Source organism: Bemisia tabaci, chromosome 4 (assembly GCF_918797505.1).
Source record: "Bemisia tabaci chromosome 4, PGI_BMITA_v3".
Lineage (NCBI taxonomy): Eukaryota > Metazoa > Arthropoda > Insecta > Hemiptera > Aleyrodidae > Bemisia > Bemisia tabaci.
In genome coordinates, this window is record NC_092796.1 from 61,763,954 (window position 1) to 61,899,098 (window position 135,145).

The 135,145-nt window shown below is 39.2% G+C and overlaps 3 protein-coding genes across 7 annotated transcripts; 2 read left to right on the forward strand and 1 right to left on the reverse strand.

Moving 5' to 3' along the window:
* Nucleotides 1-37,111: 37,111 nt before the first annotated feature.
* On the reverse strand, nucleotides 37,112-63,365 carry CysRS (cysteine--tRNA ligase, cytoplasmic). Of its 2 annotated transcripts, none has more exons than XM_019043421.2 (12): nucleotides 62,927-63,365; nucleotides 53,180-53,387; nucleotides 52,332-52,674; nucleotides 50,278-50,418; nucleotides 48,514-48,724; nucleotides 46,951-47,183; nucleotides 45,018-45,251; nucleotides 44,100-44,244; nucleotides 43,328-43,542; nucleotides 42,115-42,277; nucleotides 39,779-39,990; nucleotides 37,112-39,008 (listed from the first exon to the last, which is right to left on the reverse strand). In XM_019043421.2, the coding sequence occupies exons 1-12, from the start codon at nucleotides 62,949-62,951 to the stop codon at nucleotides 38,880-38,882; spliced, it is 2,259 nt and encodes a 752-aa protein (XP_018898966.2). In that variant the 5' UTR covers nucleotides 62,952-63,365; the 3' UTR covers nucleotides 37,112-38,879. The 2 variants fall into 2 exon arrangements, with proteins under 2 accessions (XP_018898966.2, XP_018898967.2); XM_019043422.2 differs by lacking the exon at nucleotides 62,927-63,365 and adding an exon at nucleotides 54,375-54,524.
* LOC109031724 (uncharacterized) lies at nucleotides 54,636-107,579 on the forward strand. 2 transcript variants are annotated; one of them, XM_072300219.1, is made up of 15 exons: nucleotides 54,636-54,769; nucleotides 55,538-55,741; nucleotides 88,879-89,014; nucleotides 90,237-90,432; nucleotides 91,716-91,932; nucleotides 92,266-92,382; nucleotides 93,298-93,401; nucleotides 94,436-94,563; nucleotides 95,497-95,766; nucleotides 96,234-96,453; nucleotides 98,008-98,160; nucleotides 99,623-99,882; nucleotides 100,905-101,137; nucleotides 101,851-101,921; nucleotides 102,782-107,579. In XM_072300219.1, the coding sequence occupies exons 1-15, from the start codon at nucleotides 54,757-54,759 to the stop codon at nucleotides 104,504-104,506; spliced, it is 4,047 nt and encodes a 1,348-aa protein (XP_072156320.1). In that variant the 5' UTR covers nucleotides 54,636-54,756; the 3' UTR covers nucleotides 104,507-107,579. The 2 variants fall into 2 exon arrangements, with proteins under 2 accessions (XP_072156320.1, XP_018898965.2); XM_019043420.2 differs by lacking the exon at nucleotides 54,636-54,769 and having other exon boundaries at nucleotides 54,831-55,741.
* Nucleotides 107,580-123,750: 16,171 nt separating this feature from the next.
* Nucleotides 123,751-134,826, forward strand: LOC109041795 (V-type proton ATPase subunit H-like). 3 transcript variants are annotated; one of them, XM_072300220.1, is made up of 5 exons: nucleotides 123,751-123,914; nucleotides 125,993-126,172; nucleotides 131,424-131,633; nucleotides 133,379-133,486; nucleotides 134,492-134,824. In XM_072300220.1, exons 2-4 carry the CDS (start codon nucleotides 126,029-126,031, stop codon nucleotides 133,382-133,384), a joined length of 360 nt encoding a protein of 119 aa, XP_072156321.1. In that variant the 5' UTR covers nucleotides 123,751-123,914; nucleotides 125,993-126,028; the 3' UTR covers nucleotides 133,385-133,486; nucleotides 134,492-134,824. The 3 variants fall into 3 exon arrangements, with proteins under 3 accessions (XP_072156321.1, XP_072156322.1, XP_072156323.1); XM_072300221.1 differs by lacking the exon at nucleotides 123,751-123,914 and adding an exon at nucleotides 124,699-125,052 and having other exon boundaries at nucleotides 134,492-134,826; XM_072300222.1 differs by lacking the exons at nucleotides 123,751-123,914; nucleotides 131,424-131,633 and adding an exon at nucleotides 124,747-125,052 and having other exon boundaries at nucleotides 134,492-134,815.
* The last annotated feature ends 319 nt before the right edge of the window (nucleotides 134,827-135,145 follow it).

Consider the following 135,145-nt stretch of genomic DNA (forward strand, 5'->3'; position numbering starts at 1 on the left):
TTAATACTTTTAAGGCCATGGATTTAACACTTAAATTATTGGGTGAAGCCATTTTTCATGGGTTTTAGTCCAAAATCGTTCCCGAAATTTAAAAAGAAGATGATTTGAACAAAAATCGGGGACGGTAGCACCGGGTGGAAACTTTTTTTTTGGGAAAAAATAACTTTCAAAGGAAACGTCTTGTTTTGACCCATACAGAAGACGCTCCTGTATTTGGCAATCCAACATTGAAGCCCCTTCACAAAATACGTGTAAGTGTGCTAGATTTCAATTCAAAAAGGAAGGTGGAGTGGGGGAGAGTGAAAGAGTACCTAGAGTTAAAAAAAAAATACCGGGAGGAGAAGAAGAAAAAAAAGCGTGCGCACCGTTCAAACACTGTTGGAAGGAGAGAGAGTGCAGAGAGTGACGAATCGCGGTACCCAGACAAAACCAGCTGACTATTTTTCTACGTGTAAGCTATATTTTTTTTTACATTTTTTTTCACCCACTGAACCGGTGGCTCACGCGAGACCCGTTTTTACCGGGACTAGGTCAAGTTTGCAAGCTGTTGCCAATAAAGTGAGGCGGCGCGGCGCGCGCCTTCCGTGAGTAGGGGCGCGTGGAGCCTGGGCCGATTGGGGATCCTTGCGGAGGTTGCGAATCATCAAAAAACGGAAATGCAACCCCAAAACCCGTTAGATGAGGTTCAAAAGGGGAGAGTCTATCTTTATCAATACTGGCCCTTTGTTTTCTTGCATTTTACCTCTCCGATGCGCGATGAAAACGACCAACTTACTCTCCTACTCAGCGTGCCTCCCACCTTGTTCCGTAGAAAGGGTGTCAGAATACCGTCAAAAGCGTGCATCAATTTTTTTTACCTCGAATAAGGTTTTGAATCATTTTCTGCCGATGGTTGCTCTTCTCGAACGCCCGAGTCCTATCGCCTCGTTCTTGCAAGTGGAGAGCGCTCGCATGATGGGCCAAGCCGACTTCTGCCTTCAATGATCCAACTTCAGTTATCTTCAGGTATCTTCGGGGTTAGGCATAGGCAGGGTTAAATTTATGAGGACAAAAATTCAAAAAATCGTTAAAAATTCAAAAAAAAACCGATCAAAATTGAAGGTGTGAGAAATAAAAGAGCTTGATTGCATGCAGCAAAGTATCAAAGTTTTATACCTGAGGTTTCATTGTTTGATTAATTATCGGATGCGTACATTACATCGGGAAGTTTAGGATATTTCCGTCGTGTCATAAAGAAAATTCGCGCAAAATTTCAAAGAAAGAGTGTAACCGTTTTGAGTAAACAAATAAACTGTTACATGTAGGGCTTGGAGAACAAGGCGCATAAGTACAGCTTTGAAAAAATTGAGAGAAGTATAAGCAGAAATATTTACTTAATTATTCTCTAACATTCTTCGATTGTGAATTTCTGCCCCTTCCTGTAGATGATATGTAGCAATCAATGTCCTTCATGAAAATGAAAAGGAAAGTGAAAAAAAAAATATATAGCCGTACTATTCTCCAAATGACATACATGCGAGTATTGCAATCATCTCTGTTAAGAGTTCAATTTATGGAGAATGCCTGAAAGATTTAAGGGAATGGGTCAGATGCAAGTCACAGAATCGTGTTTTTAATAATTTCATATTACAGCTTAGCAAAAAATATTAAGATGCGCTCAAACACCAAGCGTTTTTAGCGGCTCTGGTGCTTGCACTAGAGCTGCTATTCCGGACGGTCCCAGCTGGGGAGTATCAACGGACCATGTTACATTGGAGAGACCGCGTGTTGGTTGATGGGAATCGGCGCCATTTTCTGCTGTTTAGGGGGGACTGATTTTATTTTAATTGATATCTTTTTCCTGTGAGCGAATGCTATGTTGTGTAGTGTATTTTTGGAATCATGGTGATACTGTCAATAATTCAAAACGGGTCTGTGCTTTAATCTCGCACTGGAAAAAATGTACTTTACGTTTAAAATTTGAAAATTCAAATCTATAAGTTTTCGCGCTTTTTTCGAAGAATGCCGTGGTTGGAGCTTCCTAGTCATACTACTCGACATCAGCTGATAGCAAACAAAGGTTACCAAGGAAACCGTAAACGCGTAACAACTACCTACCGTCGCCAGAGCCGCTTTCCGACGCGAATGCGTTGGAGCTTCCTGCTTGTTTCATTCTCAGTTCGATAGGTAGTTTTAATGTTTTAACAAAAAATGTGCTAGTTCCGACCCTTGCCATTGACTCATTCGGTTCTTACCTCAACCTACAAATACTTCACCGAGTTGATTGTGGCGCCTTGATACAACTATTCGTGTCCCAAGGGTGTGCTTGGTGCATGTTCAAAAATTGAAGGCACTTCCGCTTTACATGGAGTGGACTGAGTTGATTGTGGCGCTTTGATACAACTATTCGTGTCCCAGGGATGTGCGTGTTGCATACTCAAAAATTGAAGGCGAACCCGCTTTTCTCTCTTCTTCTGAAATGAATATTATCGTCATCTCAATCCTTGTACTACAAAAAAAAAGACCTTTTCTCTGATTGGCCGACGAATTTCAGATTTTCGTGGAGTTTCTAATTTTCAACTTTTGAAATTTCGCCGACGGCGTAATACATATCTAAAGCCCTTAAATGGATTAATTTTATCCTATCGGCCGTTATGAAGGATTTCGGGATCACTGCTCGCTTTCCGCCAGCCTTCAAACACCACAATATTGCTCTGCACAGGACATTGTAAGCCGTGGGACTACTGCCGCCAAAAAAATTTTCAAAAGCTGAAATTTTGGCTTCCATTTTTAGAAATCGGCTTTAATTCGTAACCTGTATGGTAAGCGGGCCAAATGAATCCCTCCGCCAGATTCTTAAAAAGAACTGGCGTTACTTCCAATTACTTGACATCAAATTAAAATCGCGCTTTACAAAGATGATTCCTCTTCGGTGAGAAAGAAGAGCGAAGTGGGGAATATTGCCACAGGAGATGATGAGGGAGGGAGGGGTGGTATTAAAATCCCAGAATGCGGTGCCTGGTATGTAAATGGGGAAAACAAGGAAGGAGCGAGGAAAAGGATTCATTGAAACATATTTACGTATCCTAGGATCCTGCTCCTGGCGGCATTAGCATTTACCATGCTCCTCTCACCTGGAAACGGGAGCGGAGGGAGGATCCTCGGAAAAGTTAAAATTGAAGCGTGTTTCGCTTTCGCCTCGGCTCGCCGGAGTCGGGAGGAGTTTGCGCTTTGGCTCCCCTCTCCCCTTTCCCCTTTCCCCTTTCTCCTTTCTCTGCGGCTCCCCTCCCCTTTCCCTTTCTACCCTCATTTGCGAGAATCCCTTCTCCGCTGATTGGAATCAAGCGATTCGTGCTCCTCGTTGTCTCAATGAGCGAATGAATAATTATCCTTCCGACTCCGCACTCGATTCCCTGCCAGAGGACCGTGCTCCACTCTTCCCGGGCACCCATTCCAGTTCACCACCGTCTCCTCAATTACCATCCTCAACTGCCGTCCTGTGGAAAAACGCAGGATGAAAAATCCAAGGTTGCCGATTTTTCCCGATGAGATACCTATTTTCTTTAGGAAAGATATGAATATTTCTGGATAACGGGAACAGAGATAGGTGGGAAAGAAGGGGTGTGATCTTTAGTCGAGGGCCGTAAGAATGAACGGGAATTATAAAGCGCCATTGAACGTCAGCGGCCGCGACCGGAACGAGGATCTCGACGCACGATGGATCGAGTCAATGGGAGAGGTTGGACATGATTTCAAAACTCTAAAAAAGCGTATACACTGAAGAAAAAAAGATTGGTAGAATTTACCATTCCTTCACGCTGTATTTCACACAGCGTGAATTCAAAGTCGATTCTGCCAGAGGAGTGGTTACCTGTACCAGCATAAAGTAACGTTTACCTTTCCTCTAGCAGAATTGACTCTGAATTCACGCTGTGTGAAATACTGCGTGAAGGAATGGTAAGTTCTACCAATCTTTTTTTCAGTGTATATTTATTAATATGAACTGTTGATGTTTTAAAAGTAGTTTCATTGGTTTTCTCGTAAAATTTTCATTGAAAAGCACCCCTTAAAATTAAAATTGTGACGCGATAAACGTGAAATTTTACTATCGTTGTCAAAAATTTCATGTCCGACTTCTTCCAAAGACTCGATCAACAGTGCGACGTCGGGAGGCTGTTACTCATGAGCCCTGTCCAAACCGCTCTTGTCACATGCCATGGCTCATATGTCGACGGTGAAACTACCAAACCACGTATCTCGTTTGCGGTGTTTAAAAATCTACGCTCACATTTTATTTTTTTGAAGTAGACCAAATCAATATCATTCCTTGAAATTTTCACAGAATTTTCTCCGCACGAAGAGGAAAAATCACAGAAATTTTCAAGACTGGACGTTGAGTAGTTTTTCATTTAAAAAATAAAGTATGACTGGAAGTCTGCGACGTCGCAAACCGAGATACGTGGTTTGGTAGTTTCACCGTCGATGTGTCGCATTCAGTTTGCACATAGTTCCGTTTGGACGGAATGTAAAATCCCTCTTTTCCATCATTTCTCCAAAGGGAATCATGCCCACTCAAAAATTGTTTCATATGCAGTTTTCTAGAGCACACCCCATCTTTCCCACTCGTCAGTAGTTCCGTTTGGCAGAAATACGTCAAATTCTCCATGAAAACACCCCCTTTTGAGATCGTTCTTAATGCGCCAACTTCACGTTTAGCTGCACAATACCGATCACCGCGCCGTGCATATTCATCCCAACTAATACGGCTCGATGGTTGTCTGTATAGCATATACGGAGAATTGAAGGCGCGCCAACTTACCTCACTGTCGCGCTTGCCGCCTCGGCTTTGCCTGTCGTGCGAAAAAAGCTGATGGCTCTTCCACCGTCCGCATGCAAGATAGACAATAATCGAGCAGGAGTAGTTACATTTCAGCGTTGTCAATGACGAAACATCTAAAGTCCGCCCATTGCTTCCTCGCAAGGGCAAAAAGATTCTTCGACGGCCGCCCTAAACTAGAAGTGAAATAAGCCGACGTACAGTCAGTTGTGTGGCGTGCTTCGAGATATATCCATTGATCTGCCATTTAAACACATGGAGAAGGATCGATAAACAGGGTGCTCGCAAAGAACAACTTAACAATCGATTCTTTACCATATAGCTTCAAATGGGGAAATATCGATAATCGGTCATTCACATCTCGCTACTGTAGTACAGTTTCCGTTTCTCCCCTTAATGCGGTATTTTTTCCAACGAAGAAACGAACTGAATTTTAACAATTACAATAATAATAATATATGAAATAATTTTTAAAAAAAATGTCTGTTTACAAACCGTAGGAGGTCACTTTAGCGCCGTATCAGTTCGCCTTCAACTTTCAGTGCAGGCAACCCGAGCTCTCACGAGATCGAATAGTGGTATCATCCCCCCATATAATAGTCAGACGGTCTGTTTTGGCGAATTTGTTGTGGACACGATAAAACGGTAGACACATTTGCAGGCTGAATGTTACATTGAAATATTTTTGGTCATGAAGTTTTGAGAAATTGGGCTCAGTAGCTTCGGAGCGGAAAATTTCATTGAAAGAAGTATTCGTTCTTTGTCAAATTGCCACCAATTATCCGAAAGACACTTAGTAGTTTTGATGATTAAAAATCCACCGATTTTATTTCAATTATATAGAAAGGATATAATTCATTTTCATGTTCGGCTAGCGTTAGGCGAGACGGCCGTAAGGGCTATCTTCTGCATGCATTCGTGGTTGCGTTTTGGACACACAACAGACCCATTTTCAGGTTAGAAATTGGCAGGAAAGGGAAGCATTTTACTTAAAAGCTCTGTTTTCATTGGCTGTTCAGAGGAACAATGCTAGTTACGGCTGTCTTGCCTGAAACTACTTCATTTTTTGCGCACTTGCGGCTTCCTCATATGTCTCGTTTTTATAAAAATAAGACGATTTTTGCTATTTTAGCTATCTCATTGATTTTATCTAAAAGAGATAAGACGAATTTTGAAGGAAACTGGATTTCGAAAATTTGTCAGTTAAGGCTCTCTTCGCGATCACGACAGTGCTGATGTATTGGAGCTACCAACTTAGTATTGCATTTTCCTACCCAAACATATGGAGACCACCTATTTTAATACTAAAACTCGCTACTTGGAACAGAAATGAAACAAGATAACGATAGAAACCCAAAGGGGGTAAAAATTAACAAATTTCGGCACGCAAGTTCGAGGGATCTAAATTTCAGCAGACGCCGTAACTGCTGAGAGACGAAACGAGGATATTCCAGAATAATGCATATGAATAGTCAAGACATCATCTCAGCGGCAGTGCATAGAATATGGTTTAAAAAGCCCGTGAATAGGTACAAGACATCGCAACGGTAGTGCATGGCACAGGGCTTAAAAAGAAATGCTAGTTAAGACAAGGAGCTGTGTCCCGAAATTAATTTACTTAGCAAAACAAAGCTCGTATTCTTTTAATGGAACTTTCCTCCGAGCTTGATCTCAGGGGAAGTGTTCATCGAGGAAAAAACGCGAGGGTAAGAGAGGGGAAAGAAAAAAACCCCTCACCCCTCGAGACCATTTTTTCTGCCTACCCTTATTATTCATGTGGTTATCTTTTTTTTCTCATTTTAAATATCAACCCCTTTCATCTAACCCCACGGGTTTAAAACAAAAGTTCTTTAATGCTGTAAAAATGCAGGAACAGTAGACGTTACCCAGCTTCTTAATACTAAAAAGAAGGGACGAAATGTTTTTCTCTTGTCTTGTAATTTATTTCTCCTTTTTTCTCCCTTATCAGCCCCACCTACTTTATTCAAGCTTTTCCACTTGTCCCCCTGGTCTCATACAACAGCCCGAGACCCCTCGAAACCGTGCCATTTACCTCACTCCTATTGTGAGAATCCTCTCCGATTAAATTTATCTCCTTCAATTTCTAAAGAGATTAAAAATCTCATTATCAAAATACCTCGTTTTCGAGGAAAAAAATTAAAAAAAGATTAGAAAGTTATCATTTTCAGGCTCTGAACTTTTAAGAGTTGTCTCCGGGAGGGGAAACTCATATTTATGGGTAATCGCTAACGAAGCTAGGAATGAGGGGAGTAAATTTAGTAATAACCGGATATCGGAATCTCTGCGTGAATTCTTGCTCATATTTTAGAAGACCCAGAAGTTATTGCTTCTGGAGTTTCTTTTGAAGTGTGCAACATTTTTAGGAAATATTGCTTAAGAAACGAGGAAAATTCAAAATAAATTTTGCGCATAAATGATGATATTAGGCCCTCTTCAGAGAATTAGAATGCGACAGGGGATATTTAACGTCGCAAACGGAATAGGTACTTACGTGGTTAGGTGTTTTTAGAATCGATACAGGAAACGCCACTGAGTGCTGGCGGGAAACCTCGCAAGAGCGAGATTTCAAATGTTGTCTCATTTCGGACAAAGGAACGTAAGTAATTCGACTCCGCGGTTACCATATTTGCACAAACCATTCGATTTTTTACAGAATTTTTCCGTTAAAAATCCCCAAGAGTTTCCCTAAAAAAGTATCATTTTTTTTCTTGGCGATTGATAGTGAAATTCGTCTCTGGCTGTAAAAAGGTCGGCCGGGAAGGTAATGTTGCTGTGTTAAATTCACTTACGTCCGTCCGTCAGGAAAACGACAAATATCGATGGCTTAAGTGCGAAACCACGTATCTCCATTGCGGTATTTAAAAATTTTCGCTCCTATTTTATTATCTCGAAGGGGACAACAAGCAAACTTCATATCTTAAACCCTATACAGAACGTTCTGCTTCCAGAGGAGAAAAATAAAAAAAAAAATTTGAGAAATTACGGAGTCTAGTTTCCCCAAGGAAAGTAAAGCATGACAGAAAATCTGCAACGTCGCAAACGGAGACACGCGTGGTTTCGCACTTTGGCCATCCTGCCGTGCTAAGGAAGAACGCCGTATGAGCCTCTAGGCGTTGCTAAATTCAATTTCCTTTGCAAATCACGAATTTTCGGGAAAATTTGTTCATCTTTTCCTTCCAATTTTTCAGATAATTTGGTTTGCAATTTTATCTAAAGTTCTTGAAAATGTATCGGAAAAACATTCATTACTTTCCTCAAAAATTTGGCAACTCTCGAATGCTCATACGGCGTTTTTCCGGCAGCACGGCAGCATCGATATCGCGTGCGTTTTATTAGAGGACGATGGGGCCAATAACATCCGAAATAGGGCAGTGCAGCATGTGATATCCGCGCGTATGGGGTGTGGGGAGGGGTGGGTGAATTCATTCACAAAACCCGAATGCAAATCGATGGTGGTCGTGAAGCGAGAAAATGCAGGACAGGGGTAGGCCGCCACCCCGCGCCACCCTCAGCCTCAGGCCGCCTCGTTCCATTGACATGCAAGTTCTGTCGTGGCCGGTCTGGGTCTCGTCTGCCCAGCGCACGTATCCCGTGACCCGCCGCTCAGCTGTGTGTGGCGTGTTGCGTGCCGCGCCTCGACTTGCGCATGCAAAGCCGCCCATTCATCATCCGCCGCACAGTGGATCGAGTCAATAGGAGCGGTCGCACAAAATTTGGAAACATTAAACGCATGTAACTCCGTTTATACAAAATTTTGAGACTCTTAAAGTGGTTTCATTGGTTTCTTCGTGAAATTTTCCTCTAGTAGCACCCCTTGAATTATAAAATGTGACAAAATAAGCATCAAAATTTGTAGTTTCGGTCAAAAATTGCATGTCCGACCTCTCTAATTGACACGATCCACTGTGCGGCGCGACTCAAGACCCCATCCTATTCCCCGTTTCACGTACACCTATACCTCGTGAAAGCTAAAATCACTCCTCTGTTGAGTCGCTGTCGTTTCCCCGGCTCAACTGACATGAGCGCAACAGGTATTTCCTTTTGCTGACCAGTTGAGCGAGATTCTCGCGTTCTCCATCGCGACATCAAGTTTATATTACTCCGAAAACTGCCCAATTCGGGAAAGTAAAAAAAAAAAATTCCTTTTCATCGCGGAAAATGGTTTTCAGAGGTACGCCCCCCCCTCCCAAAAAAAAAAATGTTTTTCTCTTTCTTTGTTTTACATTGAAAAGATGCGCACGTATTTCGATTATTTCAAAATGTGTGCGACTGAAGTAAAATTAGCTCAGAGTTCGAAGAAAATTTCAAAAATTCCGAGGGTTGATGATGACGGACTCTGACCTGGTATCGCTCAACTGGAATACATTTTGCAACAAGGAACCATTATTTCAGGCTCATTTTAGAAACAACTTATATGCCGTCGGTTTTCCTCAGCAGAAAGGTGCTTTTACGAAAGAGCCAGAGATAGTGGTCCCTTATTGCAAATGTCATCGAGATAGCGCTCCCTGATAATCCAGTCAATTAAAATAATTAGGCACATGTTATTTCTTAACTTCCTCTCATGTTTAATTTCTATTTACTTGAAAAAAAAAACCGAAGCATTCTGTTTCAAAGTTTTGTTTGTAGATATACCCATCATACATTTAGGGGAAACTTCAAGGGAAACTCAAGGTTTCAAAGGATTATGCTACTCATTTCTTCTAAATAAAGATGGAATACGGCGAAGAATTATGTGACGTAAAATGCCGTTAAGTTGATTTTGGTAAAATCCGTTCTATTGATTTTGATGGTCCGTTTCCTTTCTTAGTCAAAAGCAGAACCGAACACAAATCTATAAGGCAAAAGTATTCAATATTCCTCACGTTTTCGTCGGTTTGACTTCACTTCGTCGAGAGTAAAAATGTTTATGTCTCCTGATTTATGAGTAGTGGATGGCCGAAGTGCGAAACCACGGTATCATTTTGCAGCGTCGCGGACCTGTCATACTTTTTTTTTTTTTTAAAAAAAAAAAAACCAGTCAATTTAATTTTTGGAAAACTCACTTGGTTTTTAATTCCCTACTGGCAGAATATTCCGTATAAACAAGCTGTAGAGTTGATTTATTTATCATTGAAAAAATAAAATGGGAACGGAAATTTTGAGGTATTAGAGTGAGTGATTTTGCACTTTAGCCATCGGTATAAACTAGAAAAAAAACTAAAATTTCTGCGCTTCAACGCAAGGTCGCGACTACGAAAGACGTCGCGGGGAAAATAAAAGCGTTAAAAACAGAGCGAGTTAAAAGAGAGCGAGGAGGAGGGTAGAACGCCAGAAGAGGAGCGTTTTAATCTTAAAGACTGTATGAAAAGAGTTAATATCGATCCATAATTTTTTTTCTTTTTTTTTTAACTCGTTTGTCAGTCTTGTGCTCGGCTCGCTACCCTCGGAGCTTTCTCCTACCCACCCTCGCAGTATTTTTTTCATCTGTCTTACCCCCTTAGGACGAAATAAGGAAAGGGGTGAGCTCACTCCGCTCTCGCGCCGTAGCTATAGCAACACGGTACAATCACAGTCAAATTGCTCCGCACTCTTTATTACTTTTTTTTTAAGACAACAGGTTCTTGGTTCGTTCCCGCATCTTTCCCAGCCGTTATTTCTTTTTTATATATAAAAACGAACTGTGGGGACGTAGTTCTTCCGTATCAGAATTCCTTCCCTCTCTTCCTTTTACAAAAATATTTTTACGGCCCCCTCTCTGCGCAGAGCACACCTCTTTAATTAAAAATTTTCATCCTCTTCGTCTGCGGATCCACCCAAGTTCCTGCATTCTTAGTATGATTTTCATCACAAAATCTATTCGCAGGCCAGGGTTTTTTTTTATGGACTGCTTTCGTGGATGTATTCCGATTTGAAATTTACCAAAAGTTGAAGGAAAGTGCATGTCTTCTTTTGTTTTAGTTAGCTCGCTATCGAGTTATTACTACCTCACTTTCGACTTTTAACGTCATTTCCGGATCTAGATAACATTTACTCCTTAAGACTTAGGCGGTATAACCACGAGAAATGAGGAGCTACTTACCTATTTTTTATTACTGTAAAAAATTCACTAAAAAACAGTGGAACAATTAATTTTCGACGAGCGATTAGAATATGAGCGTGCCTTTTCATGAGGCTTTGCCCGATACATACACTAAGTCAGTTAAGGATTACATTTACCTCCGTCTCTAACAACGCACATATACTAGCATATATCCATAAGTATAATTATGCATGCAGCATTTACAGCACGAATTTTTGTGTAGATGGACATTTATCTCAATGAGAAATAAGCAAGATTCACGCAAAATTTCTTGAGGAGGGTTCTTGAAAGTGCTGTTGTTTGTCATCGTGGCATTTTTCATCGCTATTAAGAAGTGTTCGTACTTGTACTCAAATAAAACACGGCAATTTTTTTTTTTTCAATCCATGACTTTAAAAGGGCAAACAGATTTGATTACGAACAAAAATGTTCGGAAAGTCAAAGACAAATATTTACAATTTTCCAAATTAATTTGCATTTTGTCAAGAGTTTGGTAACACCTGAAGGTTAATACGGCGTTTTTCCTTGGAACAGCATAGCGACTGTGAAACTACCAAACCACGTATCTCGGCTTGCGACGTCGCAGACTTCCTGTCATACTTTATTTTTTTAAATGAAAAACTACTTAACGTCCAGTCTTAAAAATTTCTGCGATTTTTCCTCCTCGTGCGGAGAAAATTCTGTGAAAATGTCAAGGAATGATATTGATTTGGTCTACTTCAAAAAAATAAAATGTGAGCGTAGATTTTTGAACACCGCAAACGAGATACGTGGTTTGGTAGTTTCACCGTCGATAGCTGGTCTCTCACATTGACTCATGATAGGGCAGTGCAGAGCGGTGGAGTTTGAAAAAAAGTAGAGCACAGCAAATGAAGATCAGTTGATAATTTTTAGGATGTGGTGAAAAAGTGGAGGAATGAGACTAGAGCGGGAGTTCACCCTTGCGGTAGGTATACTTGAAAAGGGACCGGTAAAAAAAGGGGTTGGAGCGACGCGCGACGGCGACAGCGCAAGGCGCGGCGCGTGCTCGGACGGCCGAGGCTCGAGCTGCACCCTCTGATAATAATGTAAAAAAAACCAACGTAAACTGGTAAAAACGCAGCGCCTCAACAATCCCACCTTTCAGGAAGTAACGTTGGACAATTCATTTAACACCCTTCCTGTTTTTATATTTTTTTTAGCTCTTTTCGCTCGGCATTTCTGTAAATGATCGCGCACCCCTTCCTCAAAACGGTGAAGTATGCTCTAATTTTATGTCAATTCATCCCGGGCCCGGATAATGGAATAAAGGGTGAATTTTTTTCCAGTTTTGGGGTAAAGTATAATGAGGAGAGGGAAAACTAAGAGAATACGTGTATTCGTCATCACATCAAAAGATTTATCCTTTTCCGCACTCCGAAATACCCTAATTCTATTTTTGTCCGCGAGCCGCCCACCTCTTTACTATTGACTCTCCCTCTTTTTACTCCCTTCGCCCGCCTCCCCCCCCCCCCTTCGATCACTTCATCGGTGAACTTGCACAAGAGTCCATTTTTCGACTGGTTACATTTTTTACGGAATCGATGCGATATTTTTCCGCAAAAGGGGAAAGTATTATCCGGACAAACTCCCTTTGTTAAATTTGTTCGTCCTTTATGTCCCTGTTGGCGATAATAGAGGGTTAGATTTAGGTTCTTGTCGTTCAGTATTGTAGTGGCTCCGGAGTAGTTGCTCAGTAGGATCCTCCCCCTCTTGAGGCAAAACAATAGCAATATTTGACGTTCAGGCGTGCACTCGATAATAGCGATTGCAGTACATTAAATTACTCTAAACCGCCTCTTTTAAATTAATGCTCACAAGCAGACTACAGGGTTAATTATCCAGAAAGTAGTCGCTCTCAATCTCACCTCATTTTTCACATTTTTCGGAGAATGTCTCTAAAATTGTGGAAGGACCATCTAGAAAGATTAGTTAAGAGAACGCTCAATTGGACGTCTCTGAATCAAAAGGAACTATATCCCCTCTGACATGAGCCCTGAAAATACATGCATGATAGGTCCTTACAACAATGACAGAAAGGATATGGAGGGATCCTATTGGTTGAAGCGGGTGGTTGCGATGGACACAGGAGATAGCCACTAGACTTAACTAACGGCATCCCACAAAAGACCCTTCAGTTAGTCCATCATTTTCTCCTTCAGTCTATAAGAACCACCCATTTCAACCAATAGGATCCCTCCATACTCGTTATGCCTTCTCTGTCTATCGCTTTGTCTATCAATTTCGACAATGAGCCCCCAGTGCCTGGGAATGCTTGAGGTTAGAATGAACAAAGCTCGAGGCTTTATGAGAGACGTAAGTACTGATCGCTGTGAGAATTGCCATTTTGAAGAGGACAATATGAGCAAGCAAAACAATTACTCAGCGCATTTCGATGCATCTCGACAAGTGGCCTCACAAGGGATGGACGGCATGAGCGCCCGAGCTGAGACTAAAGGTACGGCTCCACAGGGCGCGGGCCGCGGGTGACGCCAAGTTGCCCGCGTGGCGGATTCGCGCGACAGGGTCCAATGATTTTAAACCTGTCTGACAGGGTGCAATGATTTTAAACCTGTCTGTTGCAGTTGAAGAGGCAATATTTGCGCCACTGGAAACTTAGGCAAGGGCAATGAGCGGTAGCTTTAAATCGTTGCATCCTGTCGCGCGAATCTGAGGTGCGGGCAACTGCGCGTCGCCCGCGCCCTGTGGAACCGCGGCTTAACTCTGCGGAGATCGTGTTTGCGCGTTTTTTTCCTCTCCGTTTTTTCATCCCTCTCGGTAATACTCCATCACTGAAAGCTGCTGCACCCCACAGGCTCAAGTCTCTCCCCCGCGGAGGGCGCGCAATCCCTTCACCCTTCCCTCCCACACTTTTATACTCCACTAATTACTTTAGCTAGGCCTCCTACCCATTTTTAAGATAATGCCGGTCTTTTATTATGGACTGCAATGTCCATGACTGCAATGTAGACTGCATGGTGCAATGAGGAGCTACCTTTTCTAACTCATCCTAGAGAGCACCTATCTACACACGTAAATAAGTAGAAAATATTCTGACGCGTCAAGGAAAAACGCCGTTTGAACATTCGAGAGTTGCCAAATTTCCCCGTATAATTCATACATCTCTGAGGAAAGTTGTTCATATTTTTCCTTGCAATTTTCGAATATTTTAGATTAAATTGCGAATAAAATTATCTTAAAAATTTGACGAAGAAAATTGAGAATTTTCCCGGTAAGATCGGTTTTTATCGACGGAAATCTGGCAACGTCTAAAGGCTCATACGGCGTTCTTCCTTATAACACGGCAGTACTGTGTTTCCAAAATCATCTTAGCGTATCTTCATTTTCAAATGAGCCGCGGAAAGCTCTGAAGTACATGGATCTCGGGGCTCACGTGGAACTTGAGATACGACCCTACTACTGCCGTACTAAGGAAAAACGCCGTGCGAACCTTCAGGCGTTGTCACATTTCCTTCAATATAAAACGAATTTACTTGGAAAATTGTGAATATTTTTCTTCAAATTTTTCAGGCAATTTTGTTCGCAATTTGATCTGAGGTATGTGAAAATTTCAAAGAAAAATATGCAAAATTTTCCTGAAAATTACATGTTTTATCCGGTGAAATTTGGCAACTCTCGAATGTTCATACGGCCTATTTCCTTAGCACGGCAGACTATGAGGAGCGACGAAATAAGCTAGAAATATGAGATCCTTTTCGCGTGACGCAGTCCGTTTATGCACTGAGAAGAAACTATTGTTATAATTACCATATTAGAGGTGTTCAATATGCACTCTTAATAAGTAGTAGCCATAACCAATAATAGTGGTATTTTTACTGGAGCAATCGTAATTTTACGAGTGTGCGGAAGTAAAATTACCATTTAATGGTAAAAATATCTCTATTATTGATTATGGCAACTACTAATTAAGAGCTCATATTGAACACCACTAATATGGTAATTATAACCAAGTTTTTTTCTCAGTGTGTGAAGGAAAATTCGCAAGTTTGGAAACTTTGAAATAGCGAGTGATAGTATCGATATGCATGTTCCGTCTGATTTTATCATGAGCCTGGGTCAAACCATCAAACTGAGCTATCAACCTGGCGAGGTCAGCAAGGTCAGGGCTCTGATTGGTTTTGCGAATACCAATCAGAGAGCTCTTTGACATCAAATTACTGCGGGCCGCAGTATAATTTGAAAGAATACTGATCTCTGATTGACGCGCGAAAACCTGCTGCGCAGTGACCTCACTAGTTTGACATCTGTAGTCTGATCGTGTGGCCCAGGAAGCAGTATTTGTCATGAACACTAAAACTCAAGTCCGGTTTTTTCTTTTTTGACTTTTTTTTTTTTTTTTTTTTTAAAGAAAATTTTATTGGAAAGAATTGCCACCAAAACAGGAAAATATTCACTTGTATCCATCGGAATGACCTAAAGTAAACTTAAGAGCTCGGGTTTTTCATCCGGAGAAGATTAACTTTTCAAAAACACCAAATTTCCCCTATTCATGGATGGCACTTGCACGTTTTTCCTGCTGAGAGCAATGTGGAGAGACATTACGAAGTTCCAGATTTGCCATATGAAAACTACAAAATTTCTCAACATTTTTGTCAAATGAGAGGCTTGGAGGACAAGGCGCATAAGTGCAGCTTTTGACCAAATTGGGATATTAATGATTCCAAGTAAAACTATCTTGATGCACATTCTGTGAAAAAATCGCTCCCAGATTCCAATTTTTAAGCATCAAAAATTGAACTTTCTTTCCGCTGTAAGGATCCATATAATTTCGAAACTTCAAACACGTATATCTCGAAATGGCAAGAAGTGCACTTATGCGCCTTGTCCTCCAAGCCTCTCAAATGCACTTCCCTGTAATGGGTCCATCATTATTTACATTATGGGTACATTATTTTTTATTTATATCATTTGGAAGTGAGAACTGGAAAAGGTTTTTCAGGCAGGTTGAGCACTACTAGTCTTGCTCACAATTAAACTAGATGTGTGTCATATTGCCCGACCGTTTAAGAGTATGGGGGAACAGGACAACGGCATGACTTTCCATAAAAAGTTGCAATGTGCGGCTGCTTGATTAGGCACAGCGCGCATCTTTATGAGTATGACTTACGAGAGGGGAAAACAGGTTCGCCTTCATAGCTCTACATATGCAACACTGGCACCCGCCAAGCACGAATAGTTGCCTCCAAGCGCCGCGCCGCACGGTGGATCGAGTCAATAGGAGAAGTCGTACAAAATATGAAAACTTTGAAAGCTTTTATCTTATATTTGGACGTATTTCTGCCAAACGGAACTGTGTGTATTAAGACATGATCCCTGAGACCCACAAGAATACATGCATACCAGGGCTCACGTCGTAATCCACATAGTTCCGTTTGACAGAAATGCGTCCATTTTATAAAATATGAAACAAAAAAGTTTAAAAATAGTTTCATTGGTTTCTTCGTGAAATTTCCTTTCAGAAACACGCTTTGAAATTGAATTTGTGACGAAATAACCATGAAAATTTGAACTTTTGGTCAAAAATTTCAGGTCCGATTTCTTCTATCAGTTCGTTACACTGTGCGCCGTACCTATGCGATACTGAGATGTTTTCCGTCTTCGAATTTCAGTCATTCGCAAATGAGATTTTAGCATTTGTTTCTCATCTTCTTCCTCTTTGTATTTTTCATTAGCTTCTCCTCTTTTCTTCTTCAAAAATGTTGTGAGTAAACTGACAAAATATTTTTCTTCCAAGAGTACCATCCAAGAGACATCCATCGGTCAAAGTTCCACACAGGGCTCTGTGAACCTTCAGAAGCCCCAAAAAGTATACCTATAGTAAAAATTATTCAGCTTCTGATGAACGCATGATGAGCCGCTTTATCAAATCGGAATAGGAAAAGTTTACAAGAAACTTAGTAATGCCTCTAATCGAGTTCAAAATTCACGCGCACAACTTTATAAGACCGTAATATTGCGCATTTGTCGTGTTTTTTGAACAAGAAATGAGTATTGAGTTACAGGGCGCTAGTTTTTGGACCTAAAAATGAGGGATCAGAGAAGAGTTTTACGAAGTCTCTTTCAGATTCGGCATTCCGGTTGGTTTACATTGCAAAGCGGCCTTTGGACTGATGAAACTAGGGAATGTTGATTTTAAAATTTCAATTTAGTCGTAGGTGGATTCTTGATTAGGCAATTGACAAGAATAAGCTTTACTTCCCTATCTTTCCTGTAAACTTGAACGCGCTGGGCCGCTGGGCTGCGAAGGGACAGGGCGATGCAAGCACTTGAGTGAAGGATTTGTCTTCAAACTTGGACGCGCTCAATTTGCGTCCCCTCAAAAACGCAGAGTTGGACATTCTCTCCATTCAATATCTGCTATCCACTGACGGACGGAAATGACATGTTTCATTAGTGCATTGTACACCTACAATACGAAAGAAATAATTCCGTCACCTCTCTTGCTATGTACTCAAATGCACAAGTGAATGATGGAGGGCCTGGCACAAAATAGTGGTCTCAATATGCAGGGTCATCATAAAGTCCCAGCACCAGGCATGACCCCTATAACTTTCGAATAAATGGAGATGGAGACTTGAAATTGTGTGACTCCTCCCACATCAAAAGGAACGACTTTCAGGAACCCCCCCCCCCCCAGTATTTCAAGGGGACCCCTCTGGAAGGGGACAAGAGCCCTATGGGTTTATGGAGGTGGTGCGAGACTTGAGGATCACCCTGTATATGCACCACCTCTCAATCGCCTACTCCTATCGTTAGATGGTCAGAGTGGGATTCAAGTGCGGAAGCTTTCGGCCATGCTGGTACGCGTGAACCTGTAGGCGAGGTTTAATATCACTGCGAATGATTGGCGCGGAGGAGGCATAGAAAAGGAGTGAGCAAACACAAAACGGGACAGGTGGGTAAATAATTGTTACAAGTTGCCACATGAGATACGTGTTCATTATGCCGGCGTAGGTATCCGGAACCGGCGGCCATTAACCGTATATTTATACAACCTATCATATAAGGAGGGAATGTTTATAAGCTCCTCTGTCCCGCGCCTTTCATATCACCTACCTTTAAAAAAAAGCGGATCTTAAAAAGTAAATAAAAAACGCGTGATAAAAAATTGAGGTCGTGTCAAGACGGAACGAGCTAAGGGGAGGGCTGAAAGGAGAGGGAGAGGGAGGGAAGTTGTGGGCTGCACGAGCTAAGAACCACAAACGCGTGCTCCCAGTGAGTGAGGGCGCGTTTTGTTTAGGGTACCTCCTCGGTTCGCTACCCCTCCTCCCCTCCTCCGCCTCGCTCTCTTTTTCTCTCTTTTATTTATTAAGTTCTCCTTCACAAATGATTACTTTTTTGTACTTCGTATAATTTATACGTATAACTTCAAACCCAACTTTTACCTTCTCTTAACGGGACTAATGAATACATTAATGTTTTATTTTTATTCCTCCTGGCTCGGTTACCCCGAAGACACAAGCTGCTTTCCTCCAACGAGGAAAAATCTCCCAGCTCCTCTGCCCCTCTCAGCATTTCTCCGACCATTTTTCAAAGCCCCGGCATTGTCGCATTTTTAATTTTTCCCCTCTCTCGTCTTCTCTTTCAAAGCTTAGACGCAGCCTAAAATTTAGTCAAAGATATTAAAACATCGTGGAAACTTTAAGCAAAATGGAGGAGGAGAGCAAACTCATACTTCCATCCTATTTCTGATGAAGGATTAAAAATTATGAAAAATTCCATCTCCTTTTTCCTAGCCCTCCCTTTGCTACTGATACCATTTTCGTTGATCACAAAATGGTGAAAATAAAAATAATGTGATGAGGAAAGAGGAGGTTTTTCGATCCTCCATTAGATTTGACCTCCAATCAGATGTGATACATCTATTCGGGGATGATACCTTCGGTACAGCATTTGCGATGTTCAAATACGGCGAAATTTTTGGTTTGGATCTACCTAACGAACTGCCATTAACTTTTGGGCAGATCATCGAATGGAGTTGAAATGTTTCTTTTAATGGAGGACGTCAACAAGATCTGTTAATACTTCTGCGATAAAGCTGAGCCGCATCTATGAGTCTTTTACTAAAATTAGATTTTTCCAGGTCCTCTTAGAGTTTCACTAATAGTACACTATCATAAACTTTCTGGAAATTGAAGGAAAGTCAATGAATCCTTTATTGTCCTGCGGCCATTTTTTTCACCATCAGCTGTGTGACACAGAACAAATGGTCGACATATGGACTGCGTTTTGCAATAAGAAACGAAAATTTGCAGCTAATCCATAAAGACACCTATCTATACAAGGAAACTAATGACACATATGTTGTTCCTGAAGTGAGCCAGGAATCCTGCTTGCTCCTCTGCTTTGATGTATGGAGCCCCGGAGGCCCACTCTTCCCCGATCATTGCCTTTAATACATTCCTGTAGATTTCACTAACTGCGCGACATTTTGCAAGTTAGGAACTTAAATATCTGGTTCATCTGTAAAAACCCTTATGCAGTAAAGGTAACTAAAAGCGCATAAGTTGTTCCTAAACTGAGCCAATATTGTCGTTCCTAATTGCAAAATTTAGTACAACTGAAATCCAGAACACTCTCCCTTCCTTCGGGATCTCTTCACCTTTGATGCATCAATCATCGGTAGCTGAAATAACTTTCCGATTCCGTATTTCGTCAACTCTGATGGATTACCCCCCGGCCCAAGAGCTGTGGCCTTTTTATTGGGTATTCTCGTAATGAGAGTAAATGGGGAAAAAAAGAATAACCGGGGGAAGCAAAGGAACTTACGTATAGATTACTCTCCTCACTGCATGTCACCCATTCTGTCTGGTTCGCCTTCAATTGCAGTGATGGCAATACGAGCGGTTTAAGAGCACGAATAGTTGCGCGCAGTTTTTGTCACTTTCGCTCCTTCCAGGCAAGAAATACGAGTTGGCTTGTCAAAATCAAAGATTTTTTAACCGAGGATTTTTCTTCTCATGGAAACTAATGCTTTATTGTCTTTTGCCAAGAAAGGCGCAGAGGCGGATCTAGCAATTTGGCAACACCGGATTCCATTCATCTAAACCAATGCTAAGTAATCGATTCTTGTCGGAGCAGCTGGCCCCTCCTCTCCAAGAATCGACACATTTTCATGGGTTTAAATGAAGAAAAACAATGCTGCCAATTTTCTGGATCCGTCAATGGACAGGCGCGAAAAAATTGATCGGAAAATGGCATTAGATGACAGTCTGAAACTTCTACGCAATGTCAGCGAGTAGTAGAGAGATAAATCTGTTCGGAAAATTTTCCATCCTTTTTGCACCATCACTCGCACCCGTTCACTAAACGGGGAAAATCACCCTCTTAAACCCGTGATTTCTCCCCAATTTTCGCATCTAGGTACAAGAATAAAATTTCCTAGATGCCGTATGAACATCAAACTCCAATAGGGCGCAAAAATTCAAACCTCCGCGATCAGCGGTTCCCGAGGTATGGCAATCATCGGTGAGTACGTGATCAATCATCCTAACTCGCTTTTTTTTTAAAAAAAATAGGTGTAGATTCCATTCTGCTCGACTGCATCCAATTTTGTAAACTTTCGAATCCGGATGATAGGAATATATCCACGACTCTTTTCAAACTATTGGAAATAGATTTTTGAGCAGGCATATTTATTCCTCTTCGTTTTTGCTCTGGAAGTTAGATTTAATATGTACAGAGCACTGATACAGGTATATATTCAAAACGTCCCAGAGATGAAAAATCTTACTGGCAACATCGGCAAGTCGGCCTCCTGTTGTGTAGTGGTTGTAGCGCTAGCTCTGTGATCGGGAGGTCCCGGGTTCGATTCCCGGCCAGGCGACCTGAGTTTGATGGTCTCAAACAATGGTTGCCTGGGTCTGGTTGTTCAGTAGGAACGGAGGGGGGCCGGGACTAAAAAGCGCGGGAGTAGCCCAAAGTGGAAAAAAAAAAAAAAAAAAAAAAAAAAAAAAAAAAAAATGACGTGACTGATACCCGTCCTTATGGACGAGGACCAAGCTTTTGAAATGTATCAAATAATACGTAAAAAGATGAGCGAATATTGGTGAACGAGAGGTCGAGAGGGTCAATAATTTGAAGAAGACCTCATAATGATTGAGGCATCTTGAAGAAAAAGGAGCAAATTCCATTTTGCTGTGATCCCCGGATTATTTACGTATACTAGTGTTGTGGGGCTCATCAGTAAAATAGACTTCCCATTCAAGATGCCTCAATTTTTCAATCAGTATTCGTGACTCATGTTCAGAGTGCTCTGGGGCGGTTCTCAACGATGACGTTCAAGCAAAGATATGTGAAGCGTCGCATATCTTTGGCTAAAGTGCGCAAAATCACGTATCTCCATTGCGGTTTTTCAAAATCTCTTCTCCTAATTTTTTTTTTTTTTTTTTTTTTTTTTTTTTTTTTTTTTTTTTTTGAGGAGGAACAATCCAACTCTATAGCTTGAACGAAATATTCTACTAATGGAGAGTAAAAATCAAAGAAGTTTTCGAAAAATTAAGTTGACTGGTGTTCCAAAGAGAAAATACTTATAAAGTTTGACAGGAAGTCAGCGTATGCTTAAAGAGAAATATGCGGTTTTGCACTTTGACTAGCAATATGTGAACACCTATATCTACAACTCTTCATGAACGATAGAGTAGACTAACCCATGTCAACTGATCGCACTTTTTTCATTCGACAGGGTTTGAAAAGAATTAAGGGTCCACTAATCAATCCGTACACCTCTCACCAGTACTACTAAGGAAAAAACGTATGAACATTCGAAAGTTTCCACATTTCCTTCGATAAAATGTTTATTTTTGAGGAGAGTTATGAACTTTTTCCGATACATTTTCGAGACCTTTAGATAAAACTGAAAACTAAGTTGCCTGAGAAATTGGAGGAAAAATATTTACAAATTTTCCCGAAAATTCGTGATTTACCAACGGAAATTTGGCAGCGCCTATAGGCTCATACGGCGTTCTTCCTTAGCACGGCAATGTCCCTACATGTAAGTTGCATTTTCTACATGTGGATTGCACACTTTCAATTTCACATAATTATGCATCCTAAAATTCTAAGTTTGAAGAAGCTCATTAAGTATTCCTGTTCGCCTTCATGTGTTTGGGTATGCAATATGAGCGCTCATGCGTTTTGAGATGTATTAATCACCCGTTCGTATCATCAACCCGTCTCACTCGCTCTTCTGAAGTTATACTATTCTGCCGTGCTAAGGAAAAGCGCCGTAGGAGCATTCGAGCGTTGCCAAATTTCTTTCGTTAAAATGTTAATTTTTGAGGAAAGCTATGAATGTTTTTCCTCAAAATTTTCAGGAGCTTTAGATGAAATTGCAAACAAAATTGCCTAAGAAATTGGAGGGAAAATATTTACAAATTCCCCCGTAAATTCGTGATCTACCATAGGAAATTTGGCAACGCCTGAAGGTTCACACGGCGTTTTTCCTTGGCACGGCAGTATTGCCATGCCCTCATTCTGAATTTCTGTAAAAGATCTGTCACAGGTTCGATGCAGTATTTTTATTTGGCGATTGAAGATACAGACTGGACGCGCATCTCATCCAAGCTGTTGTTAAACCTAGACTGTTGTTAATTTAATCTTAATTGCAATTGGTTTTATTGACGCCTTGAAGCATATTTCAGCAATTCATCCCCGAGAGATCTCCTTCGTGAAACCTAGATTGAGGTATCTGAACGCGAGAATTAACAGTTTGATTTGAATATAGATTGCAATATTTTGGTTACGGATGCTTTCAGCTTTATTTCAAGGCTTATCAAAGATATTTTCAGAAAAAAGTAACTGAAATGAGCTTTTACTAGGCGGGAGGGGTTCGTTTTTCACCAAAAATTAGAAATGGAATCGATGGATCAGTAAATTTTTTTCGATATATCTCGATCTTTGCTCATACTTCCAGTGAAAATCCATTTTAAACTAAGAGGGAGAAAATAAAAATTGCGACACTTATCCAGTGTGCTAATGAATGACCACAAGATGTCTTCAGAATCATTTTAAACCCTGGGATAAAATGAATCTCTGAGGTCTTGAGTAAAATTATTTTTCCTCAGACAGTGTCACTGAGGCTGGTAGCAATCTTCACCTTGCACATGCGGTAACATTTATTTTATTGTTATTACGAATACATGACAATCACTAGTGAATACGCTGCATTATTTTCTTAAATATTTTTTAAACGTTAGGAATATAATGAGCCTTAATTAAATGAAACATTATGATTGTCACGAAATCCGAGTTAGTGAGGCGAAGGCGTCATGAAAAGAGAAGTATTCAAACAGGGAGAGACTTTAAAGGGCGCTGAAGCCATTTCGACGGGGCCAGCCGACTCTTGATTATGGGGTGCAGCCAATTTAATATTCGAAATTTGATTGACATCCCTATTAAGAATTCAAAACAGCAGGACTCTAGGTCTGCGGGCGATTGTTTGATTTAAGGGAGAAACAGTGTATGAAATCAACTGACTTTTCTACCTCGGAAACGAAAACTCGTAACAATGAAATGACTTAAAAAATTACAACAATACTCATACTTGTGCTTGATAAACATGCGCGTTTTAGAGGGAAAAAAGGTCTAACCTCGCGGTTTAACGCTTTTGACGTTTTTCGTTGTGGAAACAAACGACAAAATGCGAGGAATAAGAGCCGACTAAAAGTGAATTGATACTTTTTACGAGGGAAAGTGGAGGAGAAAAAAAATTGACCTTCATACAGGCAGGAGACGGGCTATGATTTTATAATAATGTTATTATTTTTCCACACTATAGTATTTTATTAATGTGCTTACCACGCATAAAAAAGAATGATATGGACGTATCGGAATGTCTAGCTATATAAGATTTCCAGGATATATGGTAGCAAGCACTAATTTTCTCGTGGTGTTAAACATACGTCTCGTCTCGTGGATCTACTAAAATCTACTAGACAGATGTCAAACATCATACCAGGAATCTAATGCCGTGCTATAAGGAAGAACGCCGTATAAATGTTCGAGAGTTGCCAAATTTCTCCGGTAAAATGGATTGGTCTTATGCTTTTTTAATTCAACTTATCTGACGAAAAATTTTTGGCGAGCCTTCGCGGACCTCACTTAGCGGCAGCCTGCGGACCACCACCGGTCTGGAACATGGAGTACAGTACATGGAGACGTAATGCAAGTGGGAGAGCTGGCGCCACTTTTAAGCATTTTCGAGGTCCCGAATTCCGAGATTCCTGTGCGGCGCCGGGTCCCTTTTTCGATACATAATCGATTGTCTGCGATACACGGGGACCCGGTCATATTCCACACCGCCATTTTGGATCGAATATGTATCGAAAAAGTGACCCCGCATACCGGGCTCGGAACTCGTCGAGCAGAACATGGCGCCAGCTCTCCCACTTACATTACGACACTTTGTACTCTATGGTCCGGAAGCGCTGAACTTTTAATTGTATCTGATTCATAACCTTATTTCACCTTCATGAATTAAAACGTTTTAAAAAAAACTACTAAAATCGAATAAAATGCAATGTCTAACAGAGACTTTTGAAATCATTATTGATGACAAAGATTTGTGAAAATTCTGGATTGGTAAAACTTACGTACGTATTCCTACATTACGATTTTTACCATTTCTACAATGTGCTTGAAGATTTTTAATATTTGGGAGAGAGTGAGCTCTGAATTGTAAATGTTGCTTTGAAAGACTCTCCGCATCGGGGAAAATGAAAATTCCGTGTTATTCAGGGAAGTGCGATTTTAGGGGGCATACGCATCCTTCATTTTTTTTCCTATTTCACATTGAAAAGATATAGGCACGGCCTCTGTTTGTTTCAAAAAGTGCCAAAACTCAGTATTAAAAAAAAAACGTTCATCGTTTGCAATTCAAGGACCGAAAATTGTTACACTTTTAGCTACGAGGCTCTTTTTGGGAGCTGAAATCATTTCCCATTCACCAAAAATGTTCGGCTAAAAATTTTCATTTTCCTTCAATATGTTTTCTTCTTTTTTCTTGTCTGTCTTTTTTTCAGTGTTACTGTAGCATTCTTTACAGCAAGATCTTTAATTTTTCCCAATGGTTCTTTGATTTTCAGTATCTAAAACTACCCAAAATTAGAGAACTAAGCCCAGTACAGCTCTCGTTAATATCTAAAATGTACCCGGTTTTAGTACGAGCTTCTGAATTTATAAATTAGAGGCTCGCAAACGCCGCGTCGATCAACGGACAAAAAAGTTCGAGGGTTGCAACTTCATATCCCTTGCCCAATCTATCTATCACAGAAAGAAGGGAAATCTAAATCTGCATGGCATCTGTTTTACTTAAAGGTATCATCCGAGTGCTAGAAATAGTAACGTTATATGATTAAGATGAACACTTTGGAAGCAACAGAATTTTCTGCCTCTCATTAAAAAAAAGAAGAAAAAATTGCCTGTTCTGCATTTGTTGCGAGCAATGGTCCTACTCTCCACCTGCTTTCCCAGCAAAAGCATTCATCTGATCGTGAGTCCGTGGGCGATCATTATGCAAATGACCGAAACAAAGCGACAGCAATGATGATGGATAAAAGCAAGTCCCCGAGAGCGATAATTATTGCGAGAAAAGCGGGATGCAGGGAAGAGGGATCGGCCAAAAAGGGGGTTAATCTTCGATCCGAAAAGAGAAAAAATCGGTAGTTTTTATTGCGGAAACGGGAGCCGCACATGTGACTACCGTTTCCAATCACTACTTTACTGCCATAGCGAATTAGCCAACGTGAGTTTTCTGGCAACGGCCGGCTTTCTCCTTCTTTTTCACCCCAAAAACCACCACTGAAGCGTGTCACGTCCTGTTATCGCCCTCCCCTGGCTCGCATGGGCAGTGAGCTCAGATTTGCCACACAAACTGCGCAACCCGAGTAGAATCTCTGTGTACACATACGTGGTTTTCGGAGAGCTTCAGGTCCGCTTCCAGCCGTGTATCAAGATTGGATTAATTGATCCAACTGCTGGGGCACTAGCTCAGGTGCAGAAGCGCCAAGCTGGAGGGTTTCGGAGAAGATGAAAGTCCCGTCGCGAATTGCATTTTACATATGACCTTGTGCCCTTTGCATTTGCATATCCGCTGTGCCGCTTCACGCCGGGAGCTAAACCTCAGCACTACCGTCCTATAAGGAAGAACATCATATGAGCCTTCAGACGTTGCCAATATTCCGTCGACAAATCACGAATTTTTGGGCAATTGTTGATAGTTTCCTTCCAATTTTTCAAGGAATTTTGTCCGTAATTTGATCTAAAGTGCGTCTGAAAATTTCAAAGAAAACTATTTATAACTTTTCTCAAAAGTAAATATTTTCTAAGAGGGAATTTGGCAACATTCGAATTTTCATACGACATTTTTCCTTAGCGCGGCAGAATGGTTCTCCGGGTGTGTTGGCCCTTTATGATGCACATATTTCTCTGTCAAAAATCATCGGTTTATGGTCGTTTTACTCGCATCCTTTGGAGAGTTTCACATGAAATGGCGATGGCTTTGACGAAAAAGCTCGCGCTGGCGCCATTACTTTTGCACCGTTGCCACATTTCGTCATTTTCCGGACGGAGGAACGTGACTCAATTCCAAGGTTGTAAAATCGACTTAAACGATTAAAAATCCAACAAGAATGTTCCTGCGTATTTTGGTCCAAAATTTGTCTGATTTTTGTGTGAGATCAGAGAAAAATTCAGAGAACTTTCCAGTTAGAAATGTCCGAGGTTCTCTTTCAAATGCAAATGCAAATTACAAGGGGATTTTTGGCAACATTGAAATGTGCAACCTTCTTTCGTGCGAGGAACTACAAATATTTCGCGCGAGTTCTTTCAGCTGCATTCAACCTTATAATCTTCCGTGGTGTTCGCATGTAACTCCATAACTTCATTAGATCTGTCCGAAACTTTGAAAAAAGCTCTCATAATCAAGTCAAGAGGAAAAAAGTCAGTCAATTATTAATGTGCGGGAAAACTCACGATCTTAAGTCTTAATTTTTACCTAAATTCGCTGTTCAGAGTAATAGGGATAAATACATGAGCACGGGTTTCCTTTGCCATGCCTCAAGTAGCATTTTGCAAAGAAAATATTGAAATAATGTTGCAATAATTTAACGTTATAAAGGTGACTTTTTAGCGGCTCTGGTGCTTGCACTAGAGCTGCTATTCCGGACGGTCCCAGCTGGGGAGTATCAATGCAGCATGTTACATTGTAGAGACCGCGCGTTGGTTGATGGGAATCGGCGCCATTTTCGGCTATGTTCCTTGTCATGACTTTATTTTATTGCATACTGTTTTATTGTTAGTCAATGCTATGTTGTGTATTGTATTTTTGGAATCATGGTGATACAGTCAACAATTCAAAACTTGTTTGTGCTTTTATCTCGTGATGGAAAAAATGTACTTTACGTTCAAAATTTGAAATTTTGAATTTTAAAGTTTTCGCGGTTAAGGAAGCTTTAACCACTGGGTTGGAGCTTCCTAGTCATATTACTTGATATCAGCTGATAGCAAACAAAGGTTACCAGGGAAACCGTAAACGTCTAACAACTATCGTGGCCATTGGGGCGATTATTGAAATGATATCGACTGTATGTCGCCGCTTACGACAGGACATAGCCCTATCTTAACTGTGTAATATATCGCAATTCGATATTGTTTTGATTTTTAAAAGGAGCAATTCATTCATACAGTTCCGATTAGTTTTGGCGAACGGGCCCTTAACCTACGGCAAATTCAGAATTTTCAATTCAGTCTACAACATTTCATTCCGACGTGGCAATAATGATTTATAATGCCCCTAATCCATATTAAAATGAATTACAATAGTAATGCCGCATTATAATGTCGTATTATACATTGCAACGATTCATGTCCTACTGATTATTGATTATTGTAAGATGAATTCTGTTTTCTCTGATTGTATGTTTCATACGTGCGAAGCAAGTACGGGTCACTAGAAACGTGGTTCGTACGGGTGGCTGATGAAATTGATCTTCGAATACCTTTTGATGAGCTAGGGAAATGGAACCATCTGCATCTCATGGACAATAAATAGTTGCCGTAATTAAGATCATCCCGTGATTAAGGTGCCGTGATTTAAGTCATAAATTCTTCATCTAATTCTTGATTCATCTCCAAAATGTCTGCTAAAGCTTTCATGCGCTTCTCCTTGTATGCATGAATGAGCAAATTGGGTATCGAACAAGCGGACACTTTTTGAAAATTTAGATGATTCTGGACAATATCGTACAGAAGTCCACGAGCTGCAGATAGAACCATTACCTCTAGCTCATCAAAAGTTATTCGAAGATCATTCAACAACCTCTTTGACAAGTTGCAAAAACTTTTCGTTAACAATAGTGTCACACGGTACTAGGAATATTTACTATTTAACGAACCTTATATTTCCCTGACTCAGTCCTAAATTATAGAAGTATGCGTTACTTTTCCAGCAATCCAAAAAAACAATTATACAAAAAACCAATACCTACACTTTCAGATATAAAAATGCAAATTTTTTGCAGCCTCGCTAAACGACTTATCAACCAGAGATTTTTTAGGAAGCGGACCTCCAAAGAGCTTTCAAAATTAAAAGTATACAACAAGTGATAATGCCATGTATTCGCCATATCAAAGCCCAATATACACATTTATACACCGGCTACGTAAATCTGCTAAGTTACAAAACATGAATCGACAGTTGTCGGATTGTACATCAATGACAAAATGTGTCTAGGCCCTCATTCTTGACTACAACTACTGCCCCCAGAGCCGCTCTCCGACGCCAATGCGTTGGAGCTTCCTGCTTGTTTTTTTTACCAAGAAATTGCATTATTTTGCCATTATTGGGTCGGTAGATACCGGTATTAAACGATTAAGAATTTGAGTTCCATGTATCAAAACATTGAGCAATGCATCAGAACAATATTTTTATCGTGATACATTTCATTGCCATTTTCAAGAGGAGCCCCTTCAAATAGTAAAAAGGCAGCATACACAACACTTGGCTAATTTTTCAATGGCGAACTACTTTTAACGTCAATTTTTAAAAATTCCCGTTATTTTTCTGTTTTATAAAAATAAATTTCTTAGAAAACTTCAGGGAATGATGCTGTTTTTTTCCTCCATAAAAAAATAAAATAAGGGTGGAGATTTTGAAACACCGTAAACGAGATTCGTGATTTTGGAGTTTCACGGCCGTTGTTAATCAATTCGCCTAAAATATAAAACTTGGAAATGGTAAAGAATTTTTTAAAAATAACTTTACGAGCAAATATCTCCACTGTTTCAATGATAAATGTACTTACAATAAAACATCACTCTCTCTTTATATCTATCTTCTCCCGCGAATCATGTACCTTATGATATGTGCAACTCCAATATTAGAGTGAAAGAATCATGGAAGCCTTTCAAAATGTATCAGGGCAGAAAGACAAGACAAAAAAAGTAAGAAGAATGTATCTCCAAAAGAAAAGAAAAAAAAAACTGAAATTAGAGGAATATTGTTTAGTACCTAGGTATTAAATGAAAAATCATACAGGGTTATTCAAAAGTTACGCACCACTGGCCATAACTTTAGTTCTAATTATGATATCGATTTGCGGTTTGTGGCGTCCTTCCTCATATCGAGGGGGAAACTTTTTGAGGTACTTTTCAGTTCTTCACCCCCCCAGGGGGAGGGGGGGCGGGGAGCAACTCAAAAATTTCAAATGGCAACCCCCATCATGTGATACATCGTTAGAAAGAGCATGAAAAAAGAAAATTTTTGGCGCAAACCGGAAGTCGATCTGACCCCCCTGTCAAAAGTTAGGGGGGTCCAAAGGTTATTTAGGGGGTCCGTACCTTCATTTTTTAGAGTAGCTTCGGCGGCTCTTGGACATACCGTTTCTCTTTTCAAAGAGTCCTCGAATACTCCAAGTCTGATACCGAAGTCTTCATATTGCCCCCGGGCCACCACAGCCCCCCCGTAGGGGGGGATGGGCCTGTTACAATGAAACATTGCATTAAAATGCGAAAAGTCACAGAAGAGCTTCAAACTTAGCATCAAATCCGAGTGGAACTTCTTGCCGATGTTAACGCAAACGCAGCCTGCGACTTTAAAGTGAGTTTTCAAAACTCTTAGCCCCCTGCCCCCCTCATTTTTGGTTGCAGAGCGGGTAAAAACCGGGAAATTCACTACAAATAATGCCCGAAACTAATGTCCAACTTGAGGAGGACCCTTGAAACGTTGCGATCAGTCGGAGAATTGGAATACAAGGACTGCCACCCCCTTGAAGTACGGAAACATCCAAAACACCCTCGCTGCCCCCCTCATTTTTCGTTGCGGAGCGGGTGAAAACCGGGAAAATCGCCAGAAATGATGCCCGAAACCACTGTAGAACTTGTCGAGAACCCTTGAAACGTTGCGCTCAGTCGGAGAACTGCAACACAGGAACTGCCGCCCACTTTAAGGACGGAAACATCCATAAAACCCCCGCTGCCCCCCTCTTTTTTCGTTGCAGAGCTGGTAAGAACCGGTTCATCGTTTCTGGCGATTTTCCCGGTTTTTACCCGCTCTGCAACCAAAAATGAGGGGGGCAGGGGGCTAAGAGTTTTGAAAACTCACTTTAAAGTCGCAGGCTGCGTTTGCGTTAACATCGGCAAGAAGTTCCACTCGGATTTGATGCTAAGTTTGAAGCTCTTCTGTGACTTTTCGCATTTTAATGCAATGTTTCATTGTAACAGGCCCATCCCCCCCTACGGGGGGGCTGTGGTGGCCCGGGGGCAATATGAAGACTTCGGTATCAGACTTGGAGTATTCGAGGACTCTTTGAAAAGAGAAACGGTATGTCCAAGAGCCGCCGAAGCTACTCTAAAAAATGAAGGTACGGACCCCCTAAATAACCTTTGGACCCCCCTAACTTTTGACAGGGGGGTCAGATCGACTTCCGGTTTGCGCCAAAAATTTTCTTTTTTCATGCTCTTTCTAACGATGTATCACATGATGGGGGTTGCCATTTGAAATTTTTGAGTTGCTCCCCGCCCCCCCTCCCCCTGGGGGGGTGAAGAACTGAAAAGTACCTCAAAAAGTTTCCCCCTCGATATGAGGAAGGACGCCACAAACCGCAAATCGATATCATAATTAGAACTAAAGTTATGGCCAGTGGTGCGTAACTTTTGAATAACCCTGTATAATACCAACTGCTATTCATGGCTCACGAATCTAAAACCTCCGAGGAAAAGAAAAGACGGCGATGTATTGTCTTACTGATTGTAAGTGGTGCGTGCCCGTTACTTTTTAAGTCAATGAACGATTGTTTCAGAATAACCTATGGTGGATAGCTCTAATTGAGGAGATTTCACGAAACTTGATTCTTTTTTTTTCCCTCCCTCTCATTTTGCCGTTATGAGTAGTTGTAATTGCATTAGGTACATACTATTCTCCCCTCCTTTCTTTAATCTTTAAGTTGTTTCGACTTACAATTCAGTTCAGTTTTTCTAGACACTGGTGGAAAGAGACTTTTGATCCACGTGGTATGATCTCTTATCATTGATTCGATATTTACTCCGTCCAGTGGTGCTCGGAGTCAATGATCCTGCACTGCCGTGCTAAGGAAGAACGCCGTGTGAGCCTTCAGACGTTGCCAAGTTTCTTCCAATAAAAACCGAATTTACTGGGAAAATTATGAATATAATTTTCCAAAATTTTCAGACAATTTCGTGCGCAATTTAATCTAAAATATCTGAATATTTCAAAGAAAAATGTGCATGAATGTAGTCAAAAATACATGTTTTATCGAAGGAAATTTGGCAACTCTCGAATGTTCATACGGCGAGCGGCGTTCGTCTACCGTAACACGGCAGTGCAGCAATCAGTATCGTAGGAAATATTTTCCAGAAGCTTTGGATCTTACCTCGCTGAGCTCCGAATTGACCTTAGGTTGACATTTCGGACTGTGCTTTTCTGTAACTCTTCAGCCCAAAAAAAAAAAAAAAAAAAAAAAAAAACCTAGATGCACGCTCGAATTTTCCGTGGAGTAACCATGAAACGACTTGGTCGCATTCGTCGTTTATTGGATCAGAGAAGGTAGAGGTCGTAGCCAACATTTTAGGACGGCAACGTTGTTATTCATTCAATCAATGGAAGCATTATTCGGAAAATGAACAGTGTCGCGATAAAAATGAGTGATACTTTACCAACTTGATCGGCACAATGAGCAACACACCGGAAAAAAACACATTGGATCTAGAGTCCAGACTCTTAAAAACATCGACAAGAAAAAGTTCTCTTGATTCAATCAGTATCTAGCTTAAATCAAAAACCAAGCCTCTTAATTTAAGTGGATTTCGTTTTGATTCAAGCAAAAATCCGATTGAATCGAGAGTTTTTTTTCTTGTCAATGTTTTCAAGAGTCTGGACTCTAGATCCAATGTGTTTTATTTTCCAGTGCACTGCCATTAATTTACGAGCATCATTAATTAAGTATTGAAGTAAACAAGCAAAACGCCCGGAGTCAGAATCAAATGCGACGAACGCCATACAAATTTCATTTCAACTCCTGGATGCAACTATTCGGGCTCCATGGATATGCGTGTTGCATACGCACGGAGTTGAAGGCGTTTTGACTGTCGAGACTCTCACCACTACACCCGCGGCGGGCTTCACTGCGAGGATCCAAAATGGCGGTGCGCTTTAAATTCCTCGCTTACAATTTCCTTACAAAGATATCTTGTGTGCACAAATAACTGGTAACAGGCGCAGGGTGTGAGTATCTTTGCGCTTCAGTTTTGATATGACGATGTGCTAAGCATGATTTGTAAAGGAGCTACCGTGTTTTAAGTACAGATGAAGAATTGAAGGCACTCCGTCATTTGAAATCCTCGAAATAATATCCACCTCACAATGATACGAGCCTCTCAGAGAGGCTGCACATGAAATTTGTGACCTAAACTGCAAATTTTGATGTTGACTTCTTCACATTATACATCCTATTAGGTTCTTCTTGAAGGGAATTTTACGCGAAAATCAATGAAACTATGTCTAAAACCGCAGCAGGTGCGTTTCATATTAGCATCGAAATGAGCTTTCAATGTTTCCACATTTTGTCCGACTCATCTCATTGACTAGCTCCATTGAGTGCCTCTGGCAAGGCGGTTAGTGTCTGCTAAACGCCTTCACTCCCATGTATATGCAACACGGACATCCGTGGAGCCCGAATGGTTGCATCCAGGCGTTATAATGAAATTCGACTTGTACTTACTCATTGATTGCAACACTTACTGAATGAGGCTTCGATTGTTACTCTTACACCTGAGCTTAATTCCAGCGTTGCTGAATGTGCCAATTAAGTAAACCATTACTGACGTTTATCGCGACATTAACAAATTTCCGAGGGTATTACAACGTTCCGGGCCCACGAAATTGCAAAAAAAAAAATAGGTATCTGGGCATAATATGTGGAAATTCCTTAAGCTAACTTCAATGAGTTGTCTTCCGTTTGGATTTTGTTTCTTTCTTTCTTTTCATTTTCCCCCTTTGTGAAAATTAATTTTGGCGTTTAAGCGCAAAAATTTTCAAAGAACAACCTGATGAATGGCACGGAATTTTGAACAAAAACGACGACTATTCGCCTTTGAGAAAAATGAATTGCGACGGGAAATCTGAATGTGATATCAAAAGGCTAAATATACGTTTATACTTTCCTAGATACAATGGTGGAATTATAACACAATAATAAGTCTGGTAAATATATTAGTGAACATTACATTATGCTCTGCTCTCCCGCTCCTGAAATGCGGGCTTCGTCTATCTGAATTTATCGCGGCGATAAAGTCCTATCAAATCCTCGAAAGCAGAGGGTATTTAAAATGTAGGTATCCTCGTCAAATGATTGATAAAAATTTTAAAAAAAGTGCTCACAACTCCCAAGTCGATCAAAGCAAGGTTCATGCGCGTCAAAGCTGCAGCTGAGGATCGAAACTGCGCCCGCGCTCCGCTCCAGTTCTGCAGTGCTTAGGAAAAACACCGTATAAACCTTCAGGCGTTGCCAAATTTCCTTTGATAAAACACGAATTACCTGATAAACTCATAAATATCTTCCTTCCAATTTTTCAGATAATTTTGCTCAAAATTTCACCTAAGGTCCCTGCAAATTTCCAGGAAAAATATCCATGACTTTCCTCAAAAATAAACATTTAATTGAAGGAAATTGGGCAACTCTCGAATGTTCATACGGCGTTCTTCCCTAGCAAAGCAGTGCAGTGCTTAGGAAAAACACCGCATGAACCTTGTCGTTGCCAAATTTTCTTTGATAAACTACATATTTATTAAGAAATCTGAAAATATTTTTCTTCCAATTTTTCAGACAATCTTGTTTGCGAGCGATTCAATCTAAAATTTCTGAAAATTTCAAGGGAAAATAATTTTGCATAGCTCCCTTCAAAAACAAAGATTTTAATCGGGGAAATTCGGCAACTTCCGAATATTCATACGGCCTTTTCTCTTAGCTCAACAGAGTTGGCCCTCGCTGTCCAGCTGGGATTCGTTGAATGGTTATGGACAGCTCAGGGGGCATTGCGATTCTTGGTCACAGCCTCACAGTTCAACAAGCATTCAAATGAGTCCGATCAATCGAAATCAATGAACCGTTTATTGATACATTATCGAACGTACCTTGTCTTGGTTGGCACTTTTCAAAACTGACAACACCTCGGGGAGCCATGCTGCCGCCACTCAAGTGAAGCATTCTGAATTTCAAGTTTTTGCCAAGGATTTTTTGAGATATTAAGTAAGTAACGGTCGGCATTTGTACTTCCCGGTGGACTCGATCAATTTTTTTTTTTCTTTTTTTTTTTTTGTCGATTCCCGCATTATTATTTAAAACAAAAATATCAACTACGAGTTCTCCGTCGAATGATTTGAACAGAGTTATTCCGTTGCAAAACAGATTTCGTTTAATTTTTTTGTTAATCATTTTTTTGCTAGCCTACCCCCCCCCCCCCCCCCCCAACGCTGCTTCATTTCATGATAAATAAACTGAGTGGGCAGGAGAAGTCGTTTTTTGAATGAGCTAAATGTCGTGGATCACTCGTCTTCTTGGGGAGCATTCAACGTAAAATTTAAAAAAAAGAGAGAGAAAAAAGAAACGCTTGTAAAATAAGTAAAGTAGACTCAAAACATTTGCACCGTGTTGTATTATTTAAAAGCAAAATGCGTAAAAAGTAAATTTCACTCTCCCAATTTTAGCTCACCTTTTTATTCACGAGGTTTTTACGTACGTCAAATTCCTGAACTCTGATTATTCACGACTTTTCTACGAGTTTTTTTTTTTTAGTAGGTACAACTTTAAAATTTGTAATATTACCACTCTTATACTTTTTACTAGTTACTTTACAAGCTGTCTTACTAAGATCGTTGAAAGAGAAACTTCCGAAACTTCACACTGACGTGTACCAAGCACCTGAGAATTTATTCGTTCAGCTTGTTTGTGTTTCCCTTTTGTATGAAAAATATCTGGAAGATAGTTCAGACACCTTAGATAAAATAATAAGACTCTACATTCGCCGTCCATGGCGTACTTCTCAGCTTCCAGATACAGTTTTCCGTTGCAATCGCTGAGAGCTGGCCAGGGTTTCGGTGTCGCGGCAGCGGAGAGAAACTACGATACAAGCAACGAGCTCCGACCGGCGGATTCGCCTTCAATTGGCAGTATAGGCAAAAGGGGCTCCTAAGAGATTGAATAGTGGTATCCCGCTCCTTGTTTCTGACATCCTAACGCAATGACCGTTCATGCCCACATTATTGCTTACTGCAGAGAAGCTCTTTGCATTGCTCACTCTTCAGTCGCTCGAATTTCATTGGAACTGATTAAAATTAAAATTGTTGACGAAGAGAAAGCTTCTCTCTCTTTTCGCCATTTTAATCTGTCGGTAAGCAGTACTGATTCGAAATTGTTATTTTTTAGTTTCCTTGAGTCTGACCCTGTTAAGTAGTGGAGTGCAAACATTAATCGTTCTCCTTTGAAAAAATGGGGCGTTGGATCAAGAGAATTCCACTCCCAGAACTCTGCATCATATTTGACCTCTGTCCATATTCCTGCAATTAACAAAATTGACCATAAAAGTTTTTATTTTTTTTTACCCTTGACGCCGTGCGGCCATGCATTACCTAGCCAATTTTCACGCCACAGGCGATTTGGATTACATTTGGAACCACTATTTCTGGCTCATTTTAGAAACAACATATAAGCCATTAGTTTTCCTATGTAGATATGAGCTTTTATGAAAGAGCCAGAGATAGTGGTTCCTTATTGCAAAATTTAATCCATTTGTCATAGCTTCTGGTGTGGTTGAACAAGCGTGCGATTAAGTCTAAAATCTCGGCAGCTTTTGAATTTTTAGCTAAACAAGCCTGTGCGCATGGGCTTAAAGGATCTCTTTCAACCTAGGTATTTGGTATTCATTTGTGATATTAGGCAAAAACTTTCAGAATCCTTGCACTGCTTCCCTCATTGAACACAATAATTTGAGAAACTGGAGATAAGTCCCATTGAGGTGCTAGCACAAGAAGGATCATCTGTGTATTTTGTGGAATTGCATCACATATTGCTAAATTAATGATAGAGGACGAGTCTTCAGTTCCAGCAGAGATTCATCTGGCTACAAAAAAGTCATGGTTGCCTAGGAAAATATCAATTTTGATATGCCCAAATAAGGCTATACTTATCTAAAAAAAATTCAGTCTCTTTCTTCTCTGCTTGTTACATTTCCCCCATAATTAGTCTTTCCAACAAGTTTTGAGGGAGAATGGAAGTTCCACTGAATTTATTTTTTTTTATTATTATTTTTTTTTTTTTTTTTTTTTTTTTGCATACCTATTCTTGCATATGTGTGCTCAACTGACAGCAATAAATTGTGCAAATTTTGATTTTGCAGCTGTAATTACAATTTTAAAAAGGACTTTGTAATGCCCAAATTCATGCTGAGAAGTGACACTGGGAGATAGCTCAAAATTATAGCGTTACTGATGCGGTCTAAACAGCGTTCACAATTTTGGTCTTAGGATTTTAATATGCATACAGTAGGATGAGCACACTAAAAGGGCCCCTGAGATAATCCGACCCTGATTATCATACAGGAGTTCCATAAATTTTTTAAGTTGACAACTGAGAGGATTCAAGGAGTAATTTACACAAAGAACAAGATTATTAATTCTGAATTTTATTTGACAAAATCGGACTTACAAAAATATTTTACTTTGATTGGAGAATAGAAATGTATACAGTAAATTGAGGGAAGTTTCAAGAAAAGCAAATTATTTGCTGCTGTTAAGTTCTCGCTGACGTTATGAAAACAAGTGAAAAAAAGAAGGAATCAGCTCAGATAAAAATACATTAACCTATAATACTTCAATGGATTACTTAAGCCTAATTGAAAACATAGCAGTTACATAGGCATCATGAGTAAAGGCTGTTGCTATTTCAATACTCACTTGCTTCACTTTGAGAACTCAAAACACAAACTACAACTGCCAAGTGAAGCTTCTTCCACCATAAGAATAATAAAAATTGATCAATTAGGTATACCTGTGAGTAAATATTGCCATTAACTTAATGGATAGAAATTTTCATCATGATCAAATGAGAACACTCTGCTTCTAGTTGGAATACATTTTGCAATTAGAAATTACAATTTCTGACTCATTTAAGAAAAAACACATGTGCCATTAGTTTTTCTATGTATATAGGTGTTTTAATGAGTGAACCAGAAATCATTGTTCCTTATTACAAAATACAGTCCCACTCGAACCACTTGGTAATAACAACTCAACTGGGCCTGAATGTACTAACTCTTATCATAGTTTAATCTGATTGCCTTGTGCTGAGAAGGTAGTGACTTTGATATCCAACTGAGAAAAATTGGAGGATTCAATCATCCTTACAATGCTAATGCACTAAAAATCAATATGGGTAGGACGTCAGGTCTTGCCACAAACACGAGAAGATTTAAAATGAATAAAGGAAAATGTAAACAAGTGTTTTAAATACCTACATATAAATAAATAATGAGAAGATCATTTAGCAATAAAATAAATTACTAGAATAATATTTTGAGATAAAACAAGTACCAGTTATCACAGAGGCAGGTTTTTCCCTTTCATGATTCTTGTGCTGAAAAGTATTTAATAGTACGATAACCTTAAAAACTACAAATGCATTCGTAATGCAAATCTAGCATTTATAGAAGAGTGAGCATCCTTTAACTTGACCTTACAATAATTTTCATATAAAATTTTTGCTTTTACAAAAAAAGAAACAGCCTGAAGAATAATTCAAAAGGCATCTCATAAGAATTACAGACAAATCAATTAAAAAATATTACTAAATGTCACTGGAAAAAGAAGAGAATGACGGGTCTTACGAAATTATGTAAGAAAAGAGGATTACTCTCCAACCACAGGGTATAGTTTGAAAACTTAGAAGTACACATTAGTTAGGCTATTGCATTACATTTCAGCCTGGCATTCATAAATTTGACGACAGTAATATTGATAGTGAGACACTCACACAACGCATCTCATTTGCAGTGTTTTAAAATCTCTGCTCCTATTTAATTTTTTTAAAGGAGAAACAAATCAACATGATTTCTTCAAGTTTTCAAAGAATTTTCTCCGCACAGAGAGAGGAAAAATCAAGGTAGCTTTTAAGCGTTGACATTGAGTAGCTTTCTATTTGACAAATAAAGTACGCCAGGAAGTCTGCACAGTCTCAAACCAAGATACATGGTTTGAAAGTTTCATGGCCAACATGTACCTTCAAATAAAATTGGGTCTGATTGATTTGATTTAAAGATTTAAAACGTTGCTCAGAGTATACATTCAAAGCATTTCATAGTCTCATTTACCAGTGCCCTGATTAAGAAAAAAACCTCATACCACATTCTTCTACAATCTTACATAGATAGCTATTTAAATTAAATTCCATTTTTCATGGAATCCAAATATTCGTTGTACTTCTTTTCTTGAGCTTGCTGTAATTTTTGCAACTTTTTCCTCAAACCCTTGCTGATTTCTTTTCCTTCCTGATCATGAGTTGGTAGACCCTGAAAAATTCACAAAGAAAGAAGGCTATTAAAGGTGAACCCTTGAGGAATTTATTCGTTAACTTTCAATGGAAATTTATTAATGATCACATCACGAATTACAATAATGTTTATCCTCAGATGCAATGCGGAACTTACATGATATTTACTATCAGTCAAAAAAGTATTGAGTAACAAATTCATTTCAACTTTAACATCTCCTTATTAGTATTTAGAGGAGGTTGGTGGGGGATTAACTATTTTTGAAATGCTCTGATGGGCCAAATCTAATAATTTAAGGCTTGTTGAGGAGTTGAGGGTTTCAAGAAAAATTAAAATGATTTCAACTGATTGTATCTATCTATGATAATTTCGGAGAATGAATTCCCTAGGTTTACTGATCAATCCTCTTCATATTAAAAATTGAGATGAGACTTAAATTTACCTTTCTCACAGGATTATTTAGTTCATCATCTGAGGAGACTAATATCAAAATGTGTTACATACATTTCTCTGCTTTCAGAATCGGTTTTATTTTCAACAGTATTTCTCCCTTTTCCCTACTTACCTAGGATATTTGCTGATAATTTGTAGGTGAACCAAGAATTTTATTGAAATAGACAGACTGACAACAGATCTTTATGAAAGAGAAAAATAATCGAATTGCATAATATTTAAAGAAGACGTAGAGTTAGGGAATAGGTTTTGATACATCCACTGAGATGGAAGTACATTAATAACATAATGACAAGATTATTTAACCAGGAGTGGGATGAATTGTGTATACTTACAGTTTCATCAAACTGGGAATACTTGTCAGTCTCACTTTTAAAAAGTTCACTGGGTGGGATTTTTCTTTGCGCATCTTTCAAAGCCTGGGCTGCTGCTAACTTTGCTTGTTTTTCAGCCTTTTCTGCGGCTCGTTTTGCCTCCTCAGCTTTCTTGGCTTCCTTTTCTTGTAATAGTGTTTCTTTATCCACTAGTTTCACAGCAGAGGGTCTCCCTGATAATATAAAGGGTAAAAATTTTGAATTAAATTAATGCAAGCAAAACAAGTTGAACTCAGTAAAACCTCGGTTTATCAGATTTCACTGAACTGACAAATCAATCCGTTAACTCACAGAGTCGATTTGACTAGCTTGAAGTCCTTGAGGGAACCAGAAGATCGATCAATCATGAAAAAATCATGGAATCCTTTAAATCGATCTGATAAATCGAGGTTTTACTGTGTCACTCAGTATCAGGGTTTAAACTCAAATTGTTGGCATTCAATGAGCTATGAACTATAGAATATAATAATAAAAAATAATTATTGTCTATAATTATATGACAGTAATAGCGTACAAGTCTTTCCTTACTTTGGAATTTCCATGCTTCCACACTCACATTTGCTACTTCTAAACAATGCTGGCAGTCCATTTACACTTTAATAACTTTCTTGGAAAGAAATTTCTGCAGAAATTTGAGTCCTTGCAAGATGGGATTATGCACTTTTGGAGTGTGACAGAAGATCAGCGGTCTTCACTTTGCAGCATTGAAAGTAAATAAAGGAATCAAGATGGCAGATCACCTGCCACACTCTAAACATGCATAAACTTATTTGGCGTTGACTATTGATCACATAAAGGCGCGGAAGCAAGGAGATCAAATTATTTAAATTATTTCTCCTCATGTGGAGAGATTCTTTTGTCAATCCTCTGACAAAAAACAAAAAAAGGGTTACTTTTGGACACCGTCATAGGGAGCTACATAGACAAATCAAAGCCCCTCGTTGAGTCCTCATTTGGCATAAAACATTAGCACCCTATAAGTATATTTCTACGGTTTAGCCTCCCCCAGAAAATGCAGATTTATCTGTTGACTTTAGCTGGGGACATGATAAGCTTCAATTGCAAATTAAAGCAGGTCCAACTGATTAGGTTGATCAAACAATAGTGACTGCGAAACCAGAGAGCTTCCAATCAGGGGGCTGTATGTAGGTAGATCTTTTTTGCTGAATGAGAGTTGGTGTAATAATTTACCTTTTTCATTATTTTGCAACTTCTTTCAGAACTAGAAAAAAAAAATGAATATTGCAAAATCCACCAAAAATCTAAAGAAAAACGCCTTGAACTGTCCTGCCGTGATAGGGAAGAGAGCAGCGAGTGCATGCTGGGATGAACCTTGAGACACAAAAAAGCTTGTGCTAACCATGGCTCAAACAGAAATGCACTTACTGCTCTCTTCGCTATCACGGCAGTGTCTAGAGTCACACAAATGTAGAACCTCAGGATTTGATCCAATACAATTTATAGGTGGATCCCATTCCCAGAGACCTATCCCAGAACTAATTATTAGTCACTGAAAAGAGTGGAACTAGCAACATCAGGTTTTTTTAAAAAGAGGCTATCTATTGAAAGGATGATTCAGTTGTATGGAGGCTAGGTTTGGGGCTTAACCCCTGGCGCAAATTGGGAACTGTGCGTTATGTAGCTAAAACAGTAACTTTAGGCAGTTATAACATACTTTCAAGATGGAGAAATGGTGCTAGGTTCACCTCATTTCAAGGGGGAAAACAAAGCCAAGAAATTCAAACAAATTTTCAATTAGAGTCAACAAATTTTTTTGCTCTAATGAGTACCAGTACAAGACTGAGGGTTTTCTTTAAGACTTTCTCCACTTATCACATACAGTCCGGACCATTTTTGGTATTTTTTCTCAAACATACTTTCACAGATGTATGTAACATATTGACCGGAGTCTTGTAGATACATAAATTGTAAGGTGTACTAAATGATGTAGGTAAAAAAAGGGAATTTAGCAAAATGAACCTGGCTAGAGAAGAGTTCTGAAGACGTGGGTGACTTTGGGGTCCAATAAAACCTTGCGTACTTCTCGTTTTGCCTCACTTTCACATCATTTCCAGCTCCAAACCAATTGCAAATGCATCCCTATCTGATATATGTCAATTTCATTTGGTTGATATGTTACTTTTCTCAAATACTGCAGGTAAGTCTTTTTCCAAAACTCCCAAGGCAAATAGTTCACTACTGCTTGGTAAAATCTAATTAGCAATTCAATTTTAAAAAATGCAGCTGCCAGTGGCAAGAGGTAAAATGAAGTAGCTTCCTGGCTGTTAGTGACCTACCTTCAATATCCTCCAAGCGAACTCCTACATTAGGTAAAATATCGTCTCTGAGTTTATCACACAACTGCAAAATTTCACTGGCTTTTAAGTGTTTTCCAATGGTACGGACATCATCTCGAAACTGAGATAATATCATTAAGTAAGGCATTGCAATTTCCTCAACCTAGAAATAATTAAAAGAACTCAATCACTTATGGAGAAAGGCATTATGACAAAAAAGTTTTTTGAATTTTTAAAATTTGTTCATCAAGATAATTATTATTTGCATTCCGGCAAAATAATGAACACTACGATTCGATCAAATATGCAGAACGATCATAATTAAATCAAGACTCAAAATTATTTTCATCTCCTGGGTGACACTTTAACACTGAGGTTCTCATTATACTGTAGCAAGTTTAAAGTATGGGCAAAAGCTGCAGGTAATTGCAGGGAATCGCAGTCTCCATTTCATTGAAAGAGAGAAAAACAATAGTGGAATATCAATAAACTGACCTTGTCGTCGCGGTGTCATAAAAAATAATTGGTTAAATCAGAGAAAAAGTATATTGTAATCTTAGGTCAATAACCTGATAACATATTTAAGAAGGTAGAATATGCCCTTGAAAAAACCTTCATTAGTCCCCAAAATGTCCACAAAAACATTTGTTTGGGTGCAAAAACATCCTTCCCCTTCCATAATAAATTAATTATGAACTGCCGTCTCTAAATGCATCTCTTAGGATGGTAACTATGTGTTTGTTAAAGTTTCTGTAGCTTATTTTATGAAGTCAAACTTGTGACAAGTTTTTCCAATGCACATGGGGTGACATTCTTGGATTTCAAAAATTCCCGACTTTCCCAGCATTCTGGACATACATTTCCTGAATTATCGATATTTTTCAGGATAATTTCGGATGAAAATTCTTGTCTTGAAAAATGTTAAGCACAAAGTCTTTTGAAATTGTAGGGATGGAATTTTTGGGCTGGACGAAACAATTTCCAAGTTCTGCAGCAAAATTCCCAGACTTTTCCAGGTCTTCCATGACTTTTCAAGAAATTATTACCCTATCAAATTATAATGTCAGTGTGCTCACCATGTCAATCCACGTTGTGTTCATGGTTGTTATAATTCTCGAATGATAGAAATTTATTGATCCTACTTCTTCTTCATGAAAGATAAGACATTAGTAATGAGAGAGTGCGAGAAAAATACAAAAAAAATAATACTTACATTAGATGAATTACAGGTGCTGTTGCTTGCTAATGGAAAACCAATTTGGTTGTCAGAGGTAATGGTTCCAAAGATTTTCATCATTTTAGTAATATACAAAGCTATTTGGTGGAGGAGAGTGACATTTAATTTTGATCCACTGTCGCGGCAATAAATATTACAAGATGTTATGCATTCCCGCAAAGCATCTAAACTACTACGGGTATCAATATTATCTGAAACACCAAGGAAAGACATGGGCTTCAGTAAAGGACTGGAAAATTTTGAATTGTTTGAACTGAATGATGAGGAGGAAGGAATAAGATCAGTCAGTAAGAATTAGTAAAAAACAATACTGAAAAACTTTCTAGAGGTTTTCAGAAACCACTTTTTGACATTAATACATAAAAGGGGAAATATCTCTTTAACCAATATCATACAACAAGGCACACAGTTTTATCCCTCAGATTTTACTGTGGGAATCTGAAAGTCAGTTTCCATGATGAGGTTTCCAGACAATATTCTGTGGAAACTAGGCTAAGTGCTGCTCTGAGAAACTGAGGAATCAAGAGTTTTGAGTGCCTAACCCAGAAACTTCCTCACTAGACAAAGTTGATGTCACTTGAACCAAAATTCATAAAATTATGAAAATTTCTCGAAGATTTTTTAAGATTACCTCTGGCATGGTGTTGTAAGAAACATTCAATATTGAAACTTTGGTAAATGGTGTGCCAAGAAGACACAAAATGGTTGAGAAGCGCTGCCCCTCCAACCAATAAGATCATTCACTTACCACATAAAGCTTTGTGAACGTTTTCTTTTGTTTGGACGAATTTTTTATATAAATCTAACTCACGCCCTGACCACTTTTCGTAGGAATCCGATAAGCTACTTTCTTTTGAGCTGCGAATTATATCTTTGATACTGAGGAAATATTCCTGAAATGATAAAGAGAATAAAATAAGGCGAATTTTAAAGGCAATTGAACACAGTCCCTGGTGCGTAAACGTAATGAGAAACATAACGTAACGGTAAACACATGAAACATGGTAAACGTATGAGAAATCTCAAGAAATCAGTGAAATTCAGAGGGTCAAGGGTCGAAATTTACTGACTTGAACTGATTAGCTGATCGAATTTTCTTGAATGCTGAAATATTTTGAACCTCAGGATTCCCACCAAAATAGGGACTGTAAGCTCAAAAGATCATCATGCTTGTGAAAGTGAGCAAAAAAGCAATTCATGAGGAAAAATTACAAAAAAAATTAACAAAGACTAATTGAAAGATTAAAACTTCCTATTCTTAAAATATACATGCCTCCCTCTTTTTACCCTCTTGGTAATTCAAATGCACACTTTATGGACCTCAGTGCACTGCTTTCCATTATCCAGGATACATAAAATCGATGATGAAGATCTCAAACCACATATCTTGTTTCCTGTGTTTAAAAATATCTGTTCCAATTTTGCTTTTTTAAAGTAGAACAATTCACCATGATTCCCTGAAATTTTTTCAGAATTTGCTTCAAGGTAGAGGAAAAATCGTGGAAGTTTTCAAGAATTGTTCTCCATTTAAAAAATAAAGTATGTCAGGAGGTCTGCAACGTCAAAACCCATGATAAATGTGTGCTTTAGGAGTTTCACTATTGATATATATGCGTAGTTATTTGAATAAGAATTAAAAAGTGATGATCCAGACAACAACACTTACATTCACCATTTTTTCATAGCTTACAGCAATCTCCATGGTATTATCACTATAGTCTAGAGTGTCTTTCCAGGCATGCAGTAGAAAAGCAAACCTCAGTTGACGGGCTGAATGTCTCTTCAGCGCATCTTGGATTGTGACAAAATTTTTCAACGATTTTGACATTTTGCAGCCGGCTATTTTTAAGTGACCTGAATGGAGGAAGTAACGCACCCAATGATTGTTGTCATAATACGCCTGGAAAATTATCATAAGAAATCTATTAATTTTAGAGATGATTTCGACTCATATTTTTAAGAATTGCAATGGAATTTCAAAAGTGGTGAAGAACAGTGGTTAACGGACAAAACATGAAATAAAAAATGCATCTTAGGGTTAAATTGAAGGAGGGGGTACTCTTTTTGGCCAGTCATACAAATATGAGTACGATACAAACTGCTTAACAACTTTGTTGTAGAATTTGAGAATAACTTACAGGAATTTCTCTTCAGCCACTCAAAACAAAGTCAACATTAGTTTTAAAAATTAATTTAAAAAATGACAAATGGGCCTGTTGCAAACTTTTGCTAGAGCAAAAATAAGAGTTGTTACTCATAGAGAGTGTCTCATAAATAAAGATGAATGCATCAGCAAAGTCTGAAATGCACTTCTTACTTCACAATTTACATAAGAAAATTTGCGATTTTTTGAGCTTCCTGCTTCAAAAACGATACCACGGCACAGGTGAACATTTTATTAGAGGAGTCATTCCATCCAACCCCTGCTCACAAGGATACTACGCAATATTCAACATAAAGGATGCCAATCTGCCAAAACACATGTGACGGGACGATGATTCTAACCACCTGATAACAATCTGCGTGTTTACATTCACATTTTTCTTGCGTTAGTACTTATCCGCCTTGATTGACCTCGTGCTCTCCTCAACTTACACGCGGAAGCGTCGGCCATGTTGAGCAGGGATCGAGTGGAACGACTCCTCTAACGAAATGTACACCAGTACTGTAGTATTCTTTTTGAAGCTGGAAGCTTAAAAATACGCAAATTTCTTATGCAGATAGTGAAGTTAGGAGTGCATGTCAGAGTTTGACGATGCTCTCATCGTGATTTTGGAGACATTATCTGTAAGGAACAACTCTTATTTTTGTTCTAGCAAAAGTTTGCAACAGGTCCATTCTACGTCCAAGTATAAAAAATAATCCCTTGGTTAATACTTTGACAACAGCTTAATATCAAACTAAAAGTGCTTGTTTTGCTCAAAAAGTGCTTTTATCCCTTGTGTTATGTTAATGAAAAGGTACAAATTTTTAACTGATTTTTCTTCTTTTTCCAAACATGCAGTTTTGCTTCACTTTAAAGTCGGTAAGTTTTGTTACATCTGGAAAAATTTAATCATTATCATTTCCTGTGAAAAGATCTCAGAAAAAATTAAAATTTCATTTCATTGAAGAGAGATCATTGTTAGGATTACACTCAACTTTCCTTTCTCTTCTCCAAAAATGTTTGTTTTTCATTTTACATTGAGAAGATAGGCACAAATTTAGTTTACTTGACAAGTGCTCAACTTAGAGGTCTAGACATATTCAAATTATACTATTAAAGGGACTGAGATGTTTCATATTTGTGGCTACACGGCTCTTCTTGAAAACCTTTTAAATCAATTGAAAATCTTTCGTTGAATTCAGTCTCCCCTCCCCTCATCTAGGTTGAGCACTTTTCAAAACAAACAATTCAATAAAGGATAATAATTACGACCAAAAATGTACTTTCATGTTGCATGATGTAATTAGATTGAAATATTTGTTGCCTTGATACCTTGTGAAATGCTACAAAAATTTTGAATTACCCATTTACCAGGTCAAATTTCTGTTGAATAAAAAATGAAGCTACAAACAAAAAATTAAAAGATGAAAAGATTAACGATGAGGTAAATTACCTCTGCTTGAGCGAGTTCATTATCATGGTGAGGAAATTTCAAATCTACACCTCCTGTATGAATATCCATGGAATCCCCCAAAATTGCTGATGCCATAACGGAGCATTCAATGTGCCATCCAGGTCTGCCTTGACCCCATGGTGAGTCCCACCTTGGTTCTCCTGCTTTTGATGCTTTCCACAAAGCAAAATCATTCAACGAGTGCTTATCTTTGGTTTCACAGCTAAGATCACCTAAAAACAGTATTGAAAAAAAAAAATAAATAAAAAATAGAATTTTCTTTTTATAAGCAAAAGGAATTAAGTCCTTTAATGCGTGGCACATATCAATGGCCATAGTGCAAAATCATCCATCTCCTTTAGCGGCTTCCTGTCATAGTTTACTTTTTTTTGGGAAAACTAGGAGATGTAATTTCTTGAAATCTTCCTTTATTTTCCTTCTTTGTTAACAGAATATTCTGCATACATTTCAAGCTATATAGTACACTGGTTTCTCTTTGAAAGAATAATATAGAGGTGGCAATTTTGAAACATTGCAACGGAGATAAAGGGTTTCACATTTTGGTCATCAATATTTAATCCGCAATCATGTTTTCTTTTTTCCTACAGAGCATTTAACAGAGCTCATTCCTCATTTATCTTCTTCTTCTCTTCTTCCAACATTCAAATACAGCAAGAAATAGTAAATGCACCCTCTTCAGGACTGAAAAAAAAAAAAGAATTGGCTCCTTTCAAGATCCACGGGATTGGCTTTCCTAACAAACTCTTATTTTCAGGGAGTTTCAAAAAATTCAAAAAGTAGTGAAATTAAGAGATATTTTAGTACTCTTCAAATGCAAAACATATTTTCTATGGAACCAGGTTGACCAGTGGAATTTAGAAAATTTTTAACATTTTCTTAGGGTCCACAGAGTCTCCTAATTTTTAGGGGTAACTTTGAAATCAGATTTAGTTTGATGCAGAAAACAAGCTGGAATATTTTTTTTTCTTTCTTTTTTTTGGAGACTTGACAATTTCTTATTCATTTATAGGTTCAGAGATCTTTGCGAGCAGATAAAAAACTACAAATTTGTCTTCAAAATTGCAAGATTTATGTGCACAAGTGCAGATTGTGATCATGATTCCAAAATTTTCTTAAGATATGAAAGAGCATGATCCTGCTTGAATTTTTTTTTGTGTAGTGATGCTTGCCAATTTTTTAAAAAAAAAAAAAAAAAAAATAGTTGCAGATTTTATTATTGAGGCAGGAGCAGGGAGGGCACTTCTCGGAAACATTGTTCTAGAACATAAGCTGCAAATTTAAATTTTAGAGAGGAAACTAACGCATCATTTTTCTGGATTTTTTGTTTAAAACATTGTAAAATTAGAGAATATTTAGTAAAAGTATCAACGAAATATATGCATTTGCTTTTCTTATATTGAAGGAAATGTTAGCAAAAATTCTGAGACACCGCAACTTAGAAGTGCCTTTCCTACTCCTTGCACTTAAATCATTCCGTTTTTACTGAGGTCACCCAGAATCCGACATTTTAAAAATAAGATAGAAATGTGATGAGATACCCACCTTCACCCTCCTGTAAAGACTTGACATCACCATAAGCCTCAGGAACTAATTTTGCATAATGATGATTGGATTTAGAGTCGAATGCACCGACATCAAAGTAGACAGAGCCATTAGACTCATAGGCCAATCCATTATCAATAATTTTTTCAATGTACGCAATGATTTCAGGTACAAATTCACTGACCCGTGTGAGAACATCTGGTCTTAAAACCTGAAGATAAGGAAAGCAAAAATAAAAATTAAGTAACATTGATTGAATCTATTTAAGATGAGAGAGCAAAATAGTGTTTAAAATGAAAATGACTGGAAGGCAGTCCACAAGTTTTAGACACTTGCACACTGCTAAAACTGAAGAAATTTCATGATGCGTAGGAACTGTCCTAAAAGTAATTCAATAATTACTATTTTGAGAGAACAAACCAAGATAGTGACTTTTGGTTCCAAAAAGCCCTTTAACAACATTATGTATAACAATGGACTACTAGACAAGGTACAAATAAGCAATCTGCTACATGCTTCTTAACCAGAATTTCACGTAAAACACGATTGACACAACGAAAATTACTGAAACCAACTCTTATCGAGGATATTAACGCTTTTTTCACACATTGGTTACGAGGAATTTGAACTGCTAGCTCACAAGAAACTCAAAGCTCTACGTGAGTCAAATCGCGCACTACAACAGTTTCAGCAAGCTCCTCAATCGGGCAATGCTCATTTTCCACCATGTGTTGTTCAAACTATAAGCAATTTGCTATAGCTGAGCCAAAGCGTCAAGATGGAAGTTGCCTGATTTTTTTGTCGCAGAGACTGTCATGATAACCTGTAGTGCGCGATGTGAATAACGTAGAGCATTGAGTTTTCATGAGCGGATGGTTTCAATTCACACATTAAGAATCATTAAATATCTTCGTAAGGAGTTGATTTCGGTAATTTTCGTTGTGCGTATCGTGTTCTACGTGAAATTTTTGTCAAGGCATATGTATCAGATGGCTGAAATTTGTACCTTGTCTAGTGGTCCATTATGATGAGACACAAGCTCATTAAGTGAAAACTTTTCTGAGATCCTGCATTTTAAAGATACATAATTTGTTGAGCAACTATTGTTAAGACTTCATGAGATTTTAACCGCAAAAAATGAAGGATTGTAAGTTAATTTTGTACGACTGGAGACAGTAAATCTAATTAAACAGTGTAGAAACCAAGCAAAAAATGTGTCTTGCAGAATCAGGATACCATGGAATCTGCTAGAGTTTTTTATGACTTTATTACATGCAGCAGGCTAGTCGGTCAGACTTTTTAAAACTTTGATTTCGCTTACATTTTCTCAGTTTCAAAGTTTTAATCGTTAAAAACGCTTGTTTGTAATACGCTGTCGGCCATATTGAGTAATTTTCCAAATGAATAGGTTGGCAGCGGCACTTTTCTGGTAATTTTCGTTTTTCACATCGTCGCCTTTTGGGCCCTAAGAGCTACATAAATCGAGTAGTCCATACTCTCCCTACAAAGGTACCATAAGGTATATAAGGCTACTCTATCTCTTCCTGTGATTAGAAATTTCCCAAAGCAAACCAGCCCACACTTCAAATTGAAATTTCAATTTGAAATAATTTTCTCTGAATGAAGTGCTTTTAAGTAACATAAAATACAGAATTACTAGGCCCATTCGGATCAACCACTAACGAAAAATTACCCAAAATGTGACTTTTCCTTTTCTGCTAAACGTGGCCCCCATACTTGTATTTTATGTTGGGAGATATTTACATTTAAGGAGTCCATGTCTTGGTGGAATTCAGCCTCCCAGTGCTTCGGTAGTTCTGAAAAAATAGAATTTTCAGTGACTTTGGCACCAAGTTCACCATCTAACCAGTCCGACAAAGGATCTTTCATCTCCTCCAGTAAAACCTAGGACAAATAGTTCAAAATCACAACATCTTCATGAAAATAATATACTTGAGGGTAAAATAAATTCGAATTGGGCACAAGTTTGACAGCAAAATTGATCTGTCCTGAACTTATGGATTGGTGTAAGCTATAGGGACATTGAAGGTTTGAGGTCTTTGCAGATGATTTAAACAATTTTCTTTCAAAATAATAAAAACACTTTTTTTTCTTTTAAGGACTTACAGAGAAATTTCAAACGATAATTCTTTTATGTGTATTTTCCTTATGTCATTGATGTGAAAAGGTTGTGAAAAAAATCGCTGCATTCATTAAACTGTGTATTTTCAAGAACACTTTTAAATTTTGCAAAGTCTAGTTTTGGGACAAAATGAAAACAAACATCTTTCAGTCATAGGCAGGTTATCCCAAAGACAAAGTCAAGAGGGGGAAGGAGGTAGCATTATTTAATTCGACCAATTTACATCACACTTCGATAGAGAAAAATGCTGTTTCAAAGCAAAGTTTGCCAATTGTCAGTAAATTTAACTACTGAACAGCAATTTTTTCTTATTAAATAAGGTAAGTTGGTAAGGTCCGAAGAGATGTTGCGGTGTCAGTTGCCCGAGAACCTCTGGGAAGACAGGCATATGTGGCGTTTGGGTGTCGTAGAACGCCAGAGTGCGTTGTAAAGCGACTTCATATATATATATAAGTTGGTAAGGTCTAGAGTACCTATATAGCGAGAGTATGGACAGATCGCTTCATGGAGGGCTTAGGGCCCAAAAGTGCAGCCACCCTTCTAACCAACTTCTAACGCACAAAATTTCACTGCCAGTCTGCAGATTCCAATACAAACCAAGATAGCCAAGAATGTACAGAAATGAGCGTTCTTCCGCGAAATTGAGTAAATTTATGCAAAAACTGAGTCAAACACGTGCTTAATAAACGACGGTTCGTAACAATAGTATTAGTAAATCGCTCTGGATACTTGAAATTCATAGGTTGGCTGCATTTCTGGGCCCTAACTTCATTCGCAGAAGCATCGGTGGAGGCCTGATGTATTTTCGGAGTTTCACATCTGTCCATACTCTCGCTATACAGGTACTCTAGTAAGGTCTATGCTTGAAGATTGAACAAAAGCATACGTTGGAAGTAGGGATAAGGAAAAGGAAATAAGGGGATGTGAACTCCTGGTTAGAAGTGTTACAGGTGAAAAACGAGAATGCTCATTAGTCTTAATAGGTTTTCACTTCAAATCAAGGTCTGTGCTTGCCCATGTTCATACTTACATTCATGTGAAAGGCAGGAAAATCTGTGTTGTACTTTCTCCATTAGGAAATGCTCACTTTATCAGGAGTGGAGAAAAGGAATAAAACTTTATCAGTCGGTTGTACCAAGAAGGGCGTTCCTCTTCCAGAATAATTTGACATTTGATATATCGACGGTGTAAATCAGCAATCACATAACTCAGTTTGCCATGTCACAGACTTCCTGTCATACTTTACTTTTTAAACAGAAAACTACTCAATGGCAATTCTTTAAACCTGCCATGATTTTTCTTCTCTGTGGAAGGAAATTCTGCATTAACTTCAAGGAATAATGCCAATTTGTTCTCCTATAAAAAAATAACACGGAGGTGGAGATTTGCAAACACTGCAAACGAGTTATGTAATTGCCGACTTACACCATCGATATGTGATGTGCAGATTATTCACAACAATTCACTAGTATTGTGAATCTTCATGCATGCTTAGACAAAAAATTGCAAAAAATCTTATTTAAAACATTTCCCCCTTTCCACATTCAGAGAGCCTTCCAGCATTATCCTCACATCCAGAAATTATCTCAAAATTGTGTAAAAGAGTGACTAATCTCATTATGCGTGATTCAAACTACTGGGTGAATTAAAAGCTTAAAGACGAATGCAAAGTTACCTTTTGATATTTGAGAGTATTTTCTGCATCATTTGCTTCAACAACTTTTTCCAAAGAATCCACTGCTGCAGTAATTTTGCCAACCATCCTATCAAGCATTGCTCGCTTATCGTCATCCTGCGTTACTTTCACTTTTGCTGAGACATCAGCTAATACATTCTTTGCATGAAGAAGCGTTGTGCTCAGATCATGATTTTTTTCTAAATACTGTTGGTAAAGATAATTTTGGCGGGCTCGTTTAATAATCTTATCATCTATATCTGTTATGTTCATGACATACGATATTTCATAGCCAAAATAATCTGCCAGAATTCTTCGTAGAATATCAAAAGTTACATAGGATCTGAAATATACAAACTGATTATTCACAAGCAGGAAAAAACAAAAAAAGTAAAAAATCCTACACTTCAGTTGAAACCGGATTATGATTAATCTTGGGTCAAGCAAAGTTTGCCGAGCGGTTATTTTTCTATCAATCAGATAAAATTTGTAAAGATATTAAAACACACCTGATTTTTTTACTTTCAGCCAAAATTATTTAAATTTAAACTTGTCAAAAAAATTAAAAAATTAGTGCCCTTTTCTGTTTTTCTCTTCATTTTGCTAAAAAAAACACCATTACTGTAAGAAAACTTTCTCATAAGCTCATGGATTTTGAAATGCCAGCCTTAAACCCCCAGCTGCCCTAGCGCACATGCTTAGGCATGCGCTGCACATTGGCAAACTCCATTTTCTCATATTCCTGTAAAAAATTGCATTGAGTCAATTTTGCAACCTTGGAATGGAGTAACATTCCTAGGTCTGGGAAATGACAAATTGGAAAAAGAACTTCAAGTTGCTGTTGTTACCTGGCGTGACCCATATGAGAGGCATCATAAACAGTTGGACCACAACTGTACCATTTTATATGATTACTCGTTTGAGGGACAAACACTTCTTTCTGCCTTGTAAGGCTGTTAAAGAGTTTCAAAACAGGTTTATTGGAGCAAGTAGGAGGCTCCCATGCTGGCTGTGATCTTTTTGACATATTCAAGCTACTTAATTCACCTATAACACCTGAAATAAAAAGCAGAAAAAATAAGAAAGGAAAAATAAACAAGTTCCGAGGGTGGAATGGACTATTAAAGGTAGAAATAAAGGCTGCATCCCTCTTAAAAAAGATCTTTAAAAACTCCTATTGAAATTCCAATAGTGTATGTGCCTACTTCATACAAAAACACAGACCACAAGTAATCGGTCTCTTACACTGCATTATTCTGTTCTCATTTATCTCGTACTTTCTTGTCATGATGCACAGACAAATGGCTCATAGTGCAAAGAAAGAGGAGCTCCTGTATTACACATCCTACTACTATTTGTAATGAGTCAAAGAGTAATTGCTGACCACTGCTCATTCACGAAGGTGAGTACCACCTTTACGGAGTATAGAAATAGCAAACAAGGCATTGAAGGTCTTCATTTAAAATTCACTGTGAAATTATAATGTGTGTGAGTAGGTATCACATGAACTTGCAAGATACGAAAATCTACCTAAGCGAGTGGATACTTTACCCATTTGTTGGAAAATTGATCCATAGACTTTTAAAGAGTGGTAAACACTTCTTTACAATACTGAATGCCTGTCTCTAGCTGATTTACACCGGTAAGCGAGTTAATTTGCGCTTGTAGTTTTCGTCAAACTCTTCCTTCTCAATCGACATATTACTAAGCTACGATTAAGCCACTGAGACTAAGAAGTTTCAGCCAGCTGATAGGGGGATGTTCTACAGAAATAGTTAGACATAGCGATGACGCTATGAAAATGAGTATTGACACAAATGTCTCTAGTTGCTGAGCAAGACCTTCTTAATTAGTTAAAGATAAATTCAAGATCCAAGTTAAGGCATACTCCTGTAAATGTGAAGCTGTAGGAAAAATGTTGGGCAATGCACGGTATTAAGATGAGGGATTCAAGGATAAGTCAAAGTACATACTGGAAGTTGTGCTCATTTTAGGGACAACCATATGAGCTAGTTAAATGATGCAAGATTGGAGAGAACTTACTCAAAAAATGAAGTTGACTAGAGCCTGAGACGCAAGAGCTAGATTTGAATGTTCGATGCGAATTACGTGGAGTTGATGGTCTTCGCAATATTTGGATCGCAGACACAATTTAATCGACGTAAGTGCATAAAGTAACCTAAATCTGCTTACGAAAAACACGTATGCGAGAAAACGTGTGTTTACATTTTTTTGTTATCAGTTATCACATTCACTATTCCATTCCCAGAAATTTCCAACGTTCCGGATTATTCGTTTTGGAAAATGACAGTGAAATTCAGATTGAAACTGATTTCAGCTGCATTTCACGGCGAATAAAGTAAAAACTTATTTCATAAATTTTTTTAATTTTTAGTGTGAGTGAGCAAGTGAGCTACCGAGTGTAATGGTTTTAGTAGGTGAGATAGAGTTTTTTAGAAATTGCGTTTCCGAAAAGGGAACGTCTCAGTCACAGTCTAGTCCGTAGTAGGAACGTGTGAAGTGATAAGAGCACCGCAATGTTGTCGCTTCAGAATTATAATTAGATTAATATTCAATACAAAAGTAATTGGCTCGGGTGGTATCGCCGGCAAATGTTTTACCAAAAGCGTTTAAAGAGTATGTAAAAAATTAAAAATTCATTAAGGAAGAGGCTCATATTCTCTCTGTTGCCAATTTGCCATACATGTTTCGTAGAATTCGCAAGGTAAATATTTGGCAACAGCGTTGATTGAAAAATGCTTCCTGGAAGCGAATAAGATGTGTTTTTCTCAGTTTCTCGCGTTTCTCGTATCGTAATTGACATGGTGCCCTCATTTTATCCGCTTCTGGAGGTGTGCGCTGAAAACCTTGAAAAAAGGTTTTGAAGTTTCGGAATTTGCGGATTAATTCGAGTAGCGTGGTACTCTATGAGTGCCGTGCAAAATATCGGGAGGAAACGTGTCCACATTGTGTTTACTCTTTTCCTTCTTCTGCACACTTAGTCACTTAACCCTACAATGGTCTCGTGAAGAATAATTCCTCGCGGATGTGATTGTTTTTGTGCATCTCATGGTCAATGGTTTTGAATTATTGTAGCAATAAAGTTACTTTTGTGATTTTTAACTCTTGGAATCTCTATTCACAGCTAGTCAATCGGTACTTAGTCAAAGAGTTCAAATGTGTTAATTTCAACAACACCTTTTCAGGTTATGGTGTGAGAATGTCTTCGAAAAAAGTTTTTGGACACAGGAAATTCTACGCTTTGCCAGAGGAATACGCTTCCAAACATGTGAATTTTAAACCAGGTTCTTTGTCAAAGAAAGAAGATCCATCAAAGTTAGTGAAATATATTGATGAAAATGTCATTGGAAACAATATTACTTTCCTTGGACCTTTTGGCCGTCGTAGAGGTAAGCAGCTCCTCGATTTTTATACACTTTTTCCTCATCATTTAGTTCTCAACTACTTTCGTCAATATTTATGTAATTTGTAATGGTTGTCAGTATTATTTTGTTTACTGAAGGCTGCAACTCCAGATACCCATGAAGGTTTCTTTTTTAGGTATCCGCATCCTTACAGAGCAGGGTGAGCCTGTCGTTGAAAAGGCTGCCCGTCCGGCAACGGCAAAAAATAACATTGCCACAATGTTGCTGCAACGTTGCCGCAACATTATTTTTGGCAGTTACATTGTAACAACATTTCCGCATCTACTTCAGGCAACCACTTGCCGGGCGGGTGATCCATTGATATCTAGTAGAATCATGACCACTCACATGACGCCTTGCATGAAAGGACGGGTGGACAATCTGCAATGCTTGCAGCACTTGAACATTTGTTAAATCTGTGACAACCATATGTGAGTTCAGGGGTGCACAATATACTAGATCACGCGATAAATTATCGCGTGAAATTGTGGAAGGCCTTCCCGATTTTCGGAAGCGCAATCACGCGATAAATTATCGCGTGATCTAGTATATTGTGCACCCCTGAACTCACATATGGTTGTCACAGATTTAACAAATGTTCAAGTGCTGCAAGCATTGCAGATTGTCCACCCGTCTTTTCATGCAAGGCGTCATGTGAGTGGTAAGTGAAAATGTGGAAGCGTCCCAAATTTTGTGGAAATTTTTTTTTCTTTCTTTCTTTCTTTTCGTTTCTTTTCTCGCTCTTCACTTTGAATCTCATATTTTTTACCGAAACATTGTGGAAGGGTTTTCACGATCTTCACCAAAATCTTCGGGAACAGTTTCCCTATTTTTTACTAAATTATTGTGGAAGGGTTTCCACAATTTTTACCGAAATATTGTGGATGGGTTTCCACAATTTGGATCAATTAATGGCCCTATACTCTCGCCTCGCGTCATTCATTGATACTTGACAGCACTCTCCCTATCAAGGTACTCAGCAATTTGGGTGCTACAGCTGATAAGTCCCGATCTTCTCTGATGAAGTAAGAAACGCGGAAGCGCCTTTAATTTTTGAATATCCAACACGCACATCCGTGGAACACGAATAGTTGTATCACAGCGCTACACTCAACGCACAACAGTGCCGTCATTGTATGTTCAGCGGGAGCGCCTTGAATTTTTGAATGTGCAAACATTTAAAGAAACTCGTATATTTGTATCAAAAACTCCCGAGAGAAATTAGGTGGGGGGGGGGGGAATATTTATAGAACCTGTGTTATATTTATTATTTTGTTTTGATAGTTTTATGTCTCGTGTAAAATCTCGCAAAATATCGTCAGAAATTGGTCATTGGGAGACATTTCGCTCTTTCTCTCACGAAAGAACGTAACCCCATTTTAATGTCGCCGTATTTCCACTACTCAAATTACACTATGACCAGGAGAATTCCGAAAATTTCTAATCGATAATTCCACTGATTCTATCTCTGATCTCATGCAAAAATCAGACAAATTTTCTACGAAAATCGCGTAGGCGCATTCTTGTATAAAATTGAATTGATTGAGTCGATTTGGAAACATTGGAACAGAGTTACGTCCCTTCGTCTGGGATACGAAGATTTGTCGGTGACTCAGTGCATGGACTCCACATGAAATCAATGACCGGTCTTTAGGCGTAATTTTCAGCTATTTGACCGACCAGCTTGCGGACTGCTAGCCCAGTTCACGGACTGGGTAAACGCATCAGCCGGTTCATGGGTTGAGCAATAGGGGGAGGGGGGGGGGGGGTTGGCTAGTCGGTGCTCAGTGGATCGAGTCAATAGGAGAGGTCGGACCTAATTTGGAAACTTTAAAAGCTTACAACTCAGATTAATCAAAACTTTAAGATTTTAAAAATGGTTCCGTTCATTTCCCCGTGAAATTTTCTTTTTGGAGCACCCCTCAAAATTTAAGATGTGACGAATCAGACATCGGAATTTACAGTTTTAGTCAAAAATTTCAGGTCCGCGACCTCTCTGATTGACTAGATCCACCTAAGCGGCGGGGCGGACGGGGTAAAAAAGTTGCCCATTCCTGGACAGAAACACAAGCAATAAAGTTAAAAGCACTCGTTAACTGAAATTCAACCAACGTCTTGGCGGGAAAAATGTAAAAAGCGCCGAATGTCAATATTGACGAATATTTAAATACTTACGCTTTGTGGGCCCACTTGTGAGCTGTCTCTCTAGACAGAAAAATCTTTTCTGAGAAAAAGAGTCATTTGAGAGGATTTGAAAAGTTTCCATGTGTTATCATGGATCCAGGGAATTTTCCAATTTTTAATGGCGTTTTGAAATGAATTTCTGGATTGAAGAGAACACTTCTGTCGAGGAAAAAAAAACTAGGTAGGCACGAAATATTCAGAAAATGAAATCCTAATGAGCAGGTCGAAAAATCTCGAAATTTATTGATGCAAGGCTCCGGATCGCAAATCTCATACATAAATCGCGATAGCGAAATATTTTCACATCATCGCGGACCTAAATCGTCGTTGTGATATTTCCTTTCGCACTGTCGTGCTCCTGAAAGCAAATCTTAGCATCCCGAATGATTTGGGAAGAAGATTTTTCTGCAACGCCCTCTCGAATAATTAAAAATGTAATGTATGGTGCAATGCAAAGCAACCCACTGCCCAGACAGAGGGGATGATCAGTGGTCATGATTCAACAAGCTATTAAGCAGTGAAGCGAAAACATTTTACAAGGTTCAGCGTCGTTAGAAAAACGCATTTGAAGATTTGAAATGGTGTCCCGAAAAATGAAATGCAGCAGTTGGTTAAACCAAAGTCAATTCTCTTAAACTAGATCCTACAGCTTTGAAATCCATTAAAAGTTTAAAAGAAATAAATAATTTGCCCTCTGTAATCATTGGACAAAGTAAGCCAGAGATACGCCCTTCTTTCGGAATCCTTGTATGTACGATAAAAAAGAGGATCGTTTTTCTTCGATAACTCATAAAGTAATGAAAAAGAAGAAAATCGGGGAAATGACTTTCTGCTAATACATTTCAGTATTCTAACGAGCCAAAGTTTTTAAAGATCGGGTCACTGGTTGCAGAGAAACCCAGCTTTTTCTGGGCGCACTTGTGATTGCTGAAGACACTAAATTCACTACTAAGTTGATTTCCTTCTTTTGTATCTCGTGACAAAATTAATTTAAAGGAAATCAAAGAAAACGGTTTCTGCAGAATTTCTTCAGCTTTCTAACGAGCTATAGTTTTTTAAAATCGGAGGTTTATTAGCGGAAAAAACTGAACTTTTCCGGTTGCACGTACATGAGAAAAGTGCATTGTTATTGTCGTCGGAAAACTGTTATAATCCGCTGTTGCTCCTTATTGAGTCTGGAGGGTCTCCAAAGGTGGTCGAACATTCAATTGGTTACGAATTGCACCCATTGGATTCTGTTTGTCTAATATCAATTACATCTTGCCCCCCCCCCCCCCTTCCAACGGTATGGGATATGCTGTGTTGCCAATCGTCCAGAAATGAACCTTATTGGTATAGCGGTTTCTTCTTAAAATTATTGTCTTTTCTTTGGTTGTCATTTTAAACTGTGGAATTCCTTATATGTTTGAACCGAGTGTTGCTTAATAATTTGATACATTGTCCGTAAAAATGAACTTTTCAATGGCCAAACCTTCATCACCGAATGCTCCAATTTTATGAGGATGGAAAATGCGTCGATTTAATCATTCAAAAAAAAAAAAAAAATGCCCCTATAGAGAACTTTTCTTGTCATTTTTCAAGAGTATCTGATGAAAATTCTGTAAGCTCTTGTCTGTTAAGCTTCATTGATCTTATAATGTTGCCAAATTTAATTAACTCTCAGATAAGGTACGCCCCTTGACCGCTTCCCACTCCAACCCCCCAAGCGCTTCGTCGGGTAATCATTTTCAATAAAAAAACCCATGTTGAATATTCTGTAGTTGTTCATGCGACAGATTTCCACTTTTATTGATTAAAAAACTTAAGATCTGTCCGATGTTGCAAAGTTTCTGCAATATTTTTCGTAATATTCTCGAGAAGTATACGTTCGCGCCTGCGAGTAAGGTGGCTGATATATGTAGGAAGTTCCACGCTGCGGCGCGTCATCACAGCAGCCATTTGGGAGATTTCACTATCGCGTACTTGTGTATCTTACATCAAACATACATAGAGTCACGAGAATTTGTTTATAAACTTGCAACTCCGAACAACTCCGAAACTTAAAGCTTCGGACTGCATTAACATTACTAATGTAATATGTGCAATAAATCGTAACTCTCACATTTCACGTTCTGTGATGTACAGTAAATAAAAATGAATAAATAATCATTCTATTCGGCTAAAACTATTCCTTCTAATGAGAACAAAATGGAAGTGACACTTCTTTCACCAGAAAACAGGTAAAAATCCATATCACGGAAGGCAAAATGTGTAAATAAGAGGAGAAAGTTCGTTGGCCGGAAGAAGGGCGTATCTTCGGTGTACTTTACAGGTCAATTATTCACGTAACAAATCGACAGATTTTTCTCAAACTTGGAGGATACTCTCACTATTCGACGTAGAATCAGAAAAGCAGAATGTTGAAAAAAGGGCGTATCTCGAGATACGCCCTTCTTCCGGCATGGTCCTCTTCTCCTTTGCTTTGCTTGTGTGTCGCAGAATACGCCTCAAGTTTAGTACGCCCGTCAGAGTCAAGAGAGCCATCTTAACCATGTAAGCGGATTATACTCTAATCGTTGAGTAGTGAGCTCCTTGCCCAGTTGTGCTTTTAGGAAGTCCTGTACCAACTGTCATTGTGTAATACGATTTGTGATACGATAATTTGTGAAAGTCGCAAAACACCTATTTTAATTTGCCGCCTTTGATTTCAAGAGAAAAAAACCGGCGCTCCGCTACGGTTTTTGGGGGGTCCGCCTCCCCCCGAAAAGCGTGTTTTTCAGGGTTTTTATGCGTATTTAGTTGTTTCTTCCTTTTAGTGTATCGCGCATCCACCGTTGGAAGCAAGCGTATTTCCCGAAGTGGAAGTTGTATTCATAGTGTATTTTCTTCGTAAAATACACTAAAAACCGTCTAACAATATTCCTCGGAAGTTTTGCTATCAATTAAGGCTCAGGTTTCATCGGTAAATAGGTGAAAATATAACGGAAATTTAGATTAAAAGCCGAGAACAAGGAAAAGAGAAATAGAATGGAAATTATTAGATGAGAAAAGGAAAGAAATTGTAGTAGAATACGTAGCAGTAAAAAGGCATTTTTAAAAGGCTGTTTTTTTTTTTTTTTTGAAAAGGAAAATGCAAGTCGGGGGAGGGGGGGAATCTTGAAAAATTCTTTACGCTGCTATTTCCCGCCCCACGTCTTTCTACGATGGCTGGGGGTGATTCGCACCATCATTCTGTCCGTTCAAAATACACGATTCTTCAAGCATTCAATTTCAAAGTATGATCAAAACAAGCGGAGCCGTAATTTACATCGAGGAAACGGTCAGCGCGTCTGGATTTGTTTTCAATAAAGCCTGATGTAGATGGTGAATGAATCATTGAGCCATAGCGGGATCTATTTGACCTTAGAACCTGGCGTCGCTATAGATTTCTGCTATAAATTCCGCCTATAAATAGGGCTCAGTCTTATTTTCGGGCAATTTATTCCTCTCCTTTGCGGACCGATGCTCAGTGGGTGCGAGAACCGAAGCGCCATTACTTTATTGAGCCAGGTCCGGAACGGGCGCATAAACACCCAACAGTACGAACTGCCTTTACTTACACTGCCGTGCTAAGAAAGAACGCCGTACGGACATTCGAGAGTCGCCAAATTTCCTTTGATAAAATGTTTATTTTGGCGCAACGATATGAGTATTTTTCCTTGAAATTTTCAGGAACTTCAAGTGAGATTGCGAACTAAATTATCTGAAAAATTGGCAGGAAAATGTTCACAAGTTTACCAGGAAAATCGTGTTTTATCAAAGGAAATTTGGCAACGCCCGAAGGTTCATACGGCGTTTTTCCTTAGCACGACAGTATAAGATAAACGCCGTATCAACATTCCAGTCTTGCCAAAGTTCTTCCCATCAATTTTTTTCGTTCTTCTGGAGTGCAGTATCAAATCAAGGATATTTCTCTTCAAAATTTTCAGATAAAGGAGATTAGCTCATGAATTAACTTCACCGAAAAATCCAAGTGAAAACTCTCTCGAGCTCTCGGCATTTTATTCGAGGGAATTTGGCAACGTTGGAATGTTTATACGGCGCTTTTCCTTACAATTAGTACGGGAATATAGTTGAGAGCATTATGTAAACAGTGTGTGCAAAGTAGCTTGCACACGCTGTATGATGAAAGCACGAGCTTTGTCTCGGGCGATCGACGTACATCGGGTGCCTCCAATTGAAGGCGTTCCTTCGGCCAAGTGCGTATCCATCAATTACTCGAGTATGTTGGCTTGGCGTTTCGCCGCGCACTTCTGCGCACCATCACGATACGTACGAAGCGCTTCGCGCCTCATGCGTTATGCGTTACGCGCTACTCCAATGATTTCATATTATAGAGAAAGATTTTGGCCAGTTCGTGCCACCCCAAGGAAAATCTCCTTCTTCCTCTCCAACCCCAATCCACCTGATTCCTCCTCCCTCAGTGAGTGCCAACCGCATGCCCTTCTGAGACAGAAACGGAATTTTCAACCCATTTGTAGCCACCCAAAGCTCGAGTGTAAATACACCGAAAAAAAAATCTCGGTGTATTTACTAAGAAAAGGGTAAAATTTACCAAGAATTCAGGGTTCTATTTGATCCCAGTTTTTTCTTGGTAAATTACAATTTATGGAATTGGTATTTTACCGAGATATCTCGGTAAAATTATTGAACTTTCTCAGTAATTTATACTGGACTTTGGTAAAAACACCAATATTTTTTATCGACTGTGTAGAATTACCGAGATAAAATGGCAAAGTTACCGGGAATTGATTACCAATAAAAGTGGTATTCTTACCTGAAAAAACAGATAAAAATACCTGTTTTTAGGTAAGCTTACCAGTCTGTCTCGGTAAAATTACCAATCATTGGTAAAAAGTGAGATGGTAAAGGTACCAACGGCCGTGGTAAAAAGCCGAGAATTTTTTCAGTGTAGTATGGGACGCATCCGCGAAACAAGAATCCCCAAAAGATTCAATGTATACTTACTACTTTCCAGGTCGGCACCAAACATTTCCCCCTAAAATACTGTAGTTGAAGAGTAATTTTTAAAATAAAGCAGGATACGTGGCTAATTTCTACTTTCTTCTTCTCCTCCGAGCGACGCACAGTGGATCGAGTCAATTTAAGAGGTTGGACAAAATGTGGAAACTTTAAAAGTTTATAACTCCGTTTATTGTCGCGTTATGGGTTGGTACTGGGTGTTTAACGGACTGAAACGTTTAAGAGTCCAACTTAACACGCACGAAAAAGTATTAAATTGTGGGAGAGCAGAATTGGATAAATAGATGAGTCGAATTTCGTTGGATGGAAAACCGGACGCTTTATTCAGAACTACTAACAATACGATTTGACTTATGACTTTGATTGAGCGAAAAGAAGTTAGCACGAGGCTTACGTTAGGGTAGGAATCGAAGTAAGTTACAGAAATCTCTCCAGCCCTTACGAGGCGTGGAAGAGCATGAGCAAATCGACGGTGAAACTACCAAACCACGTATCTCGTTTGCGGTGTTTAAAAATCTACGCTCGCATTTTATTTTTTTGAAGTAGACCAAATCAATATCATTCCTTGAAATTTTCACAGAATTTTCTCCGCACGAAGAGGAAAAATCACAGAAATTTTCAAGACTGGACGTTAAGTAGTTTTTCATTTAAAAAATAAAGTATGACAGGAAGTCTGCGACGTCGCAAGCCGAGATACGTGGTTTGGTAGTTTCACCGTCGAAATATCGGTTCACATTGCATCAGCCTGCCGTTACAAAGATTAGATTAATGAGATGAATTAGATGGTTTGCACAGATAGGGTGTAAAAATCGGAGTGAGGCTCGAAAAGTAGAAAACTGAGAATTTAAGAGAGAGATGGAAGAAATGTGTAAGAAAAGGATGGATGAAAAACGTAGAACGTTGCATGGATGCGACATTTATACAAAACTTCGAGGTCCTAAAATTGGTTCCATTGGTTTCCTGGTGAAATTTTGTTCCAGAGGCATCCCTTTAAATTTAAAATGTGACGGAATATTCATCAAAATTTGCAGTTCTAGTGAAGTATTTCTTGTCCGACCTATTTGATTGACTCGATCTGCTGTGCGACGTGGACCTCTTTACGTTGATTTTAGCCGTTTGATAGGCGCTTTTGAATGTCCTATGACTCCCGGTCACCATCAAAAACTATCCTAACTCGTTCAAATTCGGGGTCGGGATATGAGAATTAGAGGTAATTTGGAGAGCCACAACTTTTTTCCCTCCTTCGACTTCTTCCTTCCTATTTCACTTCCTTCTCTCCTTCTTCTCGATCTAAATTTTTACAAACGAGATGACGCGAGGACCGCTTTAACGACCGCGCTTTTGTGGGAAACTTAAGTACATATTTCTTGGAAAATTTCGCGATATCTCGACTTAATCCCCGAAGAGAATGGAAATGGAAAGTGGAAGAAGAGCGTGAGAAAGAGAATGAATGGATGCAATTAGAGTGGCTTAGGAGTTGAAATAGTTGTATGACGCATTTTAACTCATCGAGTGATGTGCGAAAGGCGAGTGACATCAATTAATCGTGTTTTTTAAATGACCATCGCGGCGAAACTTCCATTAACTTTTGCTCGATTTTCCCCGCAGAATAATATTTTGATATTGATATGGAGATCAGTTGCATAAGTTAGAATTGAGCACAGCTCTCCCAGTCCCGTTAGAAACCGTGTAACTTGAATTACCTGTTAGAAATCAAGTTCGCCTTCAACTCGATGAATGCAATTTGAGCGGGTAAGGAGACGGAATAGTTGTATCACGCATTTTAACTTATCGAGTGATGTTTAAAAGGTGAGCGATTTCGATTCTCATCTTCGCGTTCTCTGCAATCAAGTTTCATCTTTATACATGTACTTAATTGCGGTGCTTCAAAGTTTTTATCGCTCTTTTCAAATTAACCTTTTTCTGTTTTCTTTGTGAGAGGTCAGGGAATTTTTAAATTGGATTTAACTCGCAACCCTGGAGATGTCTTGAAAAAATCGCGTTTAGGATTTCAAAAGTTGCTACTTTAAATATGGTGCATTTTAAAGCATTCTTTTCTTCGTAATGATGCAATGTGTCGACGGACGCCGCGAAGGCGAAACTCCCAAACCACGTTGGCGGTGTTTTGAATTCTCCACTTTTATTATATTTTTTTATGGGAATCAAATCAACATCACTCATTGAGGTTTCACAGAATTTTCTTCGGGCGGGCAAGAAAAATCACGAAGAATAAGATTGACCCATTGAGTAATTTCTATTCTAAGAAATAACATGACAGAAAGTGTGCAACGTCACAAATCGAGATACGTGTTTTGGGAGTTCCACCATTGGTATCCCAAAGGTTAAGTTTCAGTATCCTCTATGTGTAGGTATTGTGTCAACTAGGAGAAAAACAGTATTCTGTCTGGCGAATTTCACGCCCTTTTTCTGTAGAATGGACATCCGCGGTTCCAACAATTCGGCAACATTGTTTTTTCTCCATTTAAACCCATGAAAATACACGGATTATCGGAGGGGCCACGTGTTTCGCGACAAAAATCGATTATTCAATACAGGTTTAAATGGAGGAAAGCCAATGTTGCCAAATTGCTGAATCCGCTTCTGAGAATAGACTTCTTCCGAGAGGCATAGTTCTTTAAACCAATTTGAATAAAAGGAAGGGAGCTGGGCCGCAAAATAGTTTTATGAAGGTAAAAATAAGAAATTTTTAATGAATAAAAAACTTATAAGTATCTCTGTCCCGATTCAAGAAGGTATTACTTAGTACCCATTATCTTCCTAAAAAGAGATACCGAACTTAATACTTACGAGTCTTGTTGGAAAAGTTTTCTAATAAAGAATTATCCTAGGCTAAAGCGTAGCTTTTTTTCTTTCTTTCTTTCTTTTTTTGAAAAACAGTATTATCGTAGCTACCTTGTTGGATTTTGCAGCTAGGGTCCTGAAAATGTGTGTGTATGCACTTGAGACAATGCGTAATTAAGATGGCCGTTCTCCCGTTCTCCCGAAAAAGGGCGTGAGTCGGGCGTCGGGATCACACCCTTTTTCCACCTACCGTCTCGAGTGTTCTTTATCACACTCAAATCGATTTATTTCAAAGCGGATATCGCATCAAAAATTAGGCAACTCCCTTTGCCCGAAGAAAGACTTGGGAACTTTCCAAAGATACTTGAAAGACTTTGTTTTTCTCAGGAAAGATCTTCTTGTCTTCGTGCTCATTTACAGCTTGGTAAAGTATTTGTTGATTCTCCGAAAGTGTGTACTGTGTACTTTTTCGCACAGTACATGCGCAAACAAGTGTCGATGGATGATCAGACAGCACTGACTTTATAACTTAGTGCAAAGTTCGAGAGTGCTGATTATTGATCGATTTTTAATCATCGCATCCTCATCACCTTTTTGCAAAGCTCCCTGAATATGAAGGAAAGAAGAAAGCAGATCACAAGTTCCCGGGTTTTTAGGAATATTTTTTTGTTTTTCTGCCTGCTTTACCTATCCTAACCTAACCTTAACCTGGTCCTAACCCGGGCACCTTCGGCTGATTTAACCAGATGATTTTGGCTCCTGTACTGCCGTGCTAAGGAAAACGCCGTATGAACCTTTAGGCGTTACCAAATTTCTTTTAGTAAATCCCGAATTTATGGGAAAATATGTAAACATTTTTCTTTCAATATTTCAGATAATTTTGTTCGCGATTTCACATTAAGTTTCTAAAAATTTCGAGGAAAAATATTCATAGCTTTCTTCAAAAATGAACTTTTTCTCGAAAGAAATTTGGCAACTCTCGAATGTTCATACGGCGTTTTTCCTTAGGACGACAGTGTACAACCCGATTCAAGTTTACTTTCTGGGCTTCAGGCCTAAAGTATATCGACGGTGTAAGTCGGCAATCACATAACTCGGTTTGCGACGTCGCAGACTTCCTGCCATTATTTATTTTTTAAACGGAAAACCACTCAACTGCAATTCTTTAAAACTGCCGCAATTTTTCTTCTCGGTGCGAAGAAAACTCTGCAAAAACTTGAAGGAATGATGCCAATTTGTTCTCCTTTAAAAAAATAACATAGAGGCGGAGATTTTCAAACACCGCAAACGAGATATGCGATTGCCGACTTACACCGTCGATATTCATCGATGAATGCTTCAAGATTAATCAACATGTATTTTGATCCTACTCCTCCTACACTGAAAACGAAAGGGCTCTAACACCAAAGCCGTAGTTATGGGCTTTAAGTATAAACATATCATTTGTTCCGGCGCTCAGGGTGTCTAACTGTCTACTGGTCCGGAAAATCCGTAAATAGTAACGATCTTTTGGATGGCGACCCGGAAGCACTGGAAAAGTGCGGAATTTTTGGCTTCCTACCACATGTGTTTTTTTAAAGCAGCTTGGAAAGTATACAATCTCTCTCGCATTGATAATCAGACCAAATTTTGCAGTAAGGAACCACTATTTCTGGCTCATTTTAGAAACAGCATATGTGTCATTGGTTTCCCTATGCTGCAGAAACTTGCCTTTATGGAAGAGCCAGAGATAGTGGTTCCTTATTGCAAAATGTAATCCAATCAGTGCAGTATTTTATTTGGCCACCATATTGCGAGTGTGCAGCCGCAGTTGAGCCTCAGGCCACCAATGATCTTTTATTTCATGGCTACGTCATTTTTGTCGCGATTTGCGCGAAATTTTTCGAATATCAGCTCAGAAAGGTACTGAAAAAGAACGTAATTGTTCCGCTGATGAGGCGTATTTTTGAGAAAGTACTGTAAAAGTACTTATTTTCTGCCAGTCAGTCTTAGTAGACAACTCACGCGTGCTGAGGCCGTAATTTTTGGATCCAAGAGCCGCCTTTTCGATTTTTCTAAATCCATTGGCCGGAATAACGGCTCTAATATCCGGAACACACGCTCTTTGAATCCGGAGTGGGTGGTGTGCATTTGTACGAAAAATTACAGCTTCTAGTGGAGCTTCCTTTTCTCAGTGTATCATCTGTGGTGGAGTCTTGTGATGAAAGTTCGATAAATTCTGACGCGAAACCCGGGACCCCCCTCCCCTGCTCATCGGCCTATCCTATGTTTACGCGAGCTAGAGATGCTGATCCCAGAAATACTCATGTGCTGTAGGAAAACAACATATGAACACTCAGATATTGCCAAATTTCTTCTAATGAAGCAATTATTTGTATGGCAGTTATTATTATTTTTGGAACTTTTACGGAAACTTCAGATCTAAGTAATTGCGAATGAACAAAATTCAAAGACAAATATTCTTAAGTTCCTCAGAAAATTTGTATTTTATTGAATTAGATTTTGCAACTCTCAACTGCTCATACGGCGTTTTTCCTAGGCACGGCGTGAATATGAATTATCGCGTGTCGCGAAATACCATTGCGACGCTCATAGAGCGATTGCAAAATCTTATACCTCATGCGCTGTCGCAGCGTTTATAAACGCTACATATTTTCTAAGATATTTACCGTAGAGTAATGTCATAGGAATGAAGATATGGCATCGGAACCTCACCTCGTGAGATATTTTTTGCCTCAATGTAGGAAATTTGACGGTTTTTCTGTTATTAACATTCGTTTATGAATTAAAGTATAAGTATGAACTTGATGTAAGATTATTTTCACATACCTACAGGTCCCCTTAAGCTCTCTCTTTTCTCCCGTTTTCTGGATTACTTTGATACCTACTTTCTATAAAACTCTATTATAATGATGAGCCCTCAGATCAGACGTTGCCTATTCTCTACGATAAAATATGAATTTTTAGATACATTTGTGAAAAAATGTCCTTAAATTTTTCAGAATTTTATTCGTGATATGATCCTGCAGGTTATCTGGAAGAAAACACAATTATTCAGGAGCTTTTGGCGCAAGATTCGTAAGATTGGGTCACTGTTTTAACAGTGAAAAAAAAATTCGCCATTCTATCGTTTTTCGGAGTTCATTCATCAGTATCAACGGCTTAAAATCACTTTAGAGCTTCTCTTTAAGAGGGGAATTGGGAAAAGTAAGCGAATCTTGCCTCCAATTTTTTCTGTTGAAAATAAACTTCAGGAGGCTATAATGATTAGAACGTGTCTATGAATTTTGCATGTTTTGACACTATAAAGGTCATCTAGGCGGTCTTTTTTGACGGACTCCCGTCGCCGCGCCGTCTGTTGGGGCGAAAAAAAGAAGGAACATACGTAGTGACAACAAACTGATGAGAAAAAAATGAGTCCCAGGAGACAAGTATGGATTTCATTAGGTGCGCGGGGATCTCCTATTTAGCGTGGCACGCGGCGCGGCGCAGCCCACTGTGACATGTATAGAGTTGGGCTCGCGCCAATTTCCCTGTTAAAAACTTTAACACTTATTTTTTCCCCCGCAAATATTCTTATCCTTGCCCCTCCCGCCCTCACCATCCGTTCGCAGTTTATTTATAACATTTTCCCAATTGATTTTTTTTTCTTTTACCAAGTTTTGCGTTAGGCTTTCGGGCCTACTCGGATCGTGTGCTTGCGCTTGCTACGTACTGAGCCCTAACCGGCAAAGTAGTGGAGAATGGAACTAGAAAGATCAGGGCTGCTCCCGTAGCCAGCGTGGGCTGCCGCTGCGCTGCGTCGCTCATTCCAGCTCTTGGAGAGCCCGCAGACCTGACAGGTTCTTGAAAAGTCATGGTGAAGACAAATTTTTCTTCGGAACATTGAAATTGTTGCTTGAAGTCAAAAAATTAACATAGGTATTTCAAGAGATTTAGCGGCTAAAATTTTCGGTACAGAAAACAATATTTGTTGGTGAAAAATGCTGCCCTCCCCCCTCAAAAAAATGCAAATTCAGAAAATGTTATGGTCCAAATTCCTGAAATAGGGTCGGATTCGCTGGTGCGCTACAGCCCCCCCCCCCCTCCCCCCACGGGCCACTCGAAACGGTTTTTCCTCTTTGAAGTATTAAACCCGCAATGCACGGGCCATTTCATCCCGTCGGCGCCCCGCCCCCCAAACCCCAGAGCGCCAATCCGGCCGTGCCCTGTAAGGTATAGGCAAGAGAAAAGGCAGGGAAATTGGTAGCCCAGAAAACTTGAGCAGTTTCTCCAACGTCTTAAAACAACCGAAGGAAGAAAGTATACAAAAAATACAATTTTAGGGGCAAACATTGAGGTACGGATGTCTAAGAGGAAGTACAAGTGGACGAAATGCAACCGCAACCTCTCACTCATATTTTATAACTGCAGCATAATCTATTGTACTGAAATCTAGTTCAAGGGCGCCGTATCAAAAGTGCGGAACAGCTGTTAACTGATAACTCAATGCATCGCTTCGATTATTTCGAGATCTCGGATCGACTCTTGCTAGTTTCGACTTATTCGGATGCACTTGGCTTCTACTCTATCGAGTCCGTCTAGGAGGTGGAGGATGCGCAACGCGACCGGGGCGGTGCAGTGGCGAACGTGCTGCTTTCATGAGCATTCTGCACTATCAATATCATTTCATTGTCACTGTCGCGTCCGTCACACCGAGAAAAATATGCAGTTTGTGCAATAACCAACGCGGCGTTGCCAATTGTATCTACATTTTTATCTTTACAGCTTCCCCACTGTTGGGCCGAGTTTGGTAGACATGTCGCAGGCAAATAGTGAAATCAGGCATTTTGTCAAATGCATAGGCTGATAGCTAAATTTTGATTGTCTACAAAATTTTGTGAATTTATGGCAGAGAGCTCACGAGTTTTCAGTATTTGTGGAAAAATATCTCATCAAACCTACAAACTCTTTTTGTCTCTTCCTCTTTAATTGCTTCTCATATTTTTAAACGTTGAAATTCTAAAAATGCCGTATTCTCTGACATGCTGAAACTTTCAAGATAAGTGTCTACTCAGGAGCTAAAAATGGTTTAAAATACTATTTTGTGATGCAAATTTTTACTGATGATTTTTTCTTACGGGGTCAATTAATTATTTTGTCTAAAATTAGGCAAAGAATCAGAATTTCAATCTCAGCTAGAATATTTGGATCGCATTTTGCAAAAAGGAACCACTAGCATTGCAATGTTGCTAAGATTGTGCAACTTCTTTTGTCTTGGAGGGAAAAACCCGATTATCCCTCAATAGTTTCTATTTTACTCGCTAAAAAATGTAAATTTAAGACAAAAATTACCATCTAAATTTCATAGTTTTTCACAATTTCCGCAATTTCATTGCAAAGGATGAAGTTGCACAATCTTAGCATCATTGCAATGCTAGTGGTTCCTTTTTGCAAAATGCAATCCATTTGACTATTTGCCTGGGCATTTGACAAAATGCCTGATTTTACTATTTGCCTGCGACAGAAACATGACTTTATTCTATAGGTGGCAATTACCCCACCCCTCCGCAAAAATTCGGCATGTCAGGGAATTTCATTTTGCAAACGATTTTCGTGGTAGGGAAACGTCAGGGAAATCGAAAAACTTGGATTTTTTTTTGTTGAAAATTGATGATGAATCAAGTTTCAAAAAAATGGAATCGATACTAAAATTTCTATCGGAATTTCCGCTGATGTCTTCTAAATTTTATAAATGAGGCAAATGTATCTCGTATAAGTTAAGGCACCATATATTTTGCTCTATTAATAACATTTCATATTCCTAATTCTTACTTACCTACATCTAATTAGTTCAACTATGTCGAAAAATCGAGAATATTTTTCCTTTTTGACAGGGAAATGACAGGGAGTTATTTTTTCCGTCTGTCAGGGAATTTTAAATTTTCCCTCGGATTTTTGGCCGTTTTTGTGAGGGAATTTTACTTTTGAAAATTGCTAGACACCCTGATTAGCGAGTGAATGTGAACATGTGTGTGCTTTCATGTCTTAGTTTTCCATGAAATTAAATTCTAACTGGGAATTCCCGGAATGTCCTCACTGAGCTCCATAATCGGCAACCCTGTTTTCTCTTGAAAATTGTTTCCCACCCTAGGTCATGATTCACAAGCTGACCACGAGTTTTCTCCGCGTGAGGAAGAGTCCATAGTCAGTTGGGAGGCTTAAATGATCGATTGTCGATATTTCTCCATTTGAAGCTATGGTAAAGAATCGATTGTTAAGGTGTTTCCTGCGGACAATCTACATATCGATCCTTATCCATAGGTTTAAATGACAGATAAGTCGATGTATCGCAAAGCACGCCGCACCACTGTCGATAGTGATGAGTTAAGAGGGCGTTCTTCGAATCAAATCCCAATTCTGAAAGCTAACCATTCTCCAAAGTGCAATTCAATCCGCCGGTAATATTCAGAGGATGCAATCATCTGATCAATAATCAGAATTATCAGATACTCAGAAACTTTGAAGAGCCACCTCAAAGGAGAGCGTTGTTTGCTCTCTCTCAGGAGACTCGGGGTCGGGGGTTTCGTCGACTTATGACTAAAATGAAACCTTGCCACATGCCTCTTTTGACATTTTTTGGGAAAGTTCAAAGATGATTTTGGTGTTGCAGCATTACAAATTCTATATTTTTTTAGCATTGAATTATGCGTGTATTATTGATACAAATCGACGGTGTAAGTCGGCAATCACATAAAACGGTTTGCGACGTCGCAGACTCCGTGTCATACTTCATTTTTTAAACGGGAAACCACTCAACGGCAATTCTTTAAAACTGCCGTGATTTTTGTTCTCTGTGCGAAGAAAATTCTGCTAGAACTTCAAGTAATAATGTCAATTTGTTCTCCTTTAAAAAAATGACGTAGAGGCGGAGATTTTCAGACACCACAAACGAGATATGATGTGATCGCAGACTTACGCCGCCGAAATGTAAGCTTTGCAATAGTGGGCCGCCAAAACCAAATTTGAAGTCAATCTAAAAATTCTACTTGGAGGCTTTTCTCATCACCAGGTCTCATTCAAGCGTATTTCAATCATTCACTGGGTTCGTGAGAAGATAGGCAATTTCTGGAAGGCTCTTCAAATCTGTATTATAGTCCGTGAGTACATACCATGGGGGGGGGGGGGGGCGCCCCCTGGCCGCTACGGGGCTCAACTCCTAGAGGACGTCATTTGCCTTCGAAGAGCTGCTTTCTAGGTCATTTTTCAAAAATTCAAAGAGAAGGGCTCGTATTGTCGTTCCTCATTCTCATCCCTCTCCTCTCCTTCTGCTCTTATCTCAATTTCCAAGTGAGCCCATAATAACTCCATGCTTTTCAGCAGTGGCGTGGCGTGAATTGCGATTTATCGATTGTTACGCCATTTAAACCTATGGAAAAGGATCGATAAACGGGGTGTTCGCAGCGAACACCTTAATAATCGATTCTTTACCATAGGTTTAAATGGCATAACAATCGATAAATCGCAATTCACGCCACGCCACTGCTTTTCAGGGCTCACGCAGAAATATAGAGATACGCCGTTACGTCAGAGGAGCGACGATCAAAGGGTTGTTCCCAAATGTATTGTCGTCCCAGTTTGATAATCCTCAGAATTGTAAAAATTGCCCCAGGAAATCTCCAGAACGAGGTACAAGGTTGCCACAGTCAGGGAAAACCGGGAAATGTCAGGGAATTTGAAAAAGTCAGGGAAAACCTGGAATTGTCAGGGAAAATGACGAAAATGTCAGGGAAAAATTGTCAAGTCACTTTTATTTGCTTTCTATACTAGGTTTGACGTTTCCCACAATAGATTTTGCGTGGAAAACTATTTGAAATTATGTCTTTTTAACCATCTAGCATATCCTCAATTTTCAGGGAATTTGACCAAAATGTGACAGGAAAAACAGGGAAATGTCAGGGAATTTTAATTTCTTCATCCTGTGGTAACCCGAGGTAGGTATGAGGAAAAATGAAAATCTTGAGGGTCCAAGGGCTTATCGACGATGAAACTGCGAAGATGCGCATTTCCTTTTTCGATGTTTCAAAATCTCTGCTCCTAGTTTATCTGGACTAAGTAAGGAGAACGAAGTAATACTATTGCTTGTTTTGAGAGAAGTTTACTCTTCACATTGCGAGGAATAATCAAGGAAGTTTTCAAGGAATCATGTTGACGATTGTCCCATTCGGAGAATTTACGGCATGATGTCCGGAGCATCGCAAACTGAACCACGCGTTTTTCGCAGTTCCGCTGCTGCGTCGTCATACATACGGCAAAAGTGCAAAACCACGTATCTCGGTTAATGACGTTGCAGACTTTCTGCCGTGCTTTATATTTTGGCTTCGGAATACTAGTTATCGTAATTTCTTGAAATCTCCCTTGATTTATCTTCTCTCTTAGAGGAATATTCTGTATAAAAATCAAGCGATCAAGGTGGCTTGTTTCCCTGCGAAAAAATAAAATAGGAGCGGAAATGTTGAAACCACGCACGATACGAGGTTACCTGATTACGAGATACGCGGTTTCGCACGTAGGCCATGCATGTGATTTATTGAAACTGCGGGGTGTGAAATCCGGCGCATTAAAGTTGTTTGCGAGTCTGAAGCTGCTTGAAAGCTCGCAGCTCCGTTGCACTTCCCATTCATGGCTTTACTCAGCAAACAAACACTGCCGTGCGGCCGGAAGAACGCCGTATGAACTTTCAACAGTTGCCGAATTTCCTCGGATGAAAAGTGTATTCTGCGGGAAAGTTATGGATATTTGTCCTCGAAATGTTCAGACATTACAGATTGAATTGCGAACAAAATTGACGGGAAAATGTGAAGAAACGTAAGTATTGGCAATTTCTCCAATAAATTGGTTTTTTTTTATCGGAGGAACGTGGCAACGTCTAAAAGTTCATGTGGCGTTTTTCCGTCGGACGGGAGAACAGGAGTGGTGGAGCTTTCACACGGTCTCGGCTGACTATTTAATGGGTCTTGAACCAGTCGCGAACGCAAATGAGCGAGTGCGACTATGTTGATGTCGCCGCGGCGCGGCGGCTGCATTTTGCATTGTAGACTGCACACTGCATCTCACCTCGAATTTTACAGCATGGGTGCCCTTCGCCTTCGAGACTTGGAGTCCGCTTATCTATTTTTACGTCAGTCTCAGTTTTAGTATTTAATCCTCTCGCGTTTCCGCATGAGCCTGTGACAAAAAGCCCCATGTCCCATCTTCGTCTCATCCGTTTTCTTTCAACTCTCTATGCATGTCTTCTCTTTTTAGTGGATTGTCTCTACGATAATTGATTTAGATCAACGAGTGCATCGTCGTTCTTTGCGTCAGGGTCCGTTACGGTATTACGCAACGCACTTTTTCAGCTTTTTATCCCCCCTACCCCTTGTAACGCAGCCTTACAGACTACACCCTCCTTTTGCGTTACGTAACGTTGGCCTGACTCCCCTCCCCCCCAACTTTAAGAAATCAGAAACCGCTGAGAAAACAGCTTGAAAGAAATCGGGGTTTTTTTCGGAGGTATTTCGCTGAAATATGACGGGAATAGATCAACAAAGGTGGGAAAATACCTAATTAGATTTATTTTACTCATAATTTTATCAGAAAAGTGCACTCGGTCAATATTGAATAAGATAACCACTACAAAAATATTATTGATGTATAAAAAATGAGAAGAATGTTGAAAAAGACAACATTTTTAATTTTTGCGCACAATTTTGTCAAGTTCGTAGACAAAAAGATAGAACAGGAATTGAATGAATTTCAAAGTATGAACAAAATAAAGCATTAAGTAAATGATCAAAAAATTGCAAAGAATCCAGAGTTGAAGGTACTTTGGTATTTTTCAATTTTTGCACGTTTCTTTCAAAGTCTCCCCCCCCCCCCCCACCAGCTCGGGTTTGTTATGTAACGCTGAACTTAACATCCTTCCCCCTTTTAAGGCTGGCTCAACCCCCCTCCACCTTTAATTGCGTTACTTGAACGGCCCCTCGATGCATTTTCAGACGTCATGTCCCGAATTCGAAGACTGACATTTCCAGAAGTGCACTACTGCTCCATCCTCATTAAAAACTAGCCGTTCTGGACGCGCTTTGCGCGTCCGTCACGGCCAGCCAAGGGGCTGCGCTCCCTGGACCCCCGATCACTCGCTACGCGAGTGACATTCGGCTCGCTCCGCGAGCCATTCTTCTCAGTGATTGGACATTTGATCACTAAGATGTATACATTTTGGAGACTCTGGAGGCAAAAATGATTTCGTCACAGAACCTTGTTGCCGGAGCGTGCCATCATTTGCACATGAATAGATGCGTGGAGATGAAGCGATGATGGGGATCGATCATTTCTTCAAAAACGCATTTGACTGGGACGTCATCCCACCGGGTGGCAGAAAAAGACAATCCATGGATCTCCTTCCGCGATTTGACTTGCTGAAGTAGCAAAAGTTCATCTTTACCTCTTAAGAAGATTATCGGTGGCGTAGGGGTCTAAAAACTGCTCAACGATAGTATAGTTCGAGTTTCGAATCGCAATGAGCCCATTCGTGTTTTTTTCTTATACTTTCATCGCATATAAATTTCTCTGATGTTTTTGTTTTATTCTCTCTGATTGCATATTAGTAATCATATCCTCATTTCATTTCCTTTTCCTTTCCTTTTTCCCTTTCTGTAGCATCTGTGTCCATTTACAATTATTATTTTAAAATAGCTTTCCCCTAGTAAACAATTGATGCTTCAAACGGAATCAATTGTTTTAATGACATTTAAATCATGGGTTTTCCCAGAAAGGCAGCCTCTCGTCCCTCCCGGACTCCATTGTTGCCAGATAAGTTGCTTTTTTAGCACTTTTCCCAATTCAAATCCATGTAAAATATTCACATTTATCGCACAATCTGGCAACCTCTCGAGTAAAATAGAAAAAGGTAGAATCGCTCAAAGTCTGAATTCTTCTAAGTTTATGATATGCCCTATTTCCCTAAAATGCTTCCTTTTTACGAGTCTGCTATCCTCGCAATCACCCTATGTTAGGGTGACACCGTCGTCTGAAAAAACGGTAATTTCATTCCAAGGTTGCAAAATTGACTCAAACAATTTAATTTTTTCACAAGAACATACCCATGTAAATCATGTCCAAAATTGTTCATATTTTTGCACGAGATCAGATGAAAAATTAGTGGAATTGGCAGCTAGGAATGCCGAAGATTCTCCTGGCATGACTGTATTCGCGAAGGGGGCTTCGGCTGATTTAAAGGATATGTATAGAATAAATTAAGACTCAGAAAAGGTGTATTAATGACAATTATTATTGAAGCGGAGGTTTATGATGGCTATCTTTCGGCCCACTCTCAAATTCCTCAAATCTTCGATGTTCTGCTCATTGAAGGTCTATATTTCCCGAAATTCATCATGATTTGGTCATTTTTGGGTCTAATACTGGCCGATAATAATGAGTCTGAAAGCTGCTTTTGACGAAAAATGCGGGTTGTCCGGACTTGAGGCCGAACACCGACAAAACCGTATTTTTCGCCCAAATCGACCCTCTGACCTACGTTTAGGCCAATATTAGACTTGACTAGAGACATTATGAAATTTACCAAAGAAAATTATCACATCATGCTGTATTCCGTAGAATAAAGGCCTGCTTCCAGAAGAAAAAAATCGTCGGGAATTCAGCCAGGTTGGACTCAAAAACGGACCTTAATGATACTCCGCTTTTTGTAAATGAGAAAAAAGGATCGAAAATATTGAAAACCCTCATGTACTATTAAAATCACATGCAGTTGTCAATGCGACTTTTATGCTCTATTTCGCACCTCTTAAGAATGTTTTAGCGGGGAACCGGGGGACCGGATGATGTCATTCAACACCTATCCGTTGTAAACAGGATCGCCACGTTCCGATTCAAATACCCCCCCCCCCCCCCTCCTCCACCCAACACCTTCACTTTCAAGACTGGAAGTTCACGATGTAATTTTGAAAAGCAAACGCGAAATGTTCCCCAATGAGGTTTGCCCCTCCCTTGTTTCGCTCTATTCCAGAACTCAATGAATCGTTGACGGATCCATTCGTAAAAGAGAAGAGAGGAGACTTTGAGGGTCGAGTGGATATCGATCTGACCACAAGCGAGGTTATTAAGTACTTCACTCTGAATTTTTCTCCTTCAGAACTCCTTCTAAAATCCCATCGGATTTGCAGAGCTTTGGAAACTTCCTCGTTTAAGCTTCCTAAAAATATCGAACCTCGATCGACCTTTACTGTGCTCACTGCTCACCCTGGATCAACTGACTATTGAATGAACCAATGAACGTAATTGATTCAGGGTTGCAAAAACTGCCCCATCATGCGATCCGCGGATCAGGTGGTCGGTGAGGAAAGTTTTGTCCAAAACGACATCGAAACACATTTTTGGAAAAATTCCAACGTTTTGACCAAATTTTCATAATTGAAGAGGGAGAGGGGGGGGGGGGGGGGTCCAGTTCCTTTGAAAAAATGACGGAAAGTGAGGACATTTCTCGGAGGAGAGGGAAATTTCGGATTGCTGTAAACGTTCGGCCGAATGGCTTTTCTTGCATCCCTGAAATTATTGATGACTGCCTAACAGGATGAAAAGTTCTTGAAAGGTTAGTAAAAATCCGGAAAAGTCAGTGCACTTCACCCAACTCTAAAGCGCCATGCAAACGTCAGAGAATTTTGCCGTGGAGCCTTGAAATGTTTTTCTCTAGCCTTAACATTATATTTCTCAATTTCAGCAGACTTCTTGCTTAACATTTTTCGTGAGATGAAACTTGATGAAAAATTCCGCTCATTCCTCTCGAACAAGAAAAAAACATAAATTGGAAGAGTTTTACGTCCAAAATTTCCGGAAAGAAAAGGAACTACGGAACCCAAGAAAAGTTGTGACCCTGATGCAATCAGAGTCTACCGACCTTTCCGCCGTTCCTCTCGTGTTCCTCAGTACATGCAAGTTCTCACGTAGCTTTGAGCTATTGTCCTCTTCTTTCTTTTCATCACTTAGCTCCGAACTGTGCAATTAAAATAATCGAAGACGGAGTGAGAAAGTGCCCGCTATCCTGGATCGGGGTGATCTCGGGTTGTCCCTAGTTGCGACCTATAACCTTGAATGTTGAATACAACCAGGGTCATCTCCTTCGTCCACGATGACACTTTCCCTCTGCAGTGGCATTTTATCGATGCTCTACTTTTTCGTTTGAACGGCTGCGGCTCTAGTCCTCGAGACTGTGCAATCACTCAATTTGCGCTAAATTTCAGCCTCGCGTCGCCGCCGCCGCCGTCGCAGAGTCGTCAATTATACCGTCTAATTATTGACGCTCGCCCCCGCCCTGCCCAAGCGGCCGTCTTGGAGCAGCATGCAAATTGCAAACGCTGTGCACTTTGTTTCAAGAATCGCCTTCCCGCCTGGAGTTGTACTTCCAAACGCCCCTCCTTGTCACTTCGGAGGGTCTGCACAATTAAACGAATCACGTAATTATATTGATTGACTCTCCAGTAGTTTCGCTTACTGTTGCCGTCCTAAATACTTGATCCAGGGTTGCCACAGTCAGGGTATACCGGGAATTGCTCGGGAATTTTATTCAAGTTCGGGAAACCTTGTCAACAGTGTTCGAAACTCGCCTTTGAGTTTTAGGAGCCATGTGGCGCAACAAGCCCGATTTTTAGGTGCCATTGAAGATTTTTTAGGGGCCAAATTGACTTTTTGCCTGTATATTACGGCGCATTTAGTGAAAAGTTAGACGCAATATGTTTTCGTAACAGAACTAGTAAGTAGCTGTAACCTGGGGAAGACAAAAGCACTAAAAATGAAATCGTGAAGAATAGAAAAAGCTTTCACTTGTAGTGCTGAAAATTCTGAGTTTTTAAGCGTGCCTATAGGGCTCGCTTTTTGAAATCACTCGGATGTACTGTAGTACAGCACACCGATCGACCAATGCTTTTCAAGGGGCGGTCCGAATTTTTTTTTCCGTCGGATCCGTTCTTCCGTTTTTGAACCGTTATAGTGTCAAGCCCTGAAGGTCATTCATCGAGAAACCGAATTATCCTGTTACTGGAAACCCTTGAGAACATTTCTCCCGTGGAAAACCGTATTATTTTCTTCATAGGTACGTCAAATAAGCTTTTCTACGCTCGGAGGATTTAAATTAGAAGTTTAAATGCCGCCATAACTATTTAGCGAATCAGCGTCTTTTCAAAAGCGGTTAAACCCAAGTTGGCTGCATCTCCATAGTTACAACTGCAGCGAAGTGAGCAATCTCCAATTCGACCAATTGGAAGGCAGAGTTTTGGAGGTTAGGTTCCCTTGTTGATTCTCTGAGTGTAAGTTGCAGTTATAAGTTATAGTCCAGGCGCCTGGTAAGTCTACCTGGAATTTTGGGTACACAGCGATTTTTTTGGCCTACTTTATGTTTTTTGGGTCGCTGAATCCGAATCTGAAGTTTCCGCACGCGTATCTGGTGAGCATTTTCCGCTATTTTGAAAAAATGGCCTAAAAAGGCCTTTTTTTGCGGTTTTTTTTGATATAGCGGCTACGGATGAGGAAAAGTCCCGGATTTAGCTAATGTTTTGAATAGCTGACATAATTTGGAAGAAAATGGTGTATACATATGTTAGGTTTGCTTAAAAATTGAGGAAGATACAGCATCGTGAACATCGCGCCTATTCACGTTTTCGCGGCGCACCCGTCAACGCGCGATCCGGCTCGCCGCGGTCAGCCAAGTTCCGAAGCGTTCTAAAGTTCCGAAATCCGAGGTTCCTCAATTTTTGAGCAAACCTAGCATATTCATATACCATTTTCTTCCAAATTTTGTCAGCTATTCAAAACATTAGCTAAATCCGGGACTTTTCCTCATCCGTAGCCGCTATATCAAAAAAACCGCAAAAAAAGGCCTTTTTAGGCCATTTTTTCAAAATAGCGGAAAATGCTCACCAGATACGCGTGCGGAAACTTCAGATTCGGATTCAGCGACCCAAAAAACATAAAGTAAGCCAAAAAAATCGCTGTGTACCCAAAATTCCAGGTAGCCTCATTTTTAGCTACCAGGCGCCTGGACTATTACTCATTTTTGCGGAAGAGCGCTCATTTAGAAACATTCTTGGCCACACTGGAAAAAAAAACATTGGATCTAGAGTCCAGACTCTTGAGAACATTGACAAGAAAAATAACTCTTGATTCAATCAGATTTAAGCTTAAATCAAAAGGAAATCCGCTCAAATTAAGAGGCTTGGTTCTTGATTTAAGCTTGAATCTGATTGAATCGAGAGTATTTTTTCTTGTCGATGTTTTTAAGAGTCTGGACTCTAGATCCAATGTGTTTTTTTTTCCAGTGCATCTTGCTTTGAATTGGAATTAGAGGGCAAGCTGCCTTTTTGGGCCCTAAGCCCTCCCACCATGAAGCGAGCTGTCCATACTCTCTCTCTATACAGGTGCTCTAGGTACAGGTGATCTGAGACACTTTGTATGTTATTTCCTCGTTACAATGAGGGGTTTGGCGGGAAACACAGAAAATCGATGAAAATCAGTAGATATAGTCTGTAGCGTAAAGAACATGATTAATTTATTTTATTTAGCATTAAATATATTTTGCGTTCTTCCGCTCTTTTTTGGAGGCAAATGCAGAAAATCGATCGCGTTACAGCATTTCTGCCTTCAGATAAGCTTACGTTACCCTTGGATTTACTCCCCCCCCCCTCTTCCTTCCCGATATAAGTTTATGCAAAAACTAAGTCGAATATGTGCATTACAAATGTCGAGTCGTAACAATGGACCACTAGACAAGGTACGAATTTCAGCACTCTGATATATGATCCGTAACCAAAATTTCACGTAGAGCACGATGCGCACAATGAAAATTATCGAAATCAACTCCTCACAACGATATTTAATGATTCTTGATGCGTGAATTCAAACCACCCGCTCATGAAAACTCAATGCTCTACGTGATTCACATCGCGCGCTAAACGTTATCATGACAGTCTCTGCGCGATGTAAAAATCTGGCAACCTCAATCTTGACGCTTTGGCTCAGCTATAGCAAATTGCCTATAGTTCGAACAACACATGGTGGGAAATGAATATTGCTCGATTAAGAAACTTGCTGAGACCGTTGTCGTGCGCGATTTGACTCACGTAGAGCTTTGAGTTTCTTGTGAGCGGGCAGTTCAAATTCCTCGTAACCAATGTGAAATGAAAAGGTTAATATCTTCGTTAGGAGTTGGTTTCAGTAATTTTCGTTGCGCGAATCGTGTTCTACGTGAAATTTTGGTTAAGAAACATGTACCGGAATGCTTAAATTCGTACCTTGTCTAGTGATCCATTGTAATAATAAATCGTTCAGGATAATTTGAATTCGTAGGTTGGTCGCCCTTTTGGGCCCGAACTCTATTGGCAGAGGCATCGGTGGAGGCCTGATGGATTTTCGGAGTTTCACTCCTGTCTATCAGGTATTTTATCGGTCATGATTTTGGCTCGGACGAAGTCAGAGACTGCGAGGTTGAATAGGGATTGACCCCGGCAAATCAAAATTTCGTCATCTCAATCCCAAATAAAGCCCCCCGCCCCCCGTGTCCCTTGGGAAGTTGAAGAAGCTGAAATTCGGATTTCGTAGGGTCGATTCTTATTTTTTCTGAAATTAGGTTCCGCGGTCCCCAGCCTCGTTCAACCCACAATAACCGAGAAAAGAGCTCAACACGGCACGGGTAGTCTAGGACACCCTGATGTGCATGTTTCAAAATAGGGCATCATACAAGATGTTTAGGGGGTGCAAAGTGAGATTTTGTGAGCTAAGCTTTTTTAGACTTCGCTTATCTTGATTTTCTAGCGATTTTAATTTTAAACCTCTTTCCACCTAGTTTGCAGCTGTATAGCCTTTCCGTAGTTGATATAATTATGCTTTCGGGAAGGCTGCGCTCAGTGTTGATTTTAGAGATTAGGTAGCAGCATTAGATAAGTAGATCTCCATGCGTCTCAATGAAACGTAGTTGTTTCTCTTAAGCAGGCTCACAACTTCAAAATACCATTTTTCTTCAAATTTAGCGTTTTTCAATATTGACGTCATGCCAAAACACCATTGCTCAATTCTTTTCGACTTGATGATACCATTTACTCAGTACTAAATTTTTGGGAGATGAGATTGTGGCCTTTTTAGTTTTTTCGTTTGCGGTCATACGCTGAAATGGAAAATTTCATGAAAAATAAGATTTTGAAATTTCACTTGAAATTTCATGAAATTTCAATGAAACCGTGAAAAATTAAAATCTAAGCTTGATTTTCAGTAATTTTTTGATTCTAGTAATTTTTTCTGCCCAACTGCTTGCCACAACAAGACGAATATGCATAGGGAGTATTAGGGAGTCGTATCTCGTGCCCTCTTGCCGTCACGCAACAAAATGGCGGCTAAAATCGAAATGATTCAACCGTCGTTGTTTGTTTTGTCTGCATTCGTGCCATAGATTTTTGGTACTGTAGATTTTTGCCGGTCAACTAAGACAAAATGATCATAAAATTCCTACCTTTACTTTTCGTTGTTCGTATTCTTTTGGCTCTAAACTTCATGTATTCACTGCGAAGAAAATGATTTTCAGTAAAAAAAAAAAATAAATAAAAAAATATAAAAAAACGGTAGAAAAAACAAAAAAAAAAAAAAAAAACAGCAGAAATATGTACTCCAACGTTACATACAATGCACTGAGTACTGGGCTCTTCATCTATAATTCTTGAAATTTACCATTTAAATGCAAATAAAGTTTAGAGCAATAGAAAAGAAAGGTACTTAGGTACATACTATTTATTCTAATCTTAGAGAAGAATTTTACCTACTGAAAAGAATAGCACAATCATGACTTTTTTTTGAGGGACACAATTGTTTTACGATGCCATATTATTTATAGGAGAGTAACAAGACTAGCTAATTGGAAAGAAAGAAAAAACAGGCGTGAGGAACAATAAGAAAATGTATTATTATTAAATTTAGGAACATGAGTGAAGAAAAGGAATTAAGGGGCCAATAAATCAATTTTTCAAAAAAATTGAAATTTATGAGGCCTTTTGAAATTTCACTGAAATTTCACGTGAAATTTCACCTCATATCATACGACGTTTCTACGCGCCTCAAAACCTCGTTAAGGTTAGTCGTCGATGTTTCTCCCGCCAATGGGCTCAAAGCTATCGGTTTTTTAATGGCAGGTAGCTTAGTTTATTTTTTTTTTTAAATGGAGGGGAGGGGGATCCTCTTCCGTTTTGCCACGATTCATAAATCGTATGCGCCGCAAAAATCCTGAGGTCATCGCCCTTTAGCGTGTTCGGACGAAAAGATGTAATTACTCATACGTTACAGCAGCACAATTTACACGCCTGTTTATCGTTAATGGACCATGAGAATTCATTGAACCGTAAGCTCAGGGCCAGAGGTGTGAAAAAGGGAAAGTCGGGGGGGGGGGGGGGGGGCTAAAGTTTTGTTTTTGCGCCCAAGGTCTGCCCGCACGTCCACCTCTATGAATGAAGAGGGAAGTGAATTTTTGGCTCGGATACCCGAGCGGAAAGGGGGAAGATAGAAGCGCACTAAAATACATAATCATCAGTGATTGTCACTGTAACCGATCCCGCGCCTCTCTTCGCCTTCCGACGCTTCAGATAATTTGGTGGACGCCATATTTTGTGTCAAAACGACATGCGATGTATCGCATAGATTGGTTCCATTTTGTCCAGCTACTCGTCACTTTTCTCGAATTTTGAGATCGCAATTCTGTTGTTTAGACGAAAGAATTCACTTACCAATTTTGACAAACAAATTCAACTTAATAAAGGCGTGTTTTTTCTAGAGGAAATATATCGCATTCGATAGTGATATTGAAACTGCACTCGAATGCGATATTTTCCCTCTAAAAAAACCGAGCCTATATTACGTTGAATTTGATCGTCAAAATTGGTAAGTGAATTATTTAGTCTCCTGACAACAGAATTGCAATCTCAAAATTCTAGAAAAATGACGAGTAGCTGGAAAAATGGAACCAATCTTTGCGATATCTCGCATGTCGTTTTGACACAAAATATGGCGCCCATCGAATCACCCAGGTCGTTTCAATGTTTGCTCCTTATTGACGGTATTAGTGCCACGTCACAGCCGGTATCGATCGTATCGAATTGGATACAAACAATTCAACCTCACGATTCAAACACCAACCGTGATAATTCCAGGAATGATTCGCGCAGTTTGAAATAAGAATTGGTGTTATTAGAGAAATTTTTCTAATCATGAAACGTTCCTGTATGATTAAACTCTATCTTATCCTTGAGTTTTTCCAGTCAGTCGACAGGATAATGCAGTTTTAGAAGGGGGGGGGGGCATCATGTCAGTCTTTTGACAGTGAAATCGTGAAATTCGGATGGAGAAAGAGGAGGGTGGTCAATGTAAGGTTTTGTTCAATTATTTGGATCCAATTCGATGCCTGTGAAGTGGCACTAATAGCGTCGAAAGACGGTGAACTTTATAAACACGTATCTCTGCCTCTGCCTTCAACGCTGTATACCTCCCGTCATCATCTATTTTTTAAACAGAACAATACTGAATGTCATCTCTTGAAAACTACCCTGATTTCTTCTCCAGGTACGTGTCAAGAATATTCTACGAAAAATTCAAGCTGTAGTGTTGATTCGTCTTCCTTTGATAATGTGAAATGAGAATGACGTATCACAAACGAGATACGCGAGTTTTTGTAGTTTCATCCGAAGTGTGGTCGTTCACGAAGAAAAATGGGCACGAATTTCATCTAATCATAGTGCAATTATACTTACGTCTTCTATTGAAGAAAATGAATGAAATTTTTCTCTTCTGTTTTCTTAACTCTTAGATGCCGAAAGCGGGTCAAATTAATCCGAGGCTTGCTAGAAACACGTGACCCGCGGGTTTTATGGGGCCGCTACTTGCGAGCTTTAGAGGTGGGCTCACAAATATATCGTAAACAGCGGGTCGATTGTTGAATCGTTATCGAAAGAACTCGATCGATAAATCCCTATCTCGGCAATGTTTTTTATCGATCAAGGTCATTCGATAACGATTCAACAATCGACCCGCAGGGTGTCTAGCAGCAGGATTGTCCCGATTCTATCAGGATTTGAAGTCAATCAGGATTTAATCCCGAGTTCATCAGGATTTGAGGAAAAATCGGTCGTAAAATCAGGATTTGAGGAAAAATCAGTCGTAAAATCAGGATTTGAGGCAAAATCGGTCGTAAAGTCAGGATTTGTGAAAAGTCGGCCGTCCGATCGGATTTTTTTTTCGAGCTATTTTTGTGAAGTAATACATTCGCTTAATTTTTCTCCGCAAAAAATCAGAATTTGGAAAAATTATAAAATCAGGATTTAGCAGTCAGAAATCAGAAAAATACAGGATTTCCTCGAATGAAAATACACTAGACACCCTGGTAAAGTAAAAACAGGCATAAAATTGAAAAGAAAGAAAAAAAAATCGAGTGTCGGGACAGCTACCCCCAGAAAGCCCAAACCGGGTCAAATTGACCCGACCATTTCTTCTGGGTGAGTTGTAGTGCCGGTAAAAACTAGCTTTAGACATAGGTCTACAAATACATCCTAAAATGAATCATAAAACACATCGAAGAAAAGAAAAAAAATCATGTGTCAACACAGTCGAAGATAGGAGCGTCGTATTCGGGCCCCGTATTTTAACTTTTCTACCGAATCTTTGCGACCCCTCATTGGCAGCCTAGAGCGGAGCATTGCGAGTTTACGCCTCGCGCCATCGCGCCTTCAACTTGACAGATGCAACGCGAATATCCATCAAGCACGAATAGTTGTATCTCTGCGCCGTCATCAACGCGCGGTCTTTACCTTGCTCTATCTCTATGTTGTGTCGGTTCCAGTTGTATTATTTGAAGCGACACTTCAAAAGCCACGTGAGAAACACAACCGAAGATAGGAGAGACGCAATCGGGCCTCGCTTTTTAACTTTTCTCCCAAATCCGAGCGACCCCTCACTGGCAGCATAGAGCGGAGCAATGCGATTTGACGCCTCGCGCCATCGCGCCTTCAATTTGGCAGATGCAACGCGCACATCCTTCAAGCACGAATAGTTGTATCTTTGCGCTGTCATAAAAAATCGTGCATTAATCTCGCTCCACACACATCGCTTAACTAATAGATTATGCGTGAACCCATTAACGGACACTGTCCACTTGAAGTTCGCCTTCAGTCTCGTCGCATAGGCAAAAATCATACCAGGGATCCATTAAAATACACATTTTTATCGCTTCAGAAGCTACGATTGAACCGCGCAATGACTGATGTTGATTATCCATTGGTAGAGATCGTCCATCTGAAGCTTGCCCTCAGTTTTTCTGCCTATAGGCAACAAACGCACTGCAGAGCACGAATAATGGATCTATTCGAAAATCGCAAATTAATCTTGCTCTGTAAACTTTGCTAAAAGAATAGACCATTCGTAAACCTATTGACAGACGTCGGTTACTTTAGGCAGTCCATGTTTTCTCATCAAATTTGATGCAGAGGACGCATTGAAACTTCCCGAATTCAACCCCTAAGTGAAAAAAATAGCCGTTTATGTGTGTGTCAATTCAAACATCCCGCTTACTGAAAATCAAAGCTTACACAAGTAAAATCTATCGCGTAAGTAATTTGTATCAGGTAGGAAGGAAACATGTGTGTAATCATGCTCCAGTTATTCCAACGTGAAGGTTGTTTTTTGATGGCTGATTTGACCCAAAATGGTTTCTTGACGAATGGGAAGTTTGAATTTTTTACTGTTTACTTACAATGTTAACAGTGAACATTGATTTTCTCACCTATGTGATTTGATTTTGGAAGTTTCCGATATGTTCTGCGTAATATTTTGATGGCACATGCCTCACAGACGTCTAACTTGTACCCTGCCTTGTGCTCCATTGTTAGATAATCTTCCACTTGAATCTAAAAATGCTGAAGTCAAGCTGTTTTTTCGCTGGAATATGAAAAACTCCCTCTTTACTTCTTTTTTCAGCAATGTTTTTCTTGCTGCCAACGTGCACGTGCAGCGATTGAAAAGCCTTCTCCGATTTTGGTATTCAATTTTGGACGGAACAACGCCTCGGTAGGGGAGGGGGGCTCCCCGTTCCCTGAAATATAAATTTTAGGCGCTTCCCACGAAATAAAAGAGATTTTACTCAATGAGTGTTGACACATTTTAAGACTTTAATTCCATAAATATGTTGGCAAGGTAGGCTCCAAATTACACCTGAGACGACTCGATTTCAAAAAAATTCCCGAGGGAGTCCCCCCAAACCCATCCCCTGAGTTCCTCTCGGGACTTCGGGAGTCTCTCACAAAATCTTCCTGAAATCCCGTTTGACGGTGTGTTTTTTAGTGTCCCCCGGACGTACCTACCCTAACGAGAGGTCCTTCTGTCCTCCTTTCGCCAGAGGTTCCTAGTTCCGCCCATATAATCCTGTATCTTCAAATCATACGAGCGAGTTTTAAATTGTTTGAAGGATATAAAAATGAATCATTACCGTGGCTCAGCGTCTGGGAAAAGAACGCAAAAAATCCACAATGCCAATTCGTATCTGAATTGAAGAGGGAACAAGTAGGAAGGCCTTCGATGAAAATGATCAACTCGTTTCGCTGAGGCTGAGACACGGCCGACGTTAAAACTGCAAAAAAGCGCATATCTCATTTTCGCTGTTTTAAAATCCTCGCTTACGTTTCGTTTCATCAAAAGAGGACCAACCAACACTTTTGCCTTAAAGTTTCACAGAATATTTCTCTAACAGAGGCGATAAATCAAAGGACTTTTCAAAAAACAACGTCGAAAATTTTTCAATCCAGAAAATAAATTACGACAGGAACGCTGCAGCGTCGCAAAGGGAGTTACGCGTTTTTACAGTTCCATTGTCGACTAGGTGTCGGGTGTCACTTGTATACGAACAATGCCAGGCTCTTATACCGGTCCTTGTTTCTCTCATGTGCTGGATTAGTAGATTTCTTATTTTTTTCGGGAAGGTATCTTGGAATTTTTTATTGTCAGCTTATCTCTTTTTTTTGTTATGTACGTATAGTTTACTTTCCGCTTAATAAAATTTCTTATTTATTCTGTTTTTTTTTCAGTCGTTTACTGTGATTACACCGCCTCAGGTCGATCGCTTCAGTTCATCGAGGATTACATTTTAAAGGAAGTCCTCCCAGCCTACGGGAACACCCACACAACCACTACTCTCACCTCTCTTCAAACCACCTTATTTAGGTGAGAATTTGCTAGTTACGCTCTCGTTGTAATGTGAATAAAATGTTCAGTAAGCACATACCATAGCATGTTCATCTCAGACTTTTTTTTTTGTTAGGGTGTAAGTATGTGAGGGAGGGTGTGCGTGTGTCTCGCACTAGGTGGTTTTAAAATTTCCAAGGAAACACCCAGCTCCGTAGAGTTGAAACACGAGAAAATCGAAACACTCGCCGCTTACGACGTGCAAGTGACTTTTTTCGAAAGTACTCTCTAAATGGTCGGGGGAACAAAATTGGACCTAGCTTTTAAAAAGCACTTTTAGCTGATTTTGGAATTACACAAATACTCTGGAGTAGTTTTAAAATTCAACTTGTCATACATTCCGTCCTGACAAAAATTCAAAGTCGAGAAAAAATATTTTTGAGCGTGAAAATCGACGCTAAACTTTGTCCTCAACATTCAGTCTAGAAGAGGAATAAAACTTCAAACCTCTTTTTTTTCGGTTCAAACTTGGTCCATTTCTGTAAAAGTGGGTCCAAATGTGGCGATTTGGACTACTGCAGAGGCTATACCTACCTTTCAAACCGCATGCACCACTACTCCTAAACTGGGCGGGACCGTTTTGGGGTGTAGAAGCGTCATTTTCGTCGAATTCGGGGGTGAGAGCTCAAACAGGTCAACCTTACGTTAAATATAGGAAGGGAGGGGGGGGGGGGGTTCTGCCGATCTCAAATCTGCCGAGATAGCCAAGAGAGCAGTAAGTGGATTTCTGCATGAGCCATGGTTAACACATGCCTTCATATATCTCCAGGTTCGTGCCAGCATGCACCTACTGCTCTCTTCGCTGTCACGGCAGAAATGACGCCCCTGTTAGTGTGTAGAGGAAATGTCACACAAACTTATTGTTAGTTGTTGGATATTGATGGTCCTGAAGTCTGAAAAGACCCAAAACGTGACCTCAACTTAATATTCCAATGCAAACTGCCTGAGCTGAACATTCCTCCCTCAGTTTTGCACTGATACTCGTTAAAGCTCAAAACTTTTGACTCCAATTGAAATTCGTGAAATTATTGACCTTGTTTCCACCCCCCCCCCCCAAAAAAAATAAAAATAGTGAGGACCCAGCACTATTGTACCACCTTGTTCTTGAAGTAAATCTCCTATCCGCAGCGTCTCAACAATTTCCACTTTGTGATGAAATGTGTGACCATTTTCTATTTTCTTTATTTTTTCCATTTTCTAGGCATGAATCGCGGGATATTTTTCGGAATGCTGTCCACGCGACAGAGGACGATGTGGTAATCTTCGCGGGCAACGGCACCACCGGAGCTGTCCATAAACTAATCCATGCTCTGGACCTCATCGAGCCTCCTGTCGTCTTCGTAGGACCCTGTGAACATCACTCCAATCTACTTCCATGGAGGGAAATCGGCGCCAAAGTAAGTATTTTCTTCCCTCTAATTATTTATCTAATCCATGATTTCTAGGACTGGGAATAACCAAGAAAACCGGGGATTCATAAGGGAATGAACAATTTCACGGAAACTCAAGGAAAAACACAAGAATCTGTTCCAGAGACTGATCAGAATAATGGAGAATCTTTCATTGACCAGTTAATATAAACACAAGGAACACTTCTAGAATCAAGAATTCTAATGTAAGCTGAAGGAACCGCTGTAAGATGAAAATAAAAAATCGATACTCATATCTGGAACTCCGGAGAATTATATCATTTTTCTCTAAAAAATCCTGGCAAAGTGGGAGAAAACTTGGATTCCTCATCAGGGAAAAATCAGGGAATGAGCGTGGTCAATCATTCTAGACACCATGATATGATCTACTACCATAAGATGAATCTAGACTAGAAATGAGGGAATATTAAAGTAATTTTCTTATTAATGCTGAAATACAGGTTTCATTTTTAATATTTAGCTGGAAATGGAATCTTTACCTGTGAGAGTATATTTTGGCTGATTATTCCTGTAAAATTTTGTTTGGAAACTCTAAAACAGCTAAACATTTCCGAAGGAGCCAACTAAACATTCAATTTGACTAATTAAGCGAAGGTCATAGCCAGCTGAAATCTGCCTCTGAATTTTTTTGCCAGGATAAGTTAAGCCAACATTTTGGGGAAAAGTCAATTCTTTGCAGTGGCGATGCGTGAATGATCAATTTATCGATCTTTCCCCATTTGAAGCTACGGTGAAGAATTGATTATTAAGGTGTTTGTTGCAAACACCTTGTTAATCGATTCTTCTCCATAGGTTCATACAGCAGATCGATCGATATATCGCAAAGCACGCCATGCAACTGATTCTTTGAAGTGTGCTCATTCACGTCGAGTAGAGATTCATTAGAATTCAAAGCTTCTCGATGATTTGTCCATTATTCTGCTAAAATGTAAAATTACTTCAATGTCTATCTTTGCATGGGTCAATACAATTAAAAGTTGCCTCATTGACAATTCTATTATCTGCCTTAATAATTTTAATATTTTTTTTGGCACAAAAGTATACCTTTAGCCAATAATTATGTTGAGAGAGGTTCGATCTAGTGCCTGAATAGGTCATGGTGGCACCTAATATTTACAAAACAAGCCTTAAAAAATCGAAAAAATGAGTCAAATAATGAGTTTTGTAGTAACAGGAAATAAATTTTTTGTGAGCTTGCATGCATCTTCTTGCCATGAGTTAGCTTGTAATAATTTATCCACTGTTTTTAGATCATCAGAATCTCAGAGACGAAGGAAGGTTTCCTAGACTTGGTGGATTTGGAAAACCAGTTACAGCTTCATTCAACAATGGAGTCACCTGACACAAAATTAATTGGTTGCTTCACAGCTGCATCAAATATCACGGGTATAGTTGCTGACGATATAGCAACAACTCTTTTGCTCCACCAGTATGGAGCTTTGGCATTTTGGGACTTCGCCACCGCTGGTAAGATAATGCATCTTTTAAGCTTTTATAACGTTTATATCACAACTTTTATAAACTTACATATTTTAAACAATATTCTACAATATGCATTCCAAACTATAATTTCGTTGTATAACTATATTTGTATGTTGTGTTTTTATCAGTTTGTTTGATGGCAATCACTATCTGCCTTGCATTCACTGTTGCCTCTTCAAGGTTTTGCAATGAACATTAATCTTGAGAGAAGATAATTCAAAGGAAAGCCACTTAACCAGCCAGGTTAACTTCGTTGTTAACTTACTTTTGTAAAAAAAAAAAGAATAATGTCGCTAAACTTTTATTTTTAATTTTCAGCACCGTATGTTCAAATGGACATGAATCCTCTTTTTCCATCTCTAAATGAAGGAGCTGTTCATAAAGATGCAATTTATTTTTCCGGGCATAAATTTGTTGGAGGAGTACAAACACCTGGTATGATTTTTCTGTATATTATAGCAGAGACGCACTCTAGCTAGGAGTACGCCTCTGTTAGGAGCACCTTGGACATATGTGAGAGATCGCGTATTTCCAATAAATAGTCCGAGAAATAATCCAAAATAATCCAATAATCCGAGAAATACGCAATCTCTCACGTATGTCCGAGGTGCTCCTAACAGAGGCGTATTCCTAACTAGAGTGCGTCTCTGCTACAATATCAATTACTTTAACACTTGCATGTTTTAAAATGAGAGAAGGAGATTTTATTAAAAGTTCTATCAACAATATTTCCTTTGTATTATAAAGATGACTGAATTAGTATTGGCATACTGCCAAAACATAACGTTTATGTCAATCAATTCTTTCAATGAATAATACAAAATTCTCTTTTCCATCTTGGGAAGAAATGAATAAGTGAGCAAAAACCGCAATTTATAATTGAACAGATTTGGCGGAAAGCAACCGAATATCAAATATTGACTAATATCCTTTCACATGTTTATTTTTCTTTACAAAAAAATTCAACAACGTGGAATTTGCATGTTTACAAGAATATGCTTTAAAATCCAGGAGATCCATACTGGAAGTTTCAAGGCGTCATGTTTTATAGTTTAAAAAATGTCCAATGAGCCCAAATTCGGCACTTTCAAATGCAGTAAGATTAGTCTTACTGCTTGAAATCTTATTGTAAAAATTGATCCACCTTTTTCTGCAATATCTCGTTTTAATTTATTTCTTTCACAGAAACAAATTTCATGAAATATTTCATAGAAATCTCCAAAATTCATAATTTCTTTTGTTTCATGCCACCCTAGACTCGCTTGCTGGCCTAATGAGGACCAAATGGCGAGAACATATTGCTGAAAACATGTTAATATTCTTTCATCATAAGCCCTTTTGTTTTTTCAGGTATTTTGATAGCCAAGAAATCGCTGTTTCAAAATCCAATTCCAGAAGGTTGTGGTGGGGGTACTGTGTTTTTTGTAATGCGGAATGGTCATCGTTACTTGCAGGTGCATATTTTTTCATTTTTTTTCTAATGACTTTATCTTCTGCTAAATACAAATTTTAATCAAAGAAAAGCAAGGATACTGAAAAATATTGTCCTTTCTTATTATTTGAAAGTTCTTCAGTAGATATGAATATCTCCAATAAACTTCTCGTTCAATAAAACTTCTAACAGGATACTGAAAGAAGGATTTAGTATGTACCTCATTAATTAGCTGAATCTCAGTCTTTTTGTACGGTATGGTTCAGTGGCACTCACTTTTTTCAATTCATTTTCTAAAAATGCTGAGTAAACAGCTCCCAGGAATTTATCCAGATTTTTTTAAAGACTAAATGGCAAAGATTCCCCGTTTTAAAAATGCCAAAAATGGGACCTGTTTGAAACAATATTTTGAGTGGATGCTTGAAGCTGATGTTGTAGTAAGGCAGGGGAGACGGCGTTTGCTGTCTCTCCCCTCAGAAATGACTTTTTGAATTTTTCAATGAACCTTTCAGTCTTTTCAAGAAATTGAACGTATGTGAAACTATACTACAACCCTGCAAAAATTTCTTGCCATTGGCCTATTGTTAAATTTACACTTGAGAATTTTTCAGTTTTTGATTGGGCTTACGAATTCCTACTAGCATGTTAAAATCATCAAATTTTATAATAACTAAGAGAATTCGGTATCTTGCAACTCCTAGATATATTCTCCAAAAGGCTTTAGTTTTAAAGTTTTAAGCAAAAGGAGTGTAATTCAGTAATTTTCCCAAAATCAGGTGATCATAGCTATTTGAAACAACTTACAAAAAAGGATTAGTCATATTTTGATTTGAAAGTTGGTAAGGCTTAAATGAAGGAGGGAACGGCACTGCCTTGTGCTATGTGTTCAAAAAGTCTTTCAAGCAAAAATAAGTTGCAATCTTAGCCATATAATTTCCTGCCTCAGACAATTTTCTCACATCACAAAAAGATCCAAGGTAAAAAACAGTCTAAAAAATGTTAAAAATGAGCATCATATTCTATTTTTAAAAAAAAAAAAATTCCATCTTTTTTCAGGACACAGAGCTACGTGAAGAAGGAGGAACAGGAGCCATAGTTGAATCCATTCGTGCAGGCTTAGCAATGCAACTCAAATTGGCGGTTGGTGTTTCAAACATAATGACTTACGAAGAAAAAATAGTGAAGTATGCCTCACATCCTTTTTCCAAATTTTACTGGTCAATAGATTACCTGAGTTTTATGATTAGTGATGTCCCCTTCAGTTGCCCAGCAAGGCCAAATTGTTACTGTGGAGGCTATTATGAACAATCTAGTTTTTTTGAGTAACCGCTTTACGTTCAAGTAAAATAATTTGAATCTGCACTGAAAAAACCGTTTGTCATGAAAAAAACCACTGTAGCTAATGAATTCTATGGCAGTACAATTACTAATACATGTGCCATAAATAAACCTTTTCCATGCAATTTTGTAACAGATTAAAGTAGCTTAAGTAATTCGACTTATTGTTATTATGTTAGAGTCTTTAAATGTAAAAATATTCCCCAAATGCAAAAGTAGAAGAAAAGAAATATATTGGACCTTAAGAAACTCAATAAACCTATTAAGAGCTTCCTTTATTCACGTCATAAATTCATGTTTCTTGATTCAGGTCCTCAGACTAACTTGTTAAATGCTTAGTAATGCTCTAAAATAAAATTTTAAAATTAATTCGTGACTTTGCATGCCTTTTCCTAAAACATCATTTGTGAATTCAAACTTGTTTTGTTTGAACCAAAGGTTTTGTCAGTGTTTAAAGTAGGGTAGCCTAGAATCAAAGTGGGTACTCGCATTCCAGTCTAGTTGGCACACCCCCCCCCCCCCATGGCATCGCACATTTAAACACACGTAATTTTGAACAATCTAGACGAGCAGATAGTCATCTTTTGGCGTCGCAGGTAACTGCTTTGATTCTAGGTTACACCAGTTTAAAGTAGTTTTGGTCGTAATATCGTGGATTCATGCTGAAAGTGAGGTACTAATAACACAATTCGTTAGAAACATTAACATTTGTGAATCTTAAGATTAGTTTAGATTTTTTCCAATAACTTAACGGTTTTTTTTTTCTTTGTTTGTTTCAGAACCTTTCTATCTCATGTCCGAACCATACCAGAAATATTGTTACTAGGTAATACATCTCACGGAGTAAAAAGACTACCTATCTTCTCATTCCTCGTGCGGCATCCTCGGGGGACTTTTCTTCATCACAACTTCATTTGTTCCGTTCTCAACGATGTTTTTGGCATTCAAGCTCGTGGCGGCTGCGCCTGTGCAGGGCCTTATGCTCAAGATCTAATGGGTATTGATGAAGATCTTGCTATGCAGTATGAGCAAGTTTTATTGGAAGATAGGTAGGTTCCTTGTTCCTGATATTATTCCTCTATTGTTTTTTAATTAGTTTCTTTGTTGTCAAAGAATTTGCTGTGTTTCTTTAGTGAACACTCAAGACTGAGTATATTAATTGACATCATAAATTGAGTACAAATAATCGGTCAGAAATCCTGAGCGCACCAACCGACATTTTATTTTATTCACAATTTTGGTTTTGGTTTGGTTTTTTTTTTTTTTTTTTTTTTTTTTGGTGGTAGATGAAAGCATGATATAGATAAACAGAGAGACTGAAGCACAGTGAACAACCATCTAGTAAATGGCCTGATCTCATGATATCTTCGCAAGTCTTATTTTCAGAAGAAAAATTTCCAAATTTCTCATGCAAGAATTTCACAAAGACAAATGGTAGGCTTCTTCTTGTATTTAATTCAGTTGAGATGCTTTTTCAAGTTTTTCCTCTCACAGTTTTCATCAATTTTTTTTCCAGTCGACTAGACAGACATCATTTAAGACGCCATGAGGAACATTCCTCTTATGAAATGCTGAGACCTGGTTTCACAAGAATCTCCATACCTTTTTTTATGTCTGACTCTGAACTGAATTTTGTCCTGGAGGCATTGAAAATGGTAGCCACCGAAGGCTGGAAATTGTTACCTCAGTACTTATTGAATCCTGAAACTGGCGAATGGAGGCATCATACTAATGTTGTGAGTAGATTTGTTTTACAAGTACAGTCGATTATTTACTCCCTAAATACACAATTGCTCTTAGTAACCGTGTATTTAACTTTGATACTTTTTTCAGTTTTAGTGTATGTTCTGAAGAAAAGTACTAGTTATTGAACATTATTAGGTGGTATAGTCATTTGCTGTATCAACTACACTAGTAGATGAATGGACATTGGACTCAAACCTGATGATGCAAAACTGAAATCAAGTTGTGAAGGAAATGTATTGGAACAGAATTTTGTCTTTAAAGACTTTTCAGTATAGCTAATAGTATATTGATCTGTACGAACGGGGCTAATTCTTGCGACAAATTTACACAGATGCTGTTCTTGAAGAGCGCTACTGATTTTTTAAAATCATTCTTTTAAGTGCCAAGCACTGCGATGAAACATATTAAAAGGGAGACAAATGAGGGGGAGAGCTGGAAAGTCGAAAACACATTGATATGCTCGAAAATCAAGAAACATCACCGAATGCATCCATTTACCTTTTTTTTTTCTTTTTTTTTTTTCTGAAATTTCTGTCGCTTAAATGAAGCCAAAATTTAGATATTGCTTTTTCAGGGGTAGAGTAAACCTTAGACGATGAAAACCTCCATTTAATCTGTGAAATCTGTAAGCAGTGATGTTATAAAATGGACCTATTTCTACTAAGTGGAACCAGAGACAGGTGGAAAGGAAGGGGTGTCCTCGTTAGTCGAGGGCTGTAAGAATAGATGGGCATTATAAAGCGCCAGTGATTACCTCCGCAATGGTCCGCATGAACTCATGAACCCTATCCACATTGCTCTTGTCACTTGCATGAGTGGCGCATTCAGTTGACTCTTCATTCTGTTTGGTAGAATGTAAGATCAGCTTTTCCATTTCCCCAAAGGAAGCCATGCCCACTCTTGTGTACATTGTTTCTCATACAGCTGCCACAAGCACACTCCATTTTCCCCACTTGTCTTCAGTTCTGCTTAGCAGGAATAGTCCAATTGCCGAACTATTAAAATGAATATGTATGTCATGTCGATCTTTTGCTCCAATAAATGACGAAATTCTACCTGCGGCGACTGATCCTTCGCGAATAGTACATTTGCATTTTCAAACGCACAAAACGTCAATGAAGGGGCTTGGAAGACAAGGTGATCACAGAAAATAAGAGGTAGAGGTTAAGTCCCAACTTGGAAATTTCTGATTAACTGTGGTAATACCCTATTAATTGTGGTATTAGTTCCATTTAGGAGAAATACGTCCAAATAATGGTCCCACCTCTGAAGATAGCCATCAAGTTATTTGTCTATTTTCGGTGACAGTGATCAAGAAGTTGTCGAAAACTTGAGAACAAAGTCAATCCAAATTCAATCTTAAGTAAATACCAATTTTGTTTCTTTGGAAATTTAAGAAATCTCAATTTTCTTCTTTTCTTTCTTCTTTCACTTTCGTGAGGAGGTGTAATGGAAGGTTAAACGAATGGCTTCGATTAACGTTCAAGGCAGGTTTAGTGGAGCTTAAGGAGTTGTTTCCTCTGATACCTTTTATCCTATTTCAGGTATTCAAGGACAGAAAATGGCTGGGCTCCATTCGCTACACTGATGGGAAAATGACTGTCAACGAAAGGAAAATGTCTGGTCAAATCCCTTGTCCTAAAGATTATAATGAGTGTTTACAGACTGCTCGTAATTTATTTAATAAAGCTAGAAAGGTATGTATCGCATTTTTTCTCTTGGTATTTTGAACTACTTAAGTTTAAAATTTCTTTTCCCTAACCCATTGGGGATTGCACCTTGAAGCCAGCCTGTTCAAGGCTGCACAGTTACTTTTTCTCACCTCAAAGTTACCAGCGATATAGCTACTACAAGGGTCGTTTAGGAAGTAAGTTTACCCGTTCAATATCTCCTAATTTAAGGTAGATAAAGATGAGCGTTGAAAAGCCACAACTCTCAGCTTTCTAACATGTTATAGATTTTTAAATTTGCTTTAATAGAACTTAAAAAAAATTGATTTTTCTGAACCCACTCCTATCCATGCGGATCTAAAATTTCACGGAGCGCCATCAAAAAGTGAGTTGCTGTGAGTGCTGTATCTATCGCATATTGCAAAAAAAGTGACTTAAAAATGGTTGAAAGTCATGGAAACCAATAGCGAAAAACATTAATCAGCTAGGAAATTGCAGGATTGACTGTGTTTACTTTAAAACCAGTTGTATTCGAACAGAAGTTAACCGAATTGTCGACGTTAACTCTCACTCACTGACCGGGTTGTTCATAGGGCTTCACATTACTCCGCCCGCTTTTGAAAAAATTCCGTCCAAGATGCATCATTTTGAAAAATATGCAATATTTACGACATCTTAACTGCAAACTAACCTGAATTTGAGCAGCTTTGGTCACCTTTTATGGTTAAAAAACGAATTATACAGCGCAATTCACATACCAAAACCAAATTCAGCCGGCACAACTCCATGAGTTAACCAATTATAGCCTAATCTTTTCACATATTGCAGTTCAGATACAATAATATCAAATGAACCTGGATTTTCTGATTTAGAAATGTACTTCCCCATATTTTACATGAAATTCAACCACCTCCAAGCCACTTTTTTGCGATAAGCGATAGACATAGCAGCTCATTTGCTGATGCCGCTCCTTGAAATTTTGGATCCGAGCGGGTGGAGGTGGGTTCAGAAAAATCAATTTTTCTAAAGTTCTATTGAACCAAATTTAAAAATCTATAGTGAATTAGAAAGCTCAAAGCAGTGGCTTTTTAATGCTCTCACAGATTTTCTTTATCTATCTTAGTCTCGGAGATATTGAATAGGTAAAGTTACCTTCTGGACGACCCTTGTATGAGTGAAGTGAAGGCTTAGTCACCTAAAAATATATAAATGATAAATTTTATGTAAATTTACTAAAAAATGCATTTCAAAGCTTGAAGAAGCATGAAAAAGCATTTTATACTGTAAATATTTGCTTCAAATGGCTATAATGTCGCAAAAATGTTTGGGATAATTATATTTTTGTCACAACTACAACCAGAAAGTAAAGAGAAAATGTGAATGAATAAATACCTGCCTTATAAAGTTAATACTTTATAATCCAATATCACAAAATCTGTAGACATGACATTTTTCCATTTAAATTATTCTTATCTCTTATTCAATTCAGATGGCTCAGCGATTCCCACTGGCAGATCAAACTGTGATGTTCAATGAAACGGCCGAATCATTGCGTTGGTTTATGCTTCCCAGTGAGGCTCAAGATCTCCTTCTGGGCAATTGTCTAAGTGTGAAAACTAATGTTCCTTTTGACCCTTGCAATTACCAAGGATCTCGAGGTAGTATTGCCGATCTGCCACAATTCGTCCATGACAGAGATGTCTTTTCAAGGCATCACAGCTTATCTGCATTGGATACATCTTCTCAGAGGTAAGATGAGTAAAGCTTTTTATTAACTTAAATATTATATAGAACTTATGGAAGAAATGTAAGCTTTTTTTATTTTAAAGAGTCAGGACTTGATCTAGGTGTGTTCAAACGAATTCTTGCCGGAACACTTTCGATATCGTCTCTTATTGAAACTGGCGCAGTACCGACAGTGGCGATGATATCGACAACAGCCGGCCTTATCGGATTTTTGAGAGCTCGCATTCAATGCATTGTTGCCCCGTGTGTCGGTTTATCAGATTGCCTGGCGCGGCGGCGCGTAAGATAGATGTACAAATGGCAACAGCTCATTTTCGTCAGCTCCGAAAACTCTGTTCGCTATCGGCATGAGCGCTCTTATCGTAACTTTTTCTTAACGGAACTGTTTCGGTAGCTTACCGACAACCGATAGAACAGCCCTAACTTGATCATTGATTGAACTCGGAAAACATATGTCGATCTTGATCAAAAGAAACTGAATTCAAACACAACCACAAGCACCAGTTTGGCAACTTTTATGCAAGTCTGTGTATTATGTCAAGAAAGGTACTGAAAGGGACCAAATGTTGAGGATAACTGTATTGTCCTCCGTTTGATTCCTTCCTTCAACTCAAATCAGTTGTGACTAAGGGTCGTAAATTCCAAGGCAATTAGTTGCCTCATCAAGCGATGCTGTTTTTCAGTCTAAAGTTTCTCCCTCCATGTCAAAGCGGAAATTTTTTAGCAAAAATTAAATCCAATGATTGATGCATGACTATCATCACCTCTCGGTTTCATGACCCTGCCAATCATGGCAGCTGGCCATTTCTCTCAAATCTCAAATGGCTGTAAGATGAAGAGTCATGCACGTTGAAAGGTTTGAATTATGTCTTAATTTGTTCTTTCCACGGAGCATTCTTATTTTATTTTCTGTAGAGATTCACATTCACCTCATCAAGACCCATTCAACTTGCATAGTTACTCTATGTTTGAATTATGTCTTAATTTGTTCTTTCCACTGAGCATTCTTATTTTATTTTCTGTAGAGACTCTCATTCACCTCATCAAGACCCATCCAACTTGCACAGTTACTCTATGTACTCAACATTGTCACCGCGAGGTCTTTATCAGAGAGGAAGAGAGCGCTGTTACAGCTTGGGCTCAACTCCACCACCTCTACCGCTACATCCCAGATTATCACTCGGCATATCAAGGAATAGGCAGTGCAGCATAGGAAGCCAAACTGAACTGAATTCATTGAGTGATAGTGAAAATAGAGGTATGAACCAAATTACTAATTGTTTTTTAAAGTTAAGGAAGGGAAAGCTTGAATTACATAATTTCACACCTTTCTGTTGTGAAGAAGAAGTTGCCGTAGTCATTGCTCGGCGTCAAAAACCTTAACCTTTCACTCTCTGGTATCCTGTTAATGCCTTCTGTTTCATTTATTTTTCATTCCATCGATCCATGATCCCATGATGTGCATGGAGCAGGTTTAGTTGTACAGTAAAAGCTTAATTTACTGGATTCGTTTTCTGGAAAACCCTAAACATCGAGCAATCAAAAAGTCAGCTGTAGTCACATGAGCTTTTACTCCTTACTTACAATTGTCAAAATCAAGAAAATCGCAAAATTACAAGAAAAAATAAAATTAGGTGAAGTAACAGGATACTATACAACCACAATATTGTACTGAAGAGAAAAAAACTACACAGAGTTGTGCCAGGTTTCTTATACTTCTAATAAAAGCGTAGAGGAAAAAGGCCCTCCTTCAAAAAATGACAAATCCAAAAAGACATTTTCTCATGACGAGATCTCGTCTTTTCAGATGTGCCTCAGTGATGAGTATACTCGTCATTTTAAGGCAATGAGTCAAGTGCTAGTGGAAAGATCTGTCTGCAATGCCTGTATAATCGATTAAAGTGCCATAAACTCAGCTTGTGATCATTATGTTTTTAATTTTTCTAAATTACATAATTTCTTCTTTTTTAGACGATCAAGATGCAAGATGTTCTGATACTGCCTCTCCTCCTGTAATTGTCAATAATCAAGCTCATTTACAGGTAAGTTGCTCTTTCTGCTTTTACTGTAATTTGATTGGGACAAGGAAAGGGTCTCTTGAAGTAAACAATGTTTCATCTATTCGATATATTTCTCCTGGATAATATTCTCTAAGGCTGTGCTCCAATTAGACTTGAAGGTAGGTCAAGGCATGATCAAGTACTAGGCTGCTGCTTGTCCTCTTGACTGGAACGTTTTCTAGTTTTTTCCAGCTGAGAATAGCACCATAAATTGGACCTGTGCAGATAAACAGAACTGAAAGTTGTAGTGCACTGACGAAAAGAAAGGAACGTTTGGGCTGTTGCAAATTTCCAGTCTGTTTTTATTTCTTTCGTTTCTTGAATAACACATATGAGTCTTGTAGGTATCAGTGCAGACAACTTCGGGGACATTAAGTACGGTACTGTAATGCAAAGCAATCTTAACCCTGTCTTTTCATCATATCAGGAGTGCAGAAGGTCAAGTTAAGACGTGGTTCCACATGGCTGCACATGGTCAGATTTTGTCATTGTTTTGTTGAACTCAGTATATCCTAAGGAAGATTTTAAGCCCAAGTTTTTTTTAAAATTGGTCCCTTTTTATAGATTTTAGAGGAGGGATACTTACTTATTGAACGTTGCCGGTACTTTAAATGTTAGTTTTCTTATTACTGAATTTTTTTTTTTTTTTTTTTTTTTTTTTTTTGAGAACACTGAAATGTTACGAAAGTATTGATACTTATAAAACATAAATTCTAGTTGTTTTTGCATTATTTCTGAAGTGGAGATCAATTATGTATCCTTTATATTAGTATCTTAACATGTGACTTCACCTCCTATAATTTTTATTTCAATTTTCTTTAATGTTTTTCATTTTTTTTCAGGCTTATGTGAAAGAAGTAACAGAAGAACTTGCAACGGAGATCAAGTCTGAACTGAGGGAAGTAATTGCAACGGTAGATAGTGCCTTATCGGAAAGCTCAGAAAGTTTATCAGAATATAATTACTTAGACCGAAGGCAAAGTCAATTACCGCAAATGAAGCAGAACATGAACGGAACAGGAGCCTTTTTCCCTCGCAACAATTCAGTTCCGGTTATTGTTACCTCTTCTTTTGATACGGCAACAGCACCTCATTCAGCGCCTTTGATCAAGCATGGTTCCATTCCATCTTCTTATACTTCACACAATAATGTGTACCTACCTGAGTATTCATATTCACAACCCAACAGTTTTGCACCACTCTGTACCTCTGAAACTAATGATGGTGCCTCTCCCACCACTGATGTCACGGAACATGTGGCTGAGTATTTAGCTGAACTGACGACAGAGATGGTTTCTGAGATGAAGTCAGAATTTAGAGAAATGGTTAGCGCGGTTGATGAGATCATTTCTCCAAATGTTGAGCGTTCCTCATTAACATCTTTGAGCACAGATGACATGAGTGACTCTGAAACAACAAAGAAATCCGAAGGCTGTCGTCGCATATTAAATTCTTCTTGTGAGTTCCGTAAAAAGCCTTTGCTTAAAAGTGGAGAGGTCACAAACAATACAAGTTCTCAAGACAGCGGTATTAATGGTAGTTGTTCGGATAAAGAGGCAAACAGTCTGGACAAGCAGGAGTCAGATACAGACAAAATGAGCTCTGAATCAACCCTAGAATGTTTTTATCAGTCAGACAATGATCCTTGTCGCAAGAAGTCAGTTATCGAGGTCGAAAAACCTCGATGGCATTGCCCGCCTAGAAATATCTGGAAACCCACTACTGATGCAATTCTAGACTTTGACATGATTAAAGATGGAGACCGCGTAATGGTCTGTCTATCGGGCGGTAAGGACTCCTTATCATTACTTCATACTCTTCATCAGTTTCAGTACTATGCAAAGAGTAAAGGAATCAGTTTCAAATTGGGTGCTGCTACTGTCGATCCAGGAAGTTCGGCGTACAACCCGCAGCCACTGATACCCTATCTAAAGCTCTTAGGAGTTCATTATTTGTATGAAAAACAGCCCATCTTAGAGCAAGCAGCAAGTGTTAACTGTAGCTCAATTTGTAGTTTTTGTAGTCGTATGAAACGGGGCCGCTTGTATGCAGCTGCTCGAAACAACAATTATAATGTTCTTGCTCTTGGACAGCACCTGGATGATTTAGCTGAAAGTTTCCTAATGTCAACTTTCCATAATGGAAGATTAAGAACCATGAAGGCTCATTATTACATTAAAGAAAAAGATTTACGAGTGATTCGACCTTTCATTTACGTACGGGAGAGAAACCTGCGGCAGTTTGCTGAAAGCCGTAAATTGCCTGTCATTCCAGAGAATTGCCCTGCATGCTTTGAGGCACCAAAAGAGCGGCACCGAACAAAGCAGTTATTGGCACAGCAAGAGATTCTGTTTCCAAAATTGTTCACGTCAATACGATCAGCTCTGCTACCTCTTATTTCCTTCCATCATACTGGTGAAGAAAGTAAAACGTACAATGAGTTTAAGAGTACGAGTAAGAAGAGAAAAGAAGCTTTTATTAGAAAAGTACCAGTGGAGTCCGAGAGCGACACGGATGAAGATAGCCCTGTTGCTTGCCAAATCCAAGGATCTGAAATGAAGAGTTGAGCCTCTGTATTATACTCGTTATTTTAACCTTTTACGTGCAGAACCACCTCGCTCTCTTAGTTTCCCTTCATTTTCAATTCCAAAAATCATGAACCTTTGTGCTTCTCATTTAGATCTATGTTCCTACCAATTAAATGAACTTTATCAACCAGGAGTTGCTGAGTAACTCCTCTCCTATGTAAAAACTTTCCTTTCAACCCTTTACAAGTCTCAACTTGAATCTTGTAACTTTCAACTTTAACTGAAAGCTCAAAAATAGTTCATGTTGTCGAACCTTTTTTTCTATGAAAGAAGACTGTAATCAATTCGATATGGTGATAAATTCTGTAGGGCCGATGAATGGTTCTCTTTAGGATCATCACCGTTAGTTGTTTGAAATAAAGTATTGTTGTTGTGTAGATTGAAATATACGCAACTGTGTAGGTTCATTCTTGTGATAATTTTTGTAATTTTAGTTTTATATCTAGTGATTTATTTTTGTGATGTACTTTAGGTGTTTACGAATCAAAATTAGGTAACAATCTTTGACATCTATTTGTTTTAGTCAAACAGGCTTTGAAGTTGACTTATGTTTAAATTTTAATTTTAATTTTTTCTTTATGACTTAAATTCCTTGTTCGTTGACACTCCTCAAGATTGGTGATGAAGGGTGATCCATGAGTCAACAAACATGATCCACTCTGACTTTATGGATTAGGAGGTAATGAAGTGAGGTGCAAATCTGCTGACATTTGTCGTTAGAAGATATCACCGACTTATACAACAACAGATTTTATTTGCCTGGAAAATTTTTGTAAGTATTCTTTCTGTGAAGGAAGCTTCTCTACCCCAAGTAAACATTGAACTGTCCCTGTGCACGGGTGTAAGACGTGACAGGCAGAAATTTAGCTATGCAAAAGGTTCAAAAAAGTTGATTAGGTGAAATTCCAGCAAGAGGATAATAATTAGCCATTAAGATTTATGAGTTTTGAAAATTAGACCCAAAAAATCTAATTGTGTGCGATGATTTCTTGACAGATTTGTTCAAATGTATGACACAATCACTCATATCAATGGTGAATTGTTGAGCAAGTGAACATTTTTGAGAGCTTTAAGCTGAAAGCTGCAGAACTTTTGACGGCAAAATTTTCTTGTAGAAGTGAAAGCAATTGAGTCAAATGAATGAAAAGATTTCTTGTAAAATTGAGTTATTGAGCTAAAAGTGGTTCAGCTGTTAAAATCACAAAGCCATTAAGTTCTTAATTAATGAAGACCATCTCGGTTGTGTTTAGTAGAAACGCACCATGTTTTATTTTGGGAAAAAATGAGTCGGAATTAGTTTTGGGGTCAACTAGTGGTAAATTTTCTCCTGTCCAAAATTCAAAGTTAAGGGAAAATGTTCAGAACAGGAAAAGAGAAGTTAAAATTTTGTTCTTAACATTGAGGTTTCATGAAGGAATAAAACTTTCTTTATCTTGGTTCAAACCTGATGTAAAATGGTGTATTTCTAACAAACTCGGTCCGTTCTCTAATCCGAAATTTAAATGCTCTCTTAAAAGTACTTAAAATTATAGGCAGCGATTCATTTATATCAAAAAGCTTGACAGGGTACAACCATGTGTTTTCTTTTTTTTTATTTTGCCTACTTCACATTTTATCTTAAAAGCAAATGAGCATTAGCACTTCACTGTAGGGACCCTCATTTTATTATGTCATTTTGTACTTTTTGTTGTGTTTTTTCCCCCTCATTCTATTTTTGAATCAGCCCATATCCAGAAACTATATTTATTAATGAGATGGTCAAACCACCTCACTTTTAATTTGTATCAAATGAATTATTACTGCTGTGGTCCCAGCTTTTAAAAATTAGATTTTACTGCCAACGGTTTTCACAAATTTTCTCATGTTTCCTAGGTGGAGTTTACCAAGCGATCAACTGGACTGAGTTTATCAGAAGCGTACGGCGCATTTTGGAAAAAAAAAGGAGAGTAGGGAGCAGTTTTGGATTTGACTATTTGTAAATTTTCTCCTGTCAAATAATTAAAGTCTATAAAATATTTTGAACGGGAAAATATGAAGTCCTTGAACTTTGTCCTTAACATTAATTCCTATGGGGGAATGAAATTTTACCCTTTTTCTTAGTTCAAATTTGATGCCACTTTGCCACTTTGCACGGGGCCTGTTAGACTCAGTCCAAATGATGGATCTGAATGGTGGAGTAGGCTTCACTTTCAAGAGTTAAGTCCATTGTAAAAATCCACTCGGTATCATTGAGTTACATATATTTCTGACTGAAAGTGGGAGCCAACTTGTCCAGGACCATTGTTCTTCATGCTATTCATTTGAACATGTCATATTTTCACATTTATTTCTTTTTATTTATTTATTTATTTTTTTTGGCAACAAAGTCATTAGCATGCTTCATACTAACTTACCTCCTCGTATTCGCTGCCAGAGTGCCAGGAAAACATGCAAAAAAAAGGACAACTCTAGGTGAAAAATTGAATTAACTGAACGAGAGTCAACAATTTTTCTGAACAAAAGTTTGCAAGGAGTTTTTGATCAGTTTGCCGTTAGTTTGCTTATGTTAGACTCTTGATTTTAGCTTACTGAGTCGGATATGGTACCACCAGGACCAATTTCGTATCAGGCTCATGAGCCCTACCTGGCAAGCTCGAGTGACTGAATTTTTTTTTCAGAACAATGGCAGCATTCGCTCTCTGTATTCGCATGCTTTGAATAATTATAGCTTGAGGTTGCAATTTGCACCAAAATTATGCTTTTTACTCTTATCCTAATGATGTCTCTCAGAATGATGAGTTGCCATTCTAAAATTCTGAATTTCAATGGAAATTGGATCTAAAAGCTCAAATAGTGTTTTTTTCTCTTAATGAGATTTCGGGACAAATGGTTATTGTCTTTGTCTATCATGCTAATTCGCCCTGTTAGATTTTTGTTATGTTGCTATTTACCTGTCAGTTCGTTGCCTTAAGTTTTTCATTGTATTTACTGTTGAACCTGTAGTTGTGTATGAGTAAAGGAATTAATAATACTTATGAAAAGGTTCAAATTTTGAATAAATCATATAATCTTATGTTTTCTCTTTCTTTTAATTTTCGTAAGCTAAAAAACTAGTGTCTCTCGGCTTGTACCGAGTGGACGTGAGTTTTCTCTTTTAGTTTGGGGGGGGGGGGGGGTGTATTTTGATTAACTACGAAGGTTGCGCCAAAGTTTTTTTAGGATTGATTTTAATTCAGTTTCACTTTGTACCAACAAAGGCTACGCTTTAACTCAAGTCACTTTCTTTTCTACTTCATTCCGAAGATAGGTACCTCAAGTTTTATTGTTAATCAGCAAATTTCCAAATATACTGAATCAACGCACCATTGAATATTGATCATAATATCCAAAGAAACCCAAGTAGAAATGACTTTTATAAAGCGATTTTGAAAAACCCCTATAAAAGTGTTGAAATGTTCGTTTTAGGAGGCCCATTTTGCTTTTTCTAAAGTTGCATTTAAATCTTTGTGAAACTTATGCCGGATGAGTTTTTTCCTTTTTTTTAAAAAAAAAATGGACTAAGGACATTATAAAAGAGTTTTTTTAAAACAATTTTTCCATTCAATTTTACCTCTTGTACATTTTATTTTTTTTTTTAAGGAAAAAAAATGAAAGAAAAATCAAAAACGATTTCCTATAACAAACATTTTAAGAGTTTTATAAATGTTTTTGTGACAGTCATTGCTTCTGAAGGGAAGGGGATGAAGGGTAGCAACTCAAGAGCCCGTATGCAAGATTTGATTGCCTCATTTTTGCTGTTCCTATGGAGACAGCGGGTGCAACTTCGCAAGAATGATTTTAATATTCCTAACCGCTCTTGAAATAAATTATTTTTCTATAATTTCTCCAGGTGTTAACCACCCCTAATAATCCTGCTCAGTAGAAATTGCATTAAAAACAGAAAGAGAGAGAGACCAAGTTATGTATGCAGCAGCCACAAAAGTAGGAAAGCGGCAGAGCGGACAGATTTGATGTGGCGCAGCGAACATGGGGATGAACATGGGCCAACTCATGCTCTGGAGAATCGCTTTGTGATGGGCTGACTGTGAGCGAAGAGCCAGCCAGCTGAGCCAGACTGCTCGGCGGCGGAATCATGGCGGGGCGGGGGAGAGCGGTTACATTCCGAGTACCCCGCCGCGGGGCGGCGCTTCCCTGCGCCCGCCTGCGCGATCTATTAGTCCAGGCGCCTGGCGCTAAAAACGAGGCTACCTGGAATTTCGGGTACACAGCGATTTTTTTGGCTTACTTAGGCCTTGTCTCCACGGGACGTTTTCATGGGATTTGTCCCAAGTTCGAATCGCAGGAATGAAACTTCTGGGATTTTTCTCAGTTACCGTCTCCACGGGACCAAGATCCATCCATATAGGTCAGTCATTGCGCAGATTTCCCCGCTCGGGGTAAGCCCCTTTCCATTGGCTCGTGACGTCAGCATTACTGCCGCGAAAACCAGAAAAGTCGGAAACAATGCTTTTCTTATGGGAGAGAGCAAATTTTTCTTAATGAATCATTTAAATTTCTTACTTTTAAATCCTTTGAAACTTTCTGTGTGTCGAAAAGAACGTTTAGACATTAGCATTCAGGGGTTTCGATTTTGCCGAATTTGTTTCTTTCATTTTTACAGTTTACTCTGCATCAGCCATTTTTACACGCGAATCTATACCACTAGATGGCTTGTTACATCGCTGACTTCAAAAATCATTTAAAAATATAAAAACGCAAATTCAGCTGAATTGAAACCCTTGACGCTAATTTCTAAACGTTCCTTTCGACACTCAGAAAGCTTCAAAGAATTTAAAAGTAAGAAATTTAAATGATTCATTAAGAAAAATTTGTTCTCTCCATAAGAAAAGCATTGTTTCCGACATTTCTGGTTTTCGCGGCAGTAATGCTGACGTCATGCGCAGAAGATTCTAATTTGGGTTTCGGGAATGACTGACCTATATGGATGGATCTTGCACGGGACGAGGCTCATACGGTCCTGCGACTAGTTGGCGCGGGAAGATAGATTAGATAGGTAAAGTCGAGTATTTAACCGTCATTAAAATAATAAGTGCACTCAATTGACAATTAGACACATATTTCAACTAAACAAACAGGAACAATGGAGTCTTCAACAAAATATCGCACAATCCGTTTACACTTCTTATTCTTCCTCTCTCGGTGGGTCCCAGGAGTAAAAAGGACTATACTTGGTACTGGGAAAAATGTTGATAAACTCAATATTTTTCCCAAACTTCGTAAGTGGGGATTTTTCCCTGGGACAAATCTCGTGAAAGGCCGTGAAGACAAGACCGAACGCAGAAGAAAAAACGGGGTTAAAAAATTAAAAAATACTAATGAGTGATCAATTTTCAAGGACAATTCTGTAATTTCTCCTACAATTTTTAAAATAGATTAAAATGCGTAATATCCAAAATCTAAGCTCAGATTCGGGTTCCTCGTGAAAAATCGATGCGATTGCATGTATCATATGTTAGCATAACATGAAGGAAAGAGGTTTAACGACGGTTTAGATCAAGACCAATCCGTCGTACCACCCCTTCGAACTACGCCGTGCGCGCCGGTCGCCCGAGCCGAGATGCAACCGCGAACGGAGAGGCGCTGGCAATAACCAGTGATCCCGGGTGCTCCGTGTACGAGATCCGTACGCTCTACCGCTCTCCGTGCTACTATTGGCTGAGCGTCATTCTGTGACGTCACGCGTACGGATATTTTAAGATAGGGAAGCGTTTTTCCCATAAGGTTTTCGTCCGTACGCGGTCCGTAGTCGGTATAGGGAATGTCCGCGCGGCACGGATAAATCCGTACGCCTGGCATCACTGGCAATAACAAGAGTTCGGTTTCGTCCCGAGGAATTCCTGAGCACTACCATGTTGCCACGTTGCATTCATATGCTCGAATCAGTATGCTACGTTGCGTCTCTTTCCTCCACGCTATGCTCGGGTATGGTACATGAAATTGCATCGATTTTTAACGAGGAATCCGAATCTGAGCTTCGATTTTGGGTATCACGCGTTTTAAGTCACATTTTCCAACTTCAAAAATCCGAAATGGCTAAAAATGCTATCTCGGCTCTGTTCGATGGATTTTTGTGAAACTCGGTGTCAGGATATGATACATGAAATGAGCTTCGATTTTGAGTATTACGCGTTTTAAATCAAAATCTGTCAAAATTCAAAAAATTAAAAATTCGAAAATCCGAAATGACTGAAGTGGCTTAAAATGCTATCTCAGCTCCTGTTCGATGGATTTTTCTGAATTTCGGCGGTTCGCAGGCACCTACCTGAGGAACAGAGTTAAGAAATTTCGTGAAAGATTATAAGAAGAAATTTCCTGAAATTTAAGGAAATAAGAAATTTCACGAAACATTCGATGAAATTTCTTTTAGCAACTCTGCTGCGGAAGGAAACAGCTGGACTGATGAGCGGCTCTCGCCTCTCTCGTTCTCTCCTCCCCCCGCCCGTTCTTCTCTCGGCGCTCTCATCCTCAGGTTCGGTAGCCGGTGTTGTGAACCCCGCGCCCCCGCGCGTGCCGCAGGAATTTCTTTTCACCGCTTCGCCGCGATGCGACGCGCAATATGCCGCTGTCGGAAGCCAAGCGCCCGTTCATTATTTGCTGTCAACTATTCTGTATGCATGTTTCCCACATCCTCATAGCCATAATTTATTAGTTGTTCCAGAATATGTTAGGGTTTTCGGCGAACACTGCGAACCCATGGACGTGGCGCCACTGATACAATCAGTTGGATTTTCAATCTAAAACTTGATACACTTGAGTACAGTATTTTCATCGTAGAAGTCAATTTTGGCCTTACCTTTGCTCGTTTGACCGAATCGTATCATTCGTGGAGTTTATGAGTTGTTGGTTGGGGTTGGAAAAAAGCTGTTTTCATTCTTGCTCACTTAAATTTTGGGCATATTGATGGAGAGTACATTAAGTATTACTGCATGTTCTATCAATGCTTTTGAATTGGTTTAAGATTTACCTTACCATGAGTCTCCAAAGCACTACTTGCTTCCTGGGACTGTGCTCTTCTCAGCCGATTCTCATATTGGGTCTAGTAGAAAAGGGCTGAAGAGGAGTTGTCCTCTATTAATAAAAGGCATCTAAGGGTGGAAAAGGGTAAGGAGAGATGACATCAAAATGACTCAATAGGTGGTGGGAGGGGAAAAAGTGCAGTTTTAAGAGAGTGAGATGGGGCTGAAAAAATCGCGTATTCATGTGAATCAATTAACATCAGTAAGGTCAAAATTGGATTTTCGATAAACATACCATACCATCAAGTATCAAAAATTCAAACGTGCATTTTCATCCGGAACTAGTGAAAGCTCTCTTTGAGTAACTTTCTTTTCACTAAAAAGACTAAAAGTTTGAAAATACCCTCCCCCCAGTGCAAGCTCTGGCGATCGTAATCCGGGGAGGGGGGGGGGGGTGATTTTAACGTATCCTAGCCCCTTCCCCTCTCAGGGAGCCTCCTAGAAAATTGTTGAAACGTAGATCTCGCAAACCTCAATTTAGTCTATTTTGAGGATGAAATCTGATGGAACGTCTTGAAAAAACAATGGTTTTATTTCATTCTCTCTAGCTTACTTACGATCATTTGCCACTTATTTGAGGTATATCTAGTCGTTACTCCACAGCGTTTTAGAATTTTTTGAGTTATTTAAAGTTCTCAAAAAAACATCTCTCTGCGTTTAAAACATAGCAATCGCAATCGCGACGGGAAGAGGGAACAGGACAGCGCATCGGAGGTAATAGCAGCGAAGCTCTCGGACTCGGAACGTACCGCTCTCCCCGCCCGCCTGATTCCGCCGCCGCGCTGCGCTGCGCCGAGCTGGCGCCGAGCAGTCTGGCAACCGAGCATGAGTTGGCCCGTGCCGTGTTCAGGCCGCGCAGCGCGCTGCGCGGGCTGCGCCACCTCCGTCCGCTCTGCCACTTTCCTACTTTTGTGGCTGCTATATACGTATTTCTGTCTCTCTCTTTCTGTTCTTAATGCAATTTACCTACTAATACATTTGATCAATAATATTTGCTAAAATTTAAAACATGTATTAGGTGTAATTTTCCTCTCTCTTCTGAAATATTTGGGCAAGCAGTGCTTGGCTTGCTTATCCGGACCGCACGCCACCACCCACCCCCCCCTTAATGTGTCATCATAGTTTGTGTTGTGTCATCATATTTGTTAGCATAAGTTTGGTCATAAATTCATTTTTCGATCAAAATACCATTAGTTTGCGAAGTTTCAACATGAAATGTCTACTAGGACGAGCACAATCTACGGATGAGTACCTTTTCTTTTTACCGCGCCGAGATCATGTATTTGTGTCAAAAAATCAACAAAAGTAAGGTCAAAAATGAAATCTTCGATCAAAAGTCCTACAGATGCTGAGTTTCAACACGAAATGCCCACAAGAACGAGTAAAATTTATCTTTGAGTAACTTATACATTTTTATGTTTCTCCGGAAAGTTTGAAAGAACGCGTAAAATTGTGTAATTGCGTCATCTTATTGAAAAAAGTAAGGTCAGAAATGAATTCTACGGTCAAAATAACTCAGGAATACCTTAGTTAAGCACGAAATCCCCAGGAACGAGTGAGATAGCCGCAACGCAACAAGTTAGAATAATAAGGCGATGAGCGGGCCCATAGAGAAAAAAAGGAGGTGTTTGCATTTCGGGCATCTTGGAATATTTTGATGACTTGATGACGTAGGTGGGTACAGCTGGGTACAGAGACGTCCCCTTCACACTGTACCCACCTACGTCATCAAGTCATCAAAAAATTCCAAGATGCCCGAAATGCAAACACCTCCTTTTTTTTCTCTATGGAGCGGGCCAGGCATTCTAAGGCATTCGAGCCGGTGCGTCGCAATGCAAAACTGAGTCAGTCAGTGCCGAGGCGGTTTTTTGGACAACTCTCGTGATTGATCGAATATCGCTATGTCCCCGTTAGAAGCTATGGTAAAGAATCGATTGTGCGATATTCGAATAATCGCATTCGAGACGAGTATTTCGATATTGAATTCGTCCACCTGTTTGAAGAATGCAACATAGCGGCCCGGCCATGCATTTTCCTACTCAATCACGAATTCACGACCGGTCCCCAGATCGCGCGTTCAATTAATTTTAATTTATTGAATCATTTGCCGTTAATACTGTCATCTTCCCTGCTCATTTAGAAGTATTTCATCAATTCGAGACGAAGCTTTACCCCCAGAGCCCTTTTAACCCCAGGGCCAACGAGAATCAAGAAGAAGCCATGGGAAGTGCGGTCGAGGAACTGAAATTCATTGTCAGAGTGGATCTTTACAGGTACGAGTCGTTTCTCTTGTATGTATTCCTTTCCATCGCCTCTCCCATTTTCCGAGAATTTAGTGTAATGAACCGATAGGAAATTGTACGGCCGTTATTATGGGTCCTATGATATTATCCTCTAAGATTGAAAGTTTAAAAGTAAACTGAGGAGAAAGGTCGCTGATCATAACATTTTTTGCTTGCGCCCTTTTTAAAACCCTTATTTTCGGTCTCGAATATTATTTTTTCGAAAATTGAGTGTAATGAACCGATAGGAAATTTTACGGCCGTTATTATGGGTCCTGTGACATTTTCTTCTAAGATTGAAAGTTTAAAAGTAAACTGAGGAGAAAGGTCGCTGATCATAACATTTTTTGCCTGCGCCCTTTTTAAAACCCGTATTTTCGGTCTCGAATATTATTTTTTCGAAAATTGAGTGTAATGAACCGATAGGAAATTGTACGGCCGTTATTATGGGTCCTATGATATTATCCTCTAAGATTGAAAGTTTAAAAGTAAAATGAGGAGAAAGGTCGCTGATCGTAAGAATTCTAGCCGGGGCCTCTCTCCGCCGTGAGCCGATGCGAGAAAAACGTATGGAATGATTTCCGTAACCCTTGCGCGGGGGAGCGCTGCAGTCGCGGGCGGGTGACTGATTCGCGGGGGGGAGACATTCTGGCGGGGGGGCGTATGTGAATCGCGCGCGGGCACCACTGTTGTGCGCGAGGGTGACTGATCCGGGGGAGGGGGGCCATTGTTTCGATTCATCGAAGAATCTATATACTACAGTGTTGCCAAGCCTATACACCAAATTTTCATGTCTATGGTTTTGAAATGGACATTACAAGTTCGAGTTTGTTCTGAAGATGGAAGAAGAAGAAGCTACTGTTGTTTGTTTACATAGTTCACGAGGAATATGGGGTTAGGTTTTATGCTTTAAATTTATGCTGACTTTAATTTCGTGAATTACTGAATATCTTAATACGTAATTTGGTGAAATTAAACGCCTATTGATTTGGAGATGGCTGCTAATGAGGGAATAGGTAAGTACGTGAACTAATTTTATTTTATCGCTGACAGTCTTCCGGAACTGTAATTTGGGCAGCCCAAAACATTGCCACAGCAGATAACGTAAACAATCTGACACATCGCTATATTGAAACATTATAATTTTATGGAAGATAATGTCTGAAAGTTCTTCCAATACCTATATAAAAATATTGGTGCAATGATGTATGGTTGTGGAAAAACAGATTAAGTCGTTTCATGTCCAAAGTCAAGAAATGGCCTCCTTGGTGTTTCGTAGGTTTAGGGAAAAAAATGAGTCGACAAAATTCATATCAGTTTACAACGCCATTCAACAGAAAATCATGTTCTAACTGTTTGATTACGTTGATTACAGATTGTTTACGTTATCTGCTGTGGCAATGTTTTGGGCTGCCCAAATTACAGTTCCGGAAGACTGTCAGCGATAAAATAAAATTAGTTCTACGTACTTACCTATTCCCTCATTAGCAGCCATCTCCAAATCAATAGGCGTTTAATTTCACCAAATTACGTATTAAGATATTCAGTAATTCACGAAATTAAAGTCAGCATAAATTTAAAGCATAAAACCTAACCCCATATTCCTCGTGAACTATGTAAACAAACAACAGTAGCTTCTTCTTCTTCCATCTTCAGAACAAACTCGAACTTGTAATGTCCATTTCAAAACCATAGACATGAAAATTTGGTGTATAGGCTTGGCAACACTGTAGTGTATCGATTCTTCGATGAATCGAAACAATGGCCCCCTCCCCCGGATCAGTCACCCTCGCGCACAACAGTGGTGCCCGCGCGCGATTCACATACGCCCCCCGCCAGAATGTCTCCCCCCCGCGAATCAGTCACCCGCCCGCGACTGCAGCGCTCCCTATGGAGCGCCGTTAGTGTCAAAACCCTTTTCTTGCGCGCGCGGAATTTTTTTTCGGCGCGCGGAAAGAAAAAACCCGTTTTCGATGAAAATCTCTGAATTTCCGGATTCCGCGCCGGTTTTCGATATATTTGCGCCGTTTGTGTCAAAACTATTTTTTCCGGCGCGGCGCTCCAAATCTGTTCCGCGCGCGGAATTTTCGATATATCGATTCCTGCTCGCCGCCGGCGCGGCGCTCCGAAATCTGTTCCGCGCGCAGAATTTTCGATATATCGATTCCTGCTCGCCGACTGTTTTTTCCGGCGCTGCACCAGAAAATAATTCCGCGCGCCACTTTTTCGATATATCGATTTTTCTGCGCGCGGAGAATATTATGGGAATACTGCATTACCTCCAACGGCATTACCTCCACAAGACTCCCTGCGATATATCGAATCGATTGTGGCAATGTGACCCAAGAGGGGTTGCGGCCAGAAGCCGACAGAGAGCGCTGAAACTCATACAATGGTGCCAGTCTGTAGTGTATGATGTGTTGCCTGTTAAACGAAATGAAGGCGCGATACCTATCAGCAAATGCCCGTTCTTCTCAACAAGCCAGTTGTACGGTGGATTGATCGCAATGAAAATTGAAGGCGATACATTGTTCAAAACAAATAGCTTTCTCGACTGACCCTTTAGTCCACATAACTCTGCCGAAACGACCCTGAACTGTGTTGCTTTTCTTGTGTGTGTTGCTTTGTTGATCTTAGTTTGATTTTCTCGGACCGATAACGGCCCAGCCCATTTATGAAGGATATCAATGAAATGAAGTATCTCTTAAGCGACATTTGGACTCTCTTAATAGATGTTCAATGATACTACGGAACATGGATGATCGGATGGAAATGCCGAGATTGTGGCTGTTGGTCGATCAGTCCGTCGACAGCAAAATATATTCCCCTGGTCTCTGCTCTCATCAGCCGGTAAAAAACGGTGACGTTACGTCCCCCTGCGGTTTTGGGCGTTGGTCGCAGAGATGTTAAATTTCATGAGTTTTTAGTGTATTTTCCGAAGGAAAGATACACTATTTTTTTTTTTTTTTTTTTTTACCACTTCAAATAGTGCACAAGGGCCAATCCTTGCCCTTTATTCCCGTCCCCCTCCAACCCCTCAACCAGTCCCAGGCAACCATTGTTTGAGACTATTAAACTCGGGTCGTCTGGCCGGGAATCGTACCCAGGACCTCCCGATCATCGAGCAGGCGCTACAACCATTACACCATACTGCCGTGCTAAGGAAAAACGCCGTATGAACCTTTAAGCGTTGCCACATTTCCTTTGAAAAAACACGAATTTCCTGGTAAACTCATGAATATTTTCCCTCCACTTTTTCAGATAATTTTGCTCGTAATTCCACCGAAAAGTCCTGAAAATTTCAAGGGAAAATATTCATGAATTTCCTCAAAAATTAACATTGTATCGAAGGAAATTTGGCAACCCTTGAATGTTCATACGGCGTTTTTCCTTAGCACGGCAGCTTAGGAGGCCGACTATTACGAAATTTCATTCAAAATTCATTACTTACAGAATACTAATTCGAGGAAGGGGATCATACAAAACGTTACTTTTTTTTCTTCTTTTTTGAGTAGTGCAGACGTATGTCACAGGTGGGTTATGAAGATGAGAAAGAGTGAAAAAAATCTGAATTTCAAAATTAGGTATTTTATAGCTCCCCTAAGCACCCGCCCACACTCACTACTTTTTTTGAAGCGAACGAGCGGCGTTCGTCTTAAAAATTCACATGAAGTATCAAATTTGCAATGCACGGAAGAAAATGAAATTGCTGATTCAACAATTTTGTGGTAGCTCAATTAGCTTTCCCTTATTGAAAAGGACATTTGAGGGGCACATAAGTGCAGTTTTTGCTATTCCGAGAAATGCGTGTTTAAAGTTTCGAAATTACATGGATCCATGGCGGAGAGAAAGCTCAAACTGACTCTTTGATGCTTTAAAATTGGAAATTTGGAACGAATTTTCCACAGAATATGCATTAAGACTAGTTTTACTTAATATCATTAATATCTTAATTTTTTCAAAAACTGCATTTATGCGCCTTGTCCTCCAAGCTCCTCATTTGGAACAAGTCGGACAGTTTGTAAGTACAAAACTGTTAAATGAGCAATTTAATTTTTTCGGTGGATATTCCCATGCATTTAAACTTAGGTACTTTTTACGGGTTGGTTCCGCAGCCTGTAACAAATCACGCCGACGATTTGCAAGTTCAACTAACAATGTTTTTTTTCCAACGAAGTTTATCTCATAAAAAATTCAAAATTGAATTTTCATTTTTTTTTGTTGGTTCATAAGCAGCCTCATTCATTCGCATAAGTTTCATAAGTTTTACGTGAAATTGCCACAATATCCCCCTTGAAATTTTCCGTCACTCGGCGGAGCTCTTATATATGCCGAGCGATACCTAATTTATTAACCAACTATTCCTATTTTTTTTTTCCCCCAAATTTTACGAGAATCGCTGATTTTTTTCCGTATGTAAGAAATCAACTTTCAAAAAAAACCTCTAATCAGGCTGCAATGATGGTATAGTTCTTAGGGGTTCTATACGGGAGAGTTTACCTCTAACTACTCTTACTCTATGCTGCTATCTCTTCCATCTCTGTGTAAAAGTCATAGAGTACAATAGAGTCGCAAAGTACTGGATTGCCGATGAAGTCACTTTTCGAGGCTGTTTTGTCCAGTTCTCCGGAGACTAGTGTGCGGCGACTAGCGATGACGCATACGCAGAGACTCGCGCTCAGCGCTCCCCACTCCCGACAGTCCCGACTCGGCTCCGTTCGTCGGATAGACACACACTGAACCAGCTAAAATAAGTAGGCCGGTAATAAGTCTGAAATTGAGTCCATATATGAATACTAGGGGGCTACGCCCCCTGGCCGCTACGCGGCCCAACCCCCTGAAGGCGCTCCGCGCCATCAATGGGCCGCTTCGCGGCCCTATTTTTACCCCTATCAGTGTTAGTTTTATTTTTCCCCTAAAAAATTACAATATGAGGTATACTTTAATTTTAAACTTTACTTGAAATTACTTTAAAATTAAAAGGACGCGTTTTGGAATGACTGCTTGATGAAATATTGCAGTAAAACGATTAGCAACGATAGGCAGACATTAATTATGAATCCATGAGTCGGGGATCGAACCCACACCGAGATCAAAGAGGACGCACTCGACGTCTTAGACGACTCGGCCACCGCTCGACGTGAGGTTCTGAAAACGAATCTCGTGTAGATAAGTGTAGAGCTGATGCGCAGGCTACCCAGCTACTGCGCAACCTCCTTGACCACTGCGCATCCTCCCGCGCATAGCGGTAGCAGTACCGGAGCATTCTGTAAACTCACTCACTTTTATAACGTGTTTTTAAAAAAACCTGGATCCTTTTTCCAAAATCTGATTACAGCGGGCTCATTTAGGGCCAATTACCTGTCGATTTACGCAAAAATCATGGAAATCGGCCCGGTAGAACGCTGGAACTAAGCGTTACCAGTTTCGCAAAATTAGGAGGTCTTGGAGCTTATAGTATAGATTATCTCGGAGTAACGTGGGATTAGCCCTTGAGGGCTATTTGAATAGTAAAAAAAAAAAAAAAAAAAAAAACATACATTAATGGATTCATTATGGCTTTGAATATCTATTTCAAGCAAAATTTGCACAAATTAATACCGATGGAATTAAAAAAGTCGAAAAAAACACAAGCAGTTGTTGATTTCTCCATAAGCCACCGTGTAAAAAAATGCCGGTTGGTTCACACTTGGTATAAGTCAGAAATTAAATTCCTATATGAATTTTATCCAGGAGTAATATACATCAATGGATTCATTATGACTTTGACTATCTAATTATAGCAAAATTTGCACAAATTAATATCGATGGAATTAAAAAATGTCGAAAAAAACACGGGCAGTCGTTGCTTTTCCCGTAAGCCGCCGTGATAAGAAATGCCGGTTGGTTCACACTTGGTATAAGTCAGAAATTAAATCCCAATATGAATATTATCCAGGAGTAATCAGGGCTGTAGCCAGGATGGTATGATTGGGGGGGCAGAATTTCAACATGAGGGGGCGAGAAATCTGTAGGTCGCGGGGGGGGGGGGGGGGGGGGGCAAAAATTGATTTAAGAACAATGTGTTTTCGGACGCGAGGCATTAGGGAAAACATAGGGTGGGATATCCCCTCCATTTTGGCCTCACTTTGAGAGCTTTTTTTGAGCTTGGGAGATGATTTCAGAGAAAACCAGTGGCACCATCGTGTTTCTCGCGAACTTTTACACAAGAATCAATGGTCAAATCGCAAATCCCCCACACATGCAACATCTCCATTAAGACCTCGGAAATGATTTGATACGTGTAAGGAACAATTACATTTACCAGGACTCACTTAACCCTTAAATACCCAAGCCAGGTCAAATTGATCCGAGGCTTGTTGAAAATATGTGACCCGTGGGATGTATGATGTCGGCAAAAACGAGCTTTAGATACAGGTCCTCTAATACATCGTAAAAAAAGAATAATCAGACATGAACTTAAAAAAATAGGAAAAAAATCTAGAGTCACTACAGCCGGAGATAGGAGAGACGCAATAGGGTCTCGTTTCTTAACTTTTCTACCAAATCTGAGCGACGGCACCTCATCAGCAGCATAAGGCAGAGCGTTGCGAGTTCACGCCTCACGCCATCGCGCCTTCAATTTTGCAGATGCAACGACGACATCAATCAAGCACGAATAGTTGTATTTTTGCGCCGTCTTACCACAGGTCCTTTCTATTGCTCTATTTCCGTGTTGTATTGGTTCTGTTTGTCTTATTATTGTGGTGATGCTTCATGAGCTACGTGAGAAACACAGCAAAATATTTTAGAGACGAGATCGGGCCTTGATTTTGACTCTTTTCCCGAATCTGAACGATACCTCATTGAAAGCATAGAGCGGAGCATTTCGAGTTCAAGTCTCACGTTATCGCGCCTTCAGTTTTGCAGATGCAACATGAACATCCATCAAGCACGGATATTTGAGGAATGTGAAGGTTATGTTTGCTCAGATTATGCTATGATGTGTCCAAATCACTACTCATTTTTAAAAAAAGGGGGGAAAAGTAAAAACATATTTAGGGGTTTTCAAGAGTCGTGAAGGGCATACGTCTAAAAATTAGTATTTTGCCGAGAGTTATTGAATTTTTTTGACGACTATCCCTAGAAATCCCAAGCTGACTATCTCTTCTGGGGGAGTTACACATGGCAGATATGTAGGAGGGGAGTGAGAAAGAGTCGCTTTGACTTGACTTGGATTTTTGCGTATAAAAAAGTCTTGAGCATTTAAGCGTTCACAGAGGCTTATATGTGACTCGAATCGGATCGAATCCGGACCGAATCGGAAATCGATGATAAAAGTCGCTGTGCCGACCTACGTCATCAAAAAAATTCCAAGATGCCCGCAATGCAAAGACCTCCTTTTTTTCTCTATGCCCTGTCGCCTGTCGCCTCATCTTCAAAAACAAGCTATCTGCGATCAGCGTGTGCGCCCTGGCTGTAAGACAACTCCACAAATAACTTGTTGATAAGTTGATTCACCAACTCTTTTAGGATTGAGGAATAATAACCGAACTTTTGACTAAAGTCCGGGACTATAAATAATGAAGTTAATTAAACCCCGCAATATCACTAGGGGGGTGAAAAATCTCACTTGGGGGGGCGACGCCCCCTCTCGCCCCCCCCTGGCTACAGCCCTGGGAGTAATATACATCAATGGATTCATTATGGCTTTGACTACCTTTAAATAGCAAAATTTGCAAAAATTAATGCTGATTGAATTATAAAATACCTAAAAAACACAAGCAGTTCTTGATTTCTCCATAAGCCGCCGTGTTACAAAATGCCGTTGGGTTCGCAAATGGTTCACTATTTTCGGAGCACACGCGGCTCGGAAACGCCTGTTCATGGATTGGCTTCATCGCCGCTCCAGTACTTTGCGACTCTATTGTACTCTATGGTAAAAGTAAAAGAAGAAAGTGAGGTTATGTTTACTTGATGTTTACAGTTTACTGGAACATCTGAAAGGATTCTAAAAAAGGTAGATCATTGTCTGACAATGCAGAATTGGTCTATTTGTCAGAAAACTGGCGCTCTAAGATGTGCTGATAGGTGGAAGGCTGGTACATGACTTACTTTAAGCCAGACTTGACAGACCTTCATACAAATGTACTTCTCCTTCGATGCTTGGACGGACTATCGACGTGCTTTTCCACAACATTGTCGAACATTAATTAATGGAGCCCATTAATTGTTTAAACAACAAGAGTTGTGGAAGAGCATGGTGACATCCTGGATGAACTAGGTAACTGATCAAGCTACAGTCAAGTCAAGCACATCATGAAATCTATTAGCTCAGAGAGAAAACTGGATTGTTTCATAGCCGCAAGAGAGATGCTGTGTTCTTCAGCTGCAAAATATTATTTTGCGTACATTGAAGTAGAGAAATTCCAACCGGAGAGAACTTAGGTATGATTAGACTTTCCACAGGGGGCAGACTTAGCAAGCGATCTGCATAGCTAGGGAACACGGCAGCCTTGTGTTTTCACGAATCTAATCACATCACCCATACTCCTTAAATTACAAGTCTCCCGATCCACGAGTATTAGGGGAAAAGTCTACGAGAAACTAATTGATCCTGTGATTCAATGCCTTTTTTAATACATACATTTCTACCAATTTCACTTAATGGATTCTAACCTCTAACTCTTAATTCACGCTCATGCTCATGTTTCGAGAGCGATTATCAGATTATCTCACAACTCGCACAATCTCACAGACACAGACCATCGACAGTGGTAGAATGTGATGTGAGAATGAGAAACTGTGAGAAACACCTATAAAGAAATCTCATGCTTACTTTTTGGTTTGGCAACATCGTAAAATTCGAGACAGCCTTACATCTCGAAACCTCGACCGATCGATTTGGGCACATAGCCAAAGTTTCGATCTCTCGCTCGACCATGTTGGATTTTTGGAGGTAATGCCGTTGTAGGTAATGTCCTGCCATAGAGAAAAAAAAGGAGGTGTTTGCATTTCGGGCATCTTGGAATTTTTTGATGACTTGATGACGTAGGTGGGTACAGTGTGAAGGGGACGTCCCTGTACCCAGCTGTACCCACCTACGTCATCAAGTCATCAAAATACTCCAAGATGCCCGAAATGCAAACACCTCCTTTTTTTTCTCTATGATGTCCTGCCCCCCGATTTGGGCACATTGCCAAAGTTTCGATCTCTCGCTCGACCATGTTGGATTTTTGGAGGTAATGCCGTTGTAGGTAATGTCCTGCCCCCTTATTTTCTGGTGCAGCGCCGGAAAAAACAGTCGGCGAGCAGGAATCGATATATCGAGAATTCTGCGCGCGGAACAGATTTGGAGCGCCGCGCCGGAAAAAATAGTTTTGACACAAACGGCGAGCAGGAATCGATATATCGAAAATTCCGCGCGCGGAACAGATTTGGAGCGCCGCGCCGGAAAAAAATAGTTTTGACACAAACGGCGCAAATATATCGAAAACCGGCGCGGAATCCGGAAATTCAGAGATTTTCATCGAAAACGGATTTTTTCTTTCCGCGCGCCGAAAAAAAATTCCGCGCGCCAGAAAAAATTCCGCGCGCGCAAGAAAAGGGTTTTGACACTAACGGCGTTCCATACGCTCCCCCGCGCAAGGGTTACGGAAATCATTCCATAAAAACGGAGTTCAGTGGTTGAGGCGGATTTCTTGCCAAACTTCGTGAACGATCGACTATAGCTGTGTCCCCGTAAGAAGCTATGGTAAAGAATCGATAGTGCGATACTCGAACAATCGCATTCGATACGATATTCGATATTCGTCCACCTGTTTGAAATTCAACATGGCGGCCATGCCATGCAATTTTCCGAGCAATCTCAATCTCGGCCGGTCTTGGTCAAAGCTCAATTAAGTAATTTTATCTTCTTTAATTACTAGCCGTTAAAACTGTCATCTTCTTTTCTCATTTAGAAGTATTCCATCAATTCGAGACGAAGATTTAACCCCAGGGTCAACGAAAATCAAGAAGAAGCCATGGGAATTGCGGAGAAACCGAAGTCCTGAGTGGATCTTTACAGAGGTAGGAGTCAGTCGTTTTTCTTGTATTCCTTTCATTTGCCTCTCTTTCAACTAAATCGCGGAAGCTTACACTATGTACTGATTCTTCTATGAGAACGGAGTGAAGTTGCCATAACTTACGATGTTATAACAGAATTGTCATCAGACTCCTGTGACGGAACATGTCTTTTGTCTGTTGCTGGATTTGTCTTGGAGACTGCTGTGGACCAAGAGGCATCTCTTTATTTCCTCTTTTCTCATCTAGTCAATCAATGAATGCAGACCGGTTCTTGAAACTCTGTTGGCATGCCAGGACAAGATAAGGAATGTGTGAGCTTTGCGCCTGGAAGACCTTGATCCCCTACGCCTGGGCATGCTGATAAGAATTTCAACAATCGATTCCTGTGTGTGAGACTGAAGCTAAGATTTAAGAAGGAACCTCTGAGCACAGTGAAGAGTGTCTAATAGGGTTTGTTTCTAATCCCCTGCAAATAGCAAGAACTGTGAATACTTGCCGAAAACTAATGATATGCCAGTTGGCGATCCACTGCCAGGTATTTCTCTCAAGAATGAAGTACGTCCTACCGCTTAACGTCCTCTAACTCCAGTTCTTTCACTGTCCAAGTCGTTTAATCCTGAAGGAAAGAGTTGGTTTGTCTGCATTGTTAGTCATGCAGTGATAATGAGCCAATTCATCATTTGGAAGCTCACCTGGACCATCTCTCTCTGCGAATCGATAGCTTATTCACTGCTTCAGTCCATCTAATTTCTCTTTCTTGTATCAATGGTGCCAGTTGTGCCTGGTAACAGAATCATGTTTTGATGCATGATTGACGGCAGCCCGATCACGAGCTTAGTCAATCCTCGATTCCTGTTGGACGACTACATTACAGTTGCTTGCAAACGATATGTATTCAAGTGCCAACTTAGCTGATGACACCTCTACCTCAAGTTAGCAGTATTACTTCTGATAGTTTTAGACAAGTTTGTCCTACCTCTTGAAGGCATAAAGTTATTTGAACAATTTTATCTACTCTCCACCGTCAACCTTCTCTGGTATTCAAAGACATTGTGTCTTTGCTGGTATTGAATCGTGCAACACTCAAGAATATTTATTTTCGGTTTACAGTGTACTCTCAGTTTTTAAGTAATTAGAGTGGGTATGTTTTCAAAACCATTCATTTCTCTTAGTTCCATGTACAACAATGCTTGCTTGCCAAGTCACATTTTTATGTCTTTGATGGTTTTTTGCACAAAGGAGGTCAACTTCTCAAAATGGTGGCAGATAAGGTTACATTAACTGATGCCTTATGCAATGTTGACGCCTTAGATGAGCTTACGTTACATAATTAACAACTGTGTATCAAAGCTTAGCCATGCTCTGTCATTTATCAAGCTAACTTCGATACCAACTTCGAAGACCGAAATGGGTTCATCACTGGCATAGCAGAGCACATTGAAGAAGCCACCGTTCATGCCAGTTTGGGAAGCTTCACATTCCTGCTGCTTGACCGCCGTTAATCCGTTTAATTGAATGGATGATGAATGATATTCAATGATTTTCAGAAAAATCTTGCTTTTCCAAGATAATTTTGAGAAAAATGAGAGGAAATCCTAAGTTTTTAGCAGGGAATGAATAATATCGAGAACTACCGATAACATGCTTAAATCGGAAGACTCTTTCACTCTTACCTAAATCATTACAGAACTATGGCAGTATCAGAAACATCGTATTCGAAAAGTTAGTTCCATGCAAGTGTTTTCAACTTAAAGCAGACACTTTGAAAATTGGTAGAGGCATCTATTTTAGAATAAAATCTGAAATTTATGTATTTTGTTGATGGAAGGTCATTTGAACCTTGATTTAAATTTAAAGATTTCAAACTATCCAAGGAATCCATTGCAGATTGACCTTTAAATGTAAATGTATCCATTTTTGAACCTTTATATTATGTGCACTGAAAGCAGTCAATAGGTTTTTTCATTGAAATTTAATCGACTTTGGTTTTGGTCGTTTTAAAAATTCAGAGCTTTACCATGTTGTGAATTTAAAGTTGTCAATCTACCAATCCCGTAAAATACCTATTTGTAATGCTCCAGAAGGAACTGTTGGAAGATTGCTCGGAACATACGGTCATGCTGTGCACGTGGCGATGTTGCTCTCAAGCCATCCCGCAACCGAAGTCCAATGAGCAGCGGAACTGGGTGGAAATCTATGAAAAGACTGCTGAAGTATTAGCTACTGAAGTGAAAAAGCTGCTTAATTTCATGTATTTTCTGGTGAGCATTCTAATTTTGTTCGTTTTCAACATTCGGTAGGTAATTGAAGTGGTGTATTTTAGGTGAAAACTTGCATCTTGTTCTCTACCTATGTGTCTAAGAAGTGTAACTGATCTTGCCGGCCCAGAGAAACATGCAAGAAAAAAGGCATATTTTAATCCTTCAAACCACAATTTCCACTAATTGCCACAATGCTAGAACTTGGTTTAGGTTACCCACCTGACACCTGTATAGTCTTTAGTTATATAATTTAAAGACAAATAACTAAACGAAAGTATATCAATTACACTGATAAAACGATTAAATTAATTATCTTAGTCTTTAATGTTAAAAATTTTGATAAAAATATTTCCTTAATCAACTAAAATTACTTCCCTCTGCTTTTTAGTTCCGTGCAAAAACTGGTAATGGTGCGTATATTGCACAACTGTATGATCTTTTATTTATGTAGTATGATTTGGTACAATTGAAACAATAAAAATTGTTATAGTACATGCAAAATGCCGGTCACTGTGCCTGAAATTACCTGGCGCATTTAGCAAGAAACCGGTCCTTGGCTGTGGACTTGTCAGAGGTCTTAGTCTATTTGATATTCATTCAGTTTTTCAGACTATTGAACTTCCATCTTATTTTTGCCAATATTCCTGGGAAAATTTCATTTTTTCTAGGATTTATGCCATAGGGTTAGAATTCAATTGATTATACAATGATAAATTCTCGCTTGCCAAATGATAATTACTTTTTTGAACTATTGCCCTGAGGGAAGTTTCATGCTTTCAGAGAGGAAACTACTGTGTGAATCTTCTGAAAAAAATTAATCTAGAGAATTATAAAATCATGAAAAATATTCAGTAGGAGTTTCAGCGAATTACATACATTTGCCTGATTATAATTGATGAAAAATTGGTGAAGATTCTGAAACACTGCAACTGAAGAGTGTCCTTTCTGTGCTTTGATTTTCTCAAAAATTGGAATTACTTAATAAATCCTAATAATGAATTTGAATTTCAGTCCATCATTCTCTTCATACTTTACTTTGATTACACAACACAACAAATTTCCGGTTCTGGTTTTTCCTTCGAACCAAACCAATTTTTTTCGTTTCCTAGGTGCTACGGTAGTCTGAAAATGCCCATAGAAACTTCAGGAAAACTGCAGGAAACTTCTGGTGCTCAGGACGCTGCCATTTTGAATTTTTCAAATTTGAGAAAACCCACGATTAGATATTTGCAAATATCTCCTCAACGGCTCATCCCACGAAAAAAACAAAAAACCAGCAGAAAGCACATGAAACTTCCTACCAAAATCACTCTCCCCTGTTTTCTCTAGCTTACATTTTTTGTCATAAAATTAACATTTTCTTCAAAAATTAGCTTAAAGAAGGCGCATTTTTGCTGATTTTAGGAGAAACTTTACTGTTAATCTCCAGCCTTGATTATCTGAGAAAAAAACTGTTACGCTCATTGTAAAGAGGGTAAAATTTACTGCTGGAAAACATATCAATAGTTCCTAATTTTGATTATATTCTGTGAAACAGCAGTTTATTAGCTCGGCCCTTAAATTGTGACCATCTCCTTCCAAAACAAGAAAAAAAGAAGGAAAAAACCTAAAACCGAGGCTCAAACTGTGTAACAATGTGGTAAAATAGTGCTGGGCCCACACTATATGGAGGGAGGGGGGGGGGGGGGAGCCAAAAAGTTCAAACATTTTCAATCAGAGCCAACAATTTTGAGCTCTAATGAGGATCAGTACAAAACTGATGGGGGAGTGTTCAGCCCAGGCAGTTTGCATTGGACTATTAAGGTGAGGTAACGTCGAGAAATCAATAATTTTGGGTTTTTTTTACACCTCATCAGTAGATCACACTAGTCAGTGAATCCAACTGAAAATCTTGCAAAATCCAAGACAGCATCAAAGCACAAGTTTGAGGTACAAGTTCTGTACTGCAAGACGGTAAGTTTCGTATTAATACTCGTTAGAGCTCACAAGTTTTGATTCTGATCGAAATTTTTTGAATTTTAGGGCTTTTGATCTCACTGACTAGTGTGATCTACTGATGAAGTATAGGAAGACCAAAATTATAGATCTCTCAACGTAACCTCAACTTAATAGTCCAATGCAAACTGTCTGAGCTGAACACTCTTCCCATCAGTTTTGTTCTTGATCCTCATTAGAGCTCAAAATTGTTGGCTCTGATAGAAAATGTTAGAACTTTTTGGCATCCCCCCCCCCCCCCCCCCCCTCCATCCATGTAGTGTGGGCCCAGCACTATTTTACCACATTGTTACACAGTTTGAGCCTCGGTTTTAGGTTTTTTCCTTCTTTTTTTCTTGTTTTGAAAGGAGATGGTCACAATTTAAGGGCCGAGCTAACAAACTGCTGTTTCACAGAATATAATCAAGATTAGGAACTATTGATATGTTTTCAAGCAGTAAATTTTACGCTGTTTTCAATGAGCGTAACAGCTTTTTTCTCAGATAATCGTGGCTGGAGATTTAAAGCAAAGTTTCTCCTAAAATTAGCAAAAATGCGCCTTCTTTAAGCTAATTTTTGAAGAAAACGTTAATTTTATGACCAGCAAAGTAAGCCAGATAAAACAGGGGAGAGTGATTTCGGTAGGAAATTTTATGTTCTTTCTGCTGGTTTTTTTGTTTTTTCGTGGGATGAGCCGTTGAGGAGATATTTGCAAAAATCTAATCATGGGTTTTCTCAAATTTGAAAACTTTAAAATGGCGGCGTTCTAAGCACTAGACAATTTCCCTGAAGTTTATATGGGCATTTTTGGACTACTGTAGCACCTAGGAAACAAAAAAAGTTGGTTTGGTTGGAAGTACAGAACCCATGTTGAACGATGTTATTCCTCAATTTATTTACTTCTATTAAACTGTACATGACATCTAGGAAAGTCTTACTTTTTACCTACCAAATCATGTTTTACGCTCAGTCCGTATTTCAGCAGCTGCTGTGGTCCCAATCATCAGTTGATTGTCAACGTTGATGGTGGCCAGGAGGGTAGTTACTCCAGCGCATACTGAGCATGAAAAACGTAGGTGAAAGAGTTTTCTAAGTTTGGTGCACATTCTGATCACCTAACTTTTACTGTCAATAAATAAATCAACTTAGTGAGTGTCAATTTTGTTCTTGACATCAACCAGTTTTCTCCCTTCCCTCTGATTCATATCAAACCTCTGTTGTAGCTCAAACGTATTATGACAAGTCTCTACACCATTGCTTCTTTTTTCAGTGTCATCCAGTTCTTGAAAGTTATTGCAGATTCACTCACCCTGCTGGAGTCGCAGAATTTATTCATGTTTCTCTCTACACAGAACAAAATTCGGGACACAGTGAAAGATAATTTGGAAAAAATAATCGGTTACGAAGAGCCTCTGTCCTATATTGTCAATCTGTGCGTGCACATGTTCGAAACAAAAATGTAGCTTACACCCACCGACAAGCTCAGGCTAATTAAAGTGAGTATCATGTCATCCCATCTTCCCGATTCGTTCGACCATCGAAAGTGATTGGTTTTGACATTTTTTTCAAGTCCTTGAAAGTGCTTGAATTCTTCTCTACTGATTAGAGTCAGAAGTTAATCTTAAGAAATAAAGAAACATGTTTTGATGTTTCGTTGAATGTAAGAAAACATCTTGTTCACAAAAGAAATGGCCGTCTCTCTGAAACGAGAATCCAAAATTGCGGACTCAAGCTCTTATCATAGGGAAATTACTGTGTTTTGGAAAAAATTTGGGAAAAAAGTGAACTGTTGTTCCAGTCATGAGCCAGTTAAGACTCAGAAGATCTCAAAATTGAGATTTTAACACTACTCTCAGAAGAGTGTTTTTTTAAAAATACTCGCTGCCATTAATACTCTTAGATTTTAAACTAAACTTTTTAATTCAAGAAATGTAACTGAAGTTCAGGCGATTCGTGAACTTTTAATAAGATTTTGTATTTTGGCCATGTGTCTCATTGTCAGTCCTTCTGCGCTGTTCTTGACTCCATAGCAAGACGGTTCTAAGTTTCTCAGTATTTTTTTCTCAGGTTTCACAATTATTTGAAATCTGCCAGATGTAAGTATTACCACTTATCTCTACGGTCACTAAATATTTTTTCATGCCCTTTTAAGACTATCGTAGGTGAAGAATCTTATGGTGCAAACCAGGTATGGAAAGCAATGTAACACCAGGGAATTGTAACATTAACTGTCTGAAGGGTAACAGTTGATCTAAGTATATGACCAGGGGCTTGATTCTGTGTTGCTCTCAGGTAATGTCATAGGCATGAGGTACGCACCCATTGCGCAGTTACACATCTTCTCTTTCCATGTGATGGTGAGAGATCGTCAGACTAGAATGTAATTAAAATGCTGCCTTCAATTTTGTTGATTAGAGGTGAGATTGTTTGGCAAAATATTGAGAATTTGTTTTTCCTGACCCTCTGCGTGACACCCTCATAATGTTTTGGAATGCGACATGTGAGGCAAAACTTTTGTTGCCTATTTGTTATTAATTTTCTTCATGTCTAAAAATTTTCATCTTGAAGAGTTTTTAGTTTATACCCGAATTGGTGGGCAGTGGCCAACAGCAAGAGCAATTACTACTAGCTAATACTACAAGTCGGGAATGACAAAGAAAAACTCTTACGATGAGTGAAGAAACTTAAAAATTTATTATCTTAATTTTTAAGCCTTCCTCACCCATCATTCGAATTTTTCATTCACTCCCTTTACCCCATTTCCAGCTATCGAGTCCACCATATGAGCAACTAAATTTCAATGTTAGTACCTCTTTGATACCTGTCTCTAAAATCTCTCACTCCTCCTGAGTGCTTGGAAATTGAGGAACTGACAAAAAGTGTTCTTCGATTCGTCTCTCCATGATGCATCATCTAAATGAAGGAGAAGGTGATGATTTTAAATCTAAAGGGGTATCCTCTGGAACTTCAGCAACCAGTGAAAAACTGCAGCATCAAATAGTTGGCGTTGCTTAGATGACAGTAGAAGCTTCAGGATAATTAATGAGCCTCCTGCTCGGTGAATGATGATCATTTTTTGTCTGTCTCCAGCACCATTTGCAATAAATGTCTGCTTTGATTTCTAAAGGAACCTTGATTCGCTCCCTTTCTTCTCTTCTTAGATGAGAGAATACGCAGCACAATGTTCAGACACCTTTATGACGCAGTTCCATGTGGGAGTTACAAGTACTGTCTCATATTTTGTAGTTTTACTAATGGTTTTAATGTTTGTTTTTAGGTTGCACTGGTTTTGTATCTACGCCCTGGAGCGCCATCCAAAATCATTCTCAGGATGGCCAAAGTCATTGATTTTGTTTTGTCAGCGGACTGGCTGAAAGCATCTGGCAACACACACCGAAAACTGGAAGCACCCCTACGCCTGTTACCATGCATCTGCTTACTGTGTTGCGATGATGGCAAATCTCCTCTTGTATTGCTTTCTGTGAAGGTAACAAATTGCCATCATTCCTTGATGTCTCCGCAGACATCTCTTTTCAAAGAGAAGAAAAATGACTGTAGTTTTTAAGAATTCCCCTCGAATGGTCTCCATTTTAAGAAGGAAAGAATGGCAGAAAATCTGCAACGTCGCAAACTAAGATCAAAAGCCCTAAAATTCAAAAAATATCAATCAGAATCAAAACTTGTGAGCTCTAATGAGTACTAATACGAAACTTACCGTCTTGCAGTACAGAACTTGTACCTCAAACTTGTGCTTTGATGCTGTCTTGGATTTTGCAAGATTTTCAGTTGGATTCACTGACTAGTGTGATCTACTGATGAAGTATAGGAAGACCCAAAATTATAGATCTCTCAACGTAACCTCAACTTAATAGTCCAATGCAAACTGTCTGAGCTGAACACTCTTCCCATCAGTTTTGTTCTTGATCCTCATTAGAGCCCAAAATTGTTGGCTCTGATTGAAAATGTTTGAACTTTTTGGCTCCCCCCCCCCCCCCCCCCTCCCTCCTTATAGTGTAGGCCCAGCAGCTATTTTACCACACTGTTACACAGTTTGAGCCTCGGTTTTAGGTTTTTTCCTTCTTTTTTCTTGTTTTGAAAGGAGATGGTCACAATTTAAGGGCCGAGCCAATAAACTGCTGTTTCACAGAATATAATCAAGATTAGGAACTATTGATATGTTTTCCAGCAGTAAATTTTACGCTGTTTTCAATGAGCGTAACAGCTTTTTTCTCAGATAATCGTGGCTGGAGATTTAAAGCAAAGTTTCTCCTAAAATTAGCAAAAATGCGCCTTCTTTAAGCTAATTTTTGAAGAAAACGTTAATTTTATGACCAGCAAAGTAAGCCAGATTAAACAGGGGAGAGTGATTTCGGTAGGAAATTTTACGTTCTTTCTGCTGGTTTTTTTGTTTTTTCGTGGGATGAGCCGTTGAGGAGATATTTGCAAAAATCTAATCATGGGTTTTCTCAAATTTGAAAACTTTAAAATGGCGGCATTAGCTAAGTCGGCACTTGTTAAGATTCTACTCGCAAGCATTTGCGATGCAATTGTCCAACAGCAATAAGAGATTGACAGCAGCCGGATGGTGAGCTTAGTCAATCCTCGATTCCTGTTGGATGACTACATTATAGTTGGTTGCAAACGATATGTATTCAAGTGCCAACTTAGCTGACGACACCTCTACCTCAAGTTAGCTGTATCGCTTCTGATTTTTTTACACAAGTTTGTCCTACCTCTTGAAGGAATAAAGTTGTTTGACCAATTTTATATACTCTCCACTTTCAACCTCCTCTGGTTTTGAATCGTGCAACACTCAAGAATATTAATTTTCGGTTTACAGTGTATTCTCCGTTTTTAATTCAGTAGAGTGGGTATGTAGAACAAGAACTAAAGCAATTTGCCATATACCTTGTATCTTTGTAAACTTTATTTGAGAAGAGTTAAACTCCTGTTTGAGGTGACAACTTCAGCAGTAATCTTACTTTATCACTCTCCGCACTGTAGGACTGGCTAAATGATTTGCTATAGACTGTTTACACAAGTAAAAGTAGTCAGCAAAAAATCGATTAGTGTCAAAGTGAGTGGTGTTATTTTCGGAAGGTTGCTTTTGCAACATTAAAAACCTGCCCATCATATTGAAAAAATAAAATAAAAGAATAAAAGAATCTTGAATAAAAGGAGCCCAAAGAATTTTGTTGTCTTCTTCCTAATGTAGATTCCTCCTTTTTACAGATTTAAAAACATATCAAAATGGCGCCAGAGCCACTGGATATCTCTGAGCATGAGTTGCTCTTCAAAGCAACCAATTTATCCAAACTGGCCTCCATAGATTTTTCTCAGGTATGAGTTATAACTATTTTTCATCAAGTAACATTTTTTGTTAGTCAATGAGAACTGGAATAATTGTTTAGGACAAACAGCTCATATTTTTTCTGTTTTAGTGTATTTTCCGAAGGAAAGATACACTATTGCGTTCTCCCTCATGGTGGGACCTAGACCTGGGACCATGTAAAGAGCACCGATCTCGAGTCGTAGATCACGAATATATATGTCATTCATTTTCTGTCATATATATATATAGTGTATGTATGCATGTATGTATGTATGTGTGTATGTATGTATTTCAGCCAGCGTGAGGATTTTTCAGTTTTCAGAGCGTTGAGCGGCAGTTAATTTTTAAGTCTCTTGAAACGAAACTTCTGGGGTTTATAGTCCCCTAAGAGTACTTTTAAATTGTGAAGAAAAAATCGGAATACGTTAATTACTTTTCGCACAGCGAGGGGTCAAAGTGGGGGGAGGTTTAATTTTGTCCACGCGATAACTCGAGTAAAAATGAATATTTTGAGCTGAAATTTTGATGGTAGTTAGATATCTACTAAGACTGGTTTCCTATTGAATTTCAGCGAAATCGGCCAACGTGTTCCATAATAGTGGCAATTTACCGTTTTTACGGGTGAGGGGGAGGGGGTAGGAGTTGCGCAGCCAAGGGGAACTGTTTCTTGAAACATATCTGTGGCATGAGGGGTAGGGTAAATGATTTCACTCCCCAATGTGACACTACCCTTCGGAAAATACACTCATGCCGCGGTAAATGCGCGGACTACAAAAAGGAACCGTCCCCTACTTGCCGGCAACCCCACGGAAAAACCCCTGCCCGCTTGCGGCAGGGTTTTTTTTCTTATATTTTAGTTCAAAACCTGTTCAGAGATCTCTCCTAAATTGTTGCAGGCTCAAGAAATGAATTTCAAATTCAGAGTATTGCATTAGAAAACTGGTTTTCTCAGTTGATGTGAAGTGTGCTCTATTATAATTAATAATTAACATTTTCTGTATTTTAAAATCCAGGAGGACAGGTCAAGAGTTGAAATATTTGCCGAGTATTGTGCTAAGAAGCGAGAACCTATTTGCGGTCAGTTTTTGAACTTGTTAAATGGATCTGATGGATTCATTGTGAATATGTCTGCCAGAATAATCGCCAAGATTGCCTGTTGGAACCCATCTGCCAATTTACTTGACAGCTCTGATTTCACTTTTACCTGAATCGGTTGAATGGACAATTAAAATTGAGTGTAAGTTAAATGGATCAATGATTTTCTGCTATTACTTCTAATTAATTCAGTAATGCATCTGTTGTCCTCAGAATTCTGTTTCTGCAGGTGCAAAAAGTTCTAAAGCATCTTGTCTTCGCCACATGATCCGGCGGTCTCTACTTTTTAGCAAAATTTTCGATGAGAAAAGAGAGAGAAAAAAAAGACATCACTTTTTAAAATTGCATCACTCGATGCTGATTGTTGATGATTGCTTATTTCCTGTGATTGCTAATTTCCTACGATATAACATAAAATAAATAAGGAGCTAGGTGGCACAATGGTGTGGGGGAGCGCAGGTTGTTCTTCTGGAAAACTGATATTTCCATACAGCATACCATAAGGCACTACTGCACCAAATTTCATGACAGTATTTCAAGATTTGAGCAAGTTACAGGATTTTTTTTTTTTT

What these genes read in the sequence shown, in the direction of transcription:
- LOC109031724 (XM_019043420.2), top strand. Translation starts at nt 55,408, where the DNA reads ATGGTTTTGAATTATTGTAGCAATAAAGTTACTTTTGTGATTTTTAAC. An exon ending in TACGAAGAAAAAATAGTGAA is followed by an intron (nt 94,564 to 95,496) that starts GTATGCCTCACA and finishes TGTTTGTTTCAG; the next exon opens with AACCTTTCTATCTCATGTCC. An exon ending in TATTTAATAAAGCTAGAAAG is followed by an intron (nt 98,161 to 99,622) that starts GTATGTATCGCA and finishes TATTCAATTCAG; the next exon opens with ATGGCTCAGCGATTCCCACT.
- CysRS (XM_019043421.2), bottom strand. Translation starts at nt 62,951, where the DNA reads ATGTTTGGTGCCGACCTGGAAAGTA. An exon ending in ATACTCTCAAATATCAAAAG is followed by an intron (nt 50,419 to 52,331) that starts GTAACTTTGCAT and finishes TATTTGTCCTAG; the next exon opens with GTTTTACTGGAGGAGATGAA. An exon ending in CGTTCACAAAGCTTTATGTG is followed by an intron (nt 43,543 to 44,099) that starts GTAAGTGAATGA and finishes TTGGTGTTTCAG; the next exon opens with ATAATATTGATACCCGTAGT.
- LOC109041795 (XM_072300220.1), top strand. Translation starts at nt 126,029, where the DNA reads ATGCTGTGCACGTGGCGATGTTGCTCTCAAGCCATCCCGCAACCGAAG. An exon ending in TTAATTTCATGTATTTTCTG is followed by an intron (nt 126,173 to 131,423) that starts GTGAGCATTCTA and finishes GTTTGTTTTTAG; the next exon opens with GTTGCACTGGTTTTGTATCT.